We start from the raw sequence: 144,179 nt of genomic DNA, 5'->3' as shown, positions 1-144,179 counted from the left end.
AGGTATCTGAAGTGGTAATGGTGTATGCCTGTGCAGATCCAGGTTGAAATTTTTTTGGGTTTCATTATTTTAGGAGATGGATGCTAATTAATGCTTGAAAATCAACATTTGTAATTTTTTCGCCCATATTTCCAATAGAAAAAAAAGAATCCACAATGCATTTTCCCAATGGAGAACCAACATCCGCACCTGTAAGTTGAAAAAATACCACGAGGCTCTACCAACAAATTTACACAATGTTTTTGTCTGAGATCAAAGTGATTGACTTAGTGTATAACATCTTTGTTGACTCAATATTCTAGAATGTCATGGAATTCTTTTAATGTTTTTCTCTGATTATATTGTTTAATATATGGTTGATCTGTTCTAGTCATTAATGAGAAATAAAAATTAATTGGTCTAGTCCACTAAGCTAGGATGCATTGTCATTAATCAACACCTTGAAGTGGTCTTATTTGGAAACTAGGTGATTTAGTTTAAATTCCTATTTCATGGCCATTGCATAGCTTCGATTCAATGAGATTTAAAATCAATGAATATACATGCGTGCATAGATTCCAAGCATTGGGTAAAATTGAGTGTAGAGAAATGGAGTATTTTCATGCTTTCGTGGATACTTTGATGTGAGGAGGATTTCAAAGTGCATTGGCTTATACATGCCACAGGTTAGACAAAGAGGGATTTGTATGCAAATGTAATCACATATAGTAGATCGATTAGAAGTTGCATATCAATGGAGATACTTGAGCGATATATCTAATTTGTGTGATATTTCGATGGAATGATATAACTAATTCATATAGTAATGATGTGTTCCCCTAAAGATGATTTTTATATGCATGGAAATGTTTATACCTGTGTGTTTACCAATGATTAATTGGAGGCCAAAAATAAAAATACACTTGTGACAATTATGCTAGGTTGTTAGTGATGCAATTGGGTGGTAGGTCAATGACAAATTGTACAAGTAATATCCTTGTTGCAAAGGTCAATTGTGCTACTATGTAATGAAAAATTTGGAACCTTAGATGGAAAGTGCAACTTTGTGTGTATGCAATGTGATGGTGTGTTTAACCTAAGTGTGGTGTGATGGATGTATGTTGTGTGATTGTTTTGCGATGGGTGATTCAGTTTAATTTGTGTTGTTGTGGATCGATTAGAGGTCTTAGTAGTGCATGTTAGAGTTGTACATGCATACCTATAGCAGATTGATCATGAAAGAGAGGATGTGAAATTGATAGTGCATAAGGGTTGATGTTGATGTCAGATAATGAGCATTGGAATGTTTGTGTATTTTTTATTCTTGACAACATTGTGATTTTCTAGGGGTAGATATATTTGAAGGTGTGGCTTCCATTGAGTTGTTGGTGGGTTTTCCATGATTATATGCCACATATACATACATTGTCGTAGATGAAAAGAATTCTTGATGCATCACAATGCATTTTCATAATATTTGTTTGTTTATAGTGTTGTTGTGAGGGTTTGGGTCAGGAGTATGTTGCTTATATGCCACATATACATACATTGTTGTAGATGAAAAGAATTCTTGATGCATCACCATGCATTTTCATAATATTTGTTTGTTTGTAGTGTTGTTGTGAGTGTTTGAGTTGAGAGTATGTTGCTAGGGCTTGACATTGAGTTGATTTGTATATGATGTAGAGAGATAGAAAGAGTTTTGTAGGTTTGTTGTATGGTTGATGAAACATAGTATGTTGATGTTAATATATTGATCGACCAAAATATATATGGTTGTGTATCTTTCTACGATTTGGTAGTGTTGATGCATTAGCCAGAGCTATGGTTTGTATGTCGAAGTGATGTTGAGTATGCTACCTAGAGTTTTATACAAGTGCTCAATAGAGTTGTTGTTGAGTGTGTATGATGAGAAAAGTATGTGAGAGAGGTTGTTTTTGTGAGCATATTTCTAGGGTTTCACAATTTGATGTTGTTTTATTATTGTAGAGACAATGGAGAGGTTGATGTGGTTTGGTGTGTCTTGTTTTTATTGAGAAGAGAGTGACTTTGTAGATCCAGTGTGAAAAATTATGAAATAATGTCCACAATATTTTTATCATAGATTCATGGGCCCAATATGAAAATGTATGTAAGGTGATCCATAAGGATTTTAACGTTGGGCCCTTCAAAGAAAAGTGATGTCTTACTGGTATAGGGATTAGTGGCTTGAGAAACTATTGGAGGAAGGGGTCTCCAACAAGTTAGGGCTTGCAATAGGTTAGGGATTTCATAGTTCTAGAAGTGGTGCCTTCCAATAGGTAGTGGCTTAAAGCAAGTGGTTGCTTGCATACATGTCAAGTTCGGGCTTGCACACTAGTGGTGTCGAGTGATTGATGTAAATAATATTTTCAATAAGAAGAAGACAAAGACAAATTGTACATTGATTTTCCTCTTAGAAGGTTTTCCACCTAATTTTTAGTGCCCTTATGTGATTATGATGGTTTATGTTCTACTCTTATGTTATTGTGCTTTGGTGTTATATATGCTGCTCATATGATCTTTGTTTATGCATGTGATATTTTCTCCTAATGCCCTATTTTGTTGGATAATTAATTGATGATTAAGTGAATGGTAAATAATTGATAAAAGGTGTGAAATATGATCCATACTACACAATACTGATTCACTCCCCTCCCCCTCAATATTTTCAAGCTCCTAGCACTTATGCCTCACCCTAATTCAATGCCACCCACCCCCATTATGTTAGCAATCTGACCCCACCAACCCTTCTCTTGAAGCCCATTTGGAATTTTCTCTTATCCTAGAATTAATTGAAGGGGGACAACCATGTCATGGTTGAGAAGGGATAAATAGTGAAATATTAATAACAATAAAATATTAATATTTTAGTATGATAGTGAATCTTATGGATTATGTTAGGTCCCTATAATACTAGTATAGCCCCATATTTTTATTGTTGTCCACCATAGAACCCCCATATTGTTAGTTTTGTGCCCCATATAAACTTGGATTATTATTATTGTTATGTAGGTGCAAATTATATTTTGACCCTTCAGACTCCTATATATGACAAGGAGGTATTATCAATTGAATAATCCAAGAATTTTTCATTAATGTGATGTAAAAGGAGGTTTCCCCTTTAAGGCGCTTATTTTCAAGTTGTTGATCTATATTTTCTTCTATTTTTTTAATTTGGTTGCATAACAATTGCTATCAGAGCTTTGGATCCTATGGATTTGTCGCTTCAAACAATTCATATTAGAATTTTCACTATAATTTTTTTTTCTTCTATGAGGCTTCAAAACCTAAAATTTCTACCACATAGAAATAAAATATTGGTGAAAATCTTGTAAAAAATTTAGAACTTGGTTAGCTATATTATCAAAGACACGATTCAAGGAAGTTGGGGTTTTTATATGCTCCAAAATTTTGTCTCTAATAGGTGTCTCACAGAAAATCATGGCATATATTTTGTTTTGGGCATCCAAATTAAATTTCTTACAAAATGGTTGAAAGTGCACATACTTCAGTTTCTTAGGTACCATTTTCAAGGCCAAAGACTGAAACAACGACACGACATTTTGTACAAGCTCTCTCTATTAGACCAGTTCATAAGCATATCATCTTGGGATATTTTGCCTAAATTTATCTTGAACAATCCAATCTTGGCCTAACTGGTGGTGTTGGAAATAAGAAACTGAGGTCTACCATCAGATGTAATTTCAAACCTTAGGAGGCTAAATCACATATCTACAACAATTTCAAGGTCACACTTATCAACAAGCTCAAAATCAAGCCCTAAAAGTTGTGTATTTTTAAATTTACATAAATTTGGTTTGAAAAGTTAGGTTGAAGTGATTCAAAGGCCATTGTGAAGGATATATTTCATTAATTGTTTCCAAAATAACTCCCAGACAAAAAAATTATACACCCATTAGCCCTCAAAAATCTCCATTATGACACATAAAGAAGAAGAAATGTAAGATGATATATAAAATTTACGAGACCAAGTACAATAAATTTCGCTCACACAAAGAGCCACCAAAAATGAACTAAAAGGCTACATGGATGGTTTAAAATTGGACATGGATGGTTTAAAAGGGAACATGGATGGTTAAAAAGGGGATCTGGAAGGTTTAAAAGAAGAAATGGATGGTTTGATGAAGTTGCTAGAAGAAAGGCTTCCTAATCGTGACAAGGTATCCCATGAGACTCGTAATGAGAAAAAAAGGAATGTGAATCATGATTTTAGAGACTCTAACATTAGGTTGAATACCAACCACATTCTGAAGATTGGTGTGAGGAATTTTGATGACAAGGATTTAGTAACATGGATACTACATATGGAACAATTCTTTGGTCTACATGATGTGCAACACACACAAAAGGTACACATTGCATCTTTATATTTATAACCCAATCAGTTTGTGTGGTATTGATGGTTTTTTTTCTGATAAACCATTTGTCACTTGGATCATTTTGTAGAGGAATTGATAGCACATTATGAGGATACAAATAACAATACCTTCTTTACCCAATTGATAAATCTCAAACAAAATGGTTTAGTTTGGGATCACATTGAGGATTTCCAATGATTGAATATCAAGGTGAATGATATTCCAGAGGAGTTTATGATTGATGTATTCATTGGGACTTTAAAGGATAAAATATAACATGATATTTTCCTTTGGTAACCTAAGTCATTAGAGAATGCATTTAGGGTGGCAAGAAAATTTGAAATAATTTATGGCAACAATGAATTCTACCACTCATAACTATACAGATGGAAGTGTTACTTCTCCTAACCTCCCACAACCTATGAGATTGACACTACAAAAATTGGAGGAAAAAAGAGAAAAAGGGATTTGTTACAATTGTGGTATAAAATACAAGAAAGGTCATAAGTGTACTAAGAAGAAATTATTTACGTAGTGTTAGTGTCAGTCTTTGCAGCCTTCCTCCAGTGATCAAACATGCTCTTACAAAGTGATTTTAAGGTGTCAAGGTCAAATTTTTTCATTTCAGTGAGTCTTCAAGTAAAATTTGGTCACTAAGCATTAGGTCTAGCGTTTTCTTTAACTCCTTTCAAAGTTGTCCAAATGTCAGTCTATGCTCCTTTCAAAGTTGTACAAATTTAGGTCCATGTCACTATTCATCTAGGTCTACCATCATTCAGAGGGTTTTCATCATGATGTCAGGTTACAATGGGTCATTTCACACCTTGTTCATGCTTCAGTTGCGCCTAGGCAAGGTTCATTTCCCTCTCCTAGGGTTTTGAAGGCAATTTCTCTTGGATGGTCAAATCATCAGAAAAACTTGTATCATGATGTTCATTCACTTTCCCCTATCCTTAATGTACCTTATTAAACACTTCCCATCACTGAGATCCCACGAATTCCTCATTTTTGCACAAACCCTAGTTTCTTGCTACAACTTGGCAATTTTCTAGGTTAGGCCTGTGTTTTGCCCTTTTTCACCCCTTCCCCTCACTAAATCTCTAAAATTCCACCTTTCCCTATGTCCTAACATCCCTCCCTACTTCTCAAAATTTTCTCAAGGATTTAGAAGCCCCCTATCCCCTTCATTTCGCTTCATTTCGACAAATCCTCCGTTCCACACATCGGGGTAGGTTTCACTCAAATGATGCTTCTGAGCAATAAAATATGAATTTGGAAACTTGAGAGAAGTTTTTGTCCACAATAGGCCAAGGAAGAAAAACCGCCTTAACTTTTTACATAGGTGTCATTGTTTTAGAGAAATGTCAAAAATACAATTGCCTTGGGATAATTGATGCACCTCTGAAGTGACCTTGGGAAAATCAAGTTTTCTCCTATATTGGTTGGCCAAATGACTGTTATGATGAGTCAAATGATAACTAGACACAAAGAGCTTTCCAATGAGCTATCATGAGCTCAATTTGGAGTTAAGGCATTCAAAAGTTGACTGCAACAGCACTCTGCCTTGAGGCAGCCTCATTTGGCACATTTTGACTAGTCTTGGGAGATTTGACTTTTGATAGAGAAAGTGAACTCCAAATTGAAAAATTATAGTTAACGTGGAAAGTAGACTCAACGAAATTTCCAACAAGATATCCTGCACCCAATTTGGACACCAGGACGGCCTCCAAAAGTCGCCTGGAAAAAGGCACGGCGCACTGGGCTAAAAGGCCTTAAATTCATTGAAATCTTCCTCCAAATTGAAAATTATTCATTCCACACGTAGGTAGAGCCTCCATTTTTGTGTTTCATCCAATTTTGTGCTAGGGTATGGTGGTTTATGGATGCTAATGATTGAAACAAAAATTCAAACCCTTTCATTTTGAATTCCTCACATGTAAGTTGCTGCCTAGGGTTTCAAAACTTGATTGCCACCAAAGTTACTCTTTTCCATTATTTCCTTTGTCCTTAATTCCATTTGTTCCTTGACTCCATTGTTCCCCATCCCCTAAAGTTACTAAACACCTATCCTAAATTCCCTTTCCCAAAACATTCAAATGTGAAAACCCTAAACCCTATTCCCATACCTAAATTACTAAACCCACTCCCATATTTCCCAAACAAATCTCTCCAAATAGTCCCTAATCCCTCACTATTTTTCCCTCCCCATAGTGTCCCTCATGTCATTGTTTTCTCTTGGTGACAAAGTGCCAAGCTTAGGGAGATCATCCAGCAGCAGCAAACAGAGATCCAAGCCTTATCCCTTGACTTGGAGAGAGCTAAGTGGACCATGAAGTACTTGGAGCAGAGGAAAAAAATAGATTGAGGATCAACAAGCAATCATGGAGCTACAAAACATTTGCGAGAATCGCCAGGCTGCACAAAGGAGAAGAATTGAGCTCACGTCATTGGAGCAAGAAATTAATGAGGATCGGGAGTCCAATCTCGAGAGAGTTAACATGCACTTATAGAGGCTGTTGGACAAGGCCGACAAAGACCATGCATTGCTGAGACACATGGCTTTCCACTACATGGCACGAAACAAGGTCTGCAAGGCACGAATCAAGAATTTAAAGGCAAAATTTAGAAAGGAAATAAGGAAGCAAAAGAGGAAAATGGAGCTTGATCGTCTTCAGATATTGACTGAAGCCTCTTTAGCTCAGCATAACACTTAATGAAGAAGCTCCAGCCCAAATTTCAAGAAATTTGGGGCATTTTTGGTATTTTTGCAAATTTTTGTACAAAAAACAGGGTTTTTCTCCCTGTGCGCCGCGCCACGTGGCGCGTGCTTATGATAGGAGGCTCCAAATTAAAAATATTTTATATTTTTGTATATTTCATGAAAAATCATGACTGCTAGTGCATGGCCAAGAAGTTTGGGCAAGTTTTGAGTCCTCAGGAGGTCAAAAACACTCAAAAAATGATCTCTCAGCCCCTATTTTGACACACAGGAAGCAGTCTTGGGAGAGTGAAGTTTTCGAGGGGAAACTAGGCACCAAATTCAAAACTTCCACTTGGGTTGGAAAGTAGACAGGTAGGGCTTTCCAACAAGCACACTTGGGCTCAATTTTGACTTCCAGAAGTGCCTCAAAATCAGCTCCAAAGTGGCGTGACACATACAGATTTTGGCGCGGCGCATAGAGAATTTTGGCTTGTTTTTCATTGTTCAGCTCAGCAATTCACCCAATTTTGCTTCTTGAAGTTATTCTTGACTTTTCATGATGTAACTTGACAACCATGATGTAATATTGGCACACTTTTACTTATTCTAGAAGATTCATTCAACAAAAGGTGAAATGTGAGTGAATGAATCAGTTTCCTACCTTATAGAGGCAAGTTGTTTTGATTGCCTAAATTTTAGTGCTTTGTTTAGAATTGGTTGAAACAACTCCTAGAATGATGAGCTCGACCCCTAGAGGCAAGGGAATGGGTTGGGCTAGTCTATATCATGAAATTACCAAGTCATTTTCAGGGTTGGACTCTTGGGAAATGTTGGACACTTGGGATTGCTTTGGCATATCATTGTACATTCTATCTCTACATTTTTTGCTAAGGAAAGACTAGGGTTTTGCAGCACTATTTGGGATCCATGTGGCTTTATGTTTTTGATGGTGTGCTTCTCTAAGTAATTGTAAGTTCATTAGTGTTATGTGTATCATTTTCCTGTCTTTTCTTTTGAATTTGAACAAATGAGTGATTAAGGTGGAATCCATTAACTGTTATGCTCTGCTTTTGAATTTGTTTAAGTTTCCATGTTTTCATCTATTTAAGGAGAATTCTTGAGACTCTCTTTCTCTCCTTAGCTCCTTACCAGTCCGATCTATCCATTCACTCAATTTAAAGCATCAAAATGGTTGCCTTCCTTGCCCCAATCAGAACTCTGCAGAAACTGTGCCTCATCCTCGAGCCCAATTTGCCTTTCCCTGTATCCAACACAAAACCCTCAAAAACTCAAATCAAACCCTTGTACTTCATACCTAGCCTAAAATTAGCTTTTATTTCAGTCATCTCGAACCCCATCAATTGTATTTTGCTGAGATTGACCCGGAGAGAGCCCTCTCCCGTCCTCGTAGGGATAGCTACGAGGCTAAGCTTGGTTTGATGTGGACCTAGAACCTTGCCTTTTAAGCCTAAGGCAAATCTAGGCTCTAACACATAGATTGTGAAGAGGACGAAGAAAAGGAACAAGAAACATAAAAAGAAGAAGTTATACATCAAGAACCAAGCCTAGAGGTTGAAACAGAAAAAAATGAATCTAACCATATCTTGTAATGAATTGGTAGGAATTACCACTCCTCAAACACTCAAGATAGAAGGATATATCAAGAAGAAAAATGTAATAGTGCATGTTGATTCAGGAAGTACCCACAATTTTATTCATTCTAAGACAAACAAGGAATGGAGTTTCTTTCTATATCCAACACCAGAGTGTAAAGTGATGGTTGCAAATGGAGGAACTATAATTTTTTCAAGGAAGTGCAATAATATCAAACTAACCATGGGGTAATATCTATTGAATAGTCCAATTCCTACAATTCCAATGGGTGGTGTTGATGTTGTATTAGGTGTCTAATGGTTACAATCTTTGGGGACAAAATATTTTAGCTTTCAAGAGCTTTTCTTTAAAAATAATTGGGAAGGAAAGGAAATTGAATAAAAGGGTATGAGAGGGAAACTTGGAAAGGTAATTAGCTCTGATTCCATGAAAAATCCTTTGAACAAGGAACAATTAGGGGTAATTTCACAATTATGCTCACTAGATATTCAAACATCTAAGTCATTCATTTATCCATATATTTAAAGAGTCTTTAACAATAACTTCAAGATATTTGAGACCCCCAAAGGTGTTCCACCTATTCAAAATCATAATGATGCTATTCATTTGATTCCCATAAGTGTTCCTCCAAACATCAAACCTTATAGATATCCCTATTCCGAGAAGTCTGAAATTGAGTATATGGTTGCAGAAATGTTAGTGGTAGATATAATTAAACTTAGCAAAAGTTCCTTCTCTTCCTGAATAGTATTGGTGCATAATAAGGATTGAATATGGCATATGTTTCTGGATTATAGAGAGCTCAATAAGCTCACTATTAAAGATAAATTTCCCATTCCTAGCATTAATGAATTGTTGGATGAACTACATGGAGCAATTTACTACCAAGCTAGGTCTTCGCTGAGGATATCATCAAATTAGAATGAAGAAAGAAGACATTTTGAAAACAACATTCATAACTCATGAAGGTCATTATGAGTTTTTCGTCATGCCTTTTGGTCTTACTAATGCACCTTCCATATTTCAAGGTTTGATGAATTTTTTTTTCAAACCCTTCCATAGAAAATTTGTGTTAGTATTTTTTGATTATATACTAATCTACAAGAAGTCATGGAAATATCATCTTCAACATGTTGACATGGTGCTCAAACTATTGGAGGAGAAACAATTGTATGAGAAACCCTCCAAATGTTATATTTGGGTCATATTGTATCTCGTGAGGGTGTTAAGGTAGACCCTAATAAAATTAAAGCCGTATAGGAATGGAAAATCACCACAACCTTAAGGCATCTTCCAGGATTTCTTGGGTTGTGTTTACGATGCGACAAACACCCTCCAAAATTCGATCCACACTTGAATTTTGGAGCCTATGATTGATCTTGTGATCATTTGTTCCATAGTCACTTTATGGGTCATTCGATAGATTAGTGTCAAAGGCACCTACTCATACATGCTCAGTTTGTAACAAATTCATGAGTTTTCTCATTTATTCAAGCTTGAACAAGAATCGCTCAAGTCCATCAAGATAGTGCCTATGCGATCTTTAACCTGTGTCGACAGTCGATTCACACATTCATCGATAATCTCTTAATTTTGGTTACAGTTTCTCTTCTATTTTAGTGAGTTTTACCAACTATCATTCTTGCGCACCTTTACTTTCATAAGTGTCCTTTTCATGTTTATGACTGTCAAGTTTACATTTTTTTACTTTAATAAGCATCATTGTCATGTTGTCTTCATTTTGGCATGTGTCTCTTTCAATGTCATTCACATTTTGCAAGTGTCATTTGCACTTTCCTCTTACTATCGTAGATGTTGTCTTTTGGAATGGCAGTTATCGAACATCGCAAAAATATGTTTTGTTTTTCTTCAAGGGCTAACCTTGGTGCTAATTAGTCATTGTTATCATGTAGAAATGTATCACACTCATTACCAAATTTTCAAGACTATCACACAAGTGTCATAACTATCTTAGCAAAGTGTACTTTTAGTGTCACACTTGGGGAAATTTGACGCAATTTCATTGCACTGGGGATATTATGTTGTTCATTTATTATGAGTGATCAATGTTGCATTAGAAAATATTTTAAGTGTGTTATCATACTCAAGTTTTTATCATTTTTCACTTTGGTCTCACCAATCCCACACTTAGTCAAATATCGAAAAGTTACCACCTGAGCAACTTTGCCTCAATCAACCTTCCTGAACTATGCACTATGCAGTATCAATCCTCAATATTCAAATTTTCCTCTTGGCACTATGAAATGCACAATCCTTACCTTTTAGAAATGTGCACTATGTAATCTGAGTGCTCAGTCTCGACCATTGAGCTCTGAAACTACACAATCCCTACCTTTAGACACTCTCCTCTATGCACTACGTGGTCTCAAGTATCAAGCCTCAGGCTTGAGCCCTTGAACTATACAACTGCACAATCCCTTGGCCTTTGTCCCTCCAAAAATATACAGTGTCCAACCTCAAGGCTCAAGCATCAAGCCTGACCCCTTGAGCCCCTCAACTGCATAGTTATCTTGCCCTGGCTTGTCTGAACTGTGCATTATGCAGTATCAAGGGTCAGTCCTAACCCTTGACCTCTTGAGTCACACAATTGTGCAATACCTTGGCCTTTCTCCCTTCAAAACTATGCATTAGAAAACCTAAGGCCTCAAGCTCTCAGCCTAACACCTTGAGCCCCTCAATTGTGCAGATGACAAGCCCTAGCTTGCCTGAAATGTTCATTACATAGTCTCAAGGATAATTCTTAGCTTCTGACCTCTTGAGCTACTCAAATATGCAATTCCTGATCCTATCTCCCAGCCTATAACTTGGTCACATCTCTGTAAGTGGTTATCATTAAGCATGTTATAGTAAGGATTTTATCGGACTGATGGCATCTTTTCATGAGTGGACTTCAGTTGCAATTAGTATATCATGTTATGGCAGGATGATGATGAATGAGATGAAGAAGGAGACCCTTCTAGAAGACACATTTGAAGTTGCAAATACAAGTTGATCAATCAAGCAAAAAAAATGGGCACGAGATTGTAACAGTAGATGGAAATCAAGGCCACATTAAAGACTCGTTACCTTCAAGCCAGGCAAAGGAGGAAGAAGAATAACATTCACTATCTCTCAAGAAGACTTTGAGATAGCAGAAGCAAGAATGGCTTGACATTATCATATCATCATGCAGTCCATGTCATCAATGTTTTGTCATATCTTGTCAAAATATCATGTCATCATTTTCCACATCATTTTTGGATTATGTAAATGCAATATTGCAAAAATGTAATTTAAATTGGAAGTCCAAGAGTCATCCATGTAATGTGAAAAGTCATGTAGGAAGTCGAATGGTCATAGGTAATTCAAACAGTCATGAGGGTAGTCCAGGAGTCATAATGGAGGTGAATGATCACCCATTTGATATATATACACTCTCATTTCTCATGAAAGGGAATTTTCACCTTGAATCCTCCTACCAGGCATTAGAGAGGAAGATGGTTCTTTTGGAGGAGAAATTCGTTGCTCTAACGCTCCACTATTGGGGCTAGTGGTGTTCATTGTCTTGCCGTATCTTGGAAATTTTACTTAATTCATAAGCTTGCTGAGCTAGAATACTTTCATGCATATGTCATAAATATTGTAAGAATATTATTTAAATTTTTGTGATGTATGTTGTTTTCATCTCTACTAAGGAAATTGAACTATTTCGGTGGCTTTGGAACTTATCTTGTTGAAGGTGTGTTGTATGTGTTTTAACAATCTTTACTTGTAAGTGAATTATTTCTCTATTTATCCAATGATTCATTCTTATGTACATGCTCATGTGTCTTTTATATATTAGTACCATTACTTGTCTTCAAAAGGCACACTTTCTTTCCCTTTTGGTAGAAGAACGTTGATACATTCCAGAGATGAACATCTAATGTTAAGTCCCTATAATACTAGTGATTCCCCATTACTATTGTCATTGTAGCCATTTTATTTTTTATTTTTGTGCCCCTATTGTCCCCATATGGTTATTATTGTGCCCCATAGAAGCCCATTATTGTTATTGTTGTGCCCTTATATTATTATTGTTATGTCAACTTTGATTATATTGTGACCCCTTAGACTCTTATATATAGAGAGGAGGTTTTTTCATTTGTACCATCTAAGAATTGTTCATTTGTGTAACGTAAAGGAGGTTCCCCACTCGAAGATATTGATTTTGAAGTCATTGATCTATCTTTTCTTCTATTTTTTGAGTTGGTTACACGATATTTGGTATTAGAGCTTTGGATTCTAGGGTTTCACTGCTCCAAACAGGTCATCATGGAATTTTTGCTACAACATGTTTTCTATGATGTTTCAGAAGCTGAAATGAAAACCCATTTGATTTGAAATTTCTATGAACCTCGTGTCTGAATTTCAGATCTTTTCTCACTATATGTTCAGAGATAGGATCCAAGGAATTTAGGTTTATTGCAAGCTTCTGAATTATATCTCAAACAGGTGACCTCGGGAAAATAGTCATAACTTTCTCTCTGAGAATCAGATTTAAATTTTGTAAAAATTTACAGAAAGAGGATGGCCTTTATTTTTATGTATATTGGTTTCAGGTCCTAAGGTCGAAACGCTGACACGTGGAAATTTGTACAAATTTTCTCTACTGAACTAGTCAATAATCAGGTCATTGTGGGATATTTGGTATAGTGTTTTCTTGGAGAATCCAACCTTAATCATATTTGTAGGGTTAGAAAGAGGAATCATAGGATACCGCAGGACGCAATCTCAGACCTTGAAGATCGGAAATTATAGAGATAAAATAGATTCAATATCGAGCTCCGACAAAGTGAAAAAATGTGTGTATTTTTTTAAAAATTTTGCATAAGTTTGTTTTGAAAAATTAGTTTACAGGAATTAAAAGGGAATAGTGAAGCATTATTATCATTAATTGATGCCCCGAAGAAAGAAATGGAAACACCTAGTAAGCAGCCTGAAATCTCTAGCATGACTCATGAATAAGAGGAAGAAATGCAACATGATATATCAAAATTACGAGACCAAGTGCAACAAATTTCACTCTCACAAAAAGTAACAAAAGCTAAGATGGATGTTTTAAATAAAGACATGGAAGATAAGATAGATGGTATGAAAGACAACATTGAAGACTGGAAGAAATACATGGAAGGTTGGAAGGAAGGTTTGGCAAAGTTGCTACAAGAAAGGCTTCCTAATGGCGAAAAGGTATTAGAGGAAACTCATAATGAGAACAAAAGAAATGTTAATCATGACTCAAAGAATGAAAACATTGAATATTCGAAGAAAGAAGTGGAAGGTTTGAAGGAAGGTTTCACAAATTTGCTACAAGAAAGGATTCCTAATGGTGAAAAGGTAGTAGAGGAAACTCATGATGAGAATAAAAGAAATGTTAATCATGATTTCATAGACTCTAACATTGGAAAAAAGGCCCACCACATTCCAAAGATTGATATGAGGAAGTTTGATGGCAAGGATTCCATAGCATGGATACTATAGATGGAACAATATTTTGATCTCCATAATGTGCAAAACACACAAAAGGTACACATTGCAACTTTATATTTGGAACCAAATCAATTTGTATGGTATCGATGGCTTTGGTCTTGTAAACAAATTGTCACTTGGGAATTTTTTACGGAAGAAATGATAGCACATTATGAGGATACAAAAAAAAACTCCTTTTTTAACCAATTGATAAATCTCAAACAAAAGGGTTCAATGATGGAGCACATTTAGGACTTCCAAAAATTGAATATAAAGGTAAAATATATTGCATAGGAGCATAATATTGATGTCTTCATAGGGATGTTAAAGGATAACATCCAACATGAGGTTCACCTTTGGGAACTTGATTCATTGGAGAAGGCATTAAGGTTGGAAAGAGAAATGGAAAGCAAAATTATGGCAATAAGGAAGCCTACCACTCACAACTACAAAGATGGAAGTGTTTTTTCTCTTAGCCTTCCACAAACTACAAGGTTGACACCACAACAATCGGAAGAAAAAAGAGATAAATGGCTTTGTTACAGTTGTGATTGCAAATACACTAAAGGTCACAAGTGTGTTGAGAAGAATCTGTTTTACATAGATTGTGAAGAGGAGGAAGAAAATGAACAAGAAACGTCAAAAGAAGAGGATATACACTGGGAACAAACCCTCGAGAAAGAAGACATGAATCTAACCATATCTTGTAATGCATTGGCCAAAATTACCACTCCTTTAACTATCAAGATATATGGACATACCAAAAAGAGAAAGGTAATAGTGTTGATTGATTCAGGCAGTACCCATGATTTTATTAATTGTAAGATAGCCAAGGAATTTAATTGCTTCTTATATCCAGCACCAGAGTGTCAAGTGATGGTTGCAAGTGGAGGAACCATAAGTTTCTCTAGAAAGTGCCATAATATCAAGCTATCGATGGGAGAATATGTATTGAATAGCCCAATTCTTTCCATTCCAATGGGTGGTGATGATGTTGTACTAGGAGTCCAATGGCTACAATCCTTGGGTACAATAGCTTTTAATTTTCAAGAACATTTCATGAAATTTACTTCGGATGGAAAGGAAGTTGAATTAAGGGGTATCATAGGGAGAACGATAAAGATAATCATTGAATGATAAATATTCTAAAGAAATAAAAACAAGGTGTAATTGCACAATTATGTTCGCTAGAGATTCCCACATCGAAATCATCTATTTCTCTAGATCTCCAAAAAGTCTTGGACAATCATTCCATGCTATTTGAGACTCCCAAAGGCCTCTCAACTATTCATGATCATGATCATGATATTCATTTGATTCCAGCAAGTGTTCCTCCAAAGATCAGGCATTACAAATATCCCTATGCCCAAAAGAGTGAAATTGAACGTATGGTTGCAGAAAAGCTAGAGGTTGGTATAATTCAACCTAGTCAAATTTCTTTCTATGCTCCAATATTATTGGTGCACAAGAAGGATGGGTCATGTCACATGTGTCCGGATTATAGGGAGCTCAACAATCTCACTATTAAAGATAAATTTCGCATTCCTGTCATTGATGAATTATTGGATGAATTGCATGGATCAATTTACTTCACCAAGTTGGATCTTCATTCAGGATATCATCAGATCAGAATGAAGACTAAAGACATTCCTAAAACAATAGTTATAACCCATGAGGGTCATTATGAATTTTTGGTCATGCCTTTTGGCCATACCAATACACCTTCTACATTTCAAGGTTTGATGAATTCCATTTTCAAACCCTTTCTTAGAAAATTTGTGTTAGTATTTTTTGATGATATAATAAGCTACAACAAGTCTTGGAAGGATCATGTTCAACATGTTGACATGGTGCTCAAACTATTGGAGGAGAAACACTTATATGAAAAAATCTCCAAATGTTTCTTTAGAGTACAAGAGGTGGAATATCTCAATCATATTGTATCTCATGAAGGTGTTAAGGTAGACTGTGGTAAAATTAAATCCATTAAGAAATGGAAAATCCCCACATCCATAAAGCATCTACAAGGATTTCTCGGGTTGACAGGGTATTATCACAATTTTGTTAAGAATTATGGGAGAATAGTAGCAACATTATTGAAGAAAGAAGCATTTTCATGGACTCTAGAAGCAACGAAATCCTTTGAACATCTGAAAGAGGAAATGTGCCAAGCACTAGTCTTAGCTACATTGGACTTCACAAAAACCTTTATTATGTAATGTGATGCCTTAGTAAATGGAATTGGTGATGTTTTAATGCAAGAAGAAAGACCCATTACCTTTGAAAGTCGTCCAATCAAAGGAAAGTATATACACAAAGCTATTTATGAGAAGGAAATGTTGGAAATACTACATGCACTTAAGAAATGGCGACCCTACCTAATGGGAAGACACTTCAAGGTAAAAACAGGTGATGATAGTCTTAAATACTTTCTAGAAAAAATATTATCTTTAGAAGAGCAACAAAAATCGGTCACAAAGACATTGGATTATGACTTTGAAATCATCTAGAAAAAAGGGAAGAAAAATGTTGTGACAGATGCACTCTCAAGAAAGGATGAGGATGTGGAAGCATTGCTTTGTGCCATTTCTATTATCCAACCAGACTGGATAAATGAAGCAAGGGATGAATGGAGTAATGACGAAGAAATGTGGGCACTTATTCAAATGTTACAACAAGATCCTGATATATCTGATACATTTAGCTGGAAAATTGATTCGTTATGAACAACGATCACTTATATCTATGTAATAATTCCCAACTCAAACAAAATATTCTTATGGAATTGCACACCTCTCCCTTAGGAGGGCACTCAGTATTTTTAAAAACCTATCATAGGGTTAAGAAGGAATTTTTTTGGGATGGACTTAAATCGGATATTCAAAAGTTTGTGGCAGAATGTTTGGTTTGCCAACAAAATAAAGTTGAAATAATTAATACCTTAGGTCTATTACAACCTTTATCCATTCCAAGCCAAAGTTGGGAGGAGGTTTCAATGGATTTTATCACAGGTTTACCCAAGTCTGAAGGAAAGAGTGTCATCATGGTGGTAGTTGATAGAACTACCAAGTATGCACACTTTTGAGCATTATCACAACCATTTAAAGAAAGTACATTTTCTAATCCATTTATGGAAACAATTCAAAAGCTATATGGAAACCCAAATATTATTATAAGTAACAAAGATCCCATTTTCACTTAATTTTTTGGACAGAATTATTTTCTTGTCTTGGTACTCAGTTAACTCATAGCTCACCGTATCATCTTCCGTCTAATGGGAGAATTGAGATAGTAAACAAGTTTTTGGAAGGATATTTTCGTTGCTTTGTATATGATAAACATAAGCAATGGGTCAAATGGTTACCTCTGGTTGAATGGTGGTATAACACTTCCTTCCATATTGTAGCAAAAATTACCCCATTTATGGCACTTAATGGATATCATCCATCGTCCATCACATCACATTTAAGAGAAAATTCTAAGGTTCAAGCAGTGGAATATCATATCGAGCATCAACAACATGTTCTCTAACTCTTAAAGGATAACCTCACTTTGGCGCAGAATAAAATGAAACAACAGGAAGATCAACATCACATTGAAAGAAGTTTTGATGTAGGTGATTGGGTATTCCTACAACTACAACCATATAAATAAATGTCCCTCAAGCAAGCTAATAAGGATAGTAAATTATCACCAAAGTATTATGGTCCATACAAGGTGTTGCAAAATATCGGTAATATGGCCTACAAATTGGAGCTTCCTGCAGCTTCTCGAGTGCACCCAGTTTTCCATGTTTCATTCATAAAGAAGGTTATAGGTGACAAAATCCCAGTTCAAACAATATTTCCAGAACTTGATGAGGAAGTAAAAATCATATTGGAACCTAAGTAAGTCACAGAAACAAGAACTCAACAACTATGAAATCGATCAATTTCGAAGTATCTCATCAAGTGGAAGAACTTACCTGCTGAATATTCCACATGGGAGGGTGAGAATTTTATATAGAAGCATCCAAAACCACTCAAGCGTTGAGGACAATACTTTTTTGAAGGAGAGGGGCATGTTAGGTCCCTATAATAATAATTATCCCCCCATTACTATTTTCATTGTAGCCCTTATTGTTATTTTTGTTCCCCTATTGTCCCCATATTATTAATATTATGCCCCATAGAAGCCCACTATTGTTATTGTTGTGCCCTTATATTATTATTGTTATGTCGACTTTCATTATATTGTGACCCCTTAGACTCCTATATATAGAAAGGAGGTTTTTTCATTTGTATCATCCAATAATTTTGCATTTGTGTAATGTAAAGGAGGTTTCTCCCTCGAAGAGGCTGATTTTGAAGTCGATGATCTATCTTTTCTTCTATTTTGTGAGTTGGTTACATAACATCCAAAAGGAATACTCACTTGATAATCCAAAATTAAATGTGTATTAATCTCTTGTGTTGAACATTGAATCCAAGGAAAAAGCATAAGAATATGTGGCAACCGGGCCTTAGATCCAGAAGTGATCCCACACCAAATGGTGTGAAGTCTAATTAGGACTTTTCATCGAGGAGATTCCTCTGGTTGATAGATTTCTAGCACCGTCAACATGTTGATAGGGTATTATCAAAAGTTTGTAAATAATTATGGGAAAATAACAACACCACTAACAACATTTCTGAAGAAAGTTGCATTTTTTTGGACTCCAAAAGGAACTAATGTCTATGAACATATTAAAGAGGAAATGTGTCAAGTACCATTCTTAGTTGCACCGAACTTCACAAAAGCATTTTTTATGCACTGTGATGCCTCAGGAAATGGAATTGGTGTTGTTTTAATGCAATAAGGAAGACCCATTTCTTTTGAAAGGCATCCAATCAAGGGAAATTATTTACGCAAACCTATTTATGAATAGGAAATCTAGTAAATACTACATGCTATGAAGAAATTACATCCTTACCTAATGGGAAGATACTTGAAGGTAAGACCATAACATGGTAGTCGTAAATACTTCTTGGAACAAATATTATCTTTAGAGGAGAAGGAAAAATTGGTCCCAAATATGTTGGGTTATGATTTAAATGAAATCATCTACAAAAAGGGGAACCAAAATTTTGTTGCAAATGCACTCTAAAGAAGGGATGAGGATGTGGAAGCATTACTCTATGCCATTTCCATTATCCAACGTGATTGGATAATTGAAGCAAGGGATGAATGGAAGAATGATGGAGAGGCTTGGACACTCATTCAAAATTTGTAGCAAGACCCTAGTGCATTTAATACATTTATCTGGAAAAATGATTCATTATGGTACAAAAATCCGCTTATATCTATGTAAGAACTCCCAACTTAAACAAAATGTTCTTCTTGAATTGCACACCTCTCTTATAGGAGGACACTTAGGATTTTAAAACCTACCATAGGGACAAGAAGGAATTTTTTTGGGATGGATTTAAATCTGATATTTAGAATTTTTTGGTAGAATGATTGGGTTTCCAACAAAATAAAGTTGAGACAATTAAGATCCCAAGTCTTTTACAACCATTAGCTATTCCATGTCAGCATTGGTAGGAAATCTTAATGGATTTTATCATAGGTTTACCCAAATCTGAAGGAAAGATTTTCATCGTGTTGGTAGTTGATAGACTTACCAAATATGCAAATTTTTGTACAGTATCTCATCCTTTCAAATCAAGTACAATCACTACTGCATTTGTAGAAACAATTCAAAAGCTACACAAAAACCCAAAGATTATTGTCAGTGATAGAGATCCCATTTTCAATGGAAATTTTTGGATAGAATTATTTTCCTATCTTGGTACTCAATTAGCTCATTACTCATCTTATCATCTTCAATTTGATGGGAAGACTGAGATAGTGAACAAATTTTTGGAAGGATATCTTCGTTGCTTTGTATCTAATAAACAAAAACAATGGGTTAAGTGGTTACCTCTGGCGCAATGGTGGTATAACAATTCCTTCCATACCGCAACAAAATTAACCCCATTTATGGAACTTTATGGATATAATCCACCATCAATCACATTGTCTTTAAGATATAATTGTAAGGTTCAAGAAGTGGAATATCACATTGAGTATCAGCAACAAGTTCTCCAACTCTTGAAATATAACTTGACTCTAGTGCAAATTCAAATGAAACAACAGGAAGATCAACATCGTAGATGTGGGTGATTGGGTATTTTTATGGCTTCAACCATACAAACAAATGTCCCTCAAGAAAGCTGAGAAGGATATGAATTATCACACAAGAAATATGACCCTTACAAGGTATTCCAAAGGATCGATACTATCACATACAAATTGGAGTTTCCCACATCTTCACGAGTACACCCCGTTTTCAATGTCTCATGTTTATAGAAGCTTATAGGTTACATGTTCTCTGTTCAAACTATATTGCAAAAAGTTGACTAGGAAGAAAAATCTTATTGGAACCTAAAGTAATCATAAAAACAAGAATCTAACAGCTACAAAATCGATCGATTTCAGAGTATCTCATTAAATGGAAGAACTTACTTGTTGAAGATTCCACATGGGAGGATGAGTGTTTAATAGAGAAACATCCATAATTATTGAAGTGTTGAGGACAACACTTTTTTGAAGGAGGAGAGCATGTTGGGTCCCTATAATACTAGTATAGCCTCCATAATGTTATTTTTGTGCACCATAGAACCACCGTATTGTTATTGTTGTGCCTCATAGAAACCCACTTTTTTTATTATAGAACCCTTACATTATTATTATTATGATGTAGGCCAAAATTATATTTTAACCCTTTAGACTCCTATGTATACCAAGGAGGTCTTGAAATTTGAATCATCTAATAATTATTCATTTATGTGATGTAAAAGGAGGTTCCCCCCTCAAAGAGGTTTATTTTAAAGTCATTGATTTATCTTTTCTTTTCTTTTTTTATCTGGTTACATAATAAATTCAAATGAATCCTATCAATTTTAATATTTTTAATAATCATATTAAATACAATTTATTAATTATAAGTCGAGATAAAGTGTTAAGTAAGCATTAATCAATATGAACTATTAAGAAATATTAAGGCTAACTATAAGTTTAATCATTAATCAAGATTAAGTTTGATCATAGCTTATTCACTAATCAAGCTTAACCAATAATTAATTGTCTAGCGTAATAGGATATAGAATACTACCATATTCATCTAACATGTGGGTATGTAGCTAGCATACACATACCTCATACGTATAGTAATAATACTTATAACAGTTTGTCATAGAAGCCAACCATTTAGTAGTTAGATTAATAACATAATATAAGGTAATAAGATGAGGATGTGGGCACTACACTAGATCCCCAATCTCCTTTAGGATAAAATTGTTATTAGAGGATACTAAGGCCCACTTTTTTTTGGCTCCTACCCATAGGATCCAAGAATGTTGAGGATTTTAGATCATTTAGAGAAAGAATTTAGTTGCAACTAGAGTAGCAAAGAGGTACAAAGGTGTGGCTTGGAGAACAAAGTTTAAAACTCAATGAGTTGACCTACTATGTTAAGAGAATGAAATATATAACATAGAATTTTCTACTTCATTTTAACGAGAGGAGCCTCCTAAGAGTCATGATGGATGGAATTTTCAATAAGTGGGGAACCAACTTATTTGGATGAAGGGAACTTCATTTGAATTATATGTGACTTACCTTGATTTATGCTAGTGCTTTAGGTTGCCATAATATTTTCTAGTTCTTATTTGAAGGAGTAAACTTTTTGTACTAGTGGTACTCCCATGAGGAGAGCATAATCTACAAATTGCTAATGGCTAGTGGTCAAATCACCCATGAAGTTTAAATCCCCTAATTTTGTTTGAGGATAATACCACATTAATTGATCAACTTAAACATTTCACCATTATGAAGAAAAGAATGATCTATATTGCATCATTATATTTTCTTCATTTGTCTCAATTCATTAAGAGTGGAAAAAGTTGAGGAATCAACTCACAAGTCCATTTTACTAGTGGGACCCAGTTTTCCAAAAAGATGTTTGAAACCTTCCAGGAGCATTTTGGGGCATCAAACGATGCTTTTTGGGGGGTAAAAATTTTCCACTTTATCCCAACGCCTTTATTTTCCTATTCTAGACACGGAGACCTTTCCAATGATGTAAGAATCATGTCAATCAGAATCCATATGTCAAAATTATTCCAATCAAAATTTGATCTATCTGTTTTCACCACCACAATTCGAGAGGGTACCACGTTAGCCCCATTATTCATGAAAAAGGGTCTAGCCACATGATAATGATGAATAAGACCCTATAATATTCTCTATTATAAATCTAGTTAAGAGTTGAGGTAGTCAAACAAAACTAGTAGTACGCTATCAGGATGTGTTATAACCGGGCCACTAGGAGGAAAAGGGGTTCCATTATTTCGAGTGCATTTCTTCCATAGCTGAGTAAAAATTTCCAAGGGAGATATGAGATAGAGAACATAGAGAGGATTTTCACATTGTAGTAGCACACAAGACATAGGCCATACTTTCTGGTACTTGCAACCATATTTATATTAAGAGAAATAGAGGGAAGTAGCCTCACCTTCCAGTTGGTTTTTCTACCAAAAGGGTTTCCTAGGTCATATCTTGTTTCAAATCTGTGTGAGATATTTTATTATATTTTTATCTATTTTATTCATAATTTTAATTCGCATACATAGACTATTAACAATAATCTACATATCAAAAAATATAAAAGGAAATAAGACTATAATAATGAAGCATTTCAGATTTTAAATATAATTTTATCACATTAGTGGCGACGAACTTTTTAGTGGAATATCCATAGAGTTTTAAGTATCATATTGGTATCAAAGTAGGTTTATTTGGGTATATCATGAAGATTTTTAGGGGATATAGATCAGTTGGGCCAAAAGTCGTATAACCATAATCATGGTCCATGGATTTGTTAATAACCCTTGTGATCCTATAGAAAGGTTTTCACAGTTGGAACAACAAGTCATGGTTATAAATCGTAATGTAAATTTTCTCATGATGGCCATAAATAATAATATTGGGATACTCAAAGAAAATGGGGGTTCTAATGTAGAGGACAAATCTAAAGGGGAATCAAGATATTAAGAAGAAATAAAGAACTAGGTGAAAAAGGACTCGAAAAGTACCAACTCATTTCAAGTGTTGTGAATCAACCAAAAACCGAGTTAAAAATGGAAATGAAGGTTGGTATCAAGTCATGCCACTATGATATCGATGCTCCAAATCTAAATCACTGGTTGCAGCAACTAGAAGTGTATTTCAGTGTCCATCACATTGAAGAAGAACAAAATATTTCATTTGAGCGATTGAAATTAGAGAGCCATACCATAAATTGGTGGGAAAGGCACCAAAAGACCCTAAGGTTGGAGGGAGGTCCTCTAGTGACTAAGTGGGAGGAATTTAAAACCCTCATTAAGTCATATGTTTACCCTATTAGGTATGAATGGGACTAGTGGAACTCGTGACATTACTTCAAGAAAAATCAAGGGAAAATCATGTAGGAGTATACCACAGAGTTCAGAAAGATGACCATAATGCTAAGTATCTACCCAAAGAACCCAAATTTAGTCATGCAAGATAAATCCATGTCGTTTAAGCCCATATCGGTGGATGAGGATTGTGTATAGGAATAATACCTATAAAACATAGGCCTGAAGAAAGGGAAATCAAATGGATCGAAGAATAAAGAGAAAATAATTATTCTAACGAGTCGAGGAAGAAGAAAAAAGGGGGGAAGATAAAGATATGACAGCCATGGAACATTAGTGCAAAACATCCCAACAATGGTTACAACATTAACGACCATACACAGGAGAAGTGTTGGACGTTGCATCAAGAGCCTAACTTGAAGATAAAAAAGAGGTACAATAGGAAGAAGAATCTCATGGCCATTGATTCAAGTAACCAAGTTGAATGAAACTTGGATGTGGATGAGAATATTTCCTATACATCATTGCAGAAGGAGTTGAATTTGAGTATCCTTCAACAACAGGAAGAAAAAGAAATGACTAAACTCTTCCATATAAAGATACAGGTTAAGAAGGCCAAGATTGATGCTCTGTTTTACTTATCATGAGTGTAGTAAAATATCATTATAGTAGAGTTGGACATGATGTTGGGGTTGGAAGTTCACGATCATCCAAACCCATATCCATTGGGATGGGTAAATAAGGATGCAAAGTTGAACATAACATAACAGTGAAAAAATTGATTTGTTGTTCTAAGTGTTTATTTTAGTTAGGAAGTGGAACTAGATGTTGCTCCCCTTGATGTATGTGAAGTCGTGTTTGGAAGTCTATACATGTACATGCAAGATACAATATTCATACAAAGAGCCAACCAATATCAACTAGTCGAGCATGGAAAATCATTCAAGATCAACATGCATGAAGGAAAGTCAAAAAATTTGCTGGTAAGTGCCAACCAAGCCAAAAATTTGATCAGGTCCACCAAGAAGTATGTTTCATTTTTTTAAGAGAAAATCAGTCTATAGAAGAGTCAGCAAGAGGCAAGGCATCCCTAGAGGGATGTAATAAAAAAATATCATTTCGAACAGTTTCTATACAGATACAAGGATGCGTTCTTGGAGCCCAAAGGGTTACTACCTAAGAGGGAAGTAGAGCATAAGTTCCATCTATTTCCGGACTCCCCCTTTCCAAACATTGGGTTGTAAAGTTAGTTTTTTTATAGAAGAAACTAAGGTGAAGAGATAATTGCAACAACTACTCGAACAAGTTTTCATTCAACCGACTACATTACCATGTGAGTCACACATCACCATTGTGCCAAAGAAAGATAGGACTTGGCAGATGTGTATGTAACAACCCCTGGAATATTTTCTATGTAAATAAAAAAATAAGACCAAGGTCATGTGACATGTATTCCAAGCTGAGTGTTGGGAAAAACTATGGAAATTAGAAAAGGCATTGGTAAAGGAAAAGTTACATTAATTGGAATTTTATTTATGAATTAAATGAAAATAGGAGAAAAGGAAAATAAAAGGTCACATATTTGCATGAGAGGGAAATTGAAGGAAAATTAAGAAAATAGAGGTCTCAATCATAAAAAGGCTTCTGAGGATCAATTCACAACTTTTGTCAATTGAGATTTGGTTGGTTTAACCATTTTTCAGCGCTCTTCTATTCTCTCATTCTCTCACAATATTACACACTTAGAGAAATATTGGAGCATCCTTGTAGCATTCTTCGAGCAGTATGGCATACATTCGATTTGGAAGAAACAAGGCAAAGGAAAGAAATGAATCACAAGGGAATAGTTTTATCAATGACTACAGTTTGATTGCTTTACAGGAAGCAAGTTGCATGTGTGGTTTCCTTCTTGATTCATGTATACATGGTATATGCATGTGATTTTCTAGTTATGTGTTGTCATTGGCATGGATATTTTCTTAGATTGACAGTGGTTTTAGCCTTTCCTTGCCATTTCCTAGATAGCAATGGTGTTTTAGGTTTTTCCATTTGATTTTTTTCTTAATGGTGATCATAATTCGTTATGGTTGTGGGTTGGAAAAAATGTTCTGGAAGCCCAAGAACAACTTGGGTTGAGTTACTAGTCATGGAGCCTAGGTTGGGACAAACGCTCTGGAGCCCTTAGTGAGTTGAGTTACTAGACACAAACGTTGGGTTAGAAAAATTCTTTGTAACCCTATAAGGTTGTGGGTTGAGTTACTAGTTAGTGGAGCCCTGGACAACTTGGGTAGAGACCGATTTGGTTTGTGATAGTAATGTCCGACTGTGAGGTGGAATCAATGGTTGAGTGTTGAGGTGGTTTTGCCTTTGGAAGCCCTGGTTTGGTTTGTCTTGGTTTGTCTTGGTTTATTCCATGAGATCCCACATTCATGCTTTGAATATGGTGTAGGGGTGATTGGCTAAAAGAGAGATCTAGTTTATCCCAATGTATAGTCAAGTGGTACGTGGAAGTCCCTGACTCGGTTGGAATTTTCATATGTTAATATAATACTTTTTCCTATTTTAACATAGTTACTGATCAAACAGGAACTATTACCTCAAAACAGGTACTCGAGCCCAAAAATCCCAAAAAAACATGAAAAAACACCTTGAAATAAAAAATTGTTGATGTCGAAATAAAGTTGTTGTTGTTGTTGTTGTTGTTGTTTTTTTTTTTTTTTTTTTTTTCAGAGTAAATTTTCAATATTTTAAAAAAATAACAGTAAAAAACAATAAAAGCCACTTTGTTTGGTGCAAAAAACACCTTGAAATCGAAAAGTGTTGATGTTGGAATAACTTTTTTTTTTGTTTTTTTTCCACGGTACATTTTCAACACTTTTTATTAATGACATTAAAAAAAAAATATCGTGACTCTGAAAAACTTTAAATTTCCAATGATTTTCAAGCATGACATTAACGATAAAATATCACATCTTTGGAAACCTTTAAAATTCCAATGATTTTTAAGCATGACATTAAATTTAAAATATCACTCTGAAAAACCTTAAAATTCCAACAATTTTCAAGCATGGAGCTAAGAGAAAACGTTTATAATTGTTTTCAGCCATAACATTAAGGATAAAATATCATGACTTAAAAAAACATTAAAAGTCTTGACAATTTTTCAACCATGGAATTAAAACAAATGATTATGACTACAAATCAATCTTAAATTGTCAAAATATTTTAAGCATGACATTATGGAAAATATTTATGACTAAGAAAACTTAAAAATGAACACTTGAATGAAAGATTTATTATACCAAGTGTATTTTTTTTAAAATGCTAAATCTATAGCGATTTTGAAATCTTAGCCTAAGACAACTTGATACATTGCGAAAAAAATTTAAATTCAAATATTAAATTGACACGCAGTGTAGGTGAGCTCAACCCATTGTAATGAAAACTTAAAAATCAACCATGAAATTAACACATTGTGGGGCAGACTTGATTCATTATAACAAAAAATTTAAAATCAACTATCAAATTGCACATAATGGGATCGGGTTGCTAGACAAGCATTGACACATACCCGATATATATATATATATATATATATATATATATATATATATATATATATATATATATCTAGACACACATGAAACACACAGAAGAAAACAAAAATTCAAATATTGAAAAAAATACAAATAAAAAATAATAAGTAATAAAACATGACAAAAAAATTCAAATATAAAAAATATATAGTAATGACATATAAAAAACTATAAAATGTAAAAAAAATTAACCATACGATGTAAAATTAAAGAAAAAAAAAGGTAAAATAAAATAAAAACAAAATAAAAATAAAAGAAATAAAAAAATACTAAAATAAAATACAACATTAAAAAAAATTAAAAACTTATTAAAAAAAAAAATCCCCGGCGGCCCTGAGGCCCAACTAGCCATGGGTGGCAAGGGGACAATTCATGAAAAAAAAAAAAAAATCATAAAAAATATAAAAATAAAAATAAAAATAAAAAATAACTTGTAAAAAAGAAAAATTTCAATAAATATATATATATATATATATATAAGTTAAAAAAAAAAAAAATCATTACAAAATGATAAATAATTATCAAAAATAAAATAAAATAAAAGAATAAAAATAAAAATAAAAATAAAAGACAAAAAAAATTCAAAACAATTAAAAAAAAAAAATAGAAATATTTAAATTAAAAAAATTAATTTTTTTAATTATATTTTAAAATTTAAATTATATATAAAAAAAAAAAATTAAAACTTAAAATTATAAATATTTAAATTTACCCCACCCCTAGCCCTCCGACTCACCATCCTCGCCCCTCCCCTCTCACACCTGGCCCCCACCACACCCCCCTTCCTCACCCCTCTCCGCACCCCCTCACCCCCTTACCCTCCTCTCCTCCCCACTCAGGCACCCAGCTAGCAGTCAAGAGGTGAGGGTGGTAATAGAGGGCGGTGGTGTGGGGGCTGGGTGGGGGAGGAGAAAGGGGAGGGGAGGGAGGAGGTCAGTGAGGGAGGAGAGAGGAGAGGGCCGAGAGTGGAGAGGCAAGGGGGGTGAGGGATGCAGGGGAGGATGGGGGTGAGGAAGCGGAGAGGAGAGGGGTCGTGAGTGGGGTGAGGAAGGGCGAGAGGCAGAATGTTTTTTGAATGTGTTTTTTTAATTGTTTTTATTTTTATTTTTTTATATTGTTTAAAAAAAAAGAAAAATTAATTATTTTGCTTAAATTTCTTTAAAAAAAAGAAATTAAATTGTTTTTTTAATTGTTTTTATATTTTAAATTGTGATTTTCAAATTGTTTTCTATTTTTTTTTTTTTATATTGTTTTTTTAAATTAAACAAAACCTTTCGGTTGAAATCACATGAGAGAATTTTTTTTGGTCAACGCGTTCCGAACCAACTAGTGTGGTTCATCATCAGGACCAGATGAAGATGCAGACCATGGTAAAGGCTTAAATAGAGAGCAATGTAGAGACATAATTTCAAGTAACGACTATATTCAAACAATAATGTTTAAATTATAATATTAATTTACTAATATATTAAAAACAAATATTATTAAGTAACGGCTATATTAAATGGCTAGTTTTTGAAAAAATAAATAAATAATGATATTATTTCATTAATTTATTAAAAATATTAATAGGTAACAACTATATTAAATGGCTAGTTTTTGAAAAATAATATTTAAATTAATTTATTAAAACCAAATATTACTAGTTCTTGAAAAATAATATTTAAATATTGATATTAGTTTATTAATTTATTAAAATATTAATATGTAATGGCTATATTAAACGGCTATTTTTTTGAAAAATAATATTTAAATTAATTTATTAAAACCAAATATTACTAGTTTTTGAAAATAATATATAAACTATGATATTAGTTTATTAATTCATTAAAAACAAATATTAATAAGTAATCGCTATATTGAACGGCTAGTTTTTGAGAAATAATATTTAAAATAAATAAATAATCAAAGTCAAACTTTAAAGGAGGGGAGTCAAAAATTATAAAAACGAGAAAAGACCCTGATAGAGACAAGATCATTTGATAAATAAAATAACTAATGGAAATAAAATAAAATAAATAAAAAATAATTATTGGAAAAATAAATAAAATAAAACAAAAATATACACAAGTCAATATATATATATATATATATATATATATATATATATATATATATATAGATATAGATATAGATATAGATATAGATATAGATTAAAAATAAAAATAAATATATAAAAACAAAAACATATCTAGTATAGACAACATAGAAGATCTTTATCATAATTTTACTACAACCCTCTCATATTCTATTAACAAGTTCTCAATTGAAGTTTCAAGTAATAAAAGAAATAGAAAAACCAACCCATGGTATGACAAAGATTGTAAAAGTGCGAGGAGAGCAATTAAGGAAGTTGTTGATGAATCTCTTAAAATTAGCAAGATAAAAATATACAATGCCCTAACTAAAAGGAAAAAAGGCAGTATATTTGTAAAAGACAAGAGAATCTCTTACACCTCTCTAAGGTAGCCCCTAAGAAATTTTGGAGGCAGATTCTAACAAGGAAAACTAAAGATAATAATAAAATTGCTTTACACAACTGGAATTCCTATCTTAAAAAGCTTTATGAATCTCCAAATGTCACGGATAACTTTGAAACCATGCTCACAACGAAAGAATTTTTCTCATTAGAAGACAATGATTTTGGGGTTAATCACTTGGCTAATGGGAAAGCTAAGGACATTGAAGCTTACTAGGTAGAAATCTTAAAAATTGGAGGTCCTTTCCTCATCCCCCACATTCATAAGATTTTCAATCAAGCAGTCAAGCAAGGGTTCCCTAAACCATGGACTCAAAGCCTCATTATCCTTATTTTTAAAAGTGGGGATACAAATAACCCCTCTAATTATGGAACAATTATGATCATCCCTCTCCTAGCCAAGTTATATAGTATTATTTTGGAAAGGAAGTTGAGCATATGGCTTGAAAGTGAAGGTAAGTAGGCTAGAGGCCAAGTAGGTTTTAGAAAGCAGCACTCAACAATAGACTGCCACCTTGTTATGCTTAGGATCATTGTGGAGGAATGCCACAATGATAAATCTAATTCCTTTTGTTTCTTTGTGGACTTTAGAAAGGCTTTCTATATGGTTCCTAGAAACAAACTTTGGAACAGATTAGCTAAAGGTTCCTTTTGAGTTGAGAGCTCCTGCTATAAGGTTATACGAGAATATAATTTCCAAGTTAAAGAGCAATGAGGGGTGGCTGAAAGATATTAAGTGTAATATCAGAGTTAAACAAGGTTGCCCCCTCTCCCCTACCCTATTTGGCATTTACATCGACAAGCTAGAAAGTTGTTTAGAGGAAGCAGGATGTGCTGGCAAGATCTTAGCTGGGATAGTCATCATCCTTCTTCTCTATGCTGACAATATTGTTCTTCTTGTAAGGTGCCCATCTGATCTTGATAAGCAACTTATACTCCTTGAGGATTTCTGCTCTACCATGGATATGATTGCTAACACTGACAAAACAAAAGTTATGATTATCAAATCCAAGAAAGACACTTACGCTAATTTTATGTATGACAATAGTAACTTGGAGGAAGTTTTGTCCTACAAGTACCTAGGAATTTATATTCATCACAAGCTCAATTGAAACTATAGCATTGAGAAAAGGATTAATGGGGGACGGAAAGCTTATTTTGGTCTTGCAAATAATTGTAAAACAGAAAACCTCGTAATGTGGGATAGAAAGAAGTTCCTCTTTGAAACTTTAGTCACTTAGGTTATCTTATATGGATGTGAGGTTTGGGGTTGTAGCATCTCTAGAGAATCCTGGAGAAAGATTGAGTAAATCTAAAAGAATTTTATAACATATAACCTCAAAATTAAAAGCAACAAACCTTATCGTATTCTCCTTATAGAAGTGGGTCTTTTCCCTATCGAGAGCCTAGCTATGACTAGGCTTCTGTCGTACAAGCACAAACTCAATAACACAGGAGACCATAGACTTCCTAAGCTAGCTTTAAATTCCAGCCAAAACCACCTAAGGCTCAAACGAGGTTGGTATAAAGACACCAAGGCCTGGTTAAGCCATTGGGAGATCGATAAGAATGTTGCATTACAAAACATTAATAACATTAAAAATAGTGTTACTTCTAAGTTCAAAGAAAAAATGTAGTGTGAGAAATATTTATCAGCTAAAAGAAAATTAAGATACTATAAGGAGGTCATCAACCCCACCCTAGAAGATCAAAAGTATCTCTTTGTTTTAACTAGCTCAAAGAAAAAAATTAATATAGCAAGATTAGAATGAACTCTCATGAGCTCCATAGTGAAACAGGTCGTTGGGTAGTTCCTAAAACACCATGGATGGAAAGGTTCTGCCATCTCTGTGAGAATACGAACATCGAGGATGAAAATCACTTCCTCTTAGAGTGCCCTGCGTACAACCACATTAGATCTTAGTTTCAAAATCTTTGTTGCAATACCGACCTTCCTAGCCTTTTACGTTGTCAAAATTACAGTGAGCTCGGGAGGCTTCTCTCGAAGCTTTTTGAGCATAGGAATAAAATGTTGAATCAAACTAAATAATTCGTCTCTTTAGGTCTGATAGACCAAAGTTTGGTCTCAGTGGACGTTAACCATCATCATCATCATCATATATATATATATATATATATATATATATATATATATATATATATATATATAAAGAGAAAATAATCAATAAATAAAACAGGGTCAACAATAGAATATGGGGCTTAGGCCCATTAAACAAATAACAAAAATATTAAAAGAAGTTAAGAACGAATAAGATGATAAAATACATAAAAAACATGAAGGATCAAGAAAATAACCTCTAATGAAGAATAAATCAACAATAAATACTATAAAAAGGATGCCAATACCTACATAGATAAACAAAGAAACAAAATAAATCCCAAAAAGAAGCCTAAAAAACTAGGAGGACAAGACAGGACCTGACTTCTACTAATATTCCAACCATCATGTTTTTTTTAATTGTTTTTGTTAATTGTTTCTTTTTTAATTGTTTTTTCTATTTTTTTTTTAAATTATTTTTATTTTTTTATTTTTATTTTTTTGAATTTTTTGAAATATTCTTTACAGTGAATGGAGGATTTTGAGCGGTTTTACACAGTAAAATAACTCTCCTCATAGACGAATACTGGAGCGCTGGAACTCGACTGCTAGGGTTCTGTACTCTCCTCAGACGGCGCAGTCTGATCTGCTCAGACAGCCATCACGGACCTGACCTTGTGCCCAGAAAATACCCAACTGCTCTGTGAAGGATCGAAGGGCAAATGGACAACCCCCAGGGGGGGCTTCTGCGCCCTCCCCCAAGGCGAATAATCTGCAGCACCAATCTGAAAGGACGATACTATTTGGATCGGTCAGTGAGGATGTGATCAACCAGGAAATCCCACGTCGGCATGAGCGCACTGGAAAAGACAAACCATAAAATAAGATAGAAGAAGAAACAGGACGAGATAACCAACCAGACGGAACCCCGAAGGTCTCCTCGACCACTTGCAAACCAATAGCAACAGATCGACCCGGAATCGAACTTCCGAGAGAAAAAATAGAAGAACGAATCCAATTTATGACAGATGATGCGCTCATCGGAAAATTTATAGGGTTCTGGCTGACAGAAAAAGCCCTATACAGTTGGATAGCAGCGAAGTGGAAGCCTAAAGGCGATGTGACTCTACAGCTAGGCCCAAAAGGATTCTTTACAGCGATCTTCTTTTGCCTGGAAGACAAATAGAGAATCTTTGTTGAAGGACCCTACTTCTTCAACTCAGCTAGCCTATACTTAAGGGACTGGGCACCCAGATTCAACCCGGATAAGGAGGACCTCACCTGGGCACCGGTCTGGATAAGACTGTACTCACTTCCAGATGAGTACTGGGATGAAGATATCCTGAGAAATATTGGAAATGGTTTGGGGGAATACATAAAGGCAGCAGAAGAAACGAAAGTGCGCAGATACACATCTTACGCGCGCATCTACATCTTCATGCTCCTGGACAAAGCTCTGCCAGAATCAGTAACTCTTTCTCACCATGACTATGAATGGATTCAACCCTTAGACTATGAACATGTCTCATTTCGATGCCGTAAATGCCATGCCATAGGGCATCTTTTCAGACATTGTCCCCTAAATGTTAAAGCTACTGCCCCTGCCCCCACTGACTCTTTGACCCATGATGGCTTCACCATGGCCCCTACCCGCAAACGAGCTCATAAAAAACCAACAACAGGGAAGAAACCCCAGCAAAATAACACCTCTAAATCTGCGGTCAGAAATAGCTTTGGAATCCTAGCTCAATCTACGGAAGAGAAAAACACATCCTCTTTTACCCAACTCTACTCTCCCCTCCTCCTCCATCCAGCCCCCTCCTCTGAATCCACTCCAACCAATGACACCCCAAGTAACCCCACGGAAAGCAAAGAGAAGCAGGTGGAAAAAGACAATGAAATGGAGGTTGACGAATCCTCAGACCTCCTCCAAAGCCCAGACATGCCCTCGGAAGAAAATAACCAGGTGCAACAAATGGAGGAAGAACCAGAAAGCATAGATCTGAATGGACTAGACATATAGAACTAGAAGTAGCATGCAAAAAGAAAACCTATGAAAGCATCTCAGAGCTTCAGCTTAACAAACTGGAAATGGTCATTTCCCGAGCCTACCAACAATATCAGCTCGACATCCAATCAGGAAGTCAATGGGATTTAGGCCCCACTCCAAAAGACTCCAAAAAAAGGGGAAGAAGAACTGATCTCCAAAGAACAATAGCGGTAGGGAAGATCCTGGTGGACTCAGGCAAGTATGCTAAGCTTACAAAGTACTATAAGCCCTCCACCAACAGTGAATCATGAAGCTCATTTCATGGAACCTAAGAGGGCTCAATAGCCTAGGAAAACTCAGAATGTTAAAAAATATGTTAAAAATGGAAAAGCCGCAAATATGCTTTCTCCAAGAGACAAAATGTAATAGCTCAACTCTAGAAACTATCCTCTCTAAGGCTTGGCCAGGATGTCAATCGGTGGCTGTGGATGCATCTGGCACATCTGGAGGGCTAGCCATTGCGTGGAACTCTCAAGCACTTACTCTCTCGGACTTTCACGCTTCTCATAATTTAATCCAGGCCGCATTCCACATAGTAGGCACGAATATTCATGGGAATCTCTCGAATGTATACTTCCCTCAGGAAGCAAAGGAAAAAATTGCTCTCCTCCACACCCTAGAAGCTCTAAACTTCAATAGAAGGTACCCGCTCTGGATTGTCGGGGGGGATTTTAACATGATAACAAAATTGGAGGAAAAGATTGGGGGCAGAAACAGGCTGGAACAGGAAAACACCCATTTTAAAGACTTCATCCAGAACGCATCTCTGATAGATCTGCATTTCTGCAATGGTACTTTTACGTGGAGCAACCGAAGAGCAGGCAAGCATCAAATAGCCTCCAAGCTGGATCGGTTTCTAATTTCAGACAACTCGATTCATCTAGGGGGAGACTTCTCAGCGGCCATTCTTCCACACTCAGGATCCGATCACTAGCCTATTGCCCTTCAATGGCAACGTCCTGGCAGCACCACAAGAAGACCTTTTCGCTTCGAGGAATTTTGGTTCACCCATCCCTCCCTCAAAGACTTTGTTCACTCTACATGGACATCCTTCAGCCCTCCAGAAGGCTCCAAGATGTTCCAGTTCCAACAGAAACTCAAACATCTAAAATTCTGCCTTAAGCGATGGAACAGAGAGACCTTCGGAAACATCTTCAAGGCGCAACATGATCTTCAAAAATCCCTGGCGGATCTACAGCAAGAAATAAGCACAGGAGGCCACACAGAAAGAACCCTTGAGCAGGAGCAACGCATCCACAATCAGCTTGAGGAGAGAAGAAAGCAGGAGGAGATATACTGGAAGCAAAAGTCCAGAATCAAATGGTTGAAAGAGGGAGAATGAAACACCAAATTCTTCCACGGAACCACTGTTCAACGTAGAATGTGCAATAATATCCCTTACATTCAAAAATCAGGAGGAGAAAGGGTGGAATAGCATGAGGAAATTGAGAAGGAATTCCTCAATCACTTCAAGCAAGTCCATCAAGAGCCTGAAATCAACAGACGTCCTGCAATCGAAAGAATCATACACAATGTGCCAAAATTAATCACAGCGGAGCACAATGAACTCCTCCTCCGTCCAATTCAAATACAGGAAGTGGACATTGCTATGGCTCAGCTTAAAGAAGGAAAAGCTCCCGGCCCAGACGGCTTCACCACCACTTTCTTTCACAAGTTCTGGGAACTGATAAAGTTGGAAGTCTGGGAAGTGGTAGAGGAATCGCGAGCATATCATTGGCTGCTTCCCTCACTTAACTCCACTTTTATAGCCCTAATCCCAAAAGAGGAGGACTCAATCAAACCGGAAAAATTCAGGCCGATTGCTCTCTGCAACGTAATATACAAAGTCATCTCTAAAGTCATTGCAAACAGGCTAAAGCCCCTCTTGCCAATGCTCATTTCTCCGGAACAGTCTGGATATGTGGAAGGGAGACAGATTATGGACGGCATCATCCTCTCGCATGAGATCATACACACTCTCAAGCATTCAAAACAGGCAGGTATGCTCCTAAAACTTGATCTTTCCAAAGCATTTGATAAGCTCAGCTGGAATTATATACAGCAAATGCTAATTGCTTTCGGATTCAGTCCCACATGGATCCACTGGATTATGAGCCTAATTTCCTCCACTAGCTTCTCCATTCTCGTGAATGGGATCCCCTCTCGCCCCTTCTCCCCCTCCCGAGGTATAAGGCAAGGTGACCCCCTATCCCCCTTCCTCTTTGTATTAATGGCTGAAGGACTGGGACGTCACATTAAAAATGCCCTTCACTCACATCAGCTTAGAGGTCTCTCCATTCATCAGTTGCCTGCCATCTCCCATCAGCAATTTGTTGATGACACTATGCTCTTTGGTTACCCCTCCATTCAAGAAGCCTCCAGATTTAAAGCCGTGCTCAATGACTTTGCCGAAGCCTCTGGAACCAACATCAACTGTTCAAAATCGCAGATCTTCTTCTTTAATACCCCTCTGGTTGTCAAGTCTGCTATAGTCCGCATTTTGGGGTTCCCCATCGCCACCCTTCCCTCCAAATACCTTGGAGCCCCCCTCACTGTCTCTGCCATCAAGCACTCCTCATGGCGCAACCTTATTGAAAAGCTCGAATCCCATCTCAACCAATGGACGCACAGAGCTCTGAACTTAGTCAGCCGCGCAGTGCTCATAAAGGTCGTTCTTCAAGCAATGCCGCTGTACTTATTCTCCATCCTGGCTGCACCAAAGTGGGTCCTAAAAAGACTAAGGAACATTCAGAGAGGATTCCTATGGGGAAGCAATGCAACTAATCGCAAATGGGCACTGGTAAAGTGGAGCACAGTTTGCAAACCAAAAGCAAAAGGAGGCATCGGCCTAAGAGATCCCGAGCATAGCAACGCCATCATGGGAGCCAAAATATGGTGGCAATGGCTCACCAGTCCAGGTAAACCTTGGGTCACATTATGGACGGCCAAGTATGCCAATCACCGACCCCAGGAAGAACTCATCAGATTAAAGCCCAACGATAAAGGATCGCTAATTTGGAATGCAGCCAAAGAACACTATCAAATGATCCAGCAGCACAGTTTTTGGGAGGTAAGAAACGGCTACACCACTAGATTCTGGACAGATGCCTGGAATCAAATGCCTATTCTCAGCCATGTACTTAACCTGCCACCGGACATCATTAGGGAGGAGACACAGCAAGCAAAGATTAGGCAGTATTGGACCCAGGAAACTGAGAAGGGCTTCAGGATTTGGAAACCGGGCAACCAAGTACTCACAAATGAAGATCACCAAATTTCCATGGATCTGGAAAGGGAACTAAGCAAAAGAAAAATCAGGTACGATGAAAGCAGAGACATTCTAAGATGGGGATATCAGCCGAAAGGAGCCTTCACCACGTCCGAGGCCTACAAAATCATCTGCAATGATTCTGATCCCCAGGACCCAATCTGGAGCAAAATCTGGAGCTCTGGCTCCTGGCCCAAAATCTGTCATTTTCTCTAGTTGGTAGGACATCAGAGAATTCTAACCTGGGACAAGCTTAGAAGAAGAAACTTTCATGGCCCCTCCATCTGTTTCAACTGCAGTGCCCATGAGGAAACTCTCCAACATCTGCTGGACTCTTGTCCCTTGGCCAATCAGCTATGGGAAAAGGCAAGCTTTAGATGTCAAAGAAGATGCAGACTTTGAGAAGATGGCAACAGGACCCTTACAAGAGTGAAATCCTCAATCATCTATGGAGACTAGTTCCCGGGCTAGTTCTATGGAGCATATGGAAGGAGCGAAATAAGCGCATATTTAAAAATCAGCGCTCTTCGATAGACAATATTTGGAACCTGCTCTGTAGAAATCTTCAAGAGACTCTTATGCTAAGATCTTGGAAGGAGGAGGACTGGCCTACGCTAGACAATGAGAAAACCATTATGGAAAACTGGCAAATACATCTTACTCAAGGATCTCACAAGCAGGACCATTCTGAAACCAGTACTCAAAATCAGGTCACATGGAAGCCCCCACCAAAGCATACATTCAAACTCAACTTTGATGGTGCCTCCAAAGGGAATCCCGGACTCGCAGGCTTTGGAGGAATAATAAGGAATCATGAAGGTGCTCCCCTGATACTATATTTCAGAAACATTGGATGGGACACCAATAACTCAGCTGAGTTAGAGGGACTATGGCAGGGACTTCTACTTGCTGGGGGACACAACTTTCACCCTCTGGAGGTGGAAGGAGACTCTCAGATCCTCATAAACATGGCCAAAAAAATCCTAAATGGATCTCAGGCCAGGAAAATAGCCACCAGCTGGAGGCTTGAAGCAAGACTGGAAGCCATAGAACTTGAGCTCCACAGAAATAGAGCAATCACCTTCACACACACAAGACGGGAGGGTAACAAGGTTGCCGACTTCATGGCCAATGTGGGGGTGGAGAATGACCACTCTCTAATCACAGGGCAGCTGAATACTATTTTAACACATGACAAAGCTCAAGAATGCTCTCAACTGGTCCAAAAAGATGCAGTTCCCCCGGATGCGGGTGCTAGATAGGATGGGACAGGCATGGACGGATGGCCACATGCCGGCCACTGGCCATCACGTGGCAGACGTCGAAGACGCAGGTAAGGTACGCAGCTGGTATAAGGTGAAGCTGCAGAGAATAGTTAATGCCCGGCACGGCAATTCGGCTCAAGCGGAGGTTGCAGTTATGGCGGGTGAGCTCCAAGGCAAAGCAGGTGAGGTTATAAGCGATGTTGCAGCGTATGGTCAGAGAATGTTGGTGGCTCCTCCTTCAAGCAGGTCTCTGCAACTTCGGTTGCCCTGCCTCTCTGTCTCCGCCAGGATATCCTCTCTGTCTGTCTGGCTCATTCCACAGTCAGTTACGGTAGCTGGGTTTTGGATTACCCCGTGGTCTGTTGAAATTTCCTTCCCTTGACCCCTGTGAGAATGGTGAGACCTCGACAACATCTGCTTAGCTGTCGAGGCACTTCCAGAGGGGGAACCTCTCGCAGTCACGAGGCGGATAATGTTGTCCATTGCTGCCATTGCAATATCGCACGCTCCACTGGAGCTAATCCCCTCCACTCCAGTCAATTCATGGACGCAGGGGCTTCGAGCTCGGCTGCCTTGCCTGCCTTCGGCTCTGCTATCTTCAATTTTAGCAGTTCCATGAATAACCCGCAGATTAGTGCGCATGTCTCGGTCCTGTTCATTGAAAATTCCCAGGAAGACAATGATTCCCTGGATGAGCATGGGCAGAGGAAGACTGATAACAAGATGCACGAAGCAAAGGTTCCTGAAGCTGATCCGGAGCAGGAGGTTAAAGGTCCTGCCTCAGACCTGGAAAATGCATCGCAAAGCAAGCTCGATCAGAGGGAGGGGACCGGCGAAGAGGAAGACACTTTTCCCACTGCTGCTGAAAGGGAAGCCTACGGTTGGTGCCGGGTAGAGGAAGTGCAAATGGACGATTGATGACGCCTGAGCACAAGGTTCTTTTGGCTCTTCTGTCTGGTCTTCTGGTCTCTTTTGCTGTCTATTTTGGCTTAGTTCTAGCATCAATTCTCTGTGTTTATGTTTCTGAAACTTTGTGAATGGGATGGGTACGGTTAGTCTCCCCTGCGTGGGATAATCTGAATTTCTGGTTGGTGCCCCTGCGTGGGTTTGCTCTTTTGGACGATCTCGCTTATATGTTTGGTGCCCCTACGTGGGCTAGTTTTCTGGTTGGCCTCAACTGCTCTTGGGTGACATACCCAGAGCCTGGTTCTTTCTGTTTTATCATGTTGTAATTTTTTCCTCCTGTACATAATATAATAGTATAGCTTTTTACCGAGAAAAAAAAAAAAGAATTTTTTTTAATGTTTTTTGTTTTTGTTGTTGTTGTTGTTGTTGTTGTTTTCTTATTTTATTTTTATGTTATTTCTTTATTTTATAATTTTAATTTTAAAAAAATAATTCTTAATTTTTTTTTTGTAAGCTACGGTAGTTCCTTCTTTTTTCTATTTATAAAAGCAAGTTGTTCCATATACAAAATCTTGGTGGTCTCAACTTTCCCACATCGAAAACCAAGTCTGTTGGCCACATTAGTCTATTATAAGCCATCCAGTAGAAAAAATTTATAAGTCTTTCAACCCAAGCTAAATACACTTCACAACTAGATACACAGTTTAAGGTCTGAATTGACATACAAAGACAAGAAAAGTAAAGGCTATCCACTAAAAAGTCTGGTAAAACCTGGAGGGTAAAATGCTATTCCTTGCTATCATCCTGTTCGGAATCCACAATAGCCGATGTTGCCGCAGAGTTACCCGGCGCCACAGAAAACTCCATCATTCGTTGTTGGATCCTGTCCAGCTTGCTATCCTGCATAAACATCATCATTTGTAGATTCTTCATATCCTTTTTGAGGTTGGCTATGCCTTGGGAAATTTCTGCCATCTCCCCCACCACCTGTTCCAGAGCTTTGGCCAACAAGCATTTCATGACCCAGTAAATGTCCAAGGTTTGTTTGAATACAGACATCCTGCCCCTGGTATGCCCTGGGTCAGGGACCAGGTCCCCCCTTTCTTCCATTTCCGGCTCTGAGTCTTCCTCCATGATACTGTCCTCCATCTCCTGGATCAACTTACAAATGTCAGTGTTCGTTCCTTCCTTGTATGCTCTCACTGCCTCATTGACTGCCACCTCAATGGGTTTCCTACCTTTTCTGGTCCCTGCATTCTCCGAAGTGGTAGGTTCTTTTTTAACTATCTAGGTCTTGCATCCTCGACCCCCTTGGCCCTTGCCTTTGCTTAGGCAAGCTGTCTCTTCGATTTCAGACTCCTGCTTACAATTATCAACATAAAACATTAGCTTTGGTAAATCTTCATACATCCAGTCCTTCAACATTTTCTTCTCTCCAAGAATTCCCTCCCAATTTAGTCCCCCTCGTCTCTCTAGAGAGTCATGGTTCTCTCCCACCCTAGTCTAAGAGGAGCGGTCCTGCAATCTAACCTTCACTCCTTCCAATATTTTTCAGCTTAAGTTTCCCAGTACCAACCCTCTATCCTGAAATTTCACTCTCGAGTCATGCCTATGCCCTGGCTTCTATTACGCAGCTGATCTCAACCATCTCTCTACCTCTCATCCCTGTCCTCAGACCTACCCTGTCGCAGCTCCTTCTCAGCGAACCCCAGCTTGCCCCCCTCATTCAACATACTATACTTCTTAGAGGGAGTTACAGGAAGTAAACTTCAAGAAACATACCCAGAAATCTGCTCAGGCCTTGAGGTTCCCAACGTTTGCGCTATCCTGCTCCCGTCTTCTCGTCTCCACGTTCTATGCTCTCTCCCTACTCTTTCGATTCTCATGCATCCCTTCCTGCCTACCCTACGTCCCATCTGTCTACCACCGCCATTCTTGCCAACCTCTCTCCTCATAATCATGCCACTTCTCTCCATAGATGATCCCACGGTCATGCAGGACACCACCACACCCTGTTGTTCATGCATGAGGACTGTGGTCGGCCATCCTTGCCGTCCTCTTTTCTTGTTTGTCTTGATGCCCATGCCCTCCCACTTTGTCACCCCGATCGGGGGAAATTTTTATTTTATTTTATTTTTTATTTAATTTATTTAAATTATTTAATTTTAATATTTTTATTTAAATTATTTTTTTTATTTAAATTTGTTTCTTAATTTTCTTTTATTTTTATTTTTTTGGTAATTTTTTTTTGTAACTTAAAAAAAAAAATTTTTAGATTTTTTTCGTGTGGATCAACGGTTTTTCTTTAAATTATATATATTTTTTTGAGAAAAAATTTTTTTTTTTTTTTTTTTATTTTATTTTTTTTTTTTTTTTTCATTTTTTTTTTATTTTTTTTTTTTTTTTATGAGTTAATTTAGGCTTTTTTCTTTTCATTTTTTCTATTTTTATTTTTATTTTTTTTGTTTTTGTTTTTTATAATATATTTTTATGTTTAATTACTAACATGTTTTTATTATTTTTATTTTTGTCATGCTTTATGTTTTATTTTTATGTTTTATGTTTTTATTTTTACATTTTTATAGGTTGTTTTTTGTTTATATATATATATATATATATATATATATATATATTATATTTGTTTTTTCCCTCATGTTTTTATTATTATTATTATTATTTTATGTTTTATTACTAACATGAAAATCACCAACATTTAAAAAAATCATCCACACTTAATTCATTAGAAAATTTAAAGTGTAAAAACTAAGCCCTCTAAACAAAAAGGGTTGATGCTCATCAACACTTTTGAAATAAAGATGAAAATCACTAACAAAAAAAATGTTTACACTTGATACATACAAAAAATTAAAGTGTCAAAAATAAGCCCTCTAAAAAAATGTGTTGATGCTGCATCAACACTTTTCAAAATCAGCATGAAAATCACTAACATTTAAAAAAATGTGTTGACGCTACATCAACACTTTTCAAAATTAGCATGAAAATCACTAACATTGGAAAAAAATGTTCATACTTGATACAGAAGAAAATTTAAAGTGCCAAAAATATTCTTAAAAAAAGTGTATTCTCGCATCACCACTTTTTAAAATGAGGTAATTTTTTTTACCTCAAAAAAATGGGTACCAGTTCACTTTATCATTTGATCAGTAACTATGCTTTTTTTATCAATGAGCATTGTAGTGATTACGTTGGCGATATTATGGTTGAGATGCCATGTCACTATGATGGTTATTTTTTGGTTATATGTTGGTTATATGATGTGTATCATCTATGGGTCTTGTCATGAATTATTTAGTTATTTAGTTATTTAGTCATGTCATTTGGCCTATCCAATGCACCAAGAAATTTAATGAGATTAATGAATGATGTACTACGCCCTTTTATAAAGTCCTTTATTATTGTCTATTTGGATATCAATATACTCGTATACAATTCCACCTAGGAGGAGCACATCTCACATTTGACGCAACTGTTGGAGACATTAATGAAGTACTAGCTGTTAACAAATCTCAAGAAGTGTGAGTTTGCATAATAGTCTTTTTTGTATCTGAGCTGTGCGATAGGTTAAGGAGAGATGAAGATAGATCTTGTCAAGATGGAGGCCATCATGAATTAGCCAATGCCTACTAATGTTTTTGAGGTCATGAATTTCATTAGGGAAGCACAATACCTAAGGAATTTCATATCCTTATTTTCAATACTAGTAGCACTACCCCATTTTATAACAATAAGAGGCAAGAGTTTCTAATGAGGAAAGGGTCAGTAGAGGACCTTCGAGGAGATAAATAATAATATATTTCAAGAACAATTTTTGGCATTACCAAACTTGAATCAACCCTTTGAAGTTGAGACATTTTTTAGTGGGTATGGTATGAAATCAGCCTTAATATAGGGAGAAAGGTTTGTTTTTTACCATTTCTAAAGTATTTCATGGGGCAATTCTTAACTTCCATACCTATGACAAGGATATATATTCCCTGGTGTAAGTTGTGAATAAGTGGAGGCACTGTCCTATTGGAAAGGAGACAATAATCGACAAAGATCACTGGCTATTATAATACCTGCAAGCCCAGAGTAAGCTATCATATGTCACGCATTACAAGTGGATGGGGTCATTTCTACAACAATTTCATTTATTGGTTAATAACAAGAAGCGAAGCACAAACAAGTTGGTTGGAATTCTTCCAAGGCCACCTACATAAAAGATCGAAACTTTAGGAACTATAATGCACATGGAGCTATTCACCCATGATGCATACAAAGAGGCATAGTCAGATGATGATAACTTCAAGGAGGTATTTTAGTAGTTGCAGAGTCAGATTCATGTGCACAATGATGACAACACCATCGACTACCATCTCTAGGATGAGTTACTCTATAGTCTGGATAAGTTATGTGTTCCTAAAGGTGAGTGATTACAACTAATTAGAGAGATTCAAACCTCCAAGGTTGCAGGGAACTTTTGTGTAAGAAATATCATGCCAAACTTGTAGAGGTATGTGTATTGGCCCAAGGTGTAAGAACAAGTAGCTATGTTCATAAGAGGATGCATGTTTTGTTGTACCAACAAGCCTAGTAACATGAAACATGGTCTATATCATCCCTTACCTATACCCACTCGTCCTTAGGAGATAATTTCTATGGAATTTTTCGGAGGTTTACCAAAACTCTTGAAGGGACATAGCTATCTATTCATGGTAGCTGACAGGTTCAGAAAAATGTGTGTTCTGATGCCCTATAAAATGATCATAAGTGAGTAAGAAGTAGTAAAATTATTCATTGAAAAGGCCTGGGTACATTTTTGGATACCAAAGACCATCATTTCAAATAGGGACACAAGATTTCTTAGTGCATTCTGGACTACGTTGTGGGAGAAGATGGTCACAAAGTTGGAGAGATCTACAACATTCCATCCACTAAGACATGGGTGGATAGGAGTAGTCAACATGATATTGGTGTAACCTCTGAGGGGATACAACCATAAGCATCTAAAGACTTGGGATGAGAAAATGGTATATATACAATATTTTACAACAAAGGAGTCCATACCTATATAGTAAAGTCCCCATTTGAAACTTGTTTTGGATATTTTTTCATTTTCCTTTCGACATCACATATGAGCAGCAAAGAGGAGTGAGGGAACATATTATAGGAGATGACTTAAGGGGTTAAAAATTTATAAAGAGAGATCAAGAATACTCATATGAAGGTATAAGAGACACCGTAAAATTCATAGGAGAAATATAAGGCCAAGCATGATCAACATAGAATAGATCAATTGTTCAAGATGGTCGACAGAGTATGACTACAATTGAGTAAGGAGAGGGTACATGGGCTTGGTAGGAAAATTAAGGCACTGAGGTATGTTCCCTTAGAGATACTAGAAAATATGAGTGAAAACTCCTCTCGACTCATTTTACCACCATATATGCACATTCACTTAGTTTTAAATCTAGAGAATCTTAAACTCTATGATCCTTCCATGCTAGATCATGAAGAGGACTAGTTCCTACCTTTTGTGGAGGATTTAGCACCAGATTCTCAAGAAAAGTTGTAAGAAGATACAATTGTTTAGAATAGGTCTAGAGCTACAAGACAGGGGCAACATGACCTTTGGTAGATTGGTTTGAAAGAACAATTTCCAAGCAAAGCTAAATGGTACACTCAAGAGGGTGTGGAGGAAAAATTTCCTCACCTCATTCAGTAGAAGTTTTTTGGAATCAAAAGCCTCTCAAAATGGGGAATTGTGATCGATATTGCATCATTATATTATTTTCTTCCATCTCAATGCTTCCAGAGTGGAAAAAGTGAAGGAATCATCTCATAGGTCCATTTTATCGGGGGGACCTACTTTGGAAGAACAATGTCTAAAACATTTTGGGAGCATTTTGGGGAATAAAATGGCATTTATGGGGGGTAAAAAATTTCCACTTTAGCATTGCACCTTTTATTTCCTATTCTACAAAATTATACATTTCCAATGAAACAAGAATTTCATCAACTAGAATTTGTATGTGAATGTTATTCCACTCATAAGTTGATCTTCCTATTTTCACCACCATAATTTGGGAGGATGCCACATCAACCCTTGTTATTCATGAAAAATGGATTATCCACGTGATTATGATGAAGAATACTCTAGAATATTCTAAATTGTAACTTTGATTAAGATTTTAGGTAGTCCAACATAACCACTAATAGGCTATCAGGTTGTGTTATAACTAAGAAACTAGGAAGAAAATGAGCTCCATTCTTTCGAGTGCATTTGTTCCATAGCTGAGAAAAAAAATAGCAAAGCGGGATAGGAGATCGGGCACACGGAGATGATTTGTGCACAGTAGTATACCATGGGAAATGGGCCATACTTATTTGTACTCACGCCATATTTCTATTCAAAGAAAGAGAGTAAAGCAACCTCACCTTCGAGCTAGGTGTTTCTCTCGAAAGGTTTTCCCAAGTCATATCTTGTCTCAAATATGTATTATTTTGGTGTTCCCTTTTTTATACATCATTTTAATTTGTATGCATACACTATTAAGATTAATCTACAGATCCAAAAATACAAAACGAAATAAGACTGTAATAGTGTAAAATACTAAATTTTAAATATAATTTTGTTAGATCTATTGTGACAAATTGTCCAATGGAATATCCACAAAAATTTACAGATCAAGGAATGTAGTTAATGTATGCCCATGTTTGATTCCATGAGTTGGAGAAAACATAAATGAAGGTGAACCATTTATAAGGATTGAAGAGAATGCTTTGGAAGTAAGAGAGTGGATGAAATTTATCCATTTGTTAGGGAATCAAAAGGATAGAGGATGTGGTAAATGTATTCCCCTTTCAACTTATCAAAGGATTTAGACATGTTGACCTTGTTAAGTATTATTTATTTTTTTCAAAATCTTAAGAGTGTATCAATTCATCAGCTTGGATGTTGTTATCAAGGATTTTTCTACCTTCCATATAGCCAAGCTTCTCCTAACGAAATATCATTGGAAGAAGAGGTTCAAGTTGATTAGTTATGATTTTAGTTGTAATTTTATAAGCTATTTTATAAAGAGACATTGGAAAAAGTTTCATGTAATCCTCTACTTTTTCTTCTATGGAAATTAGTGTAAGCAAGGTGGAATTTAGGGATGGGAGTATTAAGGTATTTCTACAAGACTCCTTAACCAATTTTCAAACATATTGCTTAATAATAGGCTAGCAAGGTTGAAAGTGTTCTAAAATAAACTAGTCCTATAGATTTTCCTTTGGGTATTTTTTTGACTACTTGCTCCTCTTCCTAAAGAGTGACCTCCCTAAATAAGATTTCATTGTGCTCCTAGGTAATCAAAGAGGGGATATGTTCTGTGATATTTTAAATACTAGTCCTTTGATCCTTTTGGGTTTCAATAAGTAATATTTTGTAATAATTTTTCAATTCCTTATCGATGTTAGCATGTGACTCCAAATTCTCTCCCTAACTACTTTTTATTGTTGAAATTTTCTTATCATGTCGACGTTAAGTCATTAAGAAATGGAAGAATTTGGTTTTCTTCTTTCCCTCCTTTATCCATTGAACTATTGATTTTTTTTGCTTCTAGAGGATCTCTTCCTATATATTGTGCTCCTCTAGATGTTTTCAAAGTTGAGCTTATTTTTGGAAATAAGCTTAGCTTTTTTTTGTGAAGTTGAGCTCTCAATATGATAAGTTCCTTTATTTATCCTTCAAGGATGGTTTCTTACTAGACATACCTCATTTCTTTAGTAATATCCTTGTAGTATTTAAAAGATGTATTTTAATTCCTACTTGTTCCATTGTTGCATAAAAGCTTTGAGATATTTCTATCACTACAGAAAGTGATAGATTATGTATTTTATATTTGTAGAATCATTCTTCCACCACTTAGGCACATTTTGCTACAAGGATATGTGATTTATCCACGAAACATTAATTTTTAATGGACAATTTTTTGGCCTTGTTATGTATCCAAAATCAAAATTCTTGGCCAATGATCTAAAACCATGCTTGGTAGTATTGAGGCATTGAATCTTAGTCCCATGATCATTAAAAATTATTAAATGAGAAATAGATTTAGCCTAGAAGCTACGTACTGCATGCCTCATCTTTTGTTATTCAAAGTGTGAGTGCCATTGGATGTCTTTGTACATACTAATTTTGGGCTTTGAATATGTGTCTTTAAAGATCTCTAAATCTACATATAGGCATCTTATACCTCAATTTCCTCCAAGGATTTGATCATATTGAAATCTATCCGCATAATCTGGTAACCAGTTCCCATTATTTGAGGAATTCCCTGAACATTATGAAGAAAAGACATTTCCCCGTGCAGGTTAGGTCCATAAACATTTGAAATGAAGCCCAGTTCTACTAATTTTTTTAATTAAAATTTGTTACGAGAGTTATACTAGTAGATAAAATTTTTGAAAGTATGGTTCTAAAGGGGTTCTATTTAAAAGAATCCACTCGACTTCCCTCTATGTTCCTATTGCCACTGAATTAAAATATTTCCAAATATGGCTACACTTTTGAGTAGAATATCTCTTGTGCACTTTTTTTCCCAAATCATAAGAATAGTTTGGATATGCTATTTAAATTTTATATTTAGTAATCTTGTGTTTCATTTTTCTATTCAAGCCTCTTATAAGCAAAGAGTGTATCTTTGTTGGGTATTTGAAGGGAAAGGGTGGAAATTTTCCATCATTAAAGATATTATTTATGAGCTAACTAACATTTCCATTTCTCTTATAGAAGTTGTTTGTTCTTTCTTTGATCTCTTCTCTTATCATGTTCACTTATTCTGAGATTTCTTTTTGGGTATTAATAATCTTGATGCCAAAAGAGATGGACTGATTATGTGTACCTTGTATTATTGCTACATGTAGCTCTTGGCTTCTCATAAAGGCCTTTATCAAGTGTTGAATCTGCTAATTTAGGATTGAGTGGAATTTTTTTGTCCCATGTTGTTGATAAATTTTGTAGATCAAGCTCTTCTGGCTCCATATCTTTCCCTTCCTATATCCTTTTTTAGTATTCTAGAGCTTCTACCCACATCCTTAGTCATTTTGATGTCTTTCTAGTATTCATTATTGATTTTTGTTCACTTGATTGATTTTATTATTTTTTCCTAAATTTCTTGTAGTTATAGGGGTTTTTCTTCATGATTATTGTTATACTTGTCAAGGATTCCTCTATGTTCTTGGATAGAATTTCATAATGGTTGTTGGATTTTTGTCCAACAAAATTAGAATTTAAGGGGGGGGGGGTTGTTATATTTACTTTTTCCTTTCCTTCAGATTTCTCAAAACCCCCTAATCCTTGCTCCTTTTCATGTTTGAGGGGAGGAGGAATTTGATTAATAGGGAAGTCCCTAAATAGGTGGTCATGCTCATGACATGTCTTGCACAAAATGGAATATTATCAAAGTCAACAAGTTTTAGCTTGTTAGTATTGTAATACTCAAATATAACATTGCTCGAAAAGGCTTGGATACATTCATATAGACACATATTCCAAAGTAAGATATGCAATGGCATCGTTTAATTACATTTGATATTACAAAATATGTACATACTCAAACTTCTTTTTGAAATTCTTGAGGAAAAGAATTAGACAAATTTAAATGGTTGTAGCTATGAAATATCCCATATTTAAGTTGGATGTTTCTGTTTAGAAGCAAAGATATAGTTCAATTCAATTGAAAAAATAATGCTAATTTTGGAACACATGTTCTAAATCATAACGATAAAAAACCATTTTGAGCCCAATTTCAAATCCACATAACCTTTTGGATTTCAATAATTTCTAATCCACTAGGACATGGCCTTTTCCATAAGTCAAATACCCATGAACTTTCCAACAATTACATGATGTTACATGTATTAATATTTTGTTTAATTTTTATTTAGATAAATTTAAAAAAAAAAAACTTTCAATTTTCATAAAATCTATAAAACCAAAGTTTTAAAAATAACAATAAATAAATAAAATACTATTTCCCATGAACTTTCCAACAATTACATGATCTTACAAGTATTGATATTCTGTGTAATTTTTATTGAGATAATTTCTAACATTACAAAGGACTTTCAAATTTCAAAGAATCTATAAGACCAGAGTTTAAAAAATAAAAATAAAAAATAAAAAATAAATACTATTTGATACCTTGCTTGATACCATAGTTATACTCGAAATCATTCTTTCCATATTTTTTAAAGATTTATACGTTTCGCTTCGATCTAGATTTACTTCTCAAACCAAATTAATAGTGGTGGTGATAAGAGGTACTAAAATGAAAGGGAAGCATATCCTAGCAATGTGGTCTGTCTTCATTTATAAATTGTATCTGGGTGGCCGGGTTCAGTTCAGCTCGTCCCCCGAGAAAGAATTATAACCTTTACTATTTACCTTCCATAGGCTCACTTACCTTAACTTAGAGCATTTGTATTTACTTCTTCACTTGCACCACAAAACCTTTGGTAAACCAAGTGCATGTCTATATCCTTCTATTAAGCCTCCTTCCTAGTACTAGTCCACAAAGAGAGGAAGGTCCCTAGGACTGTTGCGTCTGGCTGCGAACTGAAACTTATTTTTCATAACTTATAAATATATATATATATATATATATATATATATATATATATATATAAAACAAACATTCATGAAATTAGGTTATATTTTATTATTGGAAATGTATATATTGCCAATTTAGTAGTTTTCTCTCAAAGACCATTGCTAAACTTGGAATAAAAAGCATATAAAGATTAATGCTTGAAATTTAGAATGGTCAATTTAGGAGTGCTCTAGAGAATGATAGGTCTTGACTAAATTAGAAAATGTTAAGTTAGTATTATTTTAGATAATAATAAGTAATTAATAAATTTGAAATAAGTAATTGTATTCAGAGACATTTTCTATCTTGATATGGTAGAGATGTTAATATTGTAATGTTATGTAATGTAATATTGTGTAAACATCTTAATTAAGTCAAAATAAAAATAAAAATAACAGATGTTATTATTATTATTTTTATTAATTTTTGTTGGTTAGTGAAAGTAAACATGATTTGATCAAAGTGTGGGTGGTTTTTTATCTCCATGTTTATGAGAACCCATGATATTCTTGTGGAATATAGCATATTTAAAGGAATAAATTAAACCAACCTAGATCCATCTTAACTTCGAATTTACCAAGGGTCCAGAGGGATCAAATATCTTGATATGCAAACCTCTTTTAACGTGAAAAGATAATTGATCCCTCTCGCCACTTAGTAGATCAGAATTATGGATGCTTGAGTTTTTGAGGAATGTAAATTTAATTATTTATAAAAAAAAATATTAATTATTTTTTTATATAATTTAAATAGTTTTACGCTTTAATCTATTGCGTCGAGAACCTTTTTACAACCCAATATATCAATATGTGTATGAGTAATGTAAGTAATCAGTATAGGGAGAGAAGTGTAGGCATAATGTAAGTAAGTAAGTAAGTAATTCAAAAAAAAAAATGTTGGGAAAAATATAGCCATAGTTTAACTTAGATACGAAATAGTCATTTTAGGGCATTTTTCTAGTAAATTTGAACCAAATTTCTGCAGATAATTTTTTAAACTTGAGTTTAAGTTGTTTAATTTGTATAGTTCAAGTGCTCCAAGGGTTTTTCATGGTGTTGGATCCATTTATGCATTCAAAAAAATATTTTAAACAAAAAACAATAATAATCTTGCTTGAAGTAGTATCATTGGATTAACAAAACAAAATTAAATGTTGGTCTAGTATGGGGGTGATGTTATGGTGGTGTAAAGGAGATGTATAAGAAATATAGGGAGATGTGTAAGCATAATGTAAGTAAGTATGTAACTCAACATTTTCTAAATGTTAGGAAAGATATATATTAAAAAAATACAAAACTAAATGTGGGTCAATGTCGAGGTTTGTATGATGTAAATGTTTGTAAACATTTAACATTTAACTCTGGGTCTTCCAAGTGTTGAGAGGGATAAAATCTCTTTCCACTATAAAAGAGATTTGCATCTCAAGATATTTTATCCTTTCGGCTCTTGGTAGATTGAGAGTTAAATGGATCTAGGCTAGAAATATACATATCACATTACAATATATACCATATAAATAGTATCTATAAATTAAGATCCATTTTATCATATAAATTGAAACAAGTGTTGCAATCAACTCTTTTAGAGAAAATAAAATCATATTATACATATCACATTAAAATATATAACATATAAATAGCACATAGCCTAACTTATAGACAAAATAGACTTTTTCATCGGAATGTGGTAAAACAATTTCAAGAAACAACATGATTTTTTGTTATTTAAAATGCATTTTTGAATGCATAAATGGATTCATCTCCCTAAAACAAATTTTTGGGCCCTCGAATTTTACAAATTAAACAACTTAAACTCTAGATTTTAAAAATATTTGTTGGATTTTAATTAAAAGTAACTAAAAAAATTGTTGTGAAAAAAGTCATTATGTCATTATTTCTATAGATTTTTTTCAACAATATTAAAAATTATATATTTATTTTTGAAAGTTAAACATTATAAGTTGCATTTGTCAATGCTAAACTAATAATTGTTATCCATTGCTAATAATTGTTATCCATTGCTAGAGTTGTGTACTTCAAATATAACAAGATTCTTAACCGTGGATATTCAATCCCATTTTACCATGAATATTATTTATTGTAAATAGGCTTTGTTACAATACCATCCCCAATATTTATTTCCACTTTACCATGAACAATATTTACTTGTAAATAGGCTTTGTTGTAATACTCAGTCAATACCATGGATTATCAATATCACATGCCCAAAAACCATAACTCATTTAGTAATCAAAATATTTTATAAATATTTTATTTTAACTCAATTTTATAACACTTTTTTAATTAAATCTCAAAGAAAAAAGTTATACTTTTGAGATATATATAAACTCAAAAAGTTATACTTTTGAGATATATATAAATTCTCTTGCCTTAGGACTACTAAAAATATTCCGTAGGTATTCCATAGATCTTAAATCAAACTTAGGTTTTAATAAAATTAAAAAAGAGAATTTTTCTACGTATAAATATTTCTACATATAGAGATGTGGAATTTATATAATGTCAACTAGTTCCATTTTAACTTTGGATCTACCAAGCACATATATAGATCAAAAATGGTTTGTACTTTCAGATAGATCAAATCTTTTTTCACTCCAAAAATGTGTGGTTGATCAAATTTATTTTCACAATATGCACCTCAAGATATTTGATCTCTAAGAACTTGATTGATTATGAGTTAAGATGAACATAGGCTCATTATAATTTAAAAAAAAATGTAACGAAATTTTCTTTTTCAACTATCAATCAAAAAATTAAATATGTTATTTAAAAAATAAGACATCTTAATTTACCTTTTTATATAAAAAAAATAAATTTAAAAAATCATAAATATAATATGTTTCAATGAGAAAGTTGGTAAAATGTATAAATACGCTGTGGAAAATATTATAATGTGTTTGCTTTAGTTTTGTAATTCACAAATATTCAATTACGAATAGGAACTATAGTGATAATAAATGAAATGAATTAAAAAAGCAATACCACTGCAATGACCAATTCTAATGGTCATGAATATGAATATATATATTAAAAATAAAATCCAATTCTATACACATATATGAACGATATACATTCATATGAATTCAAAGAAATCAAAATCAGAAATCAACCTTTTGCAATTATTCTAAAATTATTTTAAAACTTTCATAAGCTAATTTTATATTTCAAGTAAATGTTATAAATCTAGCTTAGTTGTAATCTTTAAATTAAATTATTATTTCAATCATTAATCTTTTAATAATTATGTTTACCCGCATTCTAATTTTTCCATATTTATGAAAAATTTGAAACTTTGTGAGGAACCAAACCCTATGTCTTTTTGCTATTTTAAGTCAAATACATACAGTCAAATTGAATCGTACGGGACATGCAGCGTAACATAAACCCTAATTTTAATCAAATACGTACGGTCAAATCGAATCGTACATAATATGCACTGCAATGCAATAGCCACAACTAAACCCAGAAATCAAACCCAGAAACTGTCTTTGCGGATATCGCAAATTTTGATTGAAAAACTGAACCATTCAAACAAATCCTGTTTAGCCAGACCTACAGCTCGTCTTGTACCTCCCGATCGTCCCCAAAGGGAGGAAATGCAACCGTAGATGGGCAACTGCTGTGTGGATAAATGGGGCATTCGATAACAGTGGAAGCATCAGATTTATCAACACACACATACACCTCGAGTAGTTGAACAGTTCCCTCATCGCTTCTGTTGCAATCGATTCCTGGGAGCTGCCCAGTGCTTTGCTTAATGGCTTCCTTGATATCGCTCAAACTGTATTCGCTTCCATCCGGCTTAATACCTGCAAACAAATTACCATTTAATATTACAGATCTAAACATTATTTATTTTGTATGAAAGAATTAAATTTGGCATTGGTTTCAACGATCACCTGCCGCTTTAAGCGCCCCGAGAATGTCTATTTTTTCCCTCAAGGAGAGAGCCGTCTGGAAGTATGAATGCTCGTCAAGATTGAGAGAGCAAGTGCCATGTTTATCCCATTCGTGCCCCCAGAATTTGTGTCCATCGCTGCTGGGACAGCTTAACGAACCCCAATATTTGTTCAGCTCTTCCTTCAGATCTGAAATCTGCAAATACAAACCATTTTAACGAACCCCAGTGTTGAAGGAGATAAGTGAGCTTTTTGGGTAACATCCAGCCATATAGCCTACAGTTTCAAATATTTGGGTTTCAGATTGCAACTTTGTGGTTGCAGAATTAAGGATTGGAAATGGTTAATTGAAAAGTTTAAAAATAAATTAGATTGCCATGTCATTGGGAGGGAGACTGATTACGCTGAAATCTATATTGCAGAATCTATCTGTATAGTGGATGCATCTTTTCTTTTACCGGGTGAAATAATCAAAAGGATCCAATCCATAATGTCGGGTTTTATATGGACAGGGGCCCATAATGAAGAGAAATCAGGTAACATCCATCCGGTACATTGGTCAGAAATAGCTAGACCTGCAGAAGACTGATGGGATCATAGATCTAGTTCTTTCAATAAGGCTCTCATTATTAAAAATACTTGAAGGGTTGTATAGGAAGAAGGCATATGGTCATGTATCATCAAAGATAAATACATGTATGGACAATCTTTTTCGACATGGATTAGCAACAGGCGAGGAAAAAATCTCAGATGTCTTTCATTTGGAGAAGCATGATTCATGTACTGCAATTTCTCTTGGAAATGCGTGCTGGACAGTGGGTGACAGATTTATGATAAAGATTGTTCTAGATGCCATTATCGATATGAAAGCTTTATAGGTCCAGATTCTCAACCATATTCATGGTAATATGGTAAAGACATTATTCTTCTCAAATAGATTATACATCACGGGGCTCACCATATAGACCTAGAGGCTTGGTATAAGGCAAGGCTCACCATATGGACCTAGAGGCTACAGGCTTGGTAAAAGGCAGAGGATTTGGAGCTGCCCCAAAATATTTTGGGGAATGGAAGGATTATATAATAAATCTTCGAAATGTTGGCATCTCATTAGATGACAAAGATGATGATATTTCTTGAGTAGTTACCCAAAAAAAAAGGTAATCCGTTGGTAAAAGACATTTATATGAGTTTTCTTAAAAAGGAGAGGGATCATTATTTTCCAAAATATTTTTTGGTCATCTAGGAATGGAACTTTCGTAATAAAATCAAATATTTTAGTTGGTTGGTCATTCATTATCTTATAATAGCATGGCATAGTCTTCAAAGGCGAGGAATTCATGGATAGGGCATTTGTATTATGTTTAGGAAGGGAGAGGAAGATTCAAATCATCTCTTTCTACATTGTCTTTATATCCTTCCGAATAAAATCAAATATTTTAGTTGTTGGTCATTCATCATCTTATACTGACATGGCATAATCTTCAAAGGTGAGGAATTCATGGATAGGGCATTTGTATTATGTGTAGGAAGGGAGAGGAAGATTCAAATCACCTCTTTCTACATTGTCCTTATACTAAGGCAATATGGGATGGTGTGCTGGATTATTTCAATATAGCTCTATGGGACACTTCCAGTGGTTGTTCTCATGCATTAGCTTATGGATCAAAGTCCATTGTTTCATAGGGCTACCATTGTACATCTTATGGACCATATGGCCGAGACTGAATGCTATCATTTTTTATCAAAAAAGAATGGAGGCTCGTGAGGATATTATTAGGACGGTGGCCTATCTCAACGAAATAGGGTCGTTGTTGGGAAGTAAAGGCTACAAAAAAAAATTTAAATCTAGAGATATATGACAAACATTTACTGTTGGGTCTTTTGATGCCCCATGTTTTAGGAGAGAATGTGGATGTGAGCAATCATTTATATTTAAATTGATAAATTTTACCATTTCTGGTGGGAACGCGGGAAAGGAAACAATAGTAGAGTTGAAGTTATCGTATTGTGGGGAGTACTAATTGCAGCCAAATGGTTTGGAATAGAACAGATCTAGATTTATGACGATGCCAAGGGCATAATAGAATGTGTCAAGGGAGACAATGATTTCAGCCTCTTATCTTAATCAATTGAATGAAACTCATCAAACACTAGTAAAGACCTTCGAGCAAGTAAATTTTGATCATATTTATAGAAAACAAAACAAGACAGTTGATCTGCTATGAGAAAAAACATAACGATAGACAGAGGGAAGTTTTATTTCTTTTTCTTTCAAACAGGGTGTCATGACCAATGCATCATCAATTATTCATAAAAACAAACATGCAAGAAATATAATTTTTATGCTTTAGAATATCCAAATATCATAATTATTTTTGTAATAGTTAATATTAATTCAGCTAATAGACTGCATATAGAAAATAAGAAATACAGTGCAGCAATAGAAAAATTTTCAAAAGGAAAAGATTTGATGTAAAGGAAAATGAATAGTTTGAAAAGAGAACTCAGTAATATATAATCCAAAGAAGTGGAGATAGAAAAGTGTTCAGGATATATGTACTACCTATTTATTAATATAAAAAAGTAGTATTATTTTCTACTGGAAAAAAATATAAATCGAGCCATGATCATATAAGAAAAACATTAGATTTTATTACTACGCATGGAAAAATATAGAGTGAGAAGCACCTTTGAGTAATCGAATTCTCTAGTAGAATCACAGAACTGTGGCCATTTTCCGGTCCTGTAGTTGGGCCACAGTCCATGAATGGAAAAGTCGGAAGCAGGCTTTCCCGTGCGAGGGTAGCAGCATCCTCTGCGGGTATCGCAGTATGAACCAGGCCACTATATTTACAAGCAACCTATTACCATCAACTTACAGAAGAATAAAGAATACAGCTGAAAATGAATTTGATGTTCAGAATTACTTCAAGAAAATACCTGTTGAACGAAATAATAGAAATCAAAAGACCTGGCAATGACACGAATGGAACAGCACTCAAAAACGATGAGTGCAAACATTATCCAACGTCCATTGACGCTCAAGCTGGTTGCCATTTTCAACGATTTTCTGCAATGAACTTTGCCCCTTCTTACAATGCCTGTCTATATATCAAATGAATCTGAACTTGTATCATGAATCATTCAACGTTGTGGATGAAAGCTGTGTGACCCATATGATTTTATAACGGTAAAGCTCAAGCTTTCAAGTAAACACACGCCATCTTAAAATATTGCTTATAATTTTAGTTTTGTATAATCGAGAGTACCTGGGAGTGGTCTCCTCTAACCTAAATTCCATGGCATATGCTCAATGGGATATATTATATGTGTGTGTTGGGTAATTGAAAAGGATAGGGCAATGACCCTGTAAATCTCTCTGGGTATATGCTAAAATTGATGGTATATTCTAAATGGGGTGAATACATTATATGTAGGTATCAGATAATTGAGAAGGATAGTTTTGGTATATTCTAAATCAGATGAATATAGTATACCAAAGTATTAGGTAAGTATTAGATAACTGACAAGGGCAATTAACAAGGATCCTTTCTTCGCAAATTTTAAGGCATATATATTTTATGATATATTTTAATTGAGGTGAATGTATTATATGTAAGTGATCTTTCTTATCATTTCACTTTTTATGGTGTATCTTAATAATAGGTGTGCATATATTATATGTGGGTATTTAGTAATTGGAAAAAAATATTTGATAGTGATTTGTGTAAGTTATGATGGCTTACTTTAAAGTTTATAGTATATTTTTAATGTTGAAGCAAGTCTATGGTAAATTTTAAAATGTGGATGATCCTTTATATGTAATATTGGGTTGTTTAAAAAGATAGTTGGCAGGTATTTTTTTTAGTTTCTAAAGAGTATTATATTTTTAAAGTTTCTAAAGAGTATTGATTATTAGGTAGTTGAGATTATTAGGTAGTTGAGAATAATAATTAGTAATAATAGTTTCAATACATTTTAAAATATATTTTAAATTGATTGAGTGATATATTGATATAATATAACTAATGATTAAATAATTAAGAGTTTTATTATTATATCCGAAATATTATGGTATATTTTCAATAAAAGAAGATACATTGTATACAAGTTTCTAGTTAATTTTAATTTAATGAATATATTATAAGAGGGATTTGAATTTTGGTAAAGAATCATTGTATATCACATTTTTTAAAAACCCAAAACATATTTTTGTATTAATTAAAAAGAATTGTGCAAAGGCTTGTTACAATACATAGATTAAAGCTCCATGGAAGTAATATTATTAGATAAAGGTTTCAATATTATTAAGTAATATGCTGGATAAAAAAGTAAGTCTTTTAGAATCTTCTCTAATTGGGAGTTAAACAATTTTCTATAACTGAATTGTTTAAAAAAAATATCCAAAAGACATATTACATTAAAAAAAAAAAAAACATAGACAAGTTTAGAATTGGGAACTTCATGGTCTTTAACATGGGGAAGCTTAGTTCTTCAATATCTATAGGATCTCTATTATGAAGGATAGATTCCTCCTTAATTGGTCTTGACCTAAGAAATAGATTGTTGGAGGCCAAGGAGGGAATGCTGAAAGGATGAGTAACAAAAAAATACCTGAATTGAATGCACTATTCTTTAATAATTTTATTTCTATGTTGTTATTGGAGAAAGGTGGTGTAGCTAAATGTGGAGCAGTTGGGACATTGTTGGTGCAACTAAGACACTGTTGGATTATCATATCATGTAACATATTTCTTTGAAGTTGGGGAAATGTGGGTTTTTAAAGAGCATTCTTATTTCTTTGGGCCTTGGGCCTTTTATGCAGAAAAAAAATGTCCAAAAAACATATTACACAAAAAAAAAAAAAAAAACATAGACAAGTTTAGAATTGGGAACTTCCTTGAGCTTCATGGTCCTTAACGTGGAGGAGTTTGGTTCTTCAATCTCCATAGGATCTCTATTACGAATGATAGATTCACCTTCAATTGGTCTTGACTTAAGAAAAAGATAGTTGGAGGCCAAGGAGGGAGTGCCGAAATGATGAGTAACAAAAAATACTTGAATTGAATGCATTATTATTTAATAATTTTATTTCAGTGTTGCTATTTGAGAAAGGTGTTGTAGTTAAATCCCGCTAGGTGAAATTAATGAAGGTTTTTGAAGAAACTAGGACATTGTTGGTTTACCATATCACATGACAGATTTCTTTGAAGAAGAATAATTTAGAGAAAGGTGTTGTAGCTAAATCCTGCCAGGTGAAAATAATGGAGGTTTTTGGAGCAGCTAAGACATTGTTGGCTTATAATATCAAATGACATATTTCTTTGAAGTTGGAAAAAAATGGGTTTTTAAAGAGCATTCTTATTGTTGTCGACCTTTATACAAAAAATATGTTTTTATTAAAACTATTGGGATGGAAGGCCCAATCTCCAAATCCATACCCTTTGCTACATACAAATCACCAAGCCAAGTGTGAGTTACCAGGGATCTCAACACACAAGCTATCAAGGTAAGGGAAGAGCCCACAAGAATCCATGCAAGTGCTCAACACGTCATTTTGTTGTGGGAGCATGGGCACATATACACACCAATGTAACTTTCCACCTTAGAGTTGTGGGATAAATCGAGACTACTAATGTGACCATAAAATACATTCCAAAAGCTAATACCATAGAGGGCACATTCCTTATCGTTCTGTGATAATCATGAAACATTTCTGGGTAGGAAGGTTCATGTTGATGACATTATTGGAAATATAAGTTAAATGTATTTGTGAGCATTACTCTTCTTGATATGTGTGCAAGGTGTGGTAGCATAGAGAGGGCACATGAATTGTTTGAAGAAATTGTTGGAACCAATGCATTGTTGTCCAAAATCTGATGAGGGAATTCCAAAAGACCCACGTAGTTTCTTATATTGAAATTTGTCACCAATTGAAAGGAAGAATAATAAGATCGCTGGAGGCATATCGTCAGAATCTAAGGATTTCTTTAACTGATTGAGTAGATTAAGAAATTTTTCTATTCACATTGGGTATCCTTTATCAACCATCTTTGAAGAATGTGTTGCTCCACTTTTTGATGGTTTGTTCCATGGTTATAATGCTATGATTCTTGCATTTGGACTGGTTTTGGTAAGACATATACCATGGGCATTAGCTATGGTGAGGGTGATGAAATAGGAATTATTCCTTAGGTTATGGAGACAATATTCAGGAAGGTTGAAAGCCCAAAGCATCAAGAATAATTTTAGATAAGGGTTTCCTTCATCGAGTATTGGAAAATTTAAGGATTTGGTCAACTTGATTGGTGACCTCTCTCATTGTTGTGCTATTGTCACTATAGATTGAATTCCCACTAAGGGCCCAACAAGAAGCAAAAAACTAGCATTGCATTTCGTTTGGTGCTCATATTATTTGAACTATTGTTTCAAGTTAAACATATTATCAAGATTATTTTAGAAAGAATTCTAAAAGAAGAAGTACATGAATTGTTTGATCCTAATCCTCCATCTACAAAAAATCTAGAAATAATGAATAGTCATAATGGAATGTTAATTCCCATGCAAATTCAAGAGAATTCAAATGGAGTTATAACACTTGTTGGTTCAACAAAGATAGATGTTAGCACTCAGAAAGAAATGGTTGCATGTCTATTACAAGGGTCATAATTTTGAGCAACTAGAAGCACAAACATGGATCTGCACTCTAGTCGTCCACGTGGTATCTTTAGAATCACCATTGAGCATATGAAGAGATACAATGTGGTTCTAACAGGAGAAACAAACTTTGTCGATAATGGAGGGGGAGAATTTGTATGTGAAAAGCTTCATTTGGTGGATCTTATTGGGTCAGAGCGTGAAAAGTGGACTAGTGTTGATGTTCTTCATTAAAAGAAGGAATTCACATTAACAAGGGGATGTTGCAATTTAGGATTTTCATCATTGAATTGGTAGATGAAAAGAAACTAAAATAAGGAGTTCATGTTCCATATCAAAACAACAAATTGAATTTCCATTTGCAAGATTCTTTAAGAGGTGTTAGAAAAATAGAAGGAGAGAAAAATTACACACAACACAAATCACTCCCATATATTTTATTGATCACAAAGGTTACATATATAGGATACAAATTACTAACTTCGACAAATCTAGATCCTAAGAAAGTGAATCTATGACTGGGACATGACACAAATCCAACTCATAACATAGGAACCATCAACTTCTAGATTGACACCTCAAAACTCACAATGACAACCTATAATTCACATGACACATGAAATGGAAGCATTACTTCCAAAACCCTCCCTTAATGCTTACGTGGGAATCATTGAAAACACATATTGCAACAACAAGGATAATCTATGTCTGATTGATATTCATGAGCACTCACATCCACTCTAGAATCTCACAAACACTACTCTTTCACCGCCTCATCTTCGAGCTATCACTTGACCTTCATTTAAAATGTGACTACCTCTAACAATCGTTGATGAACTTTGAAAAATCAACAATATTGACACATCGACTTGTTTGGGATTCTGCGATAAGAGTCATCAAGTAATGAACCATCCTATAGAACAACCACCATTTGTCGGATATTTTTCTTTCAGCTATCCATTAGTTGCTAGGATGAAGGTATGGATAATGAATGTGTTCAAAAGTTGATCAAAAAAATTGACCTTACTAACACACAACAATTGATGTTTTGGACACTGGAGCTTCCAATTTAAGAACCACCAACCCTTTTTATAAACTAGAATTGAAAGAGATAGAAAACTACTTGACAAAGACATCTCACAACTACAAACTCAATAATCATCAAAATATCAGTTGTCATCTAGGCATAGACAAGTCGCCATGTCCCTCCTTAGCACACGTCAAAAGTTGTTCATCTGGTTCAATCTTTATCTTGAAGTTTTCTCATCTTCACAAAGCATTAGTTAGAGTGGTCAATTCCAACAAACTTACACTCACATATTGAGTTGATCGGACTCAATATGTTTAAAATGAAAACTCCAAATTTGAGATCGAAACAAGATTGCAACAGAAACATCTGACGCAAGTATCTCTTCCCCGCAGAAGTGAAAATTTGATATATGCCTCTAATTTTAACACTTTTGACATATATCACTGGTCACTTGAAACTCCTCTTCACTAGATATCAGATCCAAATCTCAAATCTAGATCCGTGCAACAACATGTATAGTTCATGGGCACGATTTTGCAGATTTATAATATGACAGTGTATGCAATTTTGACAAAACCATCCACGCATGAATATAAATCCTTTGTAGGGTCTGGGAAGATAAGTAAAAACAAAATTTTACATATAGAAAGATGACGGATGGATGTGACAATGCTTGAAGAAGCTGCAAACAACAATGATATCTACGCACATAGGATAACAAAACAGAATTCACAAACTAAAAATAATCTCTCACACATCTATACTAATATGTACATAAATGATAACACTCAGGATCCCTCACATATTCCTAGCCCTCCCTTGAGGGAGTCAAGCCAGTACCAGCTTTGATACCATGTTAGAAAAATGGAAAGAGAGAGAAAAATTACACACGACATAAATCACTCCCATATAGTTTATTGATTAAAAAGGTTACATATATATAGGATACAAATTACTAACTTCGATAAATCTAGATCCTAATAAAGTGGATCTATGACTGAGACATGACAAGACTCCAACTCATAACATAGGAATCAAAAACTTCTATATTGTCACCTCGGAACTCACAATGACAACCTATAAATCACATGACACATGACATGGAAGCATTACTTCCAACAGGAGAGAACAACATAACTATGATGATAGCTTGTGTCGTCCCTTCTTGCAAATGGATAGAAGAGAACATTTTTACCTTCTGATGCAACTTTCTGTAGGTAGTGAAGGTCAAAAAATTCCTTGGAAAACTCTTAGATGATTTGAAATCTCAAACTGCTGAGATTTTAAGAATAGATTTCCTAAAATTCCTGTTGAAATTCGTTGTAAAGGGAACCAAGATTTTACTGAGAATGGTGCCTATCTAATAGTGCTTCCTCATCTTTGGAATGTTTATAGCCCAGGAAATGACATTTTTCATGAAGGAAGGTGTGATCATGGATAGAAGAATGTGATCCCATTTCAAAATCCTAATAGCTTCCCTCCTAACACTTTTCGTCGGTTCTATAATTGGTTTTGTGGCAATATAGGACTGATTTTGGTCCTAGTGTGTAATAAAAAATCACAAGCCATGGAGATTCATCAAGAGATGGTCATTAAAGGGCTTGATAATAGTGATTATACCTAAACTGCACTCATTGGTTACTACTACAACAAAGGAATTGATTGAGAAATCACGAGACCTCATGACAGAAATGATACAATAAGGCATAAAACCTTACGACATGACATATAATTTTCTCATTAAGGGATAGGGAAAAATAGAAAGCCTAGAGGAGGCCTACAGTTTGCAAGATGAAACGTTGGAAGAGGGATTTGTCCAACTTTACAAGCGAGGATAGGCTCCAAGACCCAATCACATGTTCACAATGTTATTGGAGAAGAATTTTATGCTGAATGAAAGCACTCATTACAAAAATCATTGTGGCATTCAATTGAATTAAGAAAAATTGAGCGTGCCAGAAAATCATTGTGGTATTCAACTGAATCAAGAAAAACTAAGCGTGTCAGAAGGTTTGGTAAGTTTTTTTTATACATCAACGTCAAAGGGAATCCAAAAATTATATTTATTGCAGTTGAAAAAATGATCAAGGACCCATAGTAATGATGCTCACAGATCAATGGAATTGTGACAACAAAAAAAATGCATGGCCATTAAAATAGACTAGGGGTGGCACAAATTTGTCGTGTCAAACTACCAAGTGAAAACCAATGGTGGTAATCAATCATATTGTTAGCACTTCGTAATTCCTCTAAGCTGAGGAGAGGAATCCACAGGTAACCACAAACCAATATTTAGGGCTGGAAGCTAGCCCATCCAATCCCAAAGAGGGCTCTCCCTTATGAAACCTTATCGATCTTAGGCTAGGTATATAGATCAAGGTAGAATAATTTATGGTAGGGGAGAGGGAAAATCCATTGGGCATGGAGTCAAATTAAGCTAAATATTTTCAGTGCTATGATGGGAAAATGAAGAATCCTTAGATAGGGGCATGGTAGGCAATCATTTATGGTGTCTTTGTCAATTTTTGTTGTAGAGAGGTGAGAAGAGGAATAATGGAATTGATAATATCTAAAACATCTAGCTAAGGATTAATTTTAGATGTTATAGAGGTGGAAAACCACTAAAATGTTTAGTTGCTTATAATAGAGCACTTGAAAGTGAATTCTGAAATAAATTTGTTTAACTAAACACTTAAGACATAACATTTAAGCATAGATATAACAAAAGATAAAGAAACACAAAAGGGATATAAACATCACCATAAATGATGGACATAGGAATCCATGAACAAGTAGACTTGAGCCTTCATCATTCAGTGAAATTTTCAAATGGAACTTTACAATGCACAATGTCTTTTCTTTATCACACATTGACCAAGTAACTCCTTCCTCTAGAAATTTACCAATATATAAGAAAAACTCCTTCCCAAGCTAAGGAGGTCGAGTTCAAGCATTTCCCCAAAGATAGAATCTATTACATTAAGATTTGGAACTACCTACTAGGAAATAGGGATCAAATTTCTGGAAAATAGGGGTCAAATATTAGATCATATCTCTTGAATAATGATAGTTGCTAAAACAATGGAGGAGGTTTTTGTAGATGATATTATGCATGAGAGAAAACTCTTTCGGATTTGGAAAATTCTTCTCCAAATCCTCATAATTGGTGCCTAAATATCATGACTAAAACAGGAAATGACAAAATCTTAAAAATAGGTTGTAAAGATTCATTTGAATCTTCCAATATATGACACCTGTGAAGAAATAGAAGGAGTTTTTTATTATTTAGCTCGTTTTTTTGACAAAAAATACTTTTTTTTTCAATATTCATCTATATTTGGTCATAAACTAATCTTGAAGTTAACTACTAAAAGAGTAAAAAGCGTAGTGAATTCACCATTCTCATACTTTTGATCATCTCCTAGATTTATGAATGGGTCAGATAGGTCAAAGACAACCCCTAAAACATCATACACTTGTTAGAAGACATATTTTCAAACTACAAACCTCTATTCTTGAAAATTATCACCTACAGAAAAAACACAGCGACTAAGCGGAGCGAAACTTCACTTGCATGGATTTGACCAAGTTCTGATGTCTCTGAACAAGAAAAATGGTTGATGGATGATGTTGAAAATCTCAAATATCTTCTTTGAACCTCCCTACATAAGGAGTGCCAAAACTATGGTCTCACTCCCTTCACAAAAACCAAGGACTCGATCTCTATGAGATCATAGCAACACTTTTACAAATTGACCAAAATGATGAAAAGACTAAACTTGATTTTAATAAATATAGAATAAGACTCTAACACATGCCACCCCCCCTTGGATTTTTCAAAACCACTAAAGAGACTCGACGCAAAGTGGTTTATGGTTTCCAAAATCCATATGTGGTTTTGACTACCATAGAAGAAAATGTACATTGGCGTTCTCACCTTCTAAAACAGATGGCACAATAATCTAGGACCTGCACACACCATCAACTGCCACCAAAGTTAGTGTACCTCCAGCTCAGCTCTAACATAGCTTTTAACAAGCAATGCCCAATAAGATTACTTCTTGGAAATAGAATTTTTTTTATTTCATAGAGCCTATCTTTGTAATATTTGAAAGGCTCATTAAAATGCATTGTAAAATTTTATGAAAGGTTGGGGGTCTTAATCATTGAAGGTGGCATTAATTAGAAAAATAATATATATATATATATATATATATATATATTATTACTACTACTATTATTATTATTATTAATATTATTATTATTATTATTATTATTATTATTATTATTAAATTTTTGTTTTTAAATGCTATTACAAAACCTGTTATGTAAACTATCCTTGTATAAAAAAAAATTACAAAAGAAGTTTTGGATTGTAATAGAACTCAGTTTCATAACTTATTCTTTATAGTTAGTTTGGGAAAAAAGATAAAAGTACGAAATAGTGATAGGGGTTGGGAAAGTTTGTAGGTTTAGGGTTTCGGAGTTAGCTAACTGTGAGATAATGTAATGAAGAAATCTCTTTGAAATTGAAGAATACAAATCAATTTTGGTTCCAGTTTTTGAGGTAATTGCAAATTTGTTTTCTCTATTGTGTGTTCATTATTTCATGTAATGTTTTATTCTACTAGCATGAGTGTAATGTAGCAAGAAATCTCTTTAAGTTATGATTGTGAATTTATCTTGAATGGTACTCAAATTTCATATTTAAAGAGTCTTAATGGGTGCTCCACCATGTTGAAAATTCCTCCATATGTTTGACATTTTCATTATTCTTTCTGCAAGTTTAATACTCATATTCTTAATTGCCTAAGTTATTAAACTATGTTCATCTTCATCCTTCTTCTAGCCACCTTTTTAATTAAATATCCACAATCCTCCTTTATCTTAGTGAGTCTGGTTTTAAAGATAGGTTTCAGAATTAGGACATTCATTCTAACCCTCATGGTTCCACTCTTTGGCCACATATTGTAAATTTTTTACCAATCTTTTAGATGTACTGGGCATTGGTTCCCCCACAGCGAGAAATTGTCTCCAGGTTGCAATAAAAGGGTTACATGATTGTTTCTTTCCATCTCTAAATTAATTTTTTGGAGATTGTGACTAGTGCATGTTGTTTGTTTGATTTGTTCATGTCCTCCTATTAATGTAACACATTTTTCTTATTTTTTTTACTAATCTATTTCTCCTTTATAACTTATTGGACAATCATAAACCAAATTAATCCAAATGGACACTAGAAAGATAGAGGAAACCACATTGAGAGTGACTAACGTTGAAGTTGAGGACCAAATATTTAATCTAAAGTTAATAATCCATAGAGGAATGATGTTATTTAGAAGCAAAAAAAATTCCATTAGTTGTTTTAAAAACCACATAGATATACCAATAGACAAGGGATTTCTTGACCAAGGATGCCAATGAATCCTTCATTGAGTGATGACCACAAATTGATCCAAAGAATAGGCACATAGAGACCATAGAAGTTATGAGAAGAAACAAACTTTGAATTGGTTTCATAGCCATGGGAACTATGCCCTGCAATAGCTAAAATGACTTAGCCTTATTTACGAAACTCAACAACAACCAAAACAAATCCATGTGAAAATTAGGCAAGACCATTAATTGAAACCCATCATCCCATATATCATATGAGATCTCATATTACATTGAATATCAACGAGAAAACTAAGTTGAAATGCGTGAAATGTATGAGGGATATCTTGAGCCCCTATCCATTATATAAATTTTCCACTTGTTGAAATCCATTGGTGATAGGACGATTTGATTGATTGTGGTTGGGACACCATTAGTTAACCAACTAACAAAAACTAAATCCTCATTTTTCCTTGCCACCACTAGAGATGTGGCATTTTCAGCCCAATGATTATCCTCTATGACCAATTCTTTCGTGATGTGGCAAAATGAGGTTGATTAAAATAGTTTAATAATTGTTTGATCCAACATGATTTGAGTTTATTATTTCTAACTCGATGAAGTCCATCATAAATTATATTGATTATAACAATTTGATCCAACATGATTTGAGTTTGTTATTTTTAACTCGATGAAATCCATCCTACATTATTTTGATTATGACGAGAAAGTCTATATTTTAAATCTTCATACTTAAGCCTTTACCAAAAAAAATTCTTTATAAAATTATTAAAAACATATTAGAAATCTCAAGGGAAAAATATTAGTGGCCTCTTTTAAGATTTCAACCGACTCCCATTCCCATCCATGTCCCCTAATAATATATCACATTTACAACCCAAATTAAAATTTAATTAAATATATAATATTATATATTTTAATTAAAAAACCAAAACTAATAAATAATATTTAAAATATAATCTATTTTCTTTTCTTTTAATATGATAAACTGCATCTCTGCAAATGCAATTAATAAAACCAATTCTTAAATTATATTATTTTTATTATAAATACATATATGAATTATCATTTCATGAATAAAAGATTAATATATAGCTAAAAAGTGAAATAATTTCTTACGCTAACTCCTAAAGGGTGAGCGTTTAATCAATGTGAGTCACGTTCTCTTTCTATATAACTCTTTTAAAGATGGCTTTCATAATTTTGAAAGCTATCCAGATAAACTAGCAGATTAATTCGCAAAATACGATTGCAATTAATGTGACATTTATTAATAATAAATGTAACCGACTATGCATGTTACTTTATTCCTTCACTAAAAATGCTGTCGGCCATTTCGACGCAGTTGAAAGAATCTCCAATAGATTATGCGCATCTTACACTTCTTTTTTCCGTATGAAATTATACGAAATGATTATTATAACTGCACATTTTGAAGGGGAGAAAGGAAACATGAAATTTTTATTTTTTCTTTAATTTATTATTGATTTTTTTTTGAAGTGATTCATGAAGGATTAATATGATATTTGTACATGTTTTTACATGTCGTCATCATGTTGTATATTAGTTTTTGGAGTTCTAATGCGTGTAGAATTTGGAGTTGTCCAAGCACATAGTAGAGGTCCAAAAGCTTACAACAATGCAATATAAGATTTAGTATACATGTGTTTTTATTTATCTTAATAAATTTATTTTTAATTGATTAGAGACTTATGAGATTTATAAGTAGGTTATACGGCAAAAAATATATAGGACAATCATATATGAAGATAATTATTTAATAATTATGAGAATTTAAGAATTATTAGAATAGAATTATTTAAGAATGATGAGAATCTATTAAAATATAAGGGAAATGTAAGGTTTATTAAAATTATTGTTTGCACGTCTATTGGGTTTTGGATAGATGGTGATTGGGTGCTTTGTTAAGACACTCTTTGATGTAAAGTCACCGATTCAATTCCCCACCCCCATCCGGGTGATATATTGGACATGATGAAGATGTAGTCCTGCCAAGCTTACAAAAAAAAAATTATTACTTGGAAATCGACTTTGTTTTATTTCGCAAAGCCTATCTTCGTAATATTCAAAAAGCTCATTAAAATGCATTGTAAAATTTTATAAAAGGCAGTGGGTATTTGTCATATATCTACTTAAAAAAAAAAAAACTCTTTTTTTTTTTACTTTAACTACACTATCCTATAGCATATCCTATGATCATTTAAATTCCAGTGATTTCTTACATCCCTTAGCACTTTTGATCAACATATATATCCATGGCATTCGTTCTAAATCTTTGAATAATATCCAAAAGCATTTTCTTATAAAAGCATTACAATGGTTACCATCTTATCATACGGATGATTAACAATGTCATACTCGTAATAATAAACATTGAGATTCTAACGACTGTCGCATTATTCGACATTGGATTAACTTGTACTACATGTAATAAACATATAGATCTGATATAAAGCTTCTCATTTATTCTCATTTAATGTTTGGTACTCTCGAGCCTTGGCGGGAGCAGCTCCCGGAATATCAGCCATCCATCTACCAAATAGTCCTTCCTCCTTGGCATATGGGCTCTGTTGTCTCGATTCCCTCCGGCAAAGGCAACTTTTCCTGGTAGGCTCGTCATTCACAATGTAAGTTGCAAATTTGTTTGTTGAGGTTTCTCTGGTGCACAATTTGTTTGGTATTGGCCTTAAGCAGTCAGGCTTAGTTTGGAACCCTTACAAGCTTCTCGTTCGATTCTCTTGTAGTTGTGGAGCAACATTCCTGGTTTAATTTGGGCGAGGAACAGAGTCTGGCATGCATCCTTGACAGGTCACCAAACCCTACTTCCTGATAATATTTTTCGATGCATCTTTTCTACAGTTTCTGTGTTGATATGGGTTTGGTTGTAGGAGACTTCGAAGGTTCTCCAGGCTATGATGATGAAGCAGGCACAACCTCCATTGCTCTATCACGATGCTTATCCCATATTATTACACAGGGGTTCCGACTATGTGTTTGCCCCTTTCGATTTTAAGGGTTCCGAAGGTGTCGGCTCTTCTGGGCACTGAAAACCAAAGAGGGTTATGATTGTTTGTTTAAGCTAGAGTAAGCCTTTCGAGCATATCCCTCTGCTACGCTTTAGTTGTAATTTTGTGAATTCAAGCTCTGATGGCAAAGTGTCTTTTAGAAGGCTTTTACTGTAATATGGATTTAAGAGGGTTTTTCCTCTATTTGACAGAGACATGCTTGTAATTAACTTTGAACGCTTTGCATAATTAAATATTGTTGTGCATCTCTGTTTTTCTAAAATGGCTAAGGTCTGCATGTTCAGGGTTAATCCCTCAAGTTGATATTAATCTTTATTATATGCCTTTGATATTTTCTTTTATGCAAACTTTGTTTATAATTTTTGAATAAGGGTTTTATCCTAGAAGATTTTGTTTCGTCTGGGTTCGATTATAACTATTTGTAGATGAAGGAATTTAGGTGGATGTTCTTGAGTTTCTTTTATGTCGACACCAAATTAGTCTATAATGTTGATTTCAGAGCATTAATGATCACTGGGGTCTTGGCCCATGAAGAGAGGGATGTTATTGTAACTCCATGGAGTTACTATGATTTTGCATAAAGGTTAGCTTTAGAGGAAAAGATCCCAATGGGAAAACCATGTTCTACTTTTAATTTCATTAAGATTTATTCACGAATTTCTTGCCGCTTGTAACCATCCTACCAAAAGGGGTTTAATCATATATCATATAATAAGTTTCAGCTTTAAGTTTGTTGTACTTGAATAATTTGTTTCAACTCTCGGTCTGACCATGAGGGTTTCTGCAACAATTAGCCGCTTTAATTTTTAATGTTCATATTTATCTATGTACAAGTACATATTAGCATCAAAGCCATTTGATTTCTAGTTTTTGTTTTTGAAAAATCAATTGTAAATGTATCAGTTATCTAGCTAAATCTTTTAATATCCTTAACGCTGTGTGATATCTCATTCATAGAATTGTTCTTTCAATAGCTGAGTATTTAGCAGTGACTGTATCGTTCTGTAATTCGTAGACACGGTTCTCATTAATTATCAGTTAATGTAACAGGTATCTCTCTCTACTGTAAGAGAACATAAAGGTGTATTTTTTCTTGGTTTTTCAATTCATAGTATACTATTGTAGTAATCTAAATACACATGAATTCATCTAGCTCTCGTTTACTGCTATCTTTCCTTAATACTACAGTTTTGTCCCTAATTTACTTACTCTAATGCAAGAGTTGCTATTTACACAGATTAAAGCTTTAGAAACAGGGAATTAGTACTTACCTGTAACAGACTTAAATAAGTCAGTTGTGAAAGTCTATTTGTTCTTCACAGAATTATCCTCCCAACCATGAGATTTTCTTTCAAGCCAAGTCTCCCCCCGAGATTTTTCTCACAAGATTGATGTCTCTTGCAAGACTTGATAGTCACTAAACTCAAGTTATCTGGTCATCACCAGACTTAGCTTTCTTTCTTCGCCGGTCCCTCCAGCATGACAAAATGTCCTTTTCCTTTTCTTTCCAAGTTCTTCTCTCAGGTACTTTCTCATTACCCTCTTGATTTCTTTCTTGGAGAATTCATAATCAGGAAAAGTAGTTAGGGCTAGGTAACTACCTATTCCCCAATTTCTTGATATGAAAGAGAGTTACAAGATTTGTTAACACTCTCAATAAATTTTCATTCTTAATTAACAAAATTTAATAAATAGTTCAAATGTTATAAAATAATAAAAATCCAGTCTTTTGTTTTTACTGCAGTAAATAAAATAATTACAGTTTTTCCTAGGGACATCACATCTCCCCCTCCTAAAATCAAACATCATCTCGATGTTGTCCTGCTGCAAACAATCCTAGAAAAGCTTCCTTCATGACCTGCTCATCTTCCCAGGTGGCCTCTTCCAGCCCAAAGCTCTCCCATTGCACTTTAACCCGGGTGATAACTCATTTCCGTAGTGTTACTTCTCTCTGATCTAGTATAACCAGAGGTTCGACCAAGAACTCGCCTTCCAGTTCGACCTACAAAAGAAATAATTTAGTCAGTTCCTTGAGCTATTAACATTTTATTTTTGGCAGATTGTAAAATCATTTACCTATATGTCTTGTCAATTAATTATATGTTTAGGATCATAAACATATCTTTTCAACACCAAAACATGAAAGACGTTGTGCACCCGAATATGGATGGGTAAGGCGAGTTGGTAGGCCACTGGTCTGACTCGGGCCAAGACCTGAAAAGGGCCACAAAATCGAGGTGCCAATTTGGTACACCCACCCCATTGCAATGTGCTTTTCTTTGGCCATACCCTCACATAAACATGGTCTCCAATTTGGAATTCCCTGAAGCTCCTCTTTTGATCAGAAAATCTCTTTTATCGATCTTGCACGAGTTTTAAATTGGAGTGAACCTTCTTGACCATTTCCTCCATTTCTTTTAACATCTCGGGTCCCAATGTTAATTTATCTTCTGGTCCCCCCCAACTGGAAGGGGTTCGACACTTGTGCCCATACAGAACTTTAAACTGGATCATTTGCAAGGACGTGTGATAGCCATTATTGTAGGCAAATTCTACTAAGTGCAGGTAATCTTCCCATTTGGAAGTTTGTTGCATAACATAAGTTCGTAGCATGTCCTCTAACACCTGATTTACCCGTTCAGTTTTCCCATCCATTTGAGGGTGGTATGCGGTGCTAAAATTTAGCTGTGTGCCCAATCCTTCAAATAAGGCTTTCCAGAATGCTGATGTAAATTTTACATCATGATTAGAGATTATAGATTTTGGCAATCCATGTAACCGGAAAATGTTTTGCATGAATATATTGGCAATTTGCACAGCCTTGTAGGTTGATTGCACGGGTATAAAATGAGCAGACTTTCTCAGCTTATCCACTACCACCATGATCGAGTCATTTTCCTTTTTAGAACTAGGTAAACCGGTGATAAAATAGATGGAAATGGTTTCCCATTCCATTTTGGAATTGGTAGTGGATGCAATAATCTGGCTGGATGTTGATGTTCTATTTTCACTTGTTGACATTCCAGGCAGCGTGTTAGATACTCCACTACATCGCTTTTCATGCCAGGCCAGAAGTATTCCTTCCTAAATGTCGTAATCAACTTTTGATATCCAGGGTGGCCTGCATAGGGGCTTTTATGATATTCATCTAATATTAAAGCTTTAATATTCCTTTGATTAGGAACACACAATCTTCCTTTGTAAATTAGTAAGCCCTCATGGTCCACCTTGTATCCCACCTGTTGTTTATGGCTGTTCAAGGTTTTTGCTTGCTGCCATAAGGACTGATATTCTGGATCTTGTCCAACTACTTCCTTGATTAATTCTTGGAAGGTGGTATGTATCTCACTGTAAGAGATTTCATAAATGCAATGTACCTTTCGACTCAAAGCATATGTGACCCAATTCTCCTTACCCTTCAAGTGTTTGATCTCAAAATCAAAACCGCTTAAGAAGTCGATCCATCTGGCTTGTCTAGCATTCAAAGTGGGTTGTTTAAAGTAGTTGGTTAAGCTGTGATGATCAGTCATTAGGAGGAATTTCTTTCCCATCAAATAATGCCGCCACATTTTTAGCACATGAATGATAATTGTCAGCTCTAAATCATAGGCAGAATACTTTTGTTCGTACTCCTTGAGTTTCCTAGACTCATAGGAAATCACTTTGCCTTCTTGCATTAAGACACCACCCACTCCTTCCTTGCTAGCATCAGTGCAGACTACATAATCCTTATTTGGATCTACAATACTTAGAATTGGTTTCGTGGTCAGTAAATGCTTAAGCTGGTCAAAGCTTCTCTGACATTCTGTTGTCCACTTGAAGGCTTTTCCCTTCTTTTGTAGGGAGGTAATGGGGTATGCTACTCTAGAAAAACCTTCAAAAAATCTCCTGTAATACCCAGCTAGACCCATAAATGATCTTATATCTGCTACATCCTTTGGTACGGACCACTCCATTATGGTCTTTATCTTTTCTGGGTCCACAACAATTCCATCTTTGGTAATGATGTGGCCTAGATATTGAATCTGTTCCTTAAAGAAATCACACTTGTTGTACTTAGCGTACAACCGGTGTTCTCTAAGAGTCTGCAATACTATTATGAGATGCTCTTTATGTTCTTCTATACTGCGGGAATAAATCAGTATATCATCAATAAAAATTAACACAAATTTGTCCAAATATTGATGAAATATATTGTTCATAAGACACATAAAGGTTGTGGGAGCGTTGGTCAGCCCGAAGGGTAAGACCATGAACTCATAATGCCCATAACGAGTTCTGAATGTTGTTTTTTCTATATCTTCTTCCTTTATTCTGATCTGATGGTACCCTAAACGTAGATCAATCTTTGAGAACATTGTCACTCCCTTCACTTGGTCGAATAGTTCATCAATGCGGGGTAAGGGGTATTTATTTTTAATAGTCAGCTTGTTTAGCTGGCGATAATCCATACACATGCACAGAGTTCCATCTTTCTTTTTAATGAACAGCACTGGGGCTCCCCATGGTGACACACTAGGATGAATGTAATTCTTTTCCAGTAATTCTTGTAGTTGCATTTTTAATTCTGTCAACTCTGGGATGCTCATACGATACGGAGCTCGGGATACTGGAGTTACTCCTGGTACCAATTCAATAGTGAAATCTATATCTCTTTTTGGAGGGAGTCCTGGAATTTCCTCAGGAAATACATCCGGAAAATTTTGTATTACAGGTATATTTTCTAAAGAATTTTTCTTTTCCTTTGAGTTGGCAAATCCTACCTGAATTGCATAAATTTGACATCCTTTTCTGATACATTTTTCCAATAGTGAAGTGGTTATCGGTCTTAGTTTTAGTGGCCTTAAAATACCTTGCATTTCCTACCTTTCTCCTTCCTCATCTATATAGGAGATGGTTTTAGTTTTACAGTTTATAAGGGAACAATGTTTTTCCAGCCAGTCCATGCCTAATAAGACATCATAGGATCCTAGGGGCAACACGTTCAGATCTTCCTTTAGGGATTGATCTGCTATTTTCAGCATGCAATTGTTGACTTTAGCCAATACTCATCTTTTTGCCCCTATGGCTAACTGTACTAACCCAGGATTCTTGAATTTGACAGCTTGCAAATAACATTGATCAACTATCTTAGGGCTAACATAACTTAGAGTAGCTCCTGGGTCAATTAAAATAGAAATAGTTTGGTAAAATTTTACCTTCGAATTCCACCATGGTGGGCTGGTACTCTACCTAGTGGTCTTCAAGGGTAACATTAATTTTAGGAATGCTCTGGGCTACTTCTCCTACAATGGATGCCTCCTGAATTTGTGAGATCTGATATGTTCCTTTGCGATTGGGACAGTTTTTAATGTAGTGTGGTCCTCCACATCCCCAACATTGTACTGGGGGTCTTGCTGCGAGTTCAACTTCTGTTTGGCCCAACTGTTCATTGGCCTTGGATTCATTAGGAACTCTAAATCTGGTCTGATTTCTGTTAATCTGTCCCTTGTGAGGTCCTTTATTAAGTACAAATTTGGTTCCCTTGCTACCAATAGGGAATTTAATCCCCTTTTTATCAGTCCACTTTCTTCCTATATCTCCCTTCTATTGGCTTTATTGATAACATATTCGAGCTTTCCTGATAACCTCATCCATGGTTTTTTGGTTGTCAAATTCGAGGCGCTACTTCATAAACAAAGGCAGACTACTGATAAAACAGTACACCTTTACCTTCTCCTTTCGTATGTAAGGTACATACCGAAGTAAGGATGTAAATTTAGTGATGAACTCATCCATGGTCAGTTTTCCCAATCTTAATTCATGAAACTCCTTTGCTTTTTCATCATAGAATCATTCGGTTAAATATCTTTCCTTAAAGTACCTCTGGAATTTTTCCCATGTAATGCTCTGTTCATTTACTCCACGCATAGTCTTTACCTCCTCCCACCACAAGGTGGCTTTCCCTTGCAGCTGAAAAATGGCCAGGCGAGATTTTAAGTTATGGTCATATTCATACAGATGGAAGTACTTATTCATATTAATAAGCTAGGCTTCCACTGCCTCCTCTTGCTCGCCATCAAAGAGGGGTGGTTTTATTTTTTGGAATTCTCCTTGCAGTTCTATCCATTGTCTTTTTTGTGTCTTGTGTTCTGATGCATTATCAGACTTTTCTTCCTGATCCCCCCCCCCTTCTATCTCTTGGTACTCAGTTCAGTGTTCCTATTCCCCATACATTTGTCCATATTCTGGGCTGGGAATTGGCTGACACTAGTTCTGTTTATCCGAAAGGATTTTCATAATCTTCTCTTGTTCCTGCATCAACCTTGCATTATCTGCTCTCAGTTGAGCCATTTCACTTTTCAGCTCTTGTACTGTTTCCAGAATGGTAGTATTGGTGTTGCGTAGTTCCTCCCCCAATTGCACCCATACTTCAGGGTTAGTTTCTGGAATTGTTGCAGGTCCTAGACCTGGCATGGCTCCATGTGGTGTGTTGCCTGTTCTCTTCATGCTAGCTGTTTGGACTTGTTTTATTGTAACAACAAAATTCATCACTCAATTGTTAAACATTAGTTCCCAAAGGCCTCCGTTTTGTAACTTGTCGCTTTGATACCACTTTTAATATATTTAGTTAATTTTTTTTATTTTTTATTTTTACTTTAACTACACTATCCTATAGCATATCCTATGATCATTTAAATTCCAATGATTTCTTACATCCCTTAACACTTTTTATCAACATATATATCCATGGAATTTGTTTTAAATCTTTGAATAATATCCAAAAGAATTTTCTTTTAAAAACATTACAATGATTACCATCTTACCCTATGTATGATTAACAATGTCATACTCGTAATAATAAACATTGATATTCCAAGGGCTGTTGCATTATTCGACATTGGATTAACTTGTACTACATGTAATAAACATATAGATCTGATATAAATCTTCTCATTTATTCTCATTTAATTTTTGGTACTCCCGAGCCATGGCGGGAGCAGCTCCTGGAATATTAGTCGTCCATCTGCTAGATGGTTGTTTCTCCTCAGCATCTGGGCTCTGCTGTCTCAATTCCCTCTGGAGGAGGCAACGTTTCCTAGTAAGTTGTTCATTCATAGTGTAAGTTGTGAATTTGTTTGTTAAGATTTCTTTGGTGCGCAATTTGTTTGGTATTGGCCTTAAGCAGCCAGGCTTAGTTAGGAACCCTTACAAGCTTCTCATTCGATTCTCTTGCAGTTGTCGAGTGGCATTCCTGGTTTGATTTCGGCGAGGAATAGAGTCCGTCATGCATCCTTGACAGGTAACCAAACCCTACTTCTTGATAAGATTTTTCTATGGTAAATGCATCTTTTCTACAGTTTCTAATATCTGTACTAATATGGGTTTGGTTGCAAGAGACTTTGGAGGTTCTCCGGGCTACGATGATGAAGTAGGCACAACCTCCATTGCTCTGTCACGGTTCTTATCCCATATTATTGCACAGGGGTTCTGGGTATGTGTTTTCCACTTTCGGTTCTAAGGGTTCCAAAGGTGTCAGCTCTTCTGGGCACTGATAACCAGAGAGGGCTATGATTGTTTGTTTAAGCTAGAATAGGCCTTCCGAGCATATCCCTCTGCTACGCTTCAGTTGTAATTCTGTGAATTCAAGCTCTGATGGAAAAGTGTCTTTCAAAAGGTTTTTATTGTAATATGGATTTAAGAGGGATTTTCCTCTATTTGACAGATACACGCTTGTAATTAACTTTGAAGGCTTTGCGTAATTAAATCTTGTTATGCATCTCTGTTTTTCTAAAATGGCTAAGGTCTGAATGTTCAGGGTTCATCCCTCAAGTTGATATTAATCTGTATTATATGCCTTTGCTATTTTCTGTTATGCAAACTCTATTTATAATTTCTGAATAAGGGTTTTATCCTAGAAGATTTTGTTTCATCTGGGTTCGAGTATAGCTATTTGTAGATGTAGAAATTTAGGTGGATGTTCTTGAGTTTCTTTTATGTCGACAACAGATTAGTCTATAACGTTGATTTCAGAGCGTTAATGATTACAGGGGTCTTGGCCCATGAAGAGAGGGATGTTACTATAACTCCACAGAGTTACTATGGTTTTACATAAAGGTCGGCTTTAGAGGGATAGATCCCAATGGGAAAACCCTGTCCGACTTTTCATTTCATTAAGATTTATTCAGGAATTTCTGGCCACCTGTAACCATCCTGCCAGAAGCGGTTTAATAATATATCAGATAAGAGGTTTCTGCTTTAAGTTTTTTGTACTTGAATAATTTGTTTCAACTCTCGGTCCGACCGTGAGGGCTTCTGTAACAGCTAGCCGCTTTAATTTTTAATGTGCATATCTATCTATGTACAAGTACATATTAGCATAAAATCCATTTGATTTCTAGTTTTTGTTTTCGAAAAATCAACTCTAAATGTATGAGTTATCTAGCTAAATCTTTTAAGATAGTTAATGTTGTGTGATATCTCATTCAGAGAATTTGTTCTTTCAATAGCTGGGTATTTAGCAGTGACTGTATCGTTCTGTAATTCGTAGACACAGTTCTCGTTAATTATTAGTTACTGTAACAGGTCTCTCTCTCTACTGTAAGAGAACATAAAGGTGTATATTTTCTTGGCTTTTCAATTCATAGTACCCATACTACTGTAGTAATCTAATTACACATGAATTCATCTAGTTCTAGTTTACTACTATCTTTCCTTAATACTACAGTTCCATCCCTAATTTACTTACAATAATGAAAGAGTTACTATCTACACAGATTAAAGCTTTAGAAACAGGGAATTAGTACTTACCCGTAACAGACTTAAATAAGTTAGCTGTGAAAGTCTATTTTTTCTTCACCAACCATGAGACTTGCTTTCAAGCCAAGTCTCCCCCCAAGCTTTTGCTCACAAGACTGATGTCTCTTGCAAGACTTGACATTCACCAAATTCAAGCTATCTGGTCATCACCAGACTTAGCTTTCTTTCTCTGTTTGTCCCTCCAGCACGACAAAATTTCCTTTTCCTTTTCTTTCCAAGTTCTTCTCGCAGGTACTTTCTCATTACCCTCTTGATTTGTTTTCTTGGAGAATTCATAATCAGGAAAAGTAGTTAGGGTTGGTAACTACTTATTCCCCAATTTCTTGATATGAAAGAGAGTTACAAGATTTATTAACGCTCTTAAGATTCTCATTCTCAATTGACAAAATTTAATAAATATTTCAAATGTTATAAAATAATAAAAATCCAGTTTCCTGTTTTTACTGTAGTAAATAAAATAATTACAGTTTTTCCTGAGGACATCACAGTCTTTATCATTGAAAGTGACATTAATTGTATATATATATTAAAATTTTCTATTACAAAAATTGTTAAGTAAACTATCCTTGTATTAAAAAAAATTACAAAAGTAATCTTGGATTGTAACAGAGATCAGTTTCATAACTGATTCTTGATAGTTAGGTTAGGGAAAAAAAAGATAAAAATCTAAAATAATGACAAGGGTTGGTAAAGTTCGGAGGTTTAGGGGTTCAGATTCTGCTAACTGTGAGATAATGTAATGAAGAAATCTCCGTGAAATTGAAGAATACAAACCAATTTTGATTCTAGATTTTGAGGTAATCACATATTTATTTTCTGTATTGTGTATTCATTATTTCATTAATGTTTTCTTCTACTAGCATGAGTGTAATGTAGCAACAGATCTCTTGAAGTTATGATTGTGAATCTATCTTGAATGGTAATCACATTTCAAATTTAAATAGTCTTAATGGGTGCTCCACCATGTTGGAAATTCCTTCATATCTTTGGTATTTTTATCATTCATTCTGCAAGGTTAATACTCAGATTCTTAATTGCCTAAGTTATTAAACTTTGTTCATATTCATTCTTCTTCTAGCCACCCTTTTAATTAAAGCTTTGCAATCCTCCTTTATCTTGGGCAAGCTAGTTTTAAGGTATGTTTCAAAATTAGACCATTCATTGCAACACTCATGGTCCCACTCTCTAGCCACATATTTCAAAGCTTTCACCAATCCTTTAGATGTCCTGGGCACTAGTTTCCCCACAGCTAGGAACTGTCTCAAGGGTTACAACAAAAGGGTCACATGATTTTGGCTTTGTGAGAGGCATTTCCATCTCTAAATTATTTTCTTGGAGATTGTGACTTGTGCATGTTGTTTTTTTTATTCACTCATGTCTTCCTATCGATTTAACACATTTCTCTTATTTCTTTTACTACTCTATTTCCCCTTTACAACTTAATGGTCAATCATAAACCAAATTAATCCAAATGGACACTAGAAATATAAAGGAAACTGCATTGAGAGTAACTAAAGTTGAAGTTGAGGACCAAATATTTAATCTAAAGTTGAGAATCCAAAGAGAAATGATGTTTTTTAGAGACAAAAGAAATACCATTATCTGATTTAAAAACCACATACATATACCAAGAGATAAGGGGTTTCTTGATCAAGGATGCCAATGAATCCTTCATTGAGTGATAATCACAAATTGATCCAAAGAATAGGCATGTAGAGACCACAGAAACTATGACAAGCAACAAACTTTGAATTGGTTTCATAGCCTTGCAAACTAGGTCATGCAATAGCCATAGAGACTTAGCCTTATTTACGAGGCTCAACAACAACCACAAAACTTCATGGGAAAATTAGACTAGACCATTAATTGAAGACCCATTATCCCATATGTCATATGAGATCTCATATTACATTGCATATCAATGAGAAAACTAAGTTTAAATGCATGAAATGTATGACGGATATCTTGAGCCCCTATCCATTACATAAATTTTCCATGTGTTCAAAACCATTAGTGATAGGATGATCTAATTGATTGCAGTTGGGATCCCATTAGTTAACCAACTAACAAAACCTAAATCTTCTCTTTTCCTTGGCACCATCAGAGATGTGATATTTTCAACCCAATAATTATCCTTTATGTCCAATTCTTTCATGATGTGGCAAAAAGAGACTTACCAAAATAATTTAATAATTATTTGATGCAACATGATTTGAATATGTTATTTCTAACTTAATGAAATCCAATATTATTTTGATTATAGTAAAAGAGTACACATTTTATATTCCCATAATGGGTTATGGTGAGCCTTTGCCAAAATAATAATCCTCTTCAAAGTTATTAGAAACACATTAGGAATATCAAGAAAAAGATACTAATTACCTTTTTAAAATTTCAATGACTCCCATCCCCACCTATTTTCCTTAATAATATATCACATTTACCACTCAAATTAAAATTTAATTAAATATATAATATTTATATACTTAAAAAAATACTTTTCCATTAATTTTAAATTATTTGAGATAATAAATAGCATTTAAAATAAAATAACCTCTTCTCTTTTCTTTTAATACATTTAATTGTAAATAAAACACATCCTTAACAAATACAATTAATTAAACCAAATCTTAAATTATATTATTTTTATTAGAAATAAATATATAAATTATTATTTCATAAAAATATATTCCATACCATTGCAATTAATGTAACATTTATTAATAATAAAATGTAACAGACTATGTATGCCACTTTATTCCTTCACTAAAAATGTTGCGCATCTTAGAATCTCCAATAGATTATGCGCATCTTACACTTCTTTTTTCCGTATGAAATTATACAAGACGGTGATAGGGCTAAATAAAACGAAATTATTATTATAATTGCAGATTTTGAAGTCTCGAAAGGAAACATGATTTTTTTCCTTTCATTTTTTATTATTATTATTTTTTAAATGATTCATGAATGATTAATATGATATTTGTATATGTTTTTACAGGTCTTCATCATGTTGTATATTAGTTTTTGGAGTTCTACACTATAGAATTTCGAGTTGTCTAAAATTCTGCTGGCTGATTTACAACAATATAAAGATTTAATGGTATACATATGTTTTATTTATTTATTTTAATATATTTGTTTTCAATTGAACAAAGATTTGGGTAAAATATATAGGATGAGTTATTTGACAACTAGCACAATTATATTAATGAATATTGTTGAGATACGCGAAAGGCGTATATCAATCAATCACATGCAGAATCATATTCGATATTAATGGTAAAATTAAAATTTAATACTAATATTAAAATGAATAAAATTTAATATTGATAAAAATTAATGAAAGTGGATAAAAGTTAATATTAATAATAAAATTTAATGTTTACTGTTAAATGTTAATATGAAAGTTAATATGTGACGTTTGACAATGGTCAACAATGCTTGACAATGATTATCAATCCCAATGGATTTATATTAAACCCTAGGATTAATATTATAAACCGTACAAATAATATTATACCTTAGGAATATGAACCCTTACATTAATAAACCCAAGGGATTGATGCAATATTCTTGACCTCTTCTCTTAAGCATATTACAGTTAGAAATTTGTTGTCAATGGATGAGAGATGAGGTTTTATAAGCTATGTATGGGTCAACAGTTTCGACCGCCTTCAAATATTTAATTGCAGCTCCCTCCTTCACTCATGAAATGTGGAAAAGCCAAATTATGAAGGGTGATGCTTTCGAGGAATGGGGACAACAGTTAAAAGAGAAAATTTGAGCAAAGGCCAAGTCACCACAACAGTCCAAGCCCTCCATCCACTCCATATCCACTATCTATCCATCATTCATCCGTCCCATTTCATATGAAAAATTAACATTTTTCAAAGAACAAACCCTACACTCTGTCTCACTCTGAAAATTTCTTGAAAAAACACACAGAGTGCATCCTCTCCATTTTCACAAACCTACCCTACTCCCTTTGAGCCCTAGCATCATCCTCCAAACCCTCTACATAATTTCTCACCACTCCCATACAATTAGAAGACCATTAAAAAGAATTAATGACTACTTCAGGAAGGCAGAATGTTGCTACAAGAAGTAAGAAAGGAGCAAATTGTGCTAAAACCAAAAATGGTAGTGCTTAATAGAGACCTAATCAAAACAGAGAACTCCAAGGCCATTAGGAAATCATCTAGGCTAAAAAAGAGAAGAAGAAGGAAAGAAAAGGAAATAAGGTATTCACCATCAAAATAGAACTCAAACTACGTGATGAAAAGAGGCTTTCCAAGAGGTCTCTAATCTCTTTTTAGCTTTTGTCCAAGGCCTAAAAGATGTTATAGAAATGGGAGAAAGGCATGAAAGTCAAGTTGAGGGCCTACCCTAGGCTTAGACTATCATTTATTCTCAAAACAGGTTTAAATAGGGTTTCCTGTAGTACTACAGGAACTGCTACAGGGTTTCCTGTAGTACTACAGGAACCGCTATAGGGTTTCCTGTAGTTTACTACAGGAAACACAGATTTACTACAGAATGTCCTAGTTCTCATTTAAAGGTGTTTTGAAGGTTTCAGAGGTGTCCAAATGGTGGAAGAGGGTAGCAAAAGGTTGGAAAAGGATGTGGAAGACCTTTCCAAACTGAAAAATATTCAAGAACCCATCTTGAATAAGGGGAAGAAGGAAGGTTAATGGTCTCAAGAAACATTCTGATTTTTTTTGTGCAAAAACCATTTCAGAAAAATGAGTGAAAATGGAATGAAGGTTTCAAGGGAGAGGATATGAATGAAATGGATCTACAAGCCAACAAAGTTCACTTGCAAAGATGAAAGTTATGTTTTTTTTCTTGAAAGACTATTAAACAATCATGAAAAGAACAACTACATTTTTGTGCTTATCCTTGCAGAACTTACAACCAAGATTATTAAGAGAAAATACCGAGGAATGCACAAGAGAAAGGCCACTAGAGCCATGAATGAGACACAATGAGGTCACTAAGTTGCTCAAAGGATGAGAAATATTTTTAGCGGGGGTATGATGGGCCTCTAAATTATACATAAATTAAGGGCCATGTCTCTAAATTAGACATAAATTAAGGCCCATCTGACCATCCTTCAACACATTAAACCTCTCTTTTTGCATTAGCTAGTGTAGTTTTAACTTTAATATGTCCATTAGAAAGGTTTATGGATAATTTCATATTTTTGTCTAATATTATTTATTTTATGGAATATTGTGAGAATATTGGGCAGATTATGAAGATTTGGATGATGAGATAATTTAGGGACTTGATCCCTACTACAGGAGGATCAATATTAAATAATAAATCAAGAAAATATTTTATAATTATGGCACAAATTGTGGAGCTCCAATGATTGATAAAATCCAGGAATGTGTTCCGTGCCATTTAATATAGATTCATAGTATTGGGAACTAGATCCACTAATTAAGGGATTTTCGTGGGGAAATCTTTCTTCTTTCATGGGGAATTATTTCTAATCATTTTGTATAAGTACCAAGTCGAATTTTCCTGTAGGGGTGGATTTTTCTTAATCTTCCTGTGGAGAGAACTCGTATTCTTGCAGCTTCACTGTCATTTCTTATAAAGATGTAATTGTATGGATGGAAATAATGAAGATTGGTGACATGTTCAACTTCTAAATCTTGGTATCCTTCATAGGACTCTAAGATTCCTTGGGCTTGGCCATCCGAGGAGCCTCAGAGCCCTTTTGTATCATTTATTTTTCTTCCATTCACTTCTCATTCACATGCATCTCTTGTTCCTGTCTTTTTTCTATTTCTGCATTTAGTATTAATGAATTCTTATTGTACGATTGGGTTAAATGGTTGAAGTAAGTTATTTTGCAGGATCGCAAGAATCATTTCATCATTGGAACAACTTTGGAAGGTCATATTAATCATTGAGTTACTTATATCAGTTTGTTTATTCCCAAATCTAAATTTAGGAAGTCCTTTGTGGAAAATAACAGTAAATTTCTGCTTTGTTTTAGGGCATTTGAACGAGCTTTAATCGAGTTTATTCCACTTGCATTATATCACAAAAGCATTATAGTTAATAAAAAAATTACCCCATTGCATTTTCACTTGATTAAGTTAGGCATTTGATAGATTTACTAGCTCACTAGTTCTCAAATTTCTAGATTTTAGACTAGTAATTTTTTGCCTTTTTTAAACATGCGTTAATAGAGGTCTTTTTGAGTGATTCCACTTGGAATGGAGACCTAAGACACCTTAGTCAATAAATAAAAAATTCCCATATAATTCGGTTTTATTTTCTTGGTCATTCGGCGAATTATAGTTTCTTGTACTAAATATGTTATTTCTTGTAGTACCCTTCCAACGTGTATATACTTGCCCAGATTTGCTCAAAAAGATTGGTTTTGGTCCCTCAGGGTTGCGTCATAAGCCCTAGGCTCTAAATAAATGATTAGGGAAGACTAAAGACCACTTAGGACTTGTCTTTTTACCCATGCAAAACATTTCAGCGATTTGGGCTAATGGACAGATTTATGAAATAAATAATACAATGATGATTGCCACATCCAATGAACTATGTTAATGGATAAAAAATCTTTGAAATGTAATGGTTGAAATTTAGTTCATGATATTTACTTTATGCAGTCACAATAGGTTTATTTTCTTATATTTTCTTTCTTGCAATAGGTTAAGGTTTCCATTTCGAGAATTTTGTTTTCTACAATTAGTTTAGGATTTGATTTCACTACATGCACTCCATTACGTCATGACAATGAATGGAGGACACACTCTATGCTGCACATATAGTGTTGATGCCTCTTAAGTTTGTATGAACCCCATGTTGATAATTAAAGCTGGTAATAATAAGGCTCATCAGATGGCTTTGGTGACATCTGACTGTGGGGTTGAATCATTGTTTGATGGGTGGAGGCCTAGTCACTAGCATGCAGGCCTGTGAGAGCGAATTTAGGTTGTTGGTCGCTCCCTTTCCCATAGCATGAGAGTGACTATGGCCCAAGAGACCTAAAACAATAGTGGGACCTAGGGACAGGCTGTCTGAGTGGATGAATTGTCTTTTGAGGGTTCTGTTAATGATGTTGGATGTATGTATGGTGTGTTTCCATTGGTTCCACTTCCTTAAGGTGACTTAGGAGGTTGTATTATATAATAGTGGCCTATCGTCACATGTTTACCCTAGCTAGATGGTTGCTGGGGTAGATGTGGGATGAGGGTGTTACAGCCCATTTGTCTTATCTCATAAAGAAAGTTGGTTCTTCTGAAGTACAACGACACTGGCAATATCTCTCCTTCATGTTGGATGATGTTCATGGCCATAAACTCTATGAGAGAAAGAAGTGGCATTCAATTCAAGGCTTGAACCTTTGTGTTCTATAATCCATGTCCTTCTACTGGTATAGCCAAGAGAGGCTACCATTTCTAGTACTAACAATGCCACGACAAGAATCTGCAACACTCGTGTTTCACAAATCTCAACAAGTTCTATGAGATTGTTCAATGATTACACCATACAACGATGCTTTTACACATCGCTCAATCACACCTCTAGATAGATAGTGTCCGCAAACACAAAAAAAAACAATTCTCACACACTCATTAATCTATGTATAGAGAAGAGAACATCATATCTCTTTCATCTCTTTGGGCCCTCTCTTGAGGGATTCAAGCCCATACAGGGTTTGATACGAAAAAGGAAATTGGAAGAGCAGACATTGTACATAGATTACTCACAAAACTATTTGTTTATTGCATTCAAAGTCAAATTACAAGCCTCATAAATATTTCTCATGAGATCCAACAAATTCCAAACAAAGAGAAAATTGTTGAGAAAATATCTCAACAAATTCCAACAACCTAGTCTATTAATTTACTAATGTAAACATTATTTCCAAGTTATCCAACTTGATTGGAGTTTGTTATTTCTAACTCGATGAAGCCCAAGGTTATTTTGATTGTGACAAAAAAATCCATATTTTATATCTTCACAATTGGTTATAATAAGCCATGGCCAAAAAAATAATCCTTTGCAAGGTTATTAGAAACAAAATAGGAATCTCAGAGAAAGATACTAGTTGTCTCTTTTAATATTTTAACCAACTCTCATTCCCACCCATATCCCCTAATAGTATATCACATTTACCACTCAAATTAAAGCTTAATTAAATATATAATATTGATATATTTTAATTAAAAATAATAAATAGTATTTTTTTTAAATGTAAATTAATTGATATTATAGAAGATGGTGATAGGGCTACATAAAAGAAAATGATTATTATAACTATAGATTTTGAAGTGGAGAAAGGAAACATGATTTTTTTTTCCCTTTAATTTATTATCGATTTCTTTTAAAATGATTCGTAAATTATTAGTATGATACGTGTATATGTTGTTACAGGGCTTCATCATGTTGTATATTAGTTTTTAGAGTTCTATTAGGTAGAATTTGGAGTTGTAAAATATTTTTCACATAGTAGAACTCCAAAAACTGATATATAACGATATAACATTTAATCGTATACATATTCTTTTTATTTATATTAATATATTTATTTTTAATTAATCAGAGATTTTACGTAGATTATAAGGTAAAATTATATAAGATGAATTACTTGAGAACTAGCACAATCACATTAATGAATGTGGTTCATATATGTTAAATCATATCAATCATATGTAGAACCACATTCAATGTTAATAATAAAGTTAAAATTCAATATTAATATTAAAATTAATAAAAATTAATATTGATAAATATTAATAAAAATAGATAAAAGTTAATACTAAAAATAAAATTTAAAGTTTACTATTAAATGTTAATATGAAAGTTAATATGTGAAGTTTGACTATGGTTGACTATGATTATCAAACCCAATGGATTTATATTAAACCCTAGGATTAATATAATGAACCCTATGAATAATATAATACCCTATAGGAATATGAACCCTTAGATTAATAAACCAAGGGATTGATATTATAAACCCAAGGGAATAATATTGAATCCAATGGATTAATATTATAAACCCAAGGTATATAAACCCTAAGATAAATATTATAAACTCTAAAATAAACATGGTTGACCATGGTTGATTTTCATATTGACACAATACGACATTGGACCATGGTTGACCATGATTGATTTACATATCGAGATAAACTTTGTCACAATGCGATGTTGGACCATGGTTCACCATGGTTGGTTTTCATCTTGACACAATCTTTGTCATAATGCGATGTTGGACCATAGTTGACCATGATTGACCATGGTAGACCATGATTGATTTTCCTATCGAGAAAATCCTATGACATATAGTAAGATAAATATCATAAACCAAGATATATAAAGCTTATGATAAATATTGTAAATGCTAAAATAAACATGGTTGACCATGGTTGATTTACATATTGAGAAAATCTTTGTCACAATAGGAAATTGGACCATGGTTCACCATGGTTGACCATGATTGACTTTGTTACAATGCAACATTGGACCATGGTAAACCATGGTCGACCACGGATGACGATGATATGGTTGATTTTCATATTGAGACAATCTTTTTCACAATTTCATGTTGGACCTGTAATCACCCCAAGAAACTCACCTAGGTTGTATATCAGTGATGCTCGGGAACATTACAAATTCAACACAAAGTTGGATAAATAGTCGATGAATGAAACAAATGCTTCATATTCAAGCCAGATAACCACTCCTACTATGTTGAACCCCAGACATGGGTGAACACCCCCAGACTACAAGGCTTGTAGCCACCAATTACTCATAGTTTAAAGAAAGTGTGATGATGAAGAAGACTGACTACACTAGCAGATGCACAGGACCCTTTGATGGCCAGCTGCAACCAGTAAGGAGGTCTGTAAATCTATTATCTAATACACAGACAGGGTGACAGCTCTTCGGTATTAGAACAACATAAACCTACATACAAATTCAATGATAAAGCTAAATTCCAGCACAAAGGTGGGATGATAGCCCCTCTGATGCTAAACATTCACAGCACATGAAAAAATGCAAAATAGGCATAGCCTAGAACATAGAAGAAGTGAAAAATGAACAATGACAACAAAAGAAGATTCTATTAGTTGGAAATGAAGACCAGAAGCTGCAGGTCTCACAGTAGTTACAGTCTCCAGAAGTTGAAGCTTACAACAAGATTACATTCATCTAACACTCATCAGTTTATTACATTATGTTTTTGGATATATATATAGAGGTTGGTTTACAAAATATCTCTGCTACTAAGCGTGGAGGTGTCTTAATGGACCACCAACCACATTTACAATATGAAATGGGCCTCTGCTGCAAATCTCAGAGCTTTAATGGATAACATGACCTTTTCTGCTGTTCTGTGGTCCTTCTCTGGCAACTGGAATGAATTATGGATTAAAATCCATACCTGATAAATGCTCTTCACTGCTCAAGGTTGTCCAGTTTATCCTCGGCATTCTGCTGATTAATGCAGTTGTTGGAGCCATTAATTATGCAGGTATAGGGTAGCTGATGGCTTCGTTTCCCCTTCCTCGAGCAGCAGAGATCAGTCGAGAACTTGAGGCAGTTAAAGGGAAATAAGATTTCATGGTGGGAGTAAGAGTAGGCCGGGGATAAATCTCAACCATTGAATATCAGAGATCAACGGTGGAGATCACAACGAGAAGAGCTATAGGGAGGCAAACGATCGGAGTGAATAACAATCGTCGAATCACAGAGATCAACGACTGCAAGCATCTGTCAGAGATCAACGGGAGGACGTACAGGCGATTGAATATGGGCCGTCGGATCATAGGTGGGGATGATCGGATGGTGATCGCATATGAAGCTAGAGGATAGTTAACAGGCAGGAGGATGGTTTGGGAGGCAGGCGTTATTCCCCACATCACCTTCCGGGACTCGACGGTTTCCGTATAGTGGGCCGCGATCCAACAAAAGGAACCACGTGGCAGCTCGAAACCACCACCCCCGCGGGTTAACAATTGAGTAAGATGTCGGATCGGGGACATCGACTATCGTCGGGGCTCCGATGGATGGTCGGATGAAAGGAAAGGAGCATGAGGTTAACGCGCGGGTTGGGGTGATAGGAAGGGCTAAGAAGGCGCGAGGTCACGCAATCAGGGTTTAATAACATGTAAACCCAGCACCCAGGGGCTAGATGAAAAATAGGTTTAAACGGGTTTTAAAGGAATAAAACAAAGATGAAGGGATATGAGAAAAATTAAAAGAATAGAGGGAAAACAGGAAATGGAGGCAGCAGGAGTTATAACGGAATAAGAGTTTTTATTGATTTACCAAGATAGGAAGAAATAGAAGAAAAGAAGGAAAGACTGTTGCGAGCCCTTTACACCCGACAATTAGCACTGCCCAATCTGTCATTGACCCTCAACTGTTCAAAAATGATAGCAGAGCTAACATTGGCTCCTTCTGGGGATGAGATCCTCCCTGTGAGGTCTCAAGAACCTGCAGACCAATTCCTTCGTGCAAAAACCAGCTTTAAAACATTTGCCTAGTATCCATTGGGCATGGAGTCAAACTAGGTCTACACTAGAAACCTGTAAAAGAACATGATTACAACCATTAAGTCCAAAAAACTAAATACTTCAAAAATTTCCCATTTGTTGGATCATCAAAATTGTTTCCTGTCCAGTTCATCATAATCAGCAAGACAAGATTTATTTGATCCTCTACCTCAAATAGCTTATGACTTTTGAGATTCACAGGTAGATATGGATCAAAATTCATTTCCCTTCTATATATTTTCCTCCTTGGATGTTCTTTATGTGAGCTTCTGTACACCTGCTGAATAGCCACTATTGCTGTGTACATGTTCGTGTCTTTTGTAGCCTACACCACTAATATGAAGGAGGCGCCATTGTGTTCTTGTGCAAGGGACACAGAGACATTTTCTGCTCCTTCATCTTTGTTTGAACAATCCTCATCCAAGGAGGATTTCCATGATTGCACATCTTCTTCTTCTGTCACCAGACAAGCTGCCCTTTTATTCTGTGTGGGGGCCATCTAAGCAGGTATCAAAATATTAAGATTGAGGAGATCAGTCTCAACCTTGGGCGCATTGAATCTCATTCTGCCTTAGTGTTCAAGGGGAAACTGTGAGGGATTGTCGTTAGATTCGAGAGAGGGACAAAATATGATAGGGAGTTGTCTTCTCCCTTATTGATCACTGGACAGGGGATAAAAGCAGGTTGACTGATTTGCAGATCTGCATAGTAATTGGGAGGAGGGCTAGCTTCAGACACAAATTCATGGATGCTGGAGGGATTTGCTGCTGGTTGCCACTGCTTGTCAACTTGTTGTTCTGCAGCTACAACAAATTGGTGAGTAGGCCTCTTGATACTGCTTTCTCATAAGCAACCCTTGTTAGGGAAGGAGGACTTTCTGAAACAAAGACATCCTCCTCTTGCTACACTTCTTCCATGACTATATTTTGACAAAGGGTCTTCACCCTTTGATCTTCGTTTGTATCACTGCTTTTCTGCAAAATTTGCACATATTCATGTGTTCCTCTACATAAATTTGGAGCTGGAAAAGAAATGGAACAATGAGCTCCTGCTTCCTCAAAATACTGCTCAGCATTTAGCTTGGAAACTTAAAAGGTCAACATCTCTATCATCCTAGCCAATTTATCAATTTCCGAATCATAGGATGATAAGGATTCACCTCCCTGACTTCTCCCCTTAGCATCACCCTCGTGTCTCTCTGTAGCAATGATGTTTTCTTCTATTTCAAAGGCTGCAATTTGCATATCAGCCAAAGAAGCACATTTTATTTCTCTTAACAGCAGGCAGAATTGAGAATCAAAGGCATTATCATATGTGAGCAATGGAAAAGCAGGGGTAGGTCTTATTTCAGCTGGCATTCTGCTGTACACATGATTAAATCTGATGTTGAAATTAGACAATAGCTCACCATCTTCTCTCTGCAAGTTCCCAAATTCATCATGATAAAAGAGCAGGTCTTTATTATTCCCCAGTTTTTTAAGAACACTTCATCTAGAGCATCAATTTCTGCAATGGACCTAGGGGGTAAATTTCTAAACCATTTTCTAGCCTCCCCATCTAGGCTTTGGACAAAAACCCTCGTCCAGACATCCTCCTCATTGATATCCAGGTTATCAGCATAGCTATAAAAGGACTCTAAATGCTCTTCAGCTGATACTCCTTCTGCACCAGTAAACTTAGGCATAAATGCATGATAATCCTCTGCAGGCATGACATTCAAAGGGGAAGGCAAGACTAAGGGTCCATAGCTAATAGCAACTATTCGTTCTATCTTTGTGAGAGTTTGCTGGCCTGCCATGACTGAGGGATATGAAAGGAATACTGGTGGACTGAGTGAAATGAATCAATAAAAATGATAATGGAGATAGAGGAACGGACAGCATGGTGCTTCTTTGTGTGAACTGAGGTCCAAAAGGGAAATGAATAACAAGGAGCTGCATGAATCTCTAAGGGTGACAATCACTAACATAGATACATGGAATTTTTAAGGCTTACCTGACCCTGATGCTCCTTACTATGATACTTTCTTCTGTTGAACGATCTTCTTAGGATCAGGCATTGGTTCAACTGATGGTTTCTGAAATTTCTTCTAGCATGCCTCACCAACTGCTCCAGAACTACAATGTTGAGTTGCTAAAATATGGTCTTCCACCAGTGGAGTCACCGGACAGATGATTACAACCAGAAACTATGTTCAAGCCTTGTCTGTCATCAAAGTTTGAAGCTATGTCGTTCTCCCAGGGAAGCTGAGCTTCAATTATCGTCTCCCCGACAATAGCGCCATTTTATGTTATCACCCCAGGAAACTCACCTAGGTTGTATATCAGCGATACTCGGGAACATTACAAATTCAACACAAAGTTGGATAAATGGTTGATGAATGAAACAAATGCTGCATATTCAAGCCAGATAACCACTCCTACTACGTTGAACCCCAGACATGGGTGAACACCCCCAGACTACAATGATTTTAACCACCAATTACTCACAGTTTAAAGAAAGTGTAATGATGGAGAAGACTGACTACACCAGCAGATGCACAAGACCCTGTGATGGCTAGCTGCAACCAGTAAGGAGGTTTGTAAATCTATTGTCTAATACACAGACAGGGTGATAGCTCTATGGTATTAGAACAATAGAAACCTGCATACAAATTAAATGATACAACTAAATTCTAGCATAGAGGTGGGATGACAGCCCCTCTGATGCTAAACATTCACAGCACATGAACAAATGCAAAACAGGCACAGCCTGGAACATAAAAGAGGTGAAAAATGAGCAATTGACAGCAAAAGAAGCTTGTATTAGTTGGAAATGAAGAACAGAAGCTGCAGGTCTCACAGTAGTTACAGTCTCCAAAAGTTTAAGCTTACAACATGATTACATTCATCTAACACTCATCAGTCTATTACATTATGTTTCTGGATATATATATAAAGGTTGGTTTACAAAATATCTCTGCTACTAAGTGTGGAGGTGTCTTAATGAACCACCAACCAGATTTACAATATGAAATGGGCCTCTACTGAAAATCTCAGAGCTTTAATGGATAATATGACCTTTTCTGTTGTTCTGTGGTCCTTCTCTGGTAGCTGGAATGAATTATGGATTAAACTCAATACCTGATAAATGCTCTTCATTGCTCAAGGTTGTCCAGTTTATCCTCAGCCATTCTGCTGATTAATGCAATTGTTGGAGCCATTAACTGTGCAGGTACAGGGTAGTTGATATCATCATTTCTCCTTCCTTGGGCAGCAGAGATCAGTCGGGAAGTTGAGGCAATCAAAGGGAAATGAGATTTCATGGTGGGAGTAAAAGAAGGCAGTGGATAAATCTCAGCAATTGAATATCAGAGATTAACAGCGGAGATCACATCTAGAAGAGCTATAGGGAGGTGGACGATCGAAGTGAATAACAACCCTCAGATCACAGATATCAACGGCTGCGATCATCTGTCATAGATTAATGGGAGGAAATACGGGTGATTGAATATGGGCCATCAAATCACAGGCATGGATGATTGGACGATGATCGCATATGAAGCTGGAGGATAGTTAACGGGTGGGAGGATGGTTTGGGAGGCGGGCGGTATTCCCCGCACTGCCTTCTGGGACTCAGCGGTTTCCATATAGTGGGCTACGATCCAACAAAATGCATCATGTGGCAACCCAAAACCGCTGCCCCCACGGGTTAACAGTCGAGCAGGATGGCGGACCGGGGACAACGACTATCGTTGGGTCTCCGATGGATGGTCGAATGAAAAGAAAGGAGCGTGAGGTTTAACGCGTGGGTTGGGCCGACAGGAAGGGCTAAGAAGGCGTGAGGTCATGCAATCAGGGTTTAATAACATGTAAACCTAGCACCCAGGGGCTAGATGAAAAATAGGTTTAAATGGGATTTAAAGGAATAAAACAGAGATGAAGGGATATGAGAAAAATTAAAAGAACACAGGGAAAACAAGAAATGGAGGAAGCGGGAGTTATAAGGGAACAAGAGTTTTTATTGATTTTCGAGGTAAAGCCAGGATAGGAAGAAATAGAAGAAAAGAGAGAAATATTGCTACGAGCCCTTTACACTTGACAATTAGCACTGCCCAATCTATCATTGACCCTCAACTGTTCAAAAATGATAGCAGGGATAACATTGACTCCTTCTGGGGATGAGATCATCCCTGTTAGGTCTCAAGAACCTATAGATCAATGCCTTCATGCAAAAACCAACTTTAAAACATTTTCCTAGTATCCATTGGGCATGGATTCAAACTAGGTCTACACTAGAAACCTGTAAAAGAACATGATTACAATCATTAAGTCCAAAAAACTAAATACTTCAAATATTGCCCATTTGCTGGGTCATCAAAATTGTTTCCTGTCTGGTTCATCATAAATCAGCAAGATAGGATTTATTTAATCCTCTGCCTCAAACAACTTAGGACTTTTGAGCTTCACAGGCAGATATGGATCAAAATTTGTTTCCCTTCTATATATTTTCCTCCTTGGATGTTCTTTATGTGAGCTTCTGTACACCTGCTGAATAGCCACTGTTGTTGTGTACATTTCTGTGTCTTTTGTAGCCTGCACCACTAATATGAAGGAGGCACCATTGTGTTCTTGTGCAAGGGACACAGAGAAATTTTCTGCTCCTTCATCTTTGTTCGAACAATCCTCAACCAAGGAGGAATTCCATGACCATACATCTTCTTCTTCTGTCACTAGACAAGATGCCCTTTTATTCTGTGTGGGGTCCGTCTGAGCAGGTATCAAAATATTAAGATTGAGGTGATCAATCTCAACCTTGGGCATTGAATCTCCTTCTACCTCAGTGTTCAAGGGGCAACTATGAAGGATTGTCATTAGATGAGACATAGGGACAAAAGATGATGGGGAGTTGTCTTCTCCCTTAATGATCACTGGACTGGGGATAAAAGCAGGTTGATTGATTTGGAGATCTGCACAGTCATTGGAAGGAGGGCTAGCTTCGGACACAAATTCTTAGATACTGGAGGGATTTGCTACTGGCTGCCACTACTGGTCAACTTGTTGTTCTGCAGCTACAACAAATTGGTGAGCAGTGCCTCTTGATACTGCTTTCTCATAAGCAACCCTTATTAGGAAAGGAGGACCTTCAAAAACAGGGACCTCCTCCTGTTGCTGCACTTCTTCCATGACTATATTTTGACAAAGGGTCTTCACCCTTTGATATTCATTTGTATCTCTACTTTTTTGCAAAATCTGCACATGCTCATGTGTTCCTCTACATAAATTTGGAGCTGGAAACGAAATGGAACAATGAGCTCCTGCTTCCTCGAAATACTGCTCAGCCTTTAGCTTGGAAACTTCAGAGGTCAACAGCTCTATCATCCTAGCCAATTTATCAATTTCTAAATCAAAGGATGATAAGGATTCACCTCCCTGAGTTCTGTCCTCAGCATCACCTTCATGTCTCTATACAAAAATGATGTTTTCTTCTATTTCAAAGGCTATATTTTTCATATCAGCCAAAGAAGCACATTTTCTTTCTCTTAACAGCAGGAAGAATTGAGAATTGAAGGCATTAGCATATGTGAGCATGGCAGAAGTAGGGGTAGGTCTTGTTTTAGTTGGCATTCTGCTGCACACATGATTAAATATGATGTTGAAATCAGACAACAACTCACCATCTTCTCTCTGCAAGTTCCCAAATTCATCATGATAAAAGAGTAGGTCTTTATTATTCCCCCAGTGCTTTAAGAACACATCATCTAGAGCATCAATTTCTGCAATGGACCTATGGGGTAAATTTCTAAACCATTTTCTAGCCTCCCCATCTAGGCTTTGGACAAAAACCCTCATCGAGACATCCTCCTCATTGATATCCAGGTTATCAGCATAACTGTAAAATGACTCTAAATGCTCTTTAGCTGATACTCCTTTTGCACCAGTAAACTTAGGCATAAATGCATGATAATCTCCTATAGGCATGGAATTCAAAGGGGAAGGCAAGACTAAGGGTCCATACCTAGCAACAACTATTCGTTCTATATTTGTGAGAGCTTACTGGCCTACCATGACTGAGGTATACGAAAGGAATACTGGTGGACTGAGTGAAATGAATCAATAAAAAGGATAATGGAGATGCAGGAATATGATGGATAGCATGGTGCTTCTTTGTGTGAACTCAGGTCCAAAAGGGAAATGAATAACAAGGAGCTGCATGAATCTCTAAAGGTGACAATCACTAACAGAGATACATGGAATTTTTAAGGCTTACCTGACCCTGAAGCTCCTTACTATGATACTTTCTTCTGTTGAATGATCTTCTTAGGATCAGGCACTGGTTCAGCTGATGGTTTCTGAAATTTCTTCTAGCAGGCCTCACCAACTGCTCTAGAACTACAATGTTGAGTCATCGAAAGATGGTCGTCCACCAGTGGAGTCACCAGACATATGATTACAACCAGAAACTATGTTCAAGCCTTGTCTGTCATCAACGTTTGAAGCTTTGTCGTTCTCCCAGGGAAGCTGAGCTTCAATTCTCCTCTCCCTGGAAATAGTGCTATTTTATGTTATAACCCCAAGAAACTCACCTAGCTTGTATATCAGTGATGCTCGAGAACATTACAAATTCAACACAAAGTTGGATAAATGGTTGATGAATGAAACAATTGCTGCATATTCAAGCGAGATAACCACTCCTACTATGCTGAACCCCAGACATGGGTGAACACCCCCAGACTACAAGGCTTTTAACCACCAATTCCTCACAGTTTAAAGAAAGTGTGATCATGGAGAAGACTGAATACACCAGCAGATGCATAGGACCCTGTGATGGATAGCTGCAACCAGTAAGGAGGTCTGTAAATCTATTGTGTAATACACATATAGGGTGACAACTCTCTGGTATTAGAACAACAGAAACCTGCATACAAATTAAATGATACAGCTAAATTCTAGCACAGAGGTGGGATGACAGCCCCTTTGATGCTAAACATTCACAGCACATGAACAAATGCAAAACAGGCACAGCCTGGAACATAGAAGTGAAAAATGAGCAATTGATAGCAAAAGAAGCTTGTATTAGTTGGAAATGAAGACCAGAAGCTGCAGGTCTCACAGTAGTTACACTGTCTAGAAGTTGAAGCTTACAACATGATTACATTCATCTAACACTCATCAGTCTATTACATTATGTTTATGGATATATATATATATATATATATATATATAGAGGTTGGTTTACAAAATATCTCTTCTACTAAGCATGGAGGTGTCTTAATGGACCACCAACCACATTTACAATATGAAATGGGCCTCTGCTACAAATCTCAGAGCTTTAATGGACAACATGACCTTTTCTGCTGTTTTGTGGTCCTTCTCTGGCAGCTGGAATGAATTATGGATTAAACTCCATGCCTGATAAATGCTCTTCACTACTCGAGGTTGTCTGGTTTATCCTCGGCCATTCTGCTAATTAATGCAGTTGTTGGAGCCATTAATTGTGCAGGTAGAGGGTAGCTGATGGCTTCGTTTCTCCTTCCTCGGGCAGCAGAGATCAGTCGGGAACTTGAGGCAGTCAAAGGGAAATGAGATTTCATGGCGGGAGTAAGAGCAAGCTGGGGATAAATCTCAGCTGTTGAATATTAGCGATCAACGATGGAGATCGCATCAAGAAGAGCTATAGGGAGGTGGACGATCAGAGTGAGTAACAACCGTCAGATCGCAGAGATCAACGGCTGCGATCATCTGTTTGAGATTAACGGGAGGACATACGGCCGATTGAATATGGACCGTTGGATCATAGGCGCAGATGATCGGATAATGATCGCATATGAAGCTGGAGGATAGTTAACGGGTGGGAGTATGGTTTGGGAGGTGGGCGATATTCCCCACACTGCCTTCCGGGACTCAGTGGTTTTCGTATATTGGGCTGCGATCCAACAAAAGGCACCACGTGGCAGCCCAAAACCGCCGCCCCCACGGGTTAATAGTCGAGCAGGATGGCAGACCTGTGACATCGACTATCATCGGGTCTCTGATGGACGGTCGGATGAAAAGAAAGGAGCGCGAGGTTTAACATGCGGGTTGGGGTGACAGGAAGGGCTAAGAAGGCGCGAGGTCATGCAATCAGGGTTTAATAACATGTAAACCCAGCACCTGGGGGCTAGACGAAAAATAGGTTTAAACGCGTTTTAAAGGAATAAAACAACGATGAAGGGATATGAGAAAAATTAAAAGAACACAGGGAAAACAAGAAATGGAGGTAGCGGGAGTTATAAAGGAACAAGAGTTTTTATTGATTTTCGAGGTAAAACCAAGATAGGAAGAAATATAAGAAAAGAGAGAAAGATTGATGCGAGCCCTTTACACTTGACAATTAGCACTACCCAATCTGTCATTGACCCTCAACTGTTCCAAAATGATAATAGAGCTAACATTGGCTCCTTCTGGGGATGAGATCCTCCCTGTGAGGTCTCAAGAACCTGCAGACCAATGCCTTCATGCAAAAACCAGCTTTAAAACATTTTCCTAGTATTCATTGGGCATGGAGTCAAACTAGGTCTACACAAGAAACCTGTAAGAGAACATGATTACAATCATTAAGTCAAAAAAACTAAATACTTCAAAAATTGCCCATTTGCTGGGTCATCAAAATTGTTGCCTGTCTGGTTCATCATAAATCAGCAACACAAGATTTATTTAATCCTCCACCTCAAATAGCTTAGGACTTTTAAGCTTCACAGGTAGATATGGATCAAAATTCATTTCCCTTCTGTATATTTTCCTCCTTGGATGCTCTTTATGTGAGCTTCTATACACCTGCTGAATAGCCACTGTTGCTGTGTACATGTCTGTGTCTTTTGTAGCCTGCACCACTAATATGAAGGAGGCACCATTGTGTTCTTGTGCAAGGGACACAGAGACATTTTCTGCTCCTTCATCCTTGTTTGAACAATCCTCGTCCAAGGAGGAATTCCATGACTGTATATCTTCTTCTTCTGTCACCAGACAAGATGCCATTTTATTCTGTGTGGGGGCCATCTGAGCAGGTATCAAAATATTAAGATTGAGGTGATCAGTCTCAACCTTGGGCATTGAATCTCATTCTGCCTCAGTGTTCAAGGGGAAACTGTGAGGTATTTTCATTAGATCAGACAAAGGGACAAAGGATGATGGGGAGTTGTCTTCTCCCTTATTTCTCACTAGAGTAGGGATAAAAGCAGGCTGACTCATTTGTAGTTCTGCACAGTCATTAGAAGGAGGGCTGGCTTCTGACACAAATTCTTGGATGCTGGAGGGATTTGCTGCTGGTTGCCACTGCTGGTCAACTTGTTGTTCTGCAACTACAACAAATTGGTGAGCAGTGCCTCTTGATACTGCTTTCTCATAAGTAGCCCTTGTTAGGAAAGGAGGACTTTCCAAAACAAAGGCCTCCTCCTCTTGCTACACTTCTTCCATGACTATATTTTGACAAAGGGTCTTCACCCTTTGATCTTCGTTTGTATCTCTGCTTTTCTACAAAATCTGAACATGCTCATGTGTTCCTCTACATAAATTTGGAGTTGGAAAATAAATGGAACAATGAGCTCCTACTTCCTCAAAATACTGCTCAGCCTTTAGCTTGGAAACTTCAAAGGTCAATAGCTCTATCATCCTAGCCAATTTATCAATTTCTGAATCATAGGATGAGAAGGATTCACATCCCTCACTTCTGCCCTTAGCATCACCTTCATGTCTCTCTGTAGCAATGATGTTTTCTTCTATTTCAAACGCTGCATTTTTCATATCAGCGAAAGAAGCACATTTTCTTTCTCTTAACAACAGGCAGAATTGAGAATTGAAGGCATTAGCATATGTGAGCATGGCAGAAGCAGGGGTAGGTCTTATTTTAGCTGGCATTCTGCTGTACACATGATTAAATCTGATGTTGAAATCAAACAATAGCTCACCATCTTCTCTCTGCAAGTTCCCAAATTCATCATGATAAAAGAGCAGGTCTTTATTATTCCCCCAGTGCTTTAAGAACACATCATCTAGAGCATCAATTTCTGCAATGGACCTAGGGGGTAAATTTCTAAACCATTTTCTAGCCTCCCCATCTAGGCTTTGGACAAAAACCCTCATCTAGACATCCTCCTCACTGATATCCAGGTTATCAACATAGCTGTAAAAGGACTCTAAATTCTCTTTAGTTGATACTCCTTTTGCACCAGTAAACTTAGGCATAAATGCATGATAATCTCCTACACGCATGGCATTCAAGGAGGAAACAAGACTAAGGGTCCATACCTAGCAACCACTATTCATTCTATCTTTGTGAGAGCTTGCTGGCCTTCCATGACTGAGGTATACGAAAGGAATACTGGTGGACTGAGTGAAATGAATCAATAAAAAGGATAATGGAGACAAAGGAATATGATGGACAACATGGTGCTTCTTTATGTGAACTGATGTCCAAAAGGGAAATGAATAACAAGGAGTTGCATGAATCTCTAAAGGTGACAATCACTAATAGAGATACATGGAATTTTTAAGGCTTACCTGACCCTGATGCTCCTTACTGCGATACTTTCTTCTGTTGAACGATCTTCTTAGGATCATACGCTGGTTCAGCTAATGGTTTCTGAAATTTCTTCTAGCATGCCTCACCAACTGCTCCAGAACTGCAATGTTGAGTCACCAAAAGATGGTCTTCCACCAGTGGAGTCGCCAGACAGATGATTACAACCAAAAATTGTGTTCAAGCCTTGTCTGCCATCAAAATTTGAAGCTGTGTCATTCTCCCAGGGAAGTTGAGCTTCAATTCTCCTCTCCCCGGCAACGGTGTCATTTTATGTTATCACCCCAGGAAAGTCACCTAGGTTGTATATCAATGATGCTCGGGAACATTACAAATTCAACAAAAAGTTGGATAAATGGTCAATGGATGAAACAAATGCTGCATATTCAAGCCAGATAACCACTCCTACTATGCTGAACCCCAGATATGGGTGAACACCCCTAGACTTCAAGGCTTTTAACCACCAATTACTCACAGTTTAAAGAAAGTGTGATGATGGAGAAGACTGACTACACCAGCAGATGCACAGGACCCTGTGATGGCCACCTGCAACCAGTAAGGAGTTATGTAAATCTATTGTCTAATACACAGACAGGGTGACAACTCTCTAGTATTAGAACAATAGAAACCTACATACAAATTCAATGATACAGCTAAATTATAGCACAAAGGTGGGATGACAACCCCTCTGATGATAAACATTCACAACACATGAAAAAATGCAAAATAGGCACAGCCTAGAACATAGAAGAAGTGAAAAATGAGCAATTGACAACAAAAGAAGCTTGTATTAGTTGGAAACTAAGACTAGAAGTTGCAGGTCTCACAGTAGTTACAGTCTCCAGAAGTTGAAGCTTACAACATGATTACATTCATCTAACACTCATCAGTCTATTACATTATGTTTCTGGATATATATATAGAGGTTGGTTTACAAAATATTTCTGCTACTAAGCATGGAGGTGTCTTAATGGAACACCAACCACATTTACAATATGAAATGGGCCTCTGTTGCAAATCTTAGAGCTTTAATGGACAACATGACCTTTTCTGCTATTCTGTGGTCCTTCTCTGGTGGTTGGAATTAATTATGGATTAAACTCTATTCCTGATAAATTCTCTTCCCTGTTCGAGGTTTTTTGGTTTATCCTTAGCCATTCTGCTAATTAATGCAGTTGTTGGAGCCATTAAATGTGTAGGTACAGGGTACCTGATAGCTTCGTTTCTCCTTCCTCGGACATCAAAGATCAGTTGGGAACTTGAGGCAGTCAAAGGGAAATGAGATTTCATGGCAGGAGTAAGAGCAGGCTGGGGATAAATCTCAGCCTTTGAATATCATAGATCAACAGTGGAGATCACATCGAGAAGAGCTATAGGGAGGCGGACAATCGGAGTGAATAACAATCGTCGGATCGCAGAGATCAATGGCTGCGATCATCTGTCAGAGATTAATGGGAGGACATACGGGCGATTGAATATGGGCCGTCAGATCAGAAGTGGGGATGATCAGACAATGATCGCATATGAAGCTGGAGGATAGTTAGTGGGTAGGAGGATGGTTTGGGAGGTGGGTTGTATTCCCCACACCAACTTCTGGGACTCGGTGGTTTCCATATAGCGGGCCACGATCCAACAAAAGGCGTTGTGTGGCAGCCCGAAACCGCTTCCCCGTGGGTTAACAGTCAAGTGGGATGGCGGACCGGGGACAACGACTATCGTCTGGTCTCTGATGGACGGTCGGATGAAAAGAAAGGAGCGCGAGGTTTAGCGCGCGGGTTGGGGCGACAGGAAGGGCTAAGAAGGCGGGAGGTCACACAATCAAGGTTAATAACATGTAAACCCAGCACCCGGGGGCTAGATGAAAAATAGGTTTAAACGGGTTTTAAAGGAATAAAACAGAGATGAAGGGATATGAGAAAAATTAAAAGAACACAAGGAAAACAAGAAATTGAGGCAATGGGAGTTATAAGGGAACAAGAGTTTTTATTGATTTTCGAGGTAAAGCCAGGATAGGAAGAAATAGAAGAAAAGAGAGAAAGACTGTTGCGAGCCCTTTACACCCAACAATCAGCACTGCCCAATCTGTCATTGACCCTCAATTGTTCAAAAATGATAGTAGAGCTAACAGGACCATGGTTAACCATGGTCGACTATAGTTGACAGTGGTTGACTATGTTTGATTTTCATATTCAAACAACATTTGTAACAATGTGAAATTGGACCATGGTTGACCATGATTATAAACCCAAGGGATTTATATTAAACCCTCGGATTAATATTATAAATCCTATGAATAATATTATACCCTAGAATTATGAGCCCAAGCGATAGATATTATAAACCCATGGGAATAATAAACCCAAGGTATATAAACCCTAAGATAAATATTATAAACCCTAAAATAAACATAGTTGAGCATGGTTTACCAAGATTGATTTTCATATTGAGGTAATGTTTATCATAATGCGATGTTGGTCCATGGTTGACCATGATTTATTTTCATATCAAGACAATATTTGTCACAATGATACGTTGAACCATGGTTGACTATAGTTGACAATGGTTAATTTTGATGTTAAGACAATCTTTATCACAATGTGACGTTGGACCTTGGTTGACCATAGTTGAACATGGTTGTCACAATGCGATGTTGAACCATGGTTGACCATGATTGATCTCCACAATGAGAAAATATTTTTCAAAAACCAAAGGGATATAAACCATAAGATAAATATTATAAACCCTAAAATAAATATTAAAACCTAATATTAAAATATTATAAACATCGGAATTAATATTATAAGCCAAACGGATTAATAAATCTAAGGGATTACTATTGAAAAACCAAGGAATTATAAACCCAGGGAATAACCTTGAACCTTAGAAGTAATAATATCCTAAAAGGAATATAAACCCTAAGATCAAATAATTTCTAATAAATTTAACGTCTTTAATTGCTCTACATAAATTATCAATCCGAGTATCGTAAACTGATGATGTGTGGTGCACCATATGTGCTTCATTAACCTTTTTCTTACTTCGTTGTTTTATAGATTTTATTTTGTTTTGGGGTTTTGTTTTTGTTGGTTTCTTAAAATACCTGATGCAAATGGAAATCCTATTCTAAGGTCTTAAGAATACTTTTAAAGGTCAAGTATGGATGTAAATTTCAAGACAAAGTCTATGTCCCTAATGGTAATTTCCAAAACTTAGCACTTCAAAAGATCTTAAAACATGTTATTGATGGAGTTAGTACTTAAACAAAAGTGTAAATATGCAGATACTTCAATCAAAATAGAATGCAACAACCAATCAATGAGCTAGTGACTATGAAACCCAATATCCTTGCTGCTATATAAAAAGAAAATTGAACTTAAAGCAATTCAAAAACTGTAAGCAAAGTAAACTAAATCATATTACATCAACTCATATTCTGACCCCTCACCATTCGACTCGCTCTGGATATAGGAGGTAATCATAAACAAATTGAGCAATCTGATATCTAATTTGCATAAAATGAAACTAATATTAAGCTACACATTCATACTTCAATCCCTCACCATTCGACTCGCTCTGGCTTTAGGAGGTAAGTGAAAATGACATGAGCAATTCAATAACTAACTTGCAGAAAAATAAACTAATATCAAACTACGCATTCATACTTCAATCCCTCACCATTTGAGTCGCTCTGGCTATAGGAGGTAACTGAAAATGACATGAACAATTCAATAACTAACTTGCAGAAAAATAAACTAATATCAAACTACGCATTCATACTTCAATCCCTCACCATTTGAGTCACTCTGGCTATAGGAGGTAATTGAAAATTACATGAGAAGTCTAATATCTATCTTGTAGAAAAGTAAATGAACAAAACAAAACTGAAATAAATAACAATGTTGGGATTAGAACTCAGAAAATAAATCAGCAGAAGGACAAGATGATTCCATCACGTCATTAGTCATTAAAAATCTATGTGCATTACTAATCTACAATCAACCGGTTGAACACACTTGCATGAATTAAAATTGCATGAATGAAAAATCTAATCTATCAAACTTGAAAGCAATCAAATGACATAATGAAATCAAAGACAAATTTACAAAATGATATCTACTCTACCTTACATTCTAATATGCTCCATGACATCTACTTCACATCTCCTTCCATGTTGATAACATCAAAGCTTTACTCAAATTCTTCAAAATTACAAAGTACAACAAAGTTCTCCAAAGCTTTCAAAAGCCATCAAGGAAGAACTACAAACTCAAAGCTAAAGAATTCACAAGCTAAAAGACTAACAAGTTAACAAATGAAGGAGATAGATCTCCTATTTATACAAAAAGATGAGAAGCCATCTCATTAATGAGAGTCCATGAATTTCTCCCTCTACCTCTAGAGTCCTAATCAAAATAGGAACTGATAAGACACAGGTCTTTTTAGAGTTACAATACAATTAGGAGATAGGACACATATCCTCATGATCCCATGATTCTTTCCACTCAAATTCGAATTTGGCCTTAGAGTGCCACATAAGGGTCTTCTAGAAGCCTCTTTTCAACCTACACATGTCAAAAATCTCAACCCATTTGTTAGGTATAAGCATATGCACATTATTTTCTAATTTTTAACCACAAATTCACTTGAAAGACTTAGAATTAATAAAGATTGGAAAAACATAAATGTGGCCCAACGATAATGAAAGTGGGATGAATGTGGTGACATAGTAGTGAAATGGAGCTGAAATGGAGGTGATATAATGGACATAATAGTGAAATTAATGGAAATGAATGACATTTTCAAGACTCAACATACCCCCAACTGAAGCTATTTCATGTCTTCATGCAATATATATTACATTAACTCTTTTGATCCTTGAGCTTTGACTTACCTTTGCATGATATCATTTGATAACTTCATATTTCTGCAAAGTGTTTTACTTGAATTGCAACATGGTTGGTTCTTGTGTTACAACCATTTTTTTGTTTGTTGTTGCCTTCTATTTTGATCTTTGAACTTTGCATATTGATATTTTGATTATTGTTGCAAAGTATATCTTTATTGGATTGCATGATGGTTGGTTCTTGTGTGACAACCATGATTTTGTTTGTATCCAATTTATCCTTTAAGCACTTTTTCAAAAGCCATTGTATGCTCATAATAGCAATGTAATAATTAATATATGTTGGAAGTATGTGGGCTCCTGAATATAATATGGACATGGCAAGATATGAATATGAATGTATTCCCCCCCCAACTGATGGTATTGGCAATTTTATGAAATGAGGAAGAGAAATGTTTTTCCAACAATTATCATTCTAGATTCTTATGGAATTATATGGTCAAAAGTTAGAAAATGACGTATCTTCACTTATCCTTTGGAATGGATGAGTTGTATGTGTAGTGGCTGAAAATTTCTGATCATATTCTTCTTCAAGTGGCTGAACAATAGGAGTCATGGATAGAGAGATAAGATGACTTTTTATTGCTTCTACTAGAACTTGTTGAATCTGCTCCAAAATGCTGAAAATAATAGTCTTCATGTCTTCAAAACTCGTTAGCACAATTCCTACTATGTGAAAAGGTGTTCTGATGTCGAACATAGTAGGAAATTGTTGGCTTAGTGGCCATTAATGGATGCCACTAGTCAACACGAGAACTCTCACCATTGATGACAATGAGAGTCAAGATGCCCAAACACATCTTGCTAGGTACGAATGAATTTGCTGATGTTGAGTCACCTATAAGATCTAACGAACAAGGGACATTAATGTATTCCCATTGTTTGTCAGCATGAGGACTTGCCATTAAGGCATGCAAGCCTCAAGGTGTTTTTACAAAGAACTTAGACTCAAAGGACTATGGACTCAATAATTTGCATTGAAGCAGGGCTTATTTGCGATATGAAAATGATAGGAAATGGAAAATGAAAATGGAAGATGGCAATGGAGAGTAGAAATGGAAATGGGCAATAAGCATATGAATGAGTCTCTTGCTTTTATTTGTGGGTTATGAATGGAGAAAAATAGATGGAAAGTGTATGTGAATGTAAATGGAAAATATGGAGTGAATGGTTTATTATGAAGTATGGATGTGATGAAGACAATAGTATCTGAAAGTTTTTCAAGTATTTGGATCTGATTTTTCATCAACATATTTCCTCTTTGTTGTTGATCATTCTCTTATGAAACAAATTGGTCTCTTAGAGAGACACCATTCTCTTGTAGTCATTTGTCCTTCCTCCTGGAACCTGCAAAAAAACTAATACTTCTTCTGCAATGGAATGTAAGATTATCAAAGGCGAGAGATGACCAATCTTTTTAGTTATGATATTTACACACAAAACTAAGAATTTGTATTAATGAAACAAGTTCTCAAAGGAAAAATCAAGAGAATTTATACCTGATTTGGAATTAGTGCCTCAAGTTGATGTTGCTTCTTTTCAGTAATGTATTTCATTATTTGCCATTTCAAACTCTAATGATGGATTTCTCATTGTGTAGATCTTGTTGAGATCTTTCCAATGGTACTTAAATCATCAAAATCTGATTTTGTACGAAAAAGTTAGGCTGATTTGAACAATGAGGTTTTTCTGGCTGTAGAATTAGAGAACAGCTACAGAATTGGACTTTAGCTGTGGAATGTGCACAGTTTTTGTAGCTAAAAATATTGAATAAAAAGTTAGCCATTCATCTTTAATCATCAATCCAAAATTAATCAATACCTTCAGAAAAGTGAGCAAATAACTTATTCATTTCATTGATTCAAATTTTTTCTATTTTTATTTTTCTTGACATGCAGTGACTTAGTGTGGCGACTTAGTGATAACACACAACTTGACTTCCCTTTGACCAGGGTATTTTTCATTGAATTGGATCAAATGAATAGGACACCATCCATGTACTGACATTCCCCCAGCTACCCATGTGGCTTGTTTTTCTTGATGACACCTGCAACCTAGAGTTTAACAAAACAGTTGCAGAAAGTTGAATCGGCTGCGGAAAGTGGCTGAACAGTCAACCATCAGACACATATCCCTGACTGGCCCTTTTATCTAGCTAAAGAAAGTCCAAGTCTAACTGTGTTCAACTGATTTAGTTCTCCCAATGAGCCCCATCATTTTTTATTTATTTACTTATTGTTTGCCTGAAAAATAAAAACTTTCAGAAAACAGTTTTAGAGATGGAAATAGATCAGAGTACCAACTCTTGTGCTGCTCATATTTTTTTTATTAGTATTTGCTACCAACAATTCCTATGCATGCTGTAACAGAAACACCCAAGTCAATCTCAAAATAATTGGGAAGTTTAACGTGCATGTGCATTACCTACTCGACTCATCTCTGAGAAATGGGTCATTCAGACATGTTGCAGCAGAAGGCCTTGCTGATGTCACTATCATACATTTTCAATAACTTTCCTTATTTCTTGATTGGTAACCTTTTCCACTATCGCAGACCTTAGAGCAGAACTCATCTTTTTATAAATTTGAACAATGCTACTGCACGCCTTGTAAGGAATCCCCCGAATAACCAAAACATCGACAAGCTATAATCCTTTTCATATAATTCTAGTGTCGTGTTTGATCCTCTCATTGTTAAACAGGAAGTAGCGGAACAAGCGCAGACGGGTGGCAACAATTTCACAGGTTTTGATGACAGAGAGTTGTGTTCAATTAGGATAAGTCACATAATTGAGAGCCGTCTTAAATCACAACTGTTGTTAACAAGCGTAAATGAATTGCAGACGGGTGGCATTAAGGGTAGAAGACGTGGTGACAAAGAGTGGAAGACGTGGTAGAGGTAGAGTAGGTGCCAAAATAGAACCAAATTAGAATTCCCCTTTCTCAGGCACGCCGAATTCAATCACGATCTGTTCAAAAATCCGTTTTTTATATGCGGCACGCAAAAATGGGCTCCAAAGAACCGAGGATTTCTCTCAGACCGCAACAGATTTATTCAAACGGTTTCTGGGTTATCTAATCGACCCTACTGGAGAAAACACCCATGTTTTATTTTTTTCAAATTCACCTCCGTTTGGCCAAATCATGCTCTCAAAGTTTAACGTTTTTTTTATCTGTTTACGTTTTTCTGAGTTACTGTTTTCATTGTTTTGCCTTTTATGAATTTGTTGCATTTGGCCTTAAGATCAATCTCAGAGAGGGAAAAATTGTTTTCAGATTTAGTCAATAACAAATGAATCAGTCAGGGGAGGAGATGCTATAAAAAAAAAAATCTTTGCGAGCCTTCCAATCGCAAAATTTGTATGGTATACGCCTGACTGCAACAATCTACTTCTTTTCATGGTGTTTCCGAAATGCCTTTTAAATCCTAAGGACAACGATCACTTCAAAAGTTTCTTCTTTGGTTAGACAATTGCCAGCTGATTCAAATGTCTTTACTCTTAATTTAAATGAGTGTTCTTGAAATGCAACTTGAATCTTACTGCTGCCTCAGTGGTAATGCGAACATCAGCAAGAGAATCTCTCATACAGAGTTCATCTTCTCTTAGATTCTCAAGAATTTCAAACTCATTAAAATTAATTGTTTTCCTTGGCTCATTTTTATTATATTCTACAAGATATCCAGTTAATCCTTCATATCCTTTCTTTGAAAGCCATATCAGCAAAAGTCCAACCAAATCCCAAAAACACAGAGTTTTTATTTTAACACGGCAGTCTATGCAATTTGATCTATTTTTTTAAATGTTCTTGCAGGTTTGTTTTAAGGCCAAAGCTTGAACAGGGATGAAGATTTCTTATTGAGGCCAGCTACGATTGAAGATAGCCATAGATTGTTTTTTTCTTTTTCTCTTTGAAATTTTAAATTTTTATAAGAAGGATAAATGATTTTCAATTTCAGGCAGCAAATACTTCAAGGAAAACATGCTAAAGGCAGGACTTTGACTGAGGCCTTAGGCTAATTTTTTTATCAATCTGAGCTGGGTGACTAGGATAGGATCCATGTAGGGACAACTCTGGAGATGTCCATGTGGTCGGTTTCTTCATTGGACGCTTGTAACCTGTTAAACCTTGAAACAGTTGTGGAACTCTCAACTAGCTGCGGAATCATGGCACTTTCCGCAGCTAAGTTGCAAAACCTTATAAAAACAGGATACATTGTTTTGAGGACTACTACAAACCATAACCAGTCAATTTTGGACAATTTGAACCTATCAAAGCAATTGAGTTCCATTTTTTTTTGAATCAATTGAAATGATGAAGTTTATTTTGTCTCCCTTTTTTTTCTTTCTTTACATAACAATCCTTTTTCTGATCCTCCAGATTACACAAAGTGCAAGAGGAGAGCATACTAAAGATTTTTTTTTTCTTACTTAATAATCCTTTCTCTGATCTTCCAGATCACACGAAGTGCAGGAGGAGAGCATACTCAAGAATTATTATTATTATTATTTTTAATTTTTAATTTTTAATTTATTTTAATTTATTTTATTTTTTCAAATGTAAGAAATAAGGTCTCCTAATTACACTTCCTCGGCAATGGCGCCAAAATGTCTAGTCAATTTAACGTCTTAAATTGCTCTACATAAATTATCAATCCGGGTATCATAATCTGATGAAGTGTGGTGCACCATATGTGCTTAGTTAACCTTTTTCTTACCTCGTTGTTTTATAGATTTTATTTTGTTTTGGGGTTTTGTTTTTGTTGGTTTCCTAAAGTACCTCATGCAAATGGAAATCCTATTCTAAGGTCTTAAGAATACTTTAAAGGTCAAGTATGGATGTAAATTTCAAGACAAAGTCTATGTCCCTAATGGTAATTTCCAAAACTTAGCACTTCAAAAGATCTTAAAACATGTTATTGATGGAGTTAGTACTTAAACAAAAGTGTAAATATGCAGCTACTTTAATAAAAATAGAATGCAACAACCAATCAATGAGCTAGTGACTATGAAACCCAATATCCTTGCTGCTGTATAAAAAGAAAACTGAACTTAAAGCAATTCAAAAACTATAAGCAAAGTAAACTAAATCATATTACATCAACTCATATTCTGACCCCTCACCATTCGACTCGCTCTGGCTATAGGAGGTAATCATAAACAAATTGAGCAATCTGATATCTAATTTGCATAAAATGAAACTAATATTAAACTACACATTCATACTTCAATCCCTCACCATTCGACTTGCTCTGGCTATAGGAGGTAACTGAAAATGACATGAGCAATTCAATAACTAACTTGCAGAAAAATAAACTAATATCAAACTACGCATTCATACTTCAATCCCTCACCATTTGAGTCGCTCTGGCTATAGGAGGTAACTGAAAATGACATGAGAAATTCAATAACTAACTTGCAGAGAAATAAACTAATATCAAACTACGCATTCATACTTCAATTCCTCACCATTTGAGTTGCTCTAGCTATAGGAGGTAACTGAAAATGACATGAGCAGTGTAATATCTATCTTGCAGAAAAGTAAATGAACAAAACAAAACTGAAAGAAATAACAATGCTGGGATTAGAACTCAGAAAATAAATCAGCAGAAGGACAAGATGATTCCATCATGTAATTAGTCATTAAAAAGATATGTGCATTACTAATCTACAATCAACCGGTTGAACACACTTGCATGAATTAAAATTGCATGAATGAAAAATCTAATCTATCAAACTTGAAAGCAATCAAATGACATAATGAAATCAAAGCAAAATTTACAAAATGAAATCTACTCTACCTTACATTCTAATATGCTCCATGGCATCTACTTCACATCTCCTTCCATGTTGAGAACATCAAAGCTTTATTAAATTCTTCAAAATTACAAAGTACAACAAAGTTCTCCAAAGCTTTCAAAATCCATCAAGGAAGAACTACAAACTCCAAGCCAAAGAATTCACAAGCTAAAAGACTAACAAGCTAACAAATGAAGGAGAGATATCTCCTATTTATACAAAAAGATGAGAAGCCATCTCATTAATGAGAGTCCATGAATCTCTCCCTCTACTTCTAGAGTCCTAATTAAAATAGGAACTGATAAGACACATGTCTTCTTAGAGTTACAATACAATTAGGAGATGTGACACATATCCTCATGATCCCAGGATTCTTTCCACTCAAATTCGAATTTGGCCTTAGAGTGCCGCCTTAGAGTGCCACATAAGGATCTTCTAGAAGCCTCCTTTCAACCTACACATGTCAACAATCTCAACCCATTTGTTAGGTATAAGCATATGCACATTATTTTCTAATTTTTAACCACAAATTCACTTAAAAGGCTTAGAATTAATAAAGATTGGAAAAACATAAATGTGGCCCAACGATAATGAAAGTGGGATGAATGTGGTGACATAGTAGTGAAATGGAGGTGAAATGGAGGTGATATAATGGACATAATAGTGAAAGTGTAATGGAAATGAATGACATTTTCAAGACTCAACAAATAACCCAAGGGATTATTGTTATAAACCTTAGAAGTAATAATATAGTAGAAGGAATATAAACCCTAAGATCAAATAACTCAAGGGATTACTATTATAAACCTAAGGGATTAATATTAAAAACCATGGGATTAATATTGAGAACCCAAGAGATTAATAGTATAAACCCTTGGGATTAACATTATAAGCATAAGCACCCGGATGCGGGTGCCTTAATGAGACGTTAAAGCTCGAGCACGCGCGCCGGCATCTGGAAATACCTTGAGTAGGTTTGGCGGTTCGTGGCAGGATATTAATTAGCATTTATGAAGCTTCAGGTTCAAGGCACGCAGGGAAAGGATTTCAGGATGGCGCGCACAATTCACGGTTCATTTGTTCTGGTCTCTTCAGACAGTGACAGAGTCGCTCCGGTTTATTCAGGTAGTGATACTCTCTGGTGGTTATGTCCTCAGAACTTTGGCGCAGCACAGAGCATTTGGAAGCCACCATGGCTTCATAATCGCTCACATCTAGCCAGCTTCAGGTATTTGGTTTTGTTTCTTTTCGAAGGTGTCTGGTATAGTCAGTCAGTCTTCTCTATATGCGTCGGGTGTATTAAGTCAGTCTTCTTGCCCATCTCTGTAAGGGGTTTCGTTTCGGTCTTTGCTGAAGGTGTCTGGGTCGGGTATTGGGTTCATTCAGTCGGTGCTGGGTTATTTCTCGTGGTCGTTTATACACTCTGTGTGCTCTGCTTTGGGGTCTTCAGATCGGAGGTCTGTTCACTCCGGTTTCTTTTAGTTTGTGGCGAGTCGCTTCTCTTTCTCCCTCAGTCCTTCAACACTTTCAATTTGTTAATCCATTCTGCAATGGCCCGGCGTCGTGGCATTCCCAGGCGGGGTAGTAACTCAGGATCCCGTGGAGGGTTTCGGGGTCGTGGTGGCTCAGGACCTCGACGTATTACCCCGTTAGCCTCTGCCTCACCGTCCTCACCGCCATCAGACCACTCTGGACCCTCCCTAAACAGCTCTTTTCACTCATCCCGGTTCAAATTCAAAAGCAGGCTTAACAAACCGATTATCTCATCTATTATAACTGTCATCTTCTCGGAGGAAGAAGATGAGCTCACAGGCTCAGTTGAAACCTCCAAGGAACAGTCTCTTTCTCAAAATTCCAGTGACTCTCAGGGCAGCTTGGCTGGTGATGTCCTCAATAATCCCGCTGCGTTGCAGGAAGAAGGCCAACAAGAAGATTCTCGCCATCAGCAAGACTCTTCTCAAGAGAATATCATAGCTTGTGCGCCGGCGCAATTCTCTGGCAGCGTTCTGCACCTTGTGACTCCTCCAGACTGCAACATGACGGAAGTTGAAGATAATGTGATGGTTCATTGGGTAAGCTCTCCCAACAAGGCAAATGAAGACGACACAGACTCGCCACCTCAGGCATAACTACTTCTGCCTCAGCAAGTCATCTCAGGATTTCTGGTTTTTGGGTGTAATTCTCAGTGGGTATGGCTTCTGATATCATCAGTATGGTTTTTCTCATCCTCCAGGATATGATTTTGGCTTTCCAGTTTTTTTGTAATAGTGGCAAAGAACAGCATTTTGTAATAGGGCGGCTCATACTAAAGCGTCGATCCTATCTGGCTCTATTTAGTCTTGGGTCTATGATTTTCATCTTTGTAAACAGAAGGCAATGTGCTAATCGCAACGGTTTTTCTGACAGAGGGCAGGCTACAGCCCCCTCAGAGGTTCAAACCTCTTTGTAAATATTTTTCTTTTTAATCTTAATAGAATAGTCTTTATACAGAAAAAAAAAAAAAAAAAAAAAAAAAAAAAAACATTATAAGCATAAGCGATTATTTATATTATAAACCTAAGGGATTAATAAACCCAAGGAATTTATATTGTAAACCCAATGGAATAAAATACTAAGGGATTTATATTAAATCCTATTAATATTATAAACCTTGTCAATAATATTATGCCCTAGGAATATGAATTCTTAGATTAATAAACCTAAGGAATTGATATTCGAAACCTAAGGCACTAATAAACCAAAGGTATTAATACTAAAAACCCAAGGAAATAATATTAAACCCAAGGTATATAAACCCTAAGATAAATACTATAAACTCTAAAACAATCATGGTTGACCATGGTTGAGATTCACATTGAGACAATCTTTACCAAAACGTGACGTTGGATCATTGTTGACTATGGTTAACCATGATTGAATTTTCTATTGAGAGAATCTTTGTCACAAGGCAATGTTAGACCCTAGTTGACCATGCTTAACAATGATTAACCATGATTAACCATGACTGATTTTCATATTGAGACACTCTTTGTCACAATGTGATGTTGGACCATGGTTGACCATGGTTGATTTTCATATTGAGACAATCTTTGTCACATTATGGCATTTTACCATGGTAGATAATAATTGACCATGTTTGACCAATGTTGACCATGGTTGACTATGATTGATTTCCATATTGAGAAATATTTGTCAGAAACCCAAGGGAATAATATTACAAACCTAAGGGATATAAACCCTAAGATAAATATCATAAACCTTAAAATAAACATTAAATCGTAACATTAATATTATAAATTTGAGGATTAATATTATAAGTCCAAGGGATTAACAAACCCAAGATATTAATATTAAGAATCCAAGGAATTATAAACAGAAGGGAATTAAATTGAACCCTAGTATTAATAATAAACCATAGGAATATAAAACCTAAGATTAATAAACCCAAGGGATTATTATTCTAAACCTAAGAGATTAATAAATGCAAGGGATTAATATTGAAAACCAAAGAGATTAATATTATAAACCCTTGAGATCAATATTATAAATGTAACTCATTAATAAACCCAAGGAATTTATATTATAAACCAAATGGAATATAAACCCAATGGAAGTATATTAAACCCTGTGATTAATATTATAAACCATATCAATAATATTACACCCTAGGAATATGAACACTCAAATTAATAAACACAAGGGAATGGTATTATAATTTATAAAACCAAGACACTAATAACTCTAAGGGATTAATACTAAAACCCAAGCAAATAATATTAAACCCAACTAATTAATATTGTAAACCCAAGGTATATTAACCTTAAGATCAATATTGTAAACCCTAAAATAAACATGGTTGACTTTCATAAAGACAATTTTTGTCACAACGCAACATTGGTGTTGGGCATGGAATTCCCCCACAACATGTTTTGGGGCTCAAAGCCCAAGTTTTGAGTACTATTGTTGTAAAGACTCCATGACTTATGGGCGTGGAGCAAAAATTGAATGTTAGAGTCATAGGGTTGTCCACCCTATGTTTTGAATGTAGTGTTGGCCTACCCATGGTCTGAGGACCATGGGATTGTATAAATAGAGCAAGGCTATAAGTTGAAAAGTAGCAAGTAGCCAATGAATGGAGTCTAGAAGGTAGCGAGCATAGAGTAAGAGTCTACGTGCCTTGGGTCGTAGTAGTAGGAAGAGGCTCTGCAGCTGAGTGCACAGAGGCCTAGTAGAGTCTGCAGCTGAGTGCGCGGACCCTTGCAGTTGAGTGCGCAGGGCAGAGTCGAGTCTGTAGCCAAGAAGAATAATAAAGATAAGTTTGATTCCAAATCTTGTTTACCTGTTCTTATGTTATTTCCTCTTTGATACCATATGCAATTATACTATTTTATTTATCGCGTGCATTGGTATGAATGTTGAACACTGCTAAGTATAACTAGACACATACAGATAAGCTAAGTGATCAACTAATATCGGGTTAATAGTAAGGAATTGGCTACTAACATGGATTGGGCCCCGAGTAGGGTTGCGCAAAGGCAGCATCACAGGCTACGAGGTACTGATAGGTGCGCATAACAATGTGTGCGCAGGGTCAAATCACAGACCACCTAAAATATCATACATCTCTAGGGTGCAGAAACCTAGTTCTAGTACTCTCCCATACTACTTCGGGTGAGACCTCAGTCTGCGCTCCATGGACTATTGCCGAAAGGGCCAGTAGTACCGGATTTGTTTGTCTAAATCACCTTTGAACCTGGGTCAGTGATCCGGATTTAAGCAGGAACGCAATAGATTACATAGATAACCATAAATACAGAGATGCGATAACCATAAAAACAGAGATGCAACAGAAATAATAATATGCGATAACCATAAAAACAGAGATGCCGCGGAAATAATACTTCATTTCATTAATGGAGAATACTGAAATATGCTTACAAATAGAAATAACCCAGCTAGGGTGATGGTAGCTTATCTCTGAGAAGAGATGTGTCGGCTACATGCCTCTGAACTGTTTTTGAACTGTGTTACAATGAGGCTCGAGGGCCTATTTATAGTTGAGAAACAATGGAAAACCCTTCACATTCCAAAACCTAACCCTAGAAGATGAAAACGCCAAACTATGGGCCCCGTTTGGGTAAATTGGTACATCAACTTCCCGGGGTCGTAACTTTGGCATACGATCTCCGTTTTACGCGCATGATAGCCTGTTGAAAAGATCTTTCTGAGGACTATAACGCAAACAACGATTTTTTATCTAAAAAATCGCAGGAACGGGATTTCCCAAAAAAACATCGTTTAGGGCCTCAAAACAGCTCCTGAAGTTTAGGACCCGAAAACTGCTAAAAATAGTAAATTGTGCTATAATTAAGGAAACTGAAAATGTCAAGAGGGACAATGGTGGGGGTCTAGGTGGACTTGGCAGGTGGCCACCAATATCCACCTGGATCATTCCTCCCCCCTTAGGAAGCAATGGTCCCCATTGCGTTGAGTTCCTCCATGAGATGGGGAAACTTTTGCTGAACTTGGTCCCTGGTGAGCCACTTGCCATTGTGAAGGAGTTGGCCTGCTTTGACAACTCGATACAGTTGAATATTCTGTTGGCGAGTATTCTTGATCTGTGTGTCCATGATTCGATCAGTTGCAGCTTGTTCCATGCAATCTGGATTTAATTCTGTGGGGGTGAGCTGTTCTGCAATGTCGGATGTATCTAGCAATGGTGGAAAGTATGGCCGAAGGCGGTCCACATTGAACACTGGGTGCAGGCCAAGGAATGGGGGAATGTTGAGCTCAAATGCATTGTCTCCCATAGCCTTGGTAATGGTGTAAGGACCATGTCGAAGTGGTCTGAGTTTCTGATGGGTTCTGGTAAGGCGCTCCCTCTGCAGATGTAACCAAACTTTGTCGCCCACCTGAAACTTGTGTGGTACCCCTCCGGGTAACAAGAAGTTGTTCCTGTGTTCTGTCATGACTGTATCCCTCTGTTGCTGCTGCTGTGTGGAGGAACCCTTCGCGGGGGTCATGGATGTAGCAACGGTCTTCCCCTTACTTTGGGAGCGAACCAGACAGAAAATAAATTTCCTAGTCTGTGAGATGAGCTTGCTGCCTTTCTTAGCAGTGATCAAAGAGGTGGCGGTAGGTGGGGCTACCTCCGGTATCCTGTATAATGAATTATCCAAAGAAATGATGACAGCGCGAGGCCTTGACTCATACACAGCATGTCGCCTCCACAAGTATGGCTGGCCTAATAGTACATCACAAACATCCAGAGTTGTAACATCACACAATACCTCGTCTGTGAAGGGCTTGATGCTGTAGGGAAGGCGGCACTGCTGGCGAACTTTGAGATCTCGTCCTTCGTGGAGCCAACCGATACTGTACGGCTGTGGGTGTGGTGTAGTTGGTAGGCCCAACTGCTTCACGACCTCTGCTGAAATGAGGTTCTTTTGGCTGCCACTGTCGACAATGAATTTCAGCGGCGAACCCTTCACCCACATCTGTGAGTGGAAAAGACGTTCCCCCTCCTCTGGATCTTCGGGCTCATTTTTCTGGATCTTGGCAGTAGCAACAGTGGCGCTGGGATCCGCATCAATAATCTGCTTCCCTTTGTCATTCCCCTTGTCAGGTTCTGACTCAGAGTCGGAACATGCATCTGATTCAGAAGCCTTCAACTCGGCCACCAGCGACTGCTTGGTCCGACACTCACTTGTGTTATGAGTGGGACTCTTGTGGAACTCACACCACTTTCCTGTGTCCTTCTTCGGCTTCGTGGTGTTGTTCTTTTCTTGCGGCTTCGACGGGTTGTCTTGGGTCACCCCGCCTTGGCTTTGTCCTTTGGGCTTTGGATTTGCAGATCCAAAGTCTCGCTTCTTCTGTTTGAACTTTTGCTCGATTTTGACAGCGTATCGGTATGCTGTGCCGAGTGAGGAGATGTTCAAGAACTCCATCTCTTCCTGGATGTATCTGTGTAGGCAGCCGCGGTATTTGAGTACCAGATGCAGCTCAGAATCTTTGATACCCAACTGTGTGCGAAGGGTATGAAAAATGTTTGTGAACTCCGACACATCTTGGTCTCGTCCCTGCCGCAGTGTGGTCCATTTGATGTATTTGTCCTCATAGCTTCCGACGGGGTAGTACTGCTCTTTGATGGCATCCCGAAAGTCATTCCAAGTGGGTGCGGTTGAAAATAGTGAGCCTGTACTTTCATCCTTCTGCTCGCAATAGGTTTCCCACCAGTCCTTGACGTGGGGGGCTGCTTTGAGAAGAGCGAAAACAATCTTCTCCCGACTTGAAAATTCGTGAACAGAAAAATACCCATCTAGCAGATTTAACCATTTATCTACGGCATCTGCGTCTATTTGACCCTCGAAGATGGAGATTTCAAAATTAACTTGTACCTTAAACGGTGTGGCGTTTCCAGAGTAGCTGTTGGAAGCTGATGCGTCGCCTCTGGGTAGCCGCTGAAGGATCTGCGCAAAGCTATCCATCATCGCGTTCCTTTGCCGCTCGAGCGCTTCCTCGAGCAAGATTTTGATAGGATCTCCTGCCCCCTCGTCTTTCTTCTCATCCGCCATGGGAGGCCGTCGAGATTTGCGAGGTTGGTCTTGCAAAGGTTCGACCAGTTCAAGACCTAACTCCTTATATCCCGACCTCGTTGGGGACATGCAAAGAAAAACCGAGAAAAAGCAGACCGCTCTGATACCACTGATCCGGATTTAAGCAGGAACGCAATAGATTACATAGATAACCATAAATACAGAGATGCGATAACCATAAAAACAGAGATGCAACAGAAATAATAATATGCGATAACCATAAAAACAGAGATGCCGCGGAAATAATACTTCATTTCATTAATGGAGAATACTGAAATATGCTTACAAATAGAAATAACCCAGCTAGGGCGATGGTAGCTTATCTCTGAGAAGAGATGTGTCGGCTACATGCCTCTGAACTGTTTTTGAACTGTGTTACAATGAGGCTCGAGGGCCTATTTATAGTTGAGAAACAATGGAAAACCCTTCACATTCCAAAACCTAACCCTAGAAGATGAAAACGCCAAACTATGGGCCCCGTTTGGGTAAATTGGTACATCAACTTCCCGGGGTCGTAACTTTGGCATACGATCTCCGTTTTACGCGCATGATAGCCCGTTGAAAAGATCTTTCTGAGGACTATAACGCAAACAACGATTTTTTATCTAAAAAATCGCAGGAACGGGATTTCCCAAAAAAACATCGTTTAGGGCCTCAAAACAGCTCCTGAAGTTTAGGACCCGAAAACTGCTAAAAATAGTAAATTGTGCTATAATTAAGGAAACTGAAAATGTCAAGAGGGACAATGGTGGGGGTCTAGGTGGACTTGGCAGGTGGCCACCAATATCCACCTGGATCAGTCAGGCCCCTACAAGCCAACAAATGGTTCCATTGTAGTCTTGCAGGTTAGGATAATCATGGGAGCATGTCTCGTTGATAAACCAAGGATGGAAAGGCAAGGTATGAATGATCATACTAATGAATTAGAGGACTATCATTGAGAAATGATTAGTCTACTGCCATGGCTAGGACTGCATATCACCGAACGTAGTAACCAAGGGAGCGCACTACAAATAGTAGAGCACGTAGCGTTGATCGCCATAATGACAAATGAGGATTTTCCACGGACTATACTAGAGGGCGAGATGGAGCCCTGCACAGGTGGTGTGACCACCTGACTAGTCGTAGGAAGAACAATCTTAGCGCTCCAGGCAACTGAAAGGGAGAACTGGACTATAAATTATTCTGCGTGGGAGTTGCGCACTCTGAGAAGTGTACGCAGGAACATCCTATCACAAGGTTCATGCCCGCGCATGGAGGGATGCATTGCCGCGTGGGTTGGCTGGGAAGTGATTGTTGGTGTCACTGTTCATGATGGGATGTCCGATTTGAGGCAAAATGGAGTGGGGGGCGAGCATTTAAGACAAGAGTTATGGGCAAGATTTCAGAAAATCTGTCGCTAAGAAAGCATTGATGACTCAGAAGTGGGGGGACGGTTGAATTTGAATTCAAAAGGTGCTATAAAACTCCAAGGGCTAGCCAGCAGACAACACCTGGTCATTTGAGACTCGAGCAGTTGAACAGAGCGCAGAGTGTTGAGAGCCGAGCGACAACAGGGCCCCTAAGTTTTCGAAAGGCCCCAAAAGCAGCATCCACAGGAGAGCGGGAAGAGGACACAGAAATTGCAGAAGAGAGCGCATACCCAGGGACCGCCTTTACATAGCTCAAACGGCCACGCATCATAGAAAGATCGGGTCTAAGAAAGAAAGTCAAGGCCTCGAAGCTGGACATCAACCTGGTCACCTTAACTGAAGGTGATATCCATGACATCGGTGAGATGGTTCGCGATGTCACCAGTGAAGTGGTCCAAGAGTTTATGATGGAGCAGCAGACTATGTTGGGGGCCCTAAGGGTGTAGCTTCACAAGTCACAGGTGCGGCCCCTACGGGAAGGTACCTTGTCTACTCATGCTGCAGCAGGCACGTCAACAGCAGAACAGATGCTATGCATGAAGATGGAAAATATGATAATATTTCCATATGGGGAGCTAGTCTCAGAAAACACGATGGATCAGGTTGTTATCACTCGAGGAAGCTCTCCTAGGTTGCAGCTGGGAGATGCCTGGTAACATAAAATCTTCAATATTGTTCTCTAAACTATTGGAATGGATGATGGTTTGGATCAAGTCAGATAACCATTTTAGCTCTATTCTCACTTAAGACATGCATGAACACCCTCAACAACGCAAGGCTTTAGAACACTAATGTTCAATAGTTTATAGATTCAATGGATAGATGGAGAATACTGACTATTCTAGTAGATGCATATGTAAACACATATGAATGTCTCGCTACAGGAAGTAAATGGAACTTACAAATCTAATTTATCAATGTAGAGATAAGATGACAATTATCTGGCATTAGACACAGTAGAAAACATGAATAACCTATTCAAGTGCAAGCATAGAACAACAGCGAAAATGGGAATTGAACATGTAATAGTAAAATAAGCTTATATTTCTGGAGTGAAGATGAGAAGCTAGAGGAGTAGAGTCTCCACAGTCTCCAAAGGTTGAACCCTTATTACTCTAATCTTACAAATATTTATAGGCATGTTTACAATGCTCTCGAGCCTTTTGAGGCTTGAGAGGTCTTAATCTATCCTTTTGTCTTGTTAACTATTTGATGCCCTAACTAGGCTAGCATGGCTCAGAGGTTTCTACTTCTGACAAAAGAGTAACCATATTCGGGTTTGTTGTTGTGCTGGTAGGGAGATATCTCATGCCAGAGATGCTCCACAATTGATTCTATTGTTTTCGGCTGAGCTACGTTGTCTGCTCCATGATAGATTCTGTTTCGGGCGAGTTGTGATGTCTTCTCTATGATTATTTCTGTTTCAGGTTAGCTGCGCTGTCTGCTCCATGATTATTTCCATTTTGGGTGAGCTGCACTATGATGGAAGGTATATCAGGCCTCTGTTTTCCCTTTAAATGTTTATAATGACTATTTTTTCAGTTCACCTGTTGACTGTTAAAAATACGAACTGAGCCAAACAGAGCTATCGGGTCCGTTCCCAATTGCTATCACCTGTTGCAAATAGGTTGTCCCTTTGTTTTTTAGAAATACATCCAAACATTGGAAATATATTAAAACTATCTCATGACGGACTTCAGATATCCTCAAATCCGGTCCATTTTCCTATTGGGTCCACCTTTCTAGTGATATCACATCTTCACCATTGATCTGGGAGTTCTAGATCCAATGGTTGTGATCCATTTTGTGCGGCTCTTTTGTATTGGATTTAACCGCCTGATGAAGGTGGTTTTCTCTCTCCTCAGCCTGGACGCGTGGCAGCCACTATATGGGGTCGGGCGGAGCTCGGCCCAAACCACTTATCGCCTTTGGCTCTCCCAAAATCCTATCGGTTTTATGATTTTCGCTTTATATTAGAAACTACATTAAAATGTGAAAATCCCACCTTATCAAACTTAAAATGGTGTTCACCCGCCTTAATAAACCTTTTCAGGTCCATAATGTCGCATCAGCGTTGCTCCCATGTTCCCTTTGTCTTTCGCTAAATAACGAAAAACATGAAAATGCATTAAAAATGGCTTTCTTGCGGACCTGAAATATTATATATTTCATTTCCGAACCCTTTCGGGTCCGGGACCTATCGCATATTGCAAGCCCAAGGTTCCCTTTGTATTTCTTTGAAATACGAAAAACTGCGAAAATACATTGGAAATGGCCTTCTTGCAGACCTGAAATATTATGAAATAATACTTATAATATTGTCGGGTTCGGTTCATCGGGTGACACATCTACATGTGCATAGGCCCCGCCCCTTGGTGCTGCTCTGTTGCGATACAACGATGTGATCTGATCGCAATTGCATATCACTTGTGCCCTGGACCCATGGATAGCGCTCCTTCATAATTCCTGATAGTGGTCTTGCGACGCGATGTGGGCCGACAATCCGTGTCGTTTGATCAACGATCCACATTGCATCGCTAATCGTAATTGCCAGTTCCACTTGGTCTGCCCTTACTCCGCCGGCCCGCCTTCGCTGATTGCGACCCGTTGATCCAATCATCGGAAATTGTTGATCGAGGGTGTCTTGCACCCATCCTTAAGTCATACTCTTTGCTTGTCGATTTGTGATTTTACGCTTAGATCTGGGCCGTTAATTGGCCAGATCTAACGATTGCTATGCATCTCTCTGTGTACGCCTGCGATAATGGTTTTTTCACTGTTTTCCTTCGGTTTTTGCCTCCCGATAGTGCTTTTCCGCCCTTCCAAGGGCTCTTGGCATGCGACTGTTGGGATTTTTGAATGATCCTCAGGTAAATTTTGAAGACTTCGAGAGTATTAAAAAGCATATTTAGATCCATTTTTGGGCCATTCGCTCAAAACGTTAACACTGGCTCCTTCTGGGGATGAAATACTCCCTGTGAGGTTTCAAGAATCTCAAACCGATGCCTTTCCTGTAACAACAAAATCAAATCTTCCTCCTAGTATTTCATTGGGCATGGAGTCTATTTTGCAATAGAAATAAAAAATGGAAAAAAACATATTTACAATACCAAGGCTTTAAAGCCTTAAATGAAATAAAGTTTCAAGAACCGCCCATTTACTCGGCTACCAAAAACATCTCCTCCTTCTAGACTATGCAGAATAAAGGTATTGTTCTATTGAATTTGATCGAAGACAAATGGACCTATCCATAAGGAGTCAAACTTACCATTATTACCTTTATTCTCCTTAAATGCATCCCATTTAAGAACCCAGTCACCAACTTGGAAATTGTCCACTTTTTCCTTCCTGTCAAAGGTTTCTTTGATTTTCTTCTGATGAGCTTTCGACTTCTCAACCAGCTACTCTCTGATCTGTTGTAGTTCAACCAGGTTATTCATTCTCTTTACCATGTCATTCTCTTCATATTATTCTTCTTGCAAAAAATTGGCCACAGGGAGAATCAACTGGATAGGGAAAACAACATCAGCGTCATAAACCAGCTTAAATGGAGAATTTCCTATGGATTTTTTGATGGTAACTCTGTCAGCCCACAATGCAAACTTCAACTTGGAATCCCAGCTCTTTTTTTTGTCCTCTAATAGTTTTTTGATTACCCTTATCAGACTCTTGTTAGATGATTCTACCAAGCCATTGCCTTGAGGATAATAGGAGGTAGAATGCACCAATTGAATGCCCATGGATTCAGTCATGTCCACCAATTCTTTTTCCTTGAAAGCTGCTGCATTATTAGTGACTAGTTTGGTTGGGCAACGAAATCTAGTGAAAATATTCTCATTCAAGAAATTTATGACAACTTGATGATTGGCATTCTTAGTGGCAATAGCCTCAATCCATTTGGTGAAAAAATCAGTGGCTACCAAGATCCATTTGTGTTGGCCACTGGAATGTGGGTTGATCTCACCTATAAAGTCCAAGCCTCACTGCTAGAAGGGACCATTGACATGTACTGGCTTCAAGGGTAGAGATTTTAGCTGCTTTCTTCCTGCAAACCTTTGACATTTTTCACAAGATTTCACAAAAGAAAACACATCAGAGAACAGAGTAGGCCAATAATACCCAGCCCTTAGGATTTTGTGGGCCATGGTTTTCCAATAATGATGACTTACATAGATGATAGAATGGAACTGGTGCATGACTTCCATAGATTGTCCTTTATCCAGACATGTTAAGAGGATTCCTGATGGGTCTTTCCAATAAAGCAGATTTTTATTAATGCAGAATTTGGTTGATCTAAGTCTAATAGCCCCAATTTGACTTGAGCTAAGCCCTGGGGGTACTTCTAGCTTCTGCAAAAAATGAACTATGCTGGAATACAATTCACAGGTGGCTAGATTTTCAGCCAAAGACTGATTTCACTTTTTCTCTTCTGTTGCTTCGTCTGTCTACTCATCATATAGATTTGGACCCATGCAATTTATTTCTAAAAAACTGCAATTTTCCTTAGCCATAAGTTTATCCAGGCCCAGGTCTTTGACAAGCTTAGTGGGCTTCACCTCTATGTTAAACTCTATGAATTTTGCAATCCATTTAGCTCTCTTTCCATCAATATCTGGCTAAGTTAATAAATATTTTACTGAGGTTGAAGGTACATATGCAGCCACCTTAGAATGCAGAATATAAATTATGAATTCCTTTAAAGATTTTATGAGAGCATAAGCTTGTTTTTCAATAAGGTCATCCCTTAGTTCAACATCCCTTAGATTTTTGCTAAAAAAGGCCACGGGGTGTTCTATGCCTTCATCATTTTTCTGCAACAGAACTGATGCAAGTGTATCATAAGAGGCAAAAGAGAAGATACAAAACTCCTTAGTGTAATCTGGGTTGATTAGAGTGGGAGCTTCCATGATAGCTTGTTTGATGGCTTCAAAAGAGCTTCTTGCAGCATCTGTTCATTTTATTTCCGATCCTTTCTTCAGCATAAAAGTGATCTTCTTTACTAGCTCTGCAAAGTTTGGAATGAACCTCATTACAAAGTTAATCTTACCCAGGAAGGATTGAATGTCCTTTTTCGACCTTGGGATGGACAATGTCTCAATTTCTTGAACCATTGTTGGATCAATTTTCACACCTTCAGCGGAAACAATATGTCCCAGAAGTTTGCCTTCTTCTAGAGAAAACTGTGACTTCTTTAGGTTTACCGAAATTGCAAATTGTCTGCACTTTAGGAAGACCTTCTTCAAATGCTGAAAATGTTCCTTCTGGCTATTGAAGAAGATTGTTATGTCATCAAGGTAAATAAGGACAAAGTGGTCCTTCTCTCCCACAAAGGCTATGTCCATGGCCCTCTAAAAAGTAGCCCCAACATTCATTAGTCCAAAAGGCATCTTGGAGTACATGAAAGTGCCCCAAGGAGTAGTGAAGGCGATATTTTCTTGATCTTCTGAATGTACATCAATCTGATTGTAACCTGAAATTCCATCAAAGAAAGACATGAATCTAGCCTCTGAAACTTTTTGCAGCAAGTGTTCCATCTTAGGTAGGGGTTAGTTATCTTTTTTAGAGCATTTGTTCAGATTTCTGAAGTCAACACAAAGCCTGATTTCTCTATTTTTCTTTCTTACTAACACAAGGTTAGCTAACCACTTTGAATACCTTAAGCAAACTATGATTTTGGCATCCAATAGCTTCTTGATTTCTTTCTCAATCAAAGGCAATAAGAGAGGGCTGATAGATCTTAATTTCTACTTAAAAGGGGTGGTGTTCTTTTCCAGTGGAATCTTATGCTGAATGATGTCTGTGTCATAGGTTTTAAGATCACTGTGTTCCCAGGAAAAAACATCAGTGAATTGCTTCATGAGGGTTCAATACTCAGAATTCTGGGTATAAGACAAATGAGTGGATAGGTTTATGTATTCCAAATGGGCTGGGCTCCCTATATTATGTTTACAAACAACAGACTCATTTTCCTTTTTGGCAGGCTTATAAGGCACATCGTTATGATGAAATAGCTTCTATAGAGGCACCAATCCCTTGGGTATATGGTTACTAGGCAGCTAGACAATGCTTCCTCGGCCGATCTCATCCTTTAGCTTGGACTTGCTGCATTCTTCCATGGTTTCATTTTCTTGGTCGATATGCGTTTCAGAAAATTCCTCAACGACTTGTAGAAACCTATTAATTTCGTCATTGTCTTCAAAAAGTTTCCAGTATTTGACACTGTCAGGCAGAGATGGTCTATATTTCTCCTAAACTTCATATGTCAATTTAGGAGGCAAAGGAGGAATAAACGTGCTAGCAGACACAGCAAGGGAGTCGAAAAGCTGGTTCTTCTTTCTTGGAATATAAGAAATGTTGAAATTATTAAAAGAATCCTTAAGCCTCCATACCTCATCTCTATATGCTTTCAGCCTTGGATGCTTTTCTTGGAAAGTTTTATTGACCTGCTGAATGATGAGGTCTGCATCTCCAAACACTTTCAGGCCTTTGATACCCATTTCTTTAGCAACGTTTAAGCCCAAAATCAAAGCTTCGTACTCCACTATGTTATTTGTGACTTGAAAGGTTAATTTGAAATATAAATGAATGTATTCCTATGTGGGGGACACAAGGACTACACCTGACCCTACAACTTCCTTAGAGCAAGCCCCATCAAAGAACATGTCCCAAATCTGTGGGCCTTCTTCCTCAATGATCTGGCAAACTGGTTTTTTAAGCTGCGTGGAGGCCAACTGGGATTCTTCAATATGAAGAATACAGGCTCCAAAATCAGTGTCAATAGCATAGATGGGATGATTAGTGGGATTCCTTTCATCGTTGATGATATAAGCCAACTGAGCTTCTCTGTATAATCTCCTGCTCTCACCTCCAAAAACTAGGACAATGGCGTAGGACAGATCATTTTGTAATGATCCACCTAATCTCTTGATCCAACCTCTGGAAAGTAACATGCCAAACTTGGGGGGTACATCTTCTACCACAATATCCATCATCATGCTCTTCATGGGAAGCTGAGACAAATTGATGGCTAGGTCCTTGATTAATCCCATGCATTTCACTTTTCTAGAGTCAAAAGACAACAAGTCATGATTAGGCTTGGTAATTTCAAGACCCAACTCATCAATGTCAGCCTTGGGCATTAGATTATGGCTGGATCTAGTGTCCAGAAGGTAGTTGTGAAGGATTTTATCATGAATAGTCAGAGAGACATAGAACGATGGGGAGCTGTCTTCACAATTTTCAATCATTGGGGTGAGAATAATAGTTGGCTTGTCATCTTGCATATTTACATAGTCAGTGGAGGCTTGGATGGATTTAGGCTCAAGGGCCTCGAGGATGGATATTTTGGAGGGTTCATTCTTCACTAGTTCAATTAGAGACATAGGTATTCTTAGCTTCTGAATTTCTGATTGAAAACCGAAAGGAGAAGGAGACTTGTCAAGGCCTCTTGCCTTGTGAGTTGGAGCTTTGAGGATGATAGGATCAACTGTTGGTCGCTTCTAGATTTTAGCTTGTTGTACTGCAAGGAAAATAGCTCTTTGAATAGGAGTTTCCTTAGCATTATTCATCTTTTACCTCATATTATATCTATGTTGATCTTCAATTTGCAGAATAGCTTCACCATCCCATTCTTGGTTAATCTGGTCATTGAATAATGACTTTTCATAAGCAACTGAGGTCAAAAAGGAGGCATTGCCTTTGTCTTCCAGACAATGGATCTCATCATCTTCTTCAAACTACGCTTCTTCCATGACTACATTGTGGAAATGGGTCTTCACCCTTTGGTCTTCATTGGCATCTTTGCTTCTTTGTAAAATCTGCAACTGCTCATTAGCTCTTCTATATGGACTTGGATTTGGATTTCTACAAGCAAAGGTATTAGGAACTCTTCCTTTCCCAGGTGTTGCTCAACCTTTAATCTAGAGATTTCAGAGGCTAATGACTTTATCATTTTGGTAATTTTATCTATCTTGGGATCTGAAGATGAAGGCACGCCTCTCTGTCTTCTTCTATCAACATTTCCCTTGAGCTTCTCTGCATCCATGATGTTTGATTCCTCTTCCAAGGTTGCATCCTGCATATCAGCCAAAGTAGCACATCGCCTCTCCCTCAATAGTAGGTAGAAATCAGAATCAAAAGCACTGGCATAGGTGAGTTTAGTAGAGGTAGTGGTTGGTTTTACTTCAGCTGGTATCTTGATGTACATGCGATTAAACCTCTTGTTAAAATCAAACAAAATTTCACCATTTTCCCTCTTTAAGTTCCCAAACTCAGTGTGGTAGTAGAGGAGATCCTTCTTATCCCCCCAATGCTTTAGGAATGCATCATCTAAAGCCTCAATATCTGCTATAGATCTTGGGGTCAGTTCTCTGAACCATATTCTAGCCTCTCCATCTAGGCTTTGGACAAAGACTCTCATCCACACTTCATCTTCACTAATGTCCAGGTTATCAGCATAGCTATAGAATGACTCAATATGTTCCTCAGCTGTAACACCTTCAGTCCCAGTGAACTTAGGCCTATATTTATGATATTCTCCAGTAGGCATGGCATTCAAAGGAGTGGGTAGTATTATAGGTCCATATCTAGCAGCTATGATTCTTTCCATTTTGGTGGGTGCTTGTGGACTTGCCATAGTTGTGGTGGCTATAAGAGTATTGGCAATCTGAATGATAGAGGGCTCTGGAGTGACTAACAAGACTAAATTAGTATGATGGATAGGAGGTGAGGTTTCCTTTGGGCTTACTACAAAAGGAGAACCTAAAGAATAAGGAGCTTTATAAATCTCTGAGAGATTTTCTTCACTGCTAGTATTAGATTCTACGCTTTCAACATGTATTTGTTCTATTTTAGGATTTTCTTGAAGAGATATAGAAGATTGTTTAGGTTTACCTGAACCTGATGCTCCTTTCTGCAATACCTTTCTTTCTTTGATGATTCTTTCAGGGTCAAATACTATGTCAACTTGTGATTTCTGAGGCTTTCTCCAAGCATGCCTCACAAACTAAGCCAAAACTATGAAATGGAGTCGCCAATAGGTTCATTCTTTAGTAGAGTCGCCAGATAGATGATTACAACCAAAAAAGTGCCCAGACTTTGTCTATCATCAAAGTTGGATCTGTGTCATCTCCCAGAGAAGCTGAGCTTCAGTCTCCTATCCCCGAAAATGGTGCCAATTATGTTATCACTCTAGGAAGCTCTCCTATGTTGCAGCTGGGAGATGCCTGGTAACATAAAATCTTCAATATTGTTCTCAGAATTATTGGAATGGATGATGGTTTAGATCAAGTCAAATAACCATTTCAGCTCTATTCTCACTCAAGACATGCATGAAAACCTTCAACAATACAAGGCTTTAGACCACTAATGTTCAATAGTTTATAGATTCAATGGATAGATGGGGAATACTGACTGTACCAGCAGATGCACATATAAACACATATGAATGGCCAACTATATGAAGTAAATGGAACTTGCAAATCTAATTTATCAATGCAGAGATAAGATGACAGTTAGCTGGCATTAGACATAGCAAAAAACATGAATAACCTATTCAAGTGCAAGCATAGACCAGCAGAGAAAATGGGAATTGAAAATGTAACAGAAAAAGAAGCTTATATTGCTGGAGTGAAGATGAGAAGCTAGAGGAGTAGAGTCTCCATGGTCTCCAAATGTTGAACCCTTGTTACTTTGATCTTACAAATATTTATAGGCCTGGTTACAATGCTCTTGAGCCTTCTGAGGCTTGAGAGGTCTTAATCTATCCTTCTGTCTTGTTAACTATTTGATGCCCTAACTAGGAAAGCATGGCTTTGAGGTTTCTTCCTCTGACAGAAGAGTAACCGCATTCAGGTCTGTTGTTGCGTTGGTAGGGAGATATCTCATGCCAGAGATGACCCACAATTGATTCTGTTGTTTTTGGCTGAGTTGTGCTATCTGCTCCATGATCGATTCTATTTCAGGCGAGCTGTGTTGTTTGCTCCATGATTATTTTTGTTTCGGGTGAGCTGCACTATCTGCTCCATGATTATTTCCGTTTTGGGTGAGCTACATTTTGATGGAAGGGCTATCGGGCCTTTTTTTTACCTTTAAACGTTTATAATGACTATTTTTTTAGTTCACCTGTTGACTGTTAAAAATACAAACCGAGCCAAACAGAGTTATCGGGTTCATTCCCAATTGGTGTCACCTGTTGCAAATAGCTCGTCCCTTTGTTTTTTAGAAATACATCTAAAAATTGAAAATATATTAAAACTGGCTCATGACAGGCTTCAAATATCCTCAAATTTGGTCCATTTTCCTATTGGGTCCACCTTTGTAGTGATATCACATATCCATCGTTGATCTGGGAGTTCTAGATCCAACGGTTGTGATCCATTTTGAGCAGCTCTTTTGAACTGGAGTTAACTGCCCGATGAGGGTGGTTTTCTCTCTCCTCAACTTGGACACATGGTAGCCGCTATATGGGATCGGGCAGAGCTCAGCCCAAACCACTTATCGCCTTTGGCTCTCCCGAAATCCTGCCAGTTTTATGATTTTCACTTTATATTGGAAAATACATTAAAATGTAAAAATCCCTCTTTATCGGACTTGAAATGGTGTTCAACTGCCTTAATAAAACCTTTCGGGTCCATAATGTCACATCGCCGCTGCTCCCATGTTCCCTTTGTCTTTCGCTAAATAACAAAAAACCTTTAAAATGCATTAAAAATGGCTCTCTTGCGGACCTGAAATATTATATATTTCATTCCCGAACCCTTTTGGGTCCAGGACCTACGCATATCGCAAGCCCAAGGTTCCCTTTGTATTTCTTTGAAATAAGAAAAACTGCGAAAATACATTGGAAATGGCCATCTTGTGACCTAAAATATTATGAAGTAATACTTATAATGCCATTGGGTCTGGTTCGTCAGGTCACACATCTACCTGTGCATAGGCCCTGCCCCTTGGTGCTGCTCCGCTACAATACAGCGATGCGATCTAATCGCAATCACATATCTCTCTTTCCTCGGGCCCATGGCTAGCACTCCTTCATAATTCCTGATAGTGGTCTTGCAACGCGATGTGGGCCATCAATCTGCGTCGCTTGATCGACAGTCCACATTGCATCGCTAATCGCAATCGCTAGTTCCACTTGGTTTGCCCTTACTCCGTCGGCCCGCCTCTACCGATTTCCACCCACCGATCCATTCATCAGATATCGCTGATATGGGGTGTCTTATGCCCATCCTTAAGTCGTCCTCTCTTCTTGCCGATTTGTAATGTGTCGCTTAGATCTGGGCCATTGATCGGCTAGATCTAACGGCTATTGTGCATCTCTCTGTGTACAACTGCGATAATGGTTTTTTCATTGTTTTTCTCTGGATTTTGCCTCATGATAGTGCTTTTCTACCCTTCCACAGGCTCTTGGCATTCGATTGTTGGGATTTTTGATTGATCCTTAGGTAAATTTTGAAGACTTCAAGAGTGTTAAAAAACATATTTGGATCCATTTTTGGGCCATTTTCCCACAAGGTTAACATGAGTGACACTCAATATAATGAAAACGATTGGAGGTGCAGTCCGCGACTATACCAACATGTTGGAGCAGACGCTTGCAGTCCTCATGACGTCGTAGTGGGACCCCAAAATCTAGCGGCTGGAGACCGAGGCACATGAACTCCAGCAACAATACAACAACATTAGAGGGACTACGCAGACAGTAGTCCTTACTCAGCAGCTTGCAAGGATGCAGCAAGCCAAGGCATTAAAAGAGAAAATAGACGTGGCGTGCCACAAGGAAGAAGTTCTAAAAGCGCGCATCCAGCCATGGATTGACGAAGCCTTCACAATCATGGAAGACATTGAAGGAAAGATCATGCAAATTCAAGGGACGCATGCACAGATGCAACACAACACGCCAGAAACAGAGGGTTCAGATGCAAGAGTGCAACAGGTTTAGCAAGCAACATCTTAGTGTGTTGCTAACATCAAGACCATTCGGGACCAGCTGGAGGGACTCCACGCCAAGATCGCCGCGCCGATAGAGTGACTCAAGGGTGAGTCACGATGTTTTTTTTGGGGGCTTGTTGGGCATGGAATCCCCCCACAACATGTTTTTGGGCTCAAAGCCCAAGTTTTGAGTACTATTGTTGTAAAGACTCCGCGAATTATGAGCACGAAGCGCGAATTGTATGTTAGAGTCATAGGGTTGTCCGCCCTAAGTTTTGAATGTAGTGTCGGCCTACCCATGGTCTATGGACCATGGGATTGTATAAATAGAGCAAAGTTCTAAGTTTAAAAGTAGGAAGTAGCCAACGAATGGAGTCTAGAAGATAGCGAGCATAGAGTAAGAGTCTAAGTGCCTTGGGTCGTAGTAGTAGGAAGAGGCTCTGTAGCTGAGTGCGCAGGGTGGAGTCGAGTCTGTAACCAAGAGGAATAATAAAGAGAAGTTTGATTGCAATTCTTGTGTACCTATCCTTGTGTTATTTCCTATTTGATACCATATGCAATTATACTATTTTATTTATCGCGTGCACTGGTATGAATGCTGAACACTATTAAGTATAACTAGACACATACAGATAAGCTAAGTGATCAACTAATATCGGGTCAATAGTAAGGAATTGGGTACTAACACGGATCGGGCCCCAAGTAGGGTTGCACGAAGGTAGCATCACAGGTGTGAGGTACTAATGGGTGCGCGTAGCAACATGCGCGCAGGGTTAAACCGCGGACCACCTAACATCATTAGACATATCTAGGGTGCAGAAACCTGGTTCTAGCACCCTCCCATACTACTTCGGGTGAGACCTCAATCCAGGCTCCGCGAACTATTACCAAAAAGGCCAGTAGTATTGGGATTTGTTTGGCTAAATCACCTCTAAACCTGGGTCAAGCCCCTACAACACAACAGTTGGACTAATAAACCATAGGAATATAAACCTTAATATTAATAAACACAAGGGATTATTATTCTAAACCCAAGGAATTAATAAACCCAAGGGATTAGTATTGAAAACCAAAGATATTAATATTATAAACCCTTGGGATTAATATTATAAATGTAAGCGATTAATAAACCCATGGAATTTATATTATAAACCAAATGGAATATAAACTCAAAGGATGTGTATTAAACCTTATGATTAATATTATAAACCCTATCAATAATATTATAACATAGGAATATGAACCCTTAGATTAGTAACCACAAGGGAATGATATTATAAACCCAAGGCACTAATAAACCTAAAGGATTTATATTGTAACCCAAGATATATTAACCCTAAAATCGATATCTTAAACCCTTAAACAAACATGGCTAACAATGGTTGACCATGGTTGAGTTTCGTATTGAGACAAGGCTTTGTCACAACATGACATTGAACCTTGGTTGACCATGGTTGATTTTCATATTGAGACAATATTTGTCATAATGCGATGTTGGACCGTGGATGACCATGGTTGTCACAATGTGACGTTGGACCATGAGACAGTCTTCGTCATAATGTGACACTCAAAATACATAAACCTTCAAAAGCATAAACATTGAAAATACCTTGAAATGAGAAATTTCCTAGACATGTACTCATAAATATCATTATAATATTTCTCAAAATACTAAATTTTAGACATTTTTCCCTTCTATAAAACAATAAATAAATCCCAAAGGTTCTAAGTGTTATAAAATGAGTTCCATTAATGGTGAGAATCTCTAGTGTTGTAGAGCATAGCCAGGGTTTTCTACATGCATCAACAACGCTACTAAGGGCCTCGAAAAATAGGCGATATGTAACAACCTGGGGTTAAAAATCCATGTAATAAAGTTAATAAAGGAAAAATAAGACCAAGGTCAGAAGACATGTATTCCAAAATGAATGTTGGGAAAAGCATCCTAGCGAGTGTTCATTTGGTTTATTATGGCTAAGGGGAAATCGGCAAAGGCAATGGAAAAGGAATTGAAAAGGAAAAGAGGCATTAATTGGCATTTTAATGATGAAAATAAATGAAAGTAGGAGAAAAGGAAGGTGAAAGGTCACAGGCTGCATGTGAGGAGGAAATTGAAGAAAATAGAGGCCTCAATGATAAAAATGCTTCTAAGTATTAGTTTGTAGCTTTTTACTGGTGAAGCTTTTTTCAGTTCAATTTTAGAGCTCTCCCTCTATTCTCTCATACTCTTGCACAATTAGTGAATACTTGGAGCACTCTAGAATTGGAGAAAGGAATGGAAAGGAAGGACAACAAATCAAAGGGAAGCAAATATCAAGCAAGGAAGAGTTGGATCAAGTGGTTACAATGAGATTACTTGTAGGTATCGAGTTGCATGTATGATTTCCTTGCTAGTTTGGACATGCATAGTACATGCATGTGTGTATTTGATTCTCTTGTTGTCATTGGAATGGGATTTTCCATTTGTGACAGTGGTTTCAAATTTTCCTTTGCATTTTCGGATATCCATGGTGTGATGGGGTTCCTTTATTTGGCTGAGCTTTTGATTTATTGATGGTTTTGGAATCGGATGAGGTGGTCTGAGGAAAATTCCCAAGGGCCTGGTAATCCCTTGACCGTTAATAGACGGATTGCGGCAAATCCTGAGGGTGGAGATGGAAAATTTCCTCAAGGTATCGGTGAAGAAATTTGTAAGAATCCAAAATTGTTTAGGGCCTAATGATCCCTTGACTAATTTTGGCGTGATTGTGGTAAAGCATGGTTATGTAGGTCCTTGTTTCAGGCATAGGAGTATCTTGATTGTTTTTTATGGGAATGTGGTAAAGCCTGAGGCATCTAGGTTTTTTTGTTGTGAGTCCCACATTCATGCTTGGAATATGACATGGGGGTGATTGGCTGAAAGTAAGATTTGGTTAAGCCTAATCTATGGTCGGGTGGTACGTGGAAGTCCCTGACTTGGTCCAATTTTGCATATGTAATAATAGTTATTTTCCTTTTTTTATTTCATGAGTATTTATACTTGTTATTATGTGGCTTTGATAGTTTTTCTATCACTATTGTTATTCTGGTTATATGTTGGTTACAAGCATGGTTTCATGGTGAAAAATCAATCTGACTCGCGTTTTGCACACCTGGAAGGGTGGTTTATGTAACAACCCATGGTCGATTTAAGACCAAGGTCATGGGACACATATTCCAAGTTTAATGGTGGGAAAAACATCCTAGTGGGTGTCACTTTTAGTTTATTATGGTTAAGGAAATTGGAAAACGAGTTGGAAAAGGCAAAGAGGCATTAATTGGCATTTATTTATGAAAATAAAGGAAAATAGGAGAAAAGGAAGGTGAAAGGTCATAGATTTGTATGAGAAGGAAATTGAAGCAAAAATGAATAAATTAGAGGCCTCAATAAATTAGAGGCCTTGATAAATTAGAGGCCTCGATAAATTAAAGGCCTCAATAATAAAAAGGGCTTATGAGGATCAATTTATGACTTTTGTCAGTGTTAGCTTTTGTTAGTTCATTGTTTGGCATTCTCATTATATTCTCTCTCTCTCATACTCTTTCACACTTAGAGAAACATTGGAGAATGCTTGGATCATTATAGTTTCATTGGGTCTGGAAAACAAGGAAAATGAAAAGGAGGAAAGTGTAAGGGGACAGCAAGATTAATGGCTACAATTGGATTGCTTTGTAGGTACCGAGTTGCATGTATGATTTCCTTGCTAGTTTTGGTATGCATGGTATATGCATGTGATTATTTGGTTATGATTTGTCACTAGAATGGAAGATTTCTTGGATTCATAGTGGTTTTTCCCATGGGGGCTTCAATGGGTGAGAAATACCATACCACATGCATTCATATTGGGGGATATATATTGAGGAAAAAATGACATAATAGATTGAGCATATAATAGGGGGTAAAAGGATTTTATATTGGTAGGTATAAAAAATTGTGCTCAACGTTAATGAAAAAAATATAAAGGGGTAACAAAAATTTTAATGAAAAAAATGGATATTTACATTATCTAGTGAAAGTAGGGGTTTTTAAAATTTTGAAGGTATATTGGGTTCATATTGGTAGGGGGTTAAATAATCTGATTTTTAGAGGTATTTTCCAACATGTAGTCATATTGGATGTATTGTTGAATATGCCACGAACACACATGATATGTTATAGGTTCATTGAGAGAAGTCCCCATGGTTTTGCCTAGCCTTGTCATTTCGTGGATAGCCATGATGTTATAGGTTTCCCACTTGATTTTTTTGATAGGTGCTCATGTTACTTATGGCTGTGGGTTGAATTACAAGTTCTTGGAGCCTTGGTTGGAAAAATTCTCTAGAAACCTAGGAACAACTTGGGTTGAGTTACCAGTCCTAGAGCCTTGGTTGGAAAAACAATCTAGAGCCCTTGGTTGGTTGAGTTACTATTCCTAGAGCCTTAGTGGGAAAAACACTCTAGATCCCTTTGACAATTATGGGTTAAGTTAATAGTCCTAAGGCTATGTTGGAACAAACATTCTCGAGCCCTTGACAACTTGGGTAGAGACCAATCTGGTGATGGTTAGTGATGTTCGATCATGAGGTGGAATCACTGGTTGAGGTTTGAGGTGGTTCTGCCTCTGGAAGCCATGGTTTGGTTATGTTTGGTTTATTCCATGAGATCCTACATTGACACTCGAAATATGGTACATGGGTGATTGGATAAAAGAAATACTTGGTTCATCCCAATATATGGTCAGGTAGTACGTGGAAGTCCTTGACTTGGCTAGAATTGGCATATTTTAATAAGAGCTATATCCTCTTGTATTTTATGATTAAATATAATTTTTATTATGTGGCTTTGATGATTATTCTATCATTGATATTATTCTGGTTATATGTTGGTTATAAGCATGGTTTCATGATAGATTCTAGTTATGGCTCTTATAATGTTTGATTGATAAATGATTGATTATTGAATGCATGATCTAATAGATGTTATTGTAGCTAGTATGAGAGGTAATTCGAACTTCTTGAGGATTCCCAGATAAGTATCAGACCCCTGTTTTTAAATATGAACTCATGACCTATAAATTACATGTTCCCCGTGTGTTTAACGAAATGGTTGTCATGGTTAGGCCTCGTTAGGTCAATTCCTTGATCAAGTTTGTGTTAAAGGCTTTATCTTTTTGTCATCTAGTTTTTTGGAAAGTTTCCTCAAGTTATGGGTAGTGATCGGGAGTCTAGCCCTGAAAAGGTGGCATAGATTTCGTACTTGAAGGAACAAAACTGGGAAATTGGGATTGCAGCTGTTGGCTTGGAGGATTATCCATGTGAATGGAGGCCTACATTCGCATGGATGCAAGCATATTCATGCAACTAGGAGTCCAAGTTAGTGAAAAATCAGTCTGTATCATAGTTTGGGCACCTGGAGGGGTGGTTTAACTCCTGTGGGTCCTGTACCTCTTGAGGAAGGTTAGTAAGTTTTCAGTTTGTCGATTCCAATTCCTTAATTTTTCCTAGGAGGTTGAGTCATATCATAGTAACTCTACATCACATGTTTACCCCAGTAGACTAGTGAGCTTGGGTAAATGTAGGAGGAGGGTGCTACAAACTGGTATTAAAACTCCTAGGTTCAACACTTAGACTGGATGGGCAAAATGTGTTTGTCATGCATGCATGTTACTTTTCTATGTCATTGTCATGCATGCATTGTAATATTCATTGTTGAAGTTTGTCTCATCATGATGTTGATATGTTGGCTAAGATAGAGTAGGAGAAGAAAATTATCAAGGCGAGGTTGCGACATTGGACCTCAGGGTAAGATAAGATCGTCATATAGGTATGATGTGTTGGGCATGGAATGCCCCCACAGCATGTTTTGGGGCTCAAAGCCCAATTTTTGGTCAAATGTATTGTAAGACTCCGCAAATTGCGGGCACGGAGCGTGAAGTATAGGTTGAGTCATAGGGTTGTCCGCCCTAAGTATTGTAAAGTAATGTAATGTCATGTTGGCCTACCCATGGTTCACAGACCATGGGATTGTATAAATAGAGCAAGGCTCTAAGTTGTAAAGATAATGAATTAGAGAGATAGATGAATACGAATGGTTCGAGCATAGAGTAAGAGTCTAAGTGTATTGGGTCGTAGTAGTAGGAATAGGCTATGTAGCTGAGTGCACAGAGGCCTAGTAGAGTTCGCAGCTGAGTGCGCAGACCCCTACAGTTGAGTGCGCAGGGCAGTGTCGAGTCTTTAATCTTGAACAAAGAATAATAAAGAGAATTTGATTCCAATTTCTGTGCATCTGCTTGTATATTTCCTTCTTTACATTTATACTGTTTTGTTTATCATGCACACTTATATGATTGCTGATATACTGTTAATTATCACTAGTCTTACACAAATAAGTTGAGTAATCAGGTAATAACAGATTAAATACCAAGGAACTTGGGTATAATACGGGTGGCCCCCCAAGTAGGGCTGCATGGAAATAGCATCATAGGTTGCGAGGAACTAACTGGTGCACGTAGCGACAACGTCAAACTGCGAACCGCTAGAAGCTCATCAGACATCCCTAGGGTGTAGAAATCTAGTTCTAGCACCCTCCCATACTACTTCGGGTGAGACCTCAGTCCGCGATCTACGGACTGTTTCTGAAAGGGCCAGTAGTACCAGGGTTTGCTTGGCTAAATCAACTTTGAACCTGGGTCAAGCCCATACAAGCCAAAAAATGGTTCTGTTGTCGGGACTGGGATCTAAATAAGGGATGTCTGATGTCGTGCCACTGGAATCCAACAAAGAAAGAAATTGAAGAGTGGTTGGATAAGAAGATTCACGAGTTTGTGGCACAGGAAAACATAAATCCGCAAGTAACTAAGGAACAGTGGTTGGAGCGCTACTTGTATACGGAAATCCATGAAATTTTCTTTGCATCCTTTCCTTCTGAACTGTATGAGTGGATCGCAAAGCTAGAAGACAATCAGGGAAGGTGTAGGTTCGACAAACCAATCGTGTGGACTCCAGAATTATTGCGCATACTAGAAGCATCAGGATATAAGATCGCGCGAGTTGTGGACCATTGGCTCAACCAAATTATAGGAGGATTTATCATTGAGTTCGTGGTAGACACGATCGTCAGCTACAGTGAGGCAGAGTGACGTTTCCTCAAGAGACCACGAGGTAAGTATATTAAATATTTGAACACTTCGATTAAGATGCTATTGTGTGAAAAGTGGGTTATGCGAATAAATTAATGTTTGGGACTGCGCAAAGTGGGAAGATCTACAGAAGCGGAGGTAGCGAAGAATTGGAAACTAGTCCCTTAATTTCCCCCTCACAGGAAAGTAAGGAAGAGCTCACGAAAGTTTCACTGAGAGGCACGGTCAATTTGATAAGGCAGTGCATTCCGCGTTTACCACCTCCACCTACAACACTACCTGTCTCGCCCTCTTCACCTACATCTCCACCCACCCCACCTCTGCCACCACCACAGTTCAGTATGGCAAGTGCGATCAAACTACCGGTATTCAGAGGAGTAGGGAATGAAGGCTCAGACCAATTCTGATTCGTGGTAAGAGTAGTATGGGAGGAACAAGGCATCACAAATGATAATATCAGGAAGGCTATGCTGGTGAGCATGTTGTAGGATCGCGCATTAACATGGTGCATCAAGCATTCTAATGACCATCCAACTACAAGAATCACAGAAATCCAAGCTGCGTTGAATAAGGAATTTAGCAGGCTAAAGTCAGAAACACAATCAATCATCGGGTTTAAGGAGATCACGATGCTCTTGGGAAAAACCCCCTGGGATCTGGACCAAATACTGAAGGGTATGATTCGTGAAGCCAGCATGACACTGACAGATGGACAACACTGCGCATGGTTTGTAGCGTCCCTAACATCGCACTTAAGGACGATGTTGTCATAGCAAAAACTTTCCACCCAGGTCGCAGCTTTGGAGATGGCAATGAGATTACATGAGACCCCTATACAAGACCCTATTCCGGGAGTCCAAAAAATCCACGTGCAACTACAAAATCTGTGTCTGGAAATTAAGAGTTTGAAATAGGACAGGACACCTCGGCTAGAGGTGCGTGAGGAGGTATGGTGCATAAAATGCAAAGGCTAGGGGCATGACAAGGACCACTGTCTAGTGTTCCCGAATTACTTGGTAGGAGGAGGACCAATTCCATTAAGACCTGAGGTATAGAGAGGACTGAGCATGGTGCCTGTATTATGGTGCGATCTGTCAAATAGGAGGAAAACACACTATGGGTAATTGTCATCTATTGCAGAAGTACATACAGATGTCCCAACAATTGTTTTGTAACTTCTGCAGGTTGGTAGGCCATGATGAGCATACCTATAGAAGCTACGAACTAATGATGGATCAGACTCCTGCCTACAGGATGCAGACCAAAACGCAAGCCCTTCACCTAACTGCAGGAATGGCGCACGCTGGATTTCAGCGGTGCGGTCGAAGTCAAGGTGGAATGGGACTAGGAAGGGGTCGCAGACAGTTAATTTGTTATAATTGCGGAGGGCCAGAGCACTATGCCCGTGACTGTACAAACTCGATGAGGACATCATGTTTGTACTGTACTCAGTTTGATCATGCGGTAGAAGACTGCCCTACATTGATAGCGAGACTATGCGAAAAACAGGTACTTCAGCCCCCTCTGACTCAGAATTTTCAAATGATGAGGTCTAAACCGCGCGAAGAAGATCTGAATGTAGATATGATGCTCAGGAGCAGTGCAACCATTGCCGATGATAAAGGTAAACAGTTAGAAGAAATTGCGTGGGTTCGCAAAGACTCCTACAAAGGAACCTGAGTTTGATTTAGAACGTGCGAAGGAGACATTCATGGAAGCTAATAAGAGCTTCACGTAGGCCTCCACTTCAAGTAGTAAGGATCAACTAGAACCAGGGATGGATCCTTTAATGCTCACTACCTTTCTGGAGACATGCATGAAACTGCTACATGATAGCAAGGCAGTAAAAGGGATACAGGAACTTATCACTAGGTGCACGGGGTCAGGAGAACCGTGCATGGTACGGAAGCTTGGAAAGCATGCATTACACAAAAGGATGATGCGCCTACACTTTGGAAAACCCCGGCTCCGAATGAGAGCCAGTCAGCAGGGGCAGAACAACTTGCACGCCCACCTTTCCCGAAGGGTATGGACATATGATGTACAGCCCACACAAGCGCACACCACTCCTAGGATAGAGAATCGGAAGAAGCCGAAGCAACAGGAAATGCAACACACGCTACCTAGTATCCACGAAGAAGCATTCGATATGGTGTGCAAAGTATTGAACAGGGTTCACCAGGCAAGACGCACTGATTGGGACCTGTGCGTACCAGCGGTTCAATTAGCCTATAGGACCATGTGCAAAACCATGACCACAGAAACAATTCCAAAGGTGTGGAGCAGAGCAGAGACTGTAATTTTGAAACAGAATGCAAAGAGGAGTCCACCCGTAGGAGCTTCCGCAGTCGTAATAGTGGGTGAAGCCCAGGATGAAGAAATCACAAAACTATGCGAGGTTGAACACATAAAGATTCAGGAAGCCATTTGGCGAGGGAACCTTCGACTTCGTGAACTCGAAAATATCGGGTACAACTGAGGAAGAAAAGAATTTTGGTGGATGCTGATATCAAGAGGCTGGAAAAAAATATCAAGCAAGCATGTCTCGTCAATAAACCAAGGATGACAAAATAAGGTGCGGATGATCATACCATTGGATTAGAAGAGTGTCGTTGAGAATTTATGACTCTGCTACCATGGCTATGACCGCACCTCACTAAATGCAGTAACTAGGGCAGCACACTACATATAGTAGAATGCGCAGTGCCAGCTGTCACATAGATAATTCAGGAGTTTCCATGGACTATAATGGAAGGCGAGTTGAAGTCCCGCATAGGTGGTGCGACCACCTGACTAGCCGTAGGGAGCACAGTCTCAGCGCTCCAAGCAGTTGAAAGAGAGAGCGGGACTATAAAAGAGTCTATTTGGGAGATGCACGCAGAATCAACATGTCACAAAGTTCGTGCCCGTGCACACGGGGCTGCGCTACCATGCGAGTAGGCTGGGAAGTGACCGTTGGTGTCACTATTCATGACGGGATGTCTGAGTTAAGGCAAAAGGGAGCAGGTGGCATGCATTTAAGACACTAATTAAGGGCAAGATTCGGGAAAATTTGCCACAAAGAAAGAATTGATGGCCTGGAATTGGGGGGACGGTCGAATTTGAATTCAAAAGGCACTATAAAACTCCAAGCGCTAGCCATGAGACAACACTTGTTCCTTTGATATTTGAGCAGTTGATTAGAGCACAGAGTGTTGGCAACGAGCGATATTCGAGCCCTGAAGTTTGCAAAAGACCACAGATAGTTTAAACAGGATGGTGCCCACCAGGAGAGGTTTGGGCTTTGCAGAAGGAACCACCGATGAGGCCGCGTAGAACCCCACGGTACATGATGCTCCTGAAGATACTAGGTTCGCGCTAGAAATCCTGAAATCACCTCAGACGTCAAGGCCCAAGAAAGATAAGCAGGCAACGTAACCAGTTCGCCTGTCCCTGAGGAATCCACGGTTCGGTAAACTCTCAATGGAAGAAAAGGGAAAGGCTATCAACATTAAGACAGATGACAAGGAGGAGGACCTAGAGGCTCTTATCGATGAGATAGAGGAAGAGGAAGACATGGAAGAGGACATCTAGCTGGTGTGCTTTGCAACAAAATTGCCCGAGTATGTCCCTCCACGGAAAGGGGAAACTAAGATACCAAAGGATCTGGATGCCACTAAGAGCACACTCCAGACCCCGCTCCTCCCCGATGGAATTGTGTTTAAGGGCTCGCACCTGGGCTACGTGCCCACAACGAAGTTTGAAGATTTGGACCTCATGAATAGCGAGAAGTTCCCACACTTAGAGATGGAGAGCCTCATGAAGCAGAGCACAGAGGGGCCAATCACAACATTAGAGCCGCGAAAATGGTTGCGCGGTGTGGAGAAGGTTAGATTGCTTCATCTACTATGGTTTCCACACTTTCATCACACACCCATCACTATTTTCATCATCATGTAACTGCATTGCCTGGTGCATGATGGGTACTAATGGCTGGAGGAGCCTATTCCCATCACGGCATATCTCATCCATAGAATTTCATGGCTCCCTTGTAAGGGAAATGACCTCGCAGCGATAGCAGGAAAAGGGGAGGTTTGGCTCTCACAAAGGCCATGAAGAAGAAATATAAACTTGAGAAGAAAAAGAGGGGTTATTCAATCAGCAGCATCAAAGATAAAGGGGTGCGCATAGCCACTGAACTCTTGGCCCGAAAGGTAATGAGAAAATGCCACGATGATGAGGTACCAACACCGGTAGTTGCGTTGGCCGAACAATGCGTAGAGGGGGTCTATTCAACTGGGCTGAGTTCATCTGTGAGGAATACTTGACCAACTACAATGAAGCTCAGGAGCAGGGCAAGACCTTCCACTACACATGGTAGCTCTTGTCCATTTTGCTAGTAATGGGAGAACTACCAGAGGATAGTTATTTCCCAAGCATTGAATAGGACTTACCAGAGGCCGCAAAGTACACATCGCTCTGGGCTACCAAGGATGCAAAGTGGATTCGTGAGACAAAGATCTTCTGGTTTCTCATGGAGGTGAGCATCCAGATGTGGATCAATAGAAG

The 144,179-nt window shown here is 36.9% G+C and overlaps 1 protein-coding gene across 1 annotated transcript; it reads right to left on the bottom strand.

The window, feature by feature from the left end:
* Nucleotides 1-53,495: 53,495 nt before the first annotated feature.
* On the bottom strand, nucleotides 53,496-56,917 carry LOC149143483 (ribonuclease 1-like). The gene is made up of 4 exons (XM_089451842.1): nucleotides 56,786-56,917; nucleotides 56,534-56,689; nucleotides 53,843-54,038; nucleotides 53,496-53,752 (listed from the first exon to the last, which is right to left on the bottom strand). The coding sequence occupies exons 1-4, from the start codon at nucleotides 56,900-56,902 to the stop codon at nucleotides 53,496-53,498; spliced, it is 726 nt and encodes a 241-aa protein (XP_089307968.1). The 5' UTR covers nucleotides 56,903-56,917.
* Nucleotides 56,918-144,179: the final 87,262 nt, after the last annotated feature.

This window comes from Pinus tabuliformis, chromosome X, assembly GCF_031772625.1.
Source record: "Pinus tabuliformis cultivar Carrire ecotype Pingquan chromosome X, CPIR1, whole genome shotgun sequence".
Classification (NCBI taxonomy): domain Eukaryota; kingdom Viridiplantae; phylum Streptophyta; class Pinopsida; order Pinales; family Pinaceae; genus Pinus; species Pinus tabuliformis.
Note: the sequence above shows the minus strand (reverse complement) of the source record. Positions and strands in the feature narration are given on the sequence as shown.

Bases quoted from the DNA above. Each gene is read 5' to 3' on its own strand.
- LOC149143483 (XM_089451842.1), bottom strand. From the start codon at position 56,902: ATGGCAACCAGCTTGAGCGTCAATGGACGTTGGATAATGTTTGCACTC. The intron at 56,690-56,785 runs GTATTTTCTTGA...TTGTAAATATAG, and splicing joins TCTATTATTTCGTTCAACAG to TGGCCTGGTTCATACTGCGA. The intron at 53,753-53,842 runs GTGATCGTTGAA...ATTTGTTTGCAG, and splicing joins CGGGGCGCTTAAAGCGGCAG to GTATTAAGCCGGATGGAAGC.